Source organism: Diceros bicornis, chromosome 16, assembly GCF_020826845.1.
Source record: "Diceros bicornis minor isolate mBicDic1 chromosome 16, mDicBic1.mat.cur, whole genome shotgun sequence".
NCBI lineage: Eukaryota > Metazoa > Chordata > Mammalia > Perissodactyla > Rhinocerotidae > Diceros > Diceros bicornis.
This window is the reverse complement of record NC_080755.1, coordinates 20705203-20849381: the sequence shown is the minus strand read 5'-3', so window position 1 is coordinate 20849381 and position 144179 is coordinate 20705203. Positions and strand designations below refer to the sequence as shown.

Genomic DNA, 144179 nt, shown 5'->3' with positions numbered 1-144179 from the left:
CAAGTGCTCCTGGTCAGCAATAGCTGAAGCTCTTTAAGACCAGAGTTTTTGACATTGGCCTGGGGGAGATAAGTATATAGTAGATCTTCTCTGGTTCTCCTACAGGTAAAGAATGACTTTTCAGTGCACTGACTTGAAGAAAAACCCAGCCTTACGTATCCTCCAGTTGTTAGTTTGCTTAATTCTCTTTAGGTTCTACAACAGTCTTGTCCAATAGAAATATAATGCTAGCCACATCTGTAGCTTTAAATTTACTAGTAGTCACTATAACAAAAGTAGAAAGAAAGAGGTGAAATTTATTTCAATAACATATCCTATTTAACTAGGTATATCCAAAATGTTATCATTTCAATATGTAATCAATGTAAAAAATTAATGAGATATTTAAATTCATCTTTTCATACTTGGCATTCATTCTTTTCATTCATACTTCAAATTTGTATTTTATAATTCCAGCACATCTCAATTTAAATACTTTTCAAGTGCTCAATAGCCACATATGGATAGTACAGATCTAGAATGTGTAAACCCTCCATTTGAAATTAGCAGAAACTTTTTAAGAAGTTTTCTATGTAGTGATGTGAAGAATATTTCATCTCAAGCAGGTCATGAGAAAATTTCTTTGTAGGGAGACCATTATGGAAGAGAAAAAGCTTTCATAAGCCTAGGAAAGGGTAAATGCAACTTCCAGGATCTGAGGGTAGCTGGGTGGTGCTCTGTTTTCAGGAAGGAGAGAAATTAGGCAAATTGAAAGTGGGATGATAATTTGCATATTGGAGAGAGAAAGTGAAGAAGAATTCAGAAGTGGGAGCAAATGGTTTTGAGGGTTGAGTGCAGAAGATCAGGGGCATGGTGAGCCCTGCCCTCCATCCTTTACAAAATCTATATCACTCTAACATGACTTTGTATCAGTGGATTTCATTTTTGGTGCCAACAGTGGGGAGAAGCTTAGAAAGGAGAACAAAGGGATGGCTGATATTTGGGTTATGGCAGTACAGTTCATAACCAATACCCAGAGCAGAGATGTGACCTTATATATCAACGTGAGGTCTAAAACTTATGACACCTCAGAAAATTATGTACTTGCTTTAAGTTTTGTGCTTGTATTTTTTTTCTTACACCTTGTGTGGTTTAAAGTCCAAAACTTGTAAGTGTACACCGTTTTTTAGAGATCATTCATATCCCCACCACTAGACAGCATAACCCAGTCATTTAGAAAGAAGGACCTGAATTCAGGCGAACTCATGTTTGAATCCAGCACTGCTCCTTACTTGCTGAGTCATTTGAGTAATAGCTTATTATCTCTCATCTACAGCTTCACACTTGGTAAAAGAGAGAGAAAGGTGGTATCCACCTAATAGAGTACACATGGCCTGCACATACTCAGAGTTCAATAGATGGTGGTTATTAGACAGATCTATACCTAAACCAGCATGGTCCCTGGATCCACAACAAGAGCATCACTCAGAATTTTTTTACAAATGCAAACTCTCCAGCCTATCCCACTGCCCAGACCTACTGAATCAAAAACTCTAGGTGTGGACCTAGAAATCCATGTTTTAGCAAGTGGTTTTGGTGCAAGCTAAAACTTGAGAACCAATGGTCCATAACAATTTCAGATAAATAAGAAGCCGCTCCATTTTAAGGACCTCCAAAGCAGATGCTTCAAGATCCCTTGGCAACTTGTTCAGATGTTTAGCTGCTCCTGTGGTCAGGAACTTCTTATTTTCCAATATATATGTGAGGTGCTTTGAGACTCTTAGAGGAAAACTGCAATATGAAGACAAATGCTGTTACCATCTTACCCATTTATCCCCAAGTTGAAGCCTGTTAGTAATATCTAGCTCTTCCAGACTCTACTTCGGTGAACTCCCCTTAGAGCATACTTAAAGTGACTCTCGCCTCTTTTTAATGTTATTGTTTTCCCCTTCCTTCCATTTACTACCTGAGTTTCTTGTTTTGGTATGGAATCTTCCCTGAGATTGAACTTCCATTTTGCTTTCCCATATGTCCATTCCAGTAACTGCTCACTGTATTTTCTTTAGTAGCTTTGTCTCTGAGCCCTTGTAAGTAAATATTACAAATGGCTTGTGTCCCATATAAAAATGATAAGCAGCAAGTAATTGTTAATAGAGCCAAATACACTCTTTATATCTACAAGAGTAAAAGAAATGAAATCTCTCTCTCCATCTTTCCACCCAAAATACCATGCTCCTTTTGTTGCGTGCCATGAAAGGACAGCTACTTGTCCTTGAAATAATGTTTGGCAAGTACAAAAAAGCTACAGGAGGGAAGAGATCCTAAGGAATATTATTCTTAGTGTCTTTCCCTTTAACAAGTTTCTGTATTTTTTCTTCACAGCACAAAACCATTGCCCTCTTCCTGTTGCTTCTCTTTACAGAGAACGTTGACCTGCTGCAGAAAAAAAACGGTCCCTAAAGCACTTGCTCATCATAGGAAGTAATGGAGCAAGACAGCCACGGCATGAAGTGGAAAATCTGGAAATTTTTTCCCCTGCCATCTCTTCCCCACTCCCCCATTTTGCCCCTCCTTCTCCTACCACCCCCGCCTTGGTTTACAATTTTTTTTTTAAGTTTTCTCAAGGAGATTGACTTATATGTTTCAATTAGGATTTCATAGGTATATCTTTTCACCCCACACAGGCCGATGCCAGAATTCCTTCTGCAGAACTGTGCGTAACAGACTGGAGCCACTGGAATGGCAAGGTGCTACAGGTTCCCGTCTATACAGCCGGTTAGGGGAAGACTGTTTCTTAGCACATGCTCCCTCTTCTCCCACCGCCCGCTCCTACTCCAAATGCGGTGGGGATTTGAAGCAGTTCAGTTGCACTGTGGTTAACTGTTCTTCAAATCATAAGACTATTTCTAAGTTGATTTTTCTCAGCAACCACTATGCTTTGTTCTGAAGCCTACCGTTTTCATCAATGTTTACATATACAGAGGTTTCAGCTCTTACATCCAATTTGACACTGTTGTGATCTGTTTTGCACAGTGTGGCATATGTTATCTCGAGTTACTGTCCATGCCTCCATCATTAAAGGCATTTCAGTCTCTCTATCATAAGCCTTAGAATTCATGGATTTTTAACAGCTATAAAAGCACACGTATATTCCATAATGACAAAGTCGCACCCAGGAAGTGAATCTGTGGGAAGTGAGAGGGACCTTGCTTACTGTTTCAAAAGCCAAAAATACTATTGTTTTCAGGGCATTTTACTTTTTTTGCCCATCAAAATGAAAAATGTTTTAATTTAATTTCTTAAAAGAAATATAAGATATGATGTAGTCATTACTAGCTCCTTTGCTAGATTTTTAGTCATTCCATTTTAAAAAAGAATTGTTGCCTATCTGGAATAAAATTATACTTGCATAAAAATTTGTCACATTCTTAATGTGTGTTCATTTTGCCTGCATTTTAATCTACGCTGAATGCTACTTGTAAATCTGTAACAGCAGACATGCTTTTGTCTGCTAAGCTAATGCTTTTATGTAAGTTCTTTTTCTGAGCCCTGATAATTGTTTTGGTCATAGAAAGTTAATGTTTATTTTTTAATCTGTGTTAATTTTTGGATAATTAGTGTAAGGAGTTTATTAATATCTGTAAATGCAAATGTAGCCCCAAAGTCAATAATTAATAAGCCTTTGAGGCTGCAAATTTAACTCTATCAAATGACAAAATAATGGATGATTAAGGATCATGGGGATTCTGGGTTCTCTTGGTCATGTTGCCCATCCTCAATCTTATATGCGCCTCTGGATTCTCCCTTTCATTATTCTTTCATTTATCCACTCATCTCCCTTGTCCCTAACCACCAATCAATACTCATATCTACCTAATTACTTATTCTTTTGGGGATGTATAGCTATAGGTATTGTTTCTATGCATGTGTATTTCTATGTGGGTAAGAGGGCTATCTGTAGAAAATGAACACTGAGAAATAGAGAGGATCTTTGATGAGCAGTCCTGGCTATGTCTTTTTAAAAAGAGTTGGGTGGATCACAGGAGGTAAGTGAATAATGATTTGACTTTTTAATAGGTGGAACGCTGCAACCGTGCTACAATTCCAATGTATGTGTAGAATATACATACATATCCACATATCTTCATGGAATAGTGGGATCCTTGCCATCACTTTTTAAAATAGCTCTATAAGTGAGGACAAATCACATTTACACACGTCTTTCATCTGTTTTCATTTCTTTTAGATAAATAAATACTGAAGAGTAGAATTGCTGGGTCAAATGCTAGGTGTATGTTTAACTTTATAAGAAATTGTCCAACAGTTTTCCAAAGTAACTGTACCATTTTGCATTACTACAAGCATTGTAGGAGAGTTCCAGTTTCTCTAAACCCTAACCAACACTTGCTGTGTCAGTCTTTTCAATTTTCACTCTTCTGGTGGGAATGTGTGGTGACATCTCTTTGTGGTTTAAATTTGCATTGTCCTGACTATTGACTAGTTATGTTAAACATCTTTTCATGTGCTTGTTTACCAACATGTATCTTTTTTTGTCAAAGTGATATTCAAATACTTTGCCCATTTTTTCTATTAGGTTTTCCTCTTATTATTCAGTTGTAAGTGTACTTTATGTATTTCTGTATTTTTGTATATTGACCTTGTATTCTGAAACCATGGTAAACTCACTTACTGTTCTAGTAGCTTTATGGTAGTTTTCTAAGGATTTTCTATGTAGAAAATCATGTTTTCTATTAATAAAGAGTTTTACTTCTTTCTTTCCATTATGTATGCATTTTACTTCTTTTCTTCTTCTTTTTTTTTTTTTTTTTTGCCTGTAGTGATTAAGGCCAGTACAATGCTGAATAGAAATTTTATGAATGAACATCTTGCTTTGTTCCCAGCCTTAAGGAGAAAGACTTCAGTCTTTTACCCTCAAGTTTGATGTCAGCTGTAGGTTTTTTTTACAGAGGCTGTGAAGTTTGGGTGGTTCCTTTCTATTTTTAGTTTGCTTAAAGTTTTTATCATGAATGTTTCATTTTTTTAAGTGCTTTTTCAGCATCTATGGAGATGGTGACATTATGTCATTTTTAGTCTGCTAATATGTATGTATGTTAAGTAATATTGATTAATTTTGAAATCATAAGCCACCCTTGCATTCCTGCGTTAAAACCACTTGGTCATAATGCATTATCCTTCTTCTATATTGCTGGATTTGCATGCTAAAATTTTATGGGACGATTTCATAAAAATTTATGTTCATGGGAATATTAGTCTATAGTTTTCTTTTCTCATAAACTCTTTGCTTTTGATCTTAGGAAAATTTGGTATCAGTATTTCCTCCACTTCTATTTTCTGGAAGTTTGTGTACAGTTTGCTTTATTTCTTCTTTAAACATTTGGTAGAATTCACCAGTGAAACTATCTATACCTAGAATTTCTTCTCAGGAAGTAAATATAAATTAAATTTCTTCAATAAATATAGGGCTATTCATGCTATATATTGCTTCTTTTTTTTTTTTTATGAGGAGATCAGTCCTGTGCTAACATCTGCCAATCCTCCTCTTTTTTCTTTTGCTGAGGAAGACTGGCCCTGGGCTAACATCCGTGCCCGTCTTCCTCCACTTTACATGGGATGCCACCACAGCATGGCTTGCCAAGCAGCGTGTCGGTGCGCGCCCGGGATCCGAGCCGGTGAACCCCAGGCCACCGCAGCGGAGCGTGCGCACTTAACCACTTGCGCCACCAGGCCGGCCCCCTATCTATTGCTTCTTGAGTGGGTTTTGGTAGCTTGTGTTTTTCAAGGAATTTGAAAACCGGGAGAGTCCTGGAACATTCAACCAGTTTTCCATTTTGGACTAGCAGTAAAAACTGGACTTTCATTGGGATTACTCCAATGGGCCACTAACAAGTTCCTGTGGTCACTTCTTGTCCACTACCGTTTATTCTCCACACAGCAGTCAGAGCAAACTTGCAAAAACATGAATCAGATTATGTCATTCTTTTGTTTAAAATCCCCCAATGGCTACCCTTGTCATTCAGGATAAAGTCTAATTTCTTACCTTCACTCTGGCTCGCTCTCTCACTACTTTTCTAGTTGCTCTCCCTGTATGCTGCAGCCACACTGGCTTTCTTTCCCATTCTAGAACATTCAAAGCTCATTCTTCTGTTTGGGTTTTTACACCAGCTGACCACTTTGCCTAGAATACTCTGAGCCATGGCTGCTTCTTTTTCGTCATTTAGGGCCTAGTGCAATGGTCTGCTCCTCAGAGGGTCCTTTACTGACCACCCTATCTAAGTTATTCTTCCTCTCAGTTACAGTATACCCCATTTTATTTTCTTCATGAGATTGACCACTTCCTAAAACAGGAGTGTCAAACTATGAACCTGTGGCCTATCTGACTGGCTGCCTGTTTTTATAAATAAAGTTTTATTGGAACACAACCACACCTATTTGTACATCTGTGGCTGATTTGGCACTACAATGGCAGAGCTGAATAGTTGTAACAGAGTCCTACAATACCTAAAATATTTTCTATCTGGTCCTTTGCAGAAAATTTTTACCAACCCTGATCTACAATGTTATATGTAATTTTTTTTCTTGTTTGTTTGTCTAATATTTATTTTTCTCCATGAGAATATAGTTCCACAAAGGCACAGACTTTTTCTGTCTTATTCACCACAGTATCCCCAACACTGAGAACTATGCCCAGCACATAATAGTGGGATCAATAAACATTTATTAAAAGGGAGGAAGGGGGGCAGGGAGAAGGAAGGAAAGAAGCGGAAGAGATCAGTGTAGAGTATATAGATAGTTGAGCAGGGCCTCACCTCAGAGTAAAAGCAGATTGGAAGTGAAAGAGAATGCAGGATTTTTGAGAAGCCAGTCAAAGAAGCCTACTCTTGGAAGAAAATGGATTTCAGGTGAGTGTCTCCTGTGAGGTCTAAAATATGTGTCCATTACCCTGGACTACGTCTCTGTCTATACAATCACTGCCCTGTATGGAGTTTGTGCCCTCATAATGCCTCGCAGCTGATACTAAGGCAGTTATTGCTGTCCTTAGGAGGACTGGCCTGAGAGGTCCTGCGGTTGTGATGGCCGACAAGTAGAAGAATATAGGGTTCCCAGGCTGCAGTCACAGGAAGCACCCCAAGGTTTGGGATGGTGGCAAGCCTTCAGCAGAGATACTCAGAACTGAGCTGTCTCAGGATAGGCCTTCTCCTGCCTCTGAGAAGGGAATATTTCCAGATACTGTAACAGGGAATTGGGGCCACCATGGAAATGATCTCATCTTTCAGAATCAGAGCAGCTGCTGATTAGTAGAGTGACCGTGGATCTCTTTTAAGAGTGAAGTGGGGGGTGTGTTGGCAATTTTTGTTGTTGTTGGTGCTATAATTATGCCAAAACCACAGGTATAAACTGAGATAGTCCCAGGGAAACTGGTACATATGGTTTCTTATGGAATAAAAAGCCAAAAAAGCAAATATTTGCATACCACTTAGTATGAAGCAGGTATGGTGCCATCACATTACATATACTGACTTTCTGAATCCTCACAATAACCCTGTAAGGTAGGGACTATTATTGTTCCCATTTTCTAGATGGAGAAATTGAGGCACAGAGATGTAATTTGCCCTGGATCACACAGTAAGTGTTAGAGTCAGAATGTAAATGTAGGCCACCTGACTGCAGAGTCCACATTTCTGGGCACCAGCCTGCACTGTAGGTGGCTGCACTGGGGACACAAAGGAGCAGCTGCCTTTTGGAAGCTTCCAGCAGCAGAACCAGCTCTTATCTCCTCTCCCTTCCACAGCATATGCAGGCTGCAGAGGTTCAACAGACGATTTCAGGCCCACTTCAGCTCCTCTGGAGGTGTCCCTCCTGTCTGAACCCTGGACCCCCAGGATCCCTTTCCCCTGCCCCCCTACACTAACACATGCTCAAGGTGGAAAGTACGTGAGGGCAGGGTACGGCTGGGCCAGAGCAGCAGCCTGGCAGCCAGGCTGAGAGTGGTTTCCTGGGAGTCAGGATGAGAGCAAAGGGGTGGGAGGTTGGAAATCTGGAGAGACTGAGTACAAAGGACAAAGTCTGGCTCTGGGTCAGGAAGCACCACAGTATTAGTTTCCTGGGGCCGCCATGCTTAACAAAGCATAGTGAACTGAGTGACTTAAACGACAGAAATTTATTCTCTCACAGTTCTGCAGGCTGGATGTCTAAGATCAAGGTGTCGGCTGGGTTCGTTCCTTCTGAGGACTGTGAGGGAGAATCTGTCCCATGCCTCTCCTTGCCTCTGGTGGTTTGCTGGTAATCTTTGGCATTCCTTGGCTTATATATGCGTCAGACTGATCTCTACCTTCATGTTCACATGGCATTCTCCCTGTACGTGCGTCTGTGTCCATATTTTCCCTTTTTATAAAAACACAATCATATTGGATCAGGGCCCATCCTCATGACCTCATCTTAACTTGATCATCTGCAACTTATTTCCAAATAAGGTCATATTCACAGGTACTGGGGGTTAGGACTTCAACATCTTATAGGGGGACACAATTCAACCCAAAACAATTGCTAAGAGTTTGCAATCTATTGGAAATAGTGTTGGAAGAAGAATAGCTGGAAATAAAGAAGGAAAGTCTAGCCCCAAACAATCTGCAGGCATTTGTTGCTGACTGTTAAGCGGTTGTGTTGGGCTGGCTTAAAGGCCAGAGGCAGGGTGGAGAGCGGTGGGCCATGGCAGCCCAACTGGCCCTAAAGGCAGATGAGAATAACTGACCCCCAACGCCTCTTCTGGCCTTATATTTCTGTAACTCTTACCTCAGTCCCATGTAAAAAATAATTCACAACTCAACACAGTATTCTTTTTAAAGATTACAAATGACTAGTGTTTAATTTTGTATCAGTTTTTATTCATGAATCACATTTCTGCAAAGACATTAATCCTCACTCATTACCGAGTGCATTGTCAGCTTGATAATTCGCCAATGTGTTTTTGTGCATTATGTTAGAGCAAATAAGCTTCTTAATAGGCTTAAACAGCATTCATTCTTTAAAAATTTCTTACCTAAATAAAAGGAGAATATTGAGGGATTTGTAAAGCATATTTGATCACCTCTTTCTTCTCTTGCTTGTTCTCTTGAAGTCTAATTCTACATGTGGGTTGGAGTGAGCATGTTGGTTACATAAGGAGGAAGCCCAAACTCAAAGGAGACCTCTGAGGATAGGGCCACATGGATCTTCTGGTTTTAAATGGCCACATGTGGACATTTGGCCTCCATATTTGTTGGTAACTTTGGAATTTGTTGACTAAATAAGTCCCCCAACTCCCTCCTGCTGCACAACAAATATAGTAGCAGCCAACACTTCTGCCTACTTATTAGATTTGTAGCTGGACAGTGAGACATGTCCTTAGGCAAAAATGGAGACAGAAAGCCTAGCTTTCCATTTTCTTTTTCTTTTTTTGAGGAAGATGGGCCCTGAGCTAACATCTGTTGCCAATCTTCCTCTTTTTCTTTTTTCTCCCCAAAGCCCCGGTACATAGTTGTATGTCCTAGTTGTAGGTCCTTCTATTTCTTCTATGTAGGATGCCTGCCTCAGCACGGCTTGATGAGCAGCGAGTAGGTCCGCACCCAGGATCCAAACCAACGCATCCCGGGCCGCCTAAGCAGAACACACGAACTTAACAGCTACACCACTGGGCTGGCCCCTAGCTTTCCATTTTTATGAGGCCAAACCTATTGGTAATTTTTATTATGTTTTCCCCCTTTGCTTTTATATTTAGAAATGCTTTAAATCTTACCTTGGTTTGATACAAAAAGTATTTTTCTCTAGTAGATTATTCTATGGAGTAAATAATCATAGGTATACAAATATTTATATACTGTCACAAGGATGCGTATTTTGGGATATCTTCTATTTGGGAAATAGCCTAAGTGTCCAACAATAGGGGAATTAAGAAATATGATTAAATACTGCATAGTGATTTAATATTTGTTCAAGTTACATTAGGTGGGAAAAAAGGCTAAAATAGTATGCACATCACAATCCTGCTTTTATAAAAAGTGGTATATCTGACTATAAGTATTTATAGCAAAATATCAATGTTGCTTAGTGTTGGAATACATTATATTTTTATTTTCTTCTTTGTGCTTTTCTGGATTTACAATAAATCTATATTACCATTAGAATACAAAAATAGTGATAAAACTTAAAAAACAACATGATAGGAGTCTTCATATGGACACTGGCTTCCACCCCCCTGAAATGATGTCTGTGCTGATTCCGGCAGCACTCTGTGCTCCCTCCCATCTTAATTCCTTTAGCAGATGAGAGAGACTTGCGCATGCTCTGACTCAGAGAAGGTTTTGTTTCAAATCAGCTAGTTTAAGTAAAAGGATTTGTCATAAGGACAGATTAGAGGCAGGACATCTTCTAGGACCTCATCAGCAGGAGTCCTTGGACACTTATCTACTGCTCATTCATTTTCTTGACTCAGTATCCGACTTCTTTCAGTGTCTGTATTTATTAGTTTAAATCCTTGAAAAAGTCAATCTGATTGGTCCTTGGCCATGCAATGGATTAGTAATCAACCTGGCCCATCAGCTGTGGCTGGCTGGGTGGGATTAAAGAAATAGACGTTTTAGGGCCTGGCAAATTAGGAAGGTCTTCCATATCTGGGCTAGACTGTACTTTGATTCCTTTCATTTCAAACAAGATGGAAATTTCAGGAAAGCAAGAAACAAGCCAAAGCAATCATACCTGTCCTATGTTTCCGATCAACTGCAGCCTCCAAACAATATATAGGTATTATCCTAATGCTTCTAACCCTCTGCCTCATTGTGGAAATGTTTGCTGGTCCTTAGACTTGGGCCCATTGCTTGCTCAATGACTGAGAGCAGACCACTGAAAGGCTACCTTGGCATTAGAGCTGAGTTTCTGCATTTTTACTGGACTACTTCCATTCCAACAAAGAAGGGAGAGAGTGTTAATATTCTTTAGATGATCTTCTTAAGGGCAAGATTCTGAGATCGTATAAAATTTAATTACAATCTCCCCCATGGTGAAATCCCATTACAATATTCCTTTTTTTGGGGGGGGGGATGTAAAGGGACAAGTTTCTCTCTAAATACATTAGGGAACCATATAAAAAATGTATGCAGAAACAAAAAAGCAGGACTCAAGAAGAGATTTTCAGGTTTCAGTCTTTCTCCTTTAGTACGGAAACCTGGGGATGTTTCAGGAAGGCAGCCACCTTGAGCTCTTTTATTTAAAAACGATGATCATCGAGCTTTTCCCGTAAGAAGGAAGATTTGTTCCCTATCTGGTTTTCAGAGACCTTGAAGCCCCTTTGGGATTTTCTCGCGAGTCCCTCATAACAACAGGGAGCTCCCTTTCTGCACTAGGAGTGTGAGTGGGGAGGTTCAGCTAGGAGACGTTTCTTTCCCTCTTCCCTTGCTGCTGCAGCTGACTGTTACCTCCCCAACCCCTCTATTGTCTGACAGTTATAAAACATGACATAACATTGAATTATATTTTGTCTTGTGTTATGCTTGAAAGTATCTGCAAGACATTTAATATCTGCTAGATTTTTAGCATTGTGTGGTAGAAACCATGTTGTGTCGTTTAAGGAAGAAAATATTCCTCATGGTTTCTTGCAGAGTTCTGAACACATAGCTGGTCTTCAGCTAAAGAGGATATTAGTGAAATTCAGCTCGACATCAGCAGGTTAAAGCAGTGATTAAGCAGCATGAAATACACAAAATATGTATTTCACAAAATACATAAAAATGTATCTTTCAACCTTTGAAAACTCTTATTTCTATCACTTTACGCCAAAAAAACAAGTTTTTTCATAACTTGAACAACCCAAGATGACCTGCCCATTTGCTATGAAGTAATATATCGACTTGTGAAAAGTTGAGTCCACCAACAGTCCTTTATTTAGACAAAACAAACAAAGAAACAAATAAAAAATAACAACAACAACAAAAAGACCAGATTCTAGCAAACCATCTCTTAAATCACTGCAGCTTACAAGAACTGCAAGGAAACAAGAACATTGACACTAAACAATAATGCTTTCTTGGTTGACATGGAAATGCCTACGACCACTAACACTCCAGACCCTGCCTGACACAGGTCTTTGATTTCATCTTCAGTGATAGAGAACCAGTTCAGAATTCCCAGCACGGCCAGTCACTTCGTTCACCTGCTATACTGAAATGGCAAAGCACTTCCTAAGGCAAGACCTTCCTCAAATGGAGGGTCTAGTTGCATAGACAATATCTAATTTTGAAAAAGTTTCTTTCAGTATTGGAACCTTACCTTCCCAATATATAAATAGAGGTTGTAATAGGTCATCTGAACAATATGAGCAATAATAACCATTCCAAGATTAATTACAGGATTGTTGCAAGGATTAAATAATATATATATAATACATTTGTAAACTGTGAAATGTGATATATCAGTGACGATATTAGTAATATACGATTGTGTTAGTCATTTTCTCGTAGCACAGAAGTGGATACAGCCATCTCAAAGCTCTTTTGCTCATAAGAGATAATCATTCAGCTATTTCTGTTTTTTGTTTTAGGACGATTGGCCCTGCGCTAACATCTGTTGCCAATCTTCATCTTTTTTCTTTTTTCTTGTCAAAGCCCCGGTACATAGTTGTGTATCATAGCTGTAGAGTTGTAGCTCTTCTATGTGGGATGCCACCTCCGCATTGCTTGAGGAGCAGTGAATAGGTCCAAACCCAGGATCCAAACCACTGAACCCTGAACGCTGTAGCAGAATGCATGAACTTAACTGCTACGCCACTGGGCTTGCCCCTCAGCTAGTTCTAAGAGGAAAAATTCATGACATAAGATATTATTAGTGAAATGCAGCTACTGGTATATATCCTTTTATTCTCAAAACAACTGCCTCAGGTATGTACTATAATTTATCACCATTTTATAGACCAGGAAGCTGAGGTCACATCGCTGGTAAATGAGAGAGTTAAGATTTATGCCCTTCTCTAGAACCAAAGCCCTGTCTGAGCTCTTAGCACAAACAAGCTTGATGACAAATTCTCAGACTGTGACTGAATGAGTGAGAAATGCCAGTCCTAAAACAAATACTTGGGAAAAGTTACCAATGTAAACTGGGATTAGAAAGGAATAGCTCTTTTCCCTGCTGGATGTTTACATGAGTGGTGGGTCCATTCATGGGCAGCAAAACACAGGAAATCTGCACTGTGTGTTGTTGGGATCTGAGGGAGCCCATGATTGACTCATGTGTTGCTTCTATACTACTCTTGCCAATTATATTTTTAAACAGCAGCTACTGTTATATACTTTTTTCTCTCTCAGGAGTTCACAAACAAGTTTTTAATTTTAAGGTCAAATTGGAGGTCACTCTCAAGGTATGGGAAATTCCATTCCCATGGCTGTGTCTGGACACAATTTCTTTCTCCCGCAGGGCATTCTGGAATGTAGAATCACAGGCAAGACAGGCGAAGTGAGACACAGAACAAGGCTGCAGAAATGTGCTCAGTAGGGAACATTTTTCTTCTATTTCAATATGAAAATGGGAAAATAGAAAATCTGGAAAATAGAAAGCTCGGGAAAAGTGTTATCTCTACATATGTTTGCAAATAGAAAGGAGAATCTCACTTTCCCTTTCAAAATTAGCTCTTCACTTCCTCAGATCTTATTAAATATATTATAACCTTTCATCAGCAAATAGTCAGGGGAGAATCTGAATAACACTCGTCCCAGAAAAAGGCACTAAGACACCTGGCTTCTCTAGATTTACTATCTCAGCTAATATTGATGAAGATGAAATTAATCCAGATTATTGATATCTTGATAATAATGGGGGCAGCATGAAACCTGAGTCTCGTATGGAAAGATCTGGGGGTATCCTAAACCTTTCTAACTTCCTGGAAAACATAAGGACCAATCAATACCACCCAATGTGTGTTGTGACTCTTATAAAGTAACACACTTGACTTATGCCTCAAGGATTGCCCATTAGCTCAGCAGCAGGTACCTGGGCAGGGCAAATGCTCTAATCAGGGGTTTGGACTCTGAATGCAGCCTTCTTTTAATACCCATGATACCTCGTTTAGAGCACTCTTTCCTTCTTTGCTTCCTTTCTGAATGGAGGTTAACATTATAAACATGTTGGTTGTTTGTTGAGGCATTCAGCCCCAGTAAATCACTCTCTTGATTTTTGCTTTGGGTCCACAGACCTGTGGTGTGATGTCTCACACGGACGCGAATAAGGGATTTTAAAAACCAAGGTTACTGAAATCTGACCCAGGTAAAAAGAAGTTACCAAAAAAACAAAAAAAGTTCAATGTTCTCTTTGTGAAATACCAGCCAGCTCTGATCTGAATGAGCCCATGGTAAATTACCCACCTGTTTTCACTTACATGACATTAAAAAACACTTATACATCATTACATTTTTGTATCATATTAGGGAAAATGAATGCTAACACAATATGAGATAAACAGTACTAATGAGATGGAAGGTTGTGTCTGTGTTGCCCTGATAGGATTACTGTGGCCCTGATCAACTTTTGGTCATTTTACAGGACTCTTTGGAACTTGTCTGGACAAAGAGCAGAATGAGACCTTTGCTGCCAGCACCTGTTCTGTCTCCACACACTTGGACTACTTCTCAGGAAAGTTAGGCTGAATCACTGCAAGATGCTGGAACTTTATGAGCTCAATGGAGATCAGGTTGATATTTTTTTTGTGGTCAATGTGGAAATACAATTACTATAACGCACATATAGTTTTTGTTCCTTTTGGTTTTAAAAGTCTAATCAGAATGTGGCCAGAATATTTATTTCTAATGGCAGTTGTTTCCATTTAGGCTTACGAAATACCCCTCAAATCATTCTCAGGTTGAGACCATCTTCAGAAGACTCATGGCAGACCGCATTGTAACTTCAATAGTAATCATCAGCCACCCAAAAAAATCCATACTTTTCTAAGAGAAAATTGATACGATTACCAGGAAAAAAACCTCACTTTGTTTAATCCGCTTCATATTTACCAAAATGTATTGGGTATACCTCTAGCTCCACCATCCCCCTCACCAACCAAACTCCATGGAAAGATATAATAAGAGGACCAGGCGAGTTTAGTTTCAACGAGCTCTGTTTAAACAAGTGCTTTGGTGTGTTTATCCAATGTTTGAGAAGGGTGCAGGAAGCATGGGTGACTGGTCACGGAATATGGTGGCCTGTCTCATAACTTAGACTCCACCAGATGGCTGGGAAGGGGGTCCACAGGCAGTAGAGAGAGTGGGAGGGCTCTGGCAGACAGACGGAGTCTACTCCTTGCAAGATTTTTTCTTTTTAAAGGAAAGTCTATATCATATTTTCTTCATTAGCGGAGCCCCGCTATTCATCACATTTTCCAGGCGCAGAGTAACTGCTCAAGAAATTTTGGAATTGTTTCATGTTGTTTCTCACTAAAGTGACTACAGGCATCTCCAGGAGATGTCTCTCTGAGAGTGAAGGAAAGCAACTGTAAGATATAAACCTCAATATTGTCTCAGGCTCACTTTCATAACACCCTGAATTCCATCATCACCTCCTCTACAAAGCGTTAGCAGATCCTTTCCTGAGTCCCATAAGGATTGGTTGCCTATGCATTTGATATAGCATTTACTTTATTCTGCCTCATATTATAGATTTTATTTATCCTTCTCTCTGCTAAATTTGAAAACATCTTGGTGGTACTATTCATGGTACTCTCCACAAAAGGTAAGTCAGTGGGGGGTCCTACTAAATGCTGGTTGTTGTTGACTGCTGATTCCCTGAAAAAAACAGCAAAATGATCTGTGATAAAGCAAATCTGAGTCTTAGTAGCATGCTTCAGCATAAAGGACAAAAGTAAGATATTTATGAGGTTTTTGGGGTAAGGGGGAGGTGTGTGGAGAGGTGATGTTGGCTTGGGAGAGTGAACTGATTGGGGTTGGGCAGGCCTGGTGACATAATAATTTAGGACTGGTGGACACAGCAATGCAAGGGTCTTGAGTAAATATTTCTTTGATGAGCCCTGAGAATGGGATACTTACTCTGATAAGGGCTAGTTGAGTAGGCTATTAGTCTATTGTTTAGAAAAAAGTATCTGGGGACATTTCTGAAGCAAATAAAATTATATGCAACTTCATCTTCTTGGGCAAGGGTTTCTTGCAAGAATAACATCAGACAATGGAACAGTAAAGTCAGTTAATGTAGACGGTGAGCTGTATGGCTGCAGATAGTTTAAGCTCTCAATGTATATTTGGAAAGTTGCTCTCAAAATTAAATTTTTCTTTTTTTCCCTCTAATTTTAAAAATTCCAGTTTCACCCAGCTTCTTAAAAGAAAGAAAAACAAGCAAAGATCACAGTGGTAGTCAAAAGAAGACACTCCCTTTCTCTAAACTTAGGTTTACCAAAAAAAGAAGAAGAGAGAGAAAAGTATAAATACGAGAGCTGGAATAGAAATAATGAGGTAAGAGGAACAACAAAATGGGTCAGATTTTTGGTCACAGTCCTGCAAATGTCCTTTATTATGTCAATTTAAATAATATTATGAGACACTTTTTTTTTTTGGTAAAGCAATAGTACTAATTTGCCAACCTAAAATTTAATACCAGAAAATAGTAGAATACCTATACAAAATGTCAATGAATGAATTCAGAGTGTAGAAAAGGAAGTAAAAAGCAAATGCCCCAAACCCTACATATGTGCTACTTCTAAGGTCTACTTGTTTGGAAGTGACTAGGTGCTGGCTTATAGTAAGTACTCAGTTAATAATTAATAAATGATGGCATTTTGAAACAGGGATTTAAGTTAATATGAATCAATCTTGATGCTTAGAAATAATGCTTCTGAAATAATTTGTAGTTAAGTCTACAGGGAGTACATGCACTTATACAGGTAAGTGGGATAATGGAGTAGAAAAGAATGCCAAGAAATTGTTCCGTTCCTCCCCAGGTCTAACGAGTTAAAGTCAGAACCAGAATTTCCGGGAGTAGCCTGCCTAGGAATTTAGGTTAAAAGTAGAGTTTTAGATAAGTTCTAAGGGTCTGGATAACAAGAGGACATAGCTGCAAGGTCAAGCAGAATATGAGTGGACCATTCAGTAGTGTGACTGTAGATGTGGAAAGATAGACAAGATTGATACTTCTAGTGTGCAACGTAGGAGCCAGGCACTTCATTCTAAAGCAAAGAATTGAAAGGATCCAGGGATAATACAGGAAAGGGGGAACCAGCAAGTAGTGAGATTGTATGAAACATGCAGACCAGACCTGGGATATGAAGAAGAAGCAAAGGTCATCAGACAGTGGAGAACAAGATCCCAAAGCTGAGGGCCTTGGGAACCATGAAATTGGGAATAGAAGGGACAGGGAGAAATGAGTGCTTAGAAATGTAGGTAAGAAGAGACTAGGCCATGAGGCTCAGGTAGCATCTAGGCTGCAGGAGCCCCTCATCAGAGTTGTCTGCGAGGTCAGAGACGGAGACTCCTTATGTACTCCTCTCTGAGGGGCCAGGTCCTGGAAAGAAAGGTCCTCAGAAAAGTTCTTCTATATCAGACAGGGACTCCAGGAGGGCAACTCCTGGTGTCTGTTGGATTTGTTTGACCCTGCCCCTCCCTGTTACAGGTCGGGTTCCCCAAGAAGCAGATGCTGAGAGAGTTAGGAGTACAAATGGGTTTCGGGAAATAATGTTCACGAAAGGAAAAGTGGAGGAAGCAGGATTGGGCAGAGCGACCCATCGCCCCATGGACTAAGTCTGCCAGCCCAAAGGTGAGCTCCAGAGCAACATTGCCCATTAGGGGAGTGCTGCACTGGGCAGAAATGGCCAGGCCCTTGTACCAAGGCTTTGCTCAGTCATTGGCCTCTGTGAGAAGAACGTGATCCCTGCTTGAAAGCTGAGGCAGATCTTGAAGGTGCTAATATCTGGAAGCTGTCTGCTTACCACACTCCTTAAAGCTGGACAGCAAGTCTTTCTTGAAGGGACATGTGAGCAGCATGCCTCCGTATCTGCCACAGTCCATCACTTGTTCTGCATGGATTCACTTCTCCATGTGATTTCTGAGAACAGAAACTCCAGGGCTCTGGTGGGTCTCTACTCCTGATGGTATGTGAAAGGGATGCCCCATTGCTGCAGTCTGTCTCAGGGCCACAACTGTACTTATGTTATCCTCCCCACCCCCGGTTCAGTTCACTACTCTAAAATTCTCCTCACCCTCAGCTACTAACTGCTGACTTCATGTAGCTTACTTGGTGGTATGACCAAACCCTCATTCCTGAAGAGTCTGAGCCTCTGGTAACCATAATGTTTTCAGGCTGAAGTAGCTTCACTTGTCCATTTATATTTGCAATTGGACAAAGAAATACCAAGGGGAACCCAAGTGGGTCACATGTACACCTGTCTGTCTGCACTGTGTACCATTAGCCCTACCTCTTCTGCTGAGTAGTCAATTGTCCCAGAAGAATGGTGACTCTTCTTCTTGCCTGCTGGTCCTTGGACACAAGGAAGCCAAAATGCCCAGGCAGCAGTCATGGGACCTTTGTTGTGTCCCCTGGAAAGGTTAGACCCTCTTTGGGGATGAAGGCCTCCAACCTTACAGAGCTGCAGGGACACGAAGCACAAGTTCTCCCAGTGGGTCATTGGGCGTGATGGTAAATGGAACCACTTCTACTTCAACTCCTTGGTTCCCAGATCCATGTATTCTTCCTAGTGGGACACTGTGCCATATAAATTCTCTGACTCAGTGCATATACAGTACTCTGAAAGATGGCACCTTGTACTCACAGGTTACTACCTCCATGATGGTGTTTCACCTGCTCAGTGGACCATTCCAACACCCAGTCTGGCTAGCAGCTTCTGGGTAGTGCAGTATATGGTGCTGCCAGTGGCTCCCATGGTCATGGGCCCACTCCTGTACCTCTATTGCTGAAAAGTGTGTTCCCAGCTGCTATGTTATGTTGGATCTTATACCTGGGGATCAGCTATGCCATGAGCTCCTGGATAGTTGGTGCTGACTGAGGCCCCATGGACAGAAAAGGTAAATTTATACTTATAATAGACATCTGTTCCTTTGAAAATGAACTGCTGGCCCTTCCAGGGTGGAAGGGGACCAATGTATTCAACTTGTCACGAAGTGGCCAATTGGTCTCTTAGGGAATAGTGTCAGCGAGGAACTCAGCGTTTGTCACTAAAGCTGGCAGGTTAGACAGTCAGAGGCTGCGGTAGCTAGATTGGTCTTGGTAAGTGTGAGTACATGGTGTCGGGCCCATGCTTACCTTCTGTCTCTGTTGTCACGGCCACTTTGTGTGCTCATCCTGCCTGGACTAGGGAGGCCACTAACAAAAACGTGACACCATCATCTGTCCTAATCATTTTGTCTATGTGGTTGTTTAATGCCTCTTCCATAGCTGATGCTTTCTGCTGAGCATTAGCGTGTGGTATAAAGATCTTTGCATTTCATGTCCACTCCCGTAGGTCTGTATGTATGGCTGTGGGGCTCTTTGGAGGAGGACTGGGAAGATCATTACAGTATAACCTTGCTGTGGTGTTGCAGTATTCTTCCCCCTGGAGATCCAGCCACATCTCCAGTTGTGGGTTCCAGGACTGAATACTGGCTCTGGTCCCAAAACAACCGGGCATCATGACTTTTTATTGGGGCAAGTGCCCTTGGACTCCTGCTTATCCATTCTTGCTTCATTTGACGTGTGTGTACATGTGTGTGCACGTACATATATATCCCTTGTCAGCCACCCATCTATTTTGTGCCCAGGGAAGGTTTTTATATTAACCATCTCCATAACTCTCTCAGGATCAGCTTACTTGGCTACCACATTGACCTTGGTATCTATGCACCACCTCTCACCAAGGATAGGTTCTTATTACTAGTCAGCAGATGATTATCCAGTCTCAAAACCCCTGCTTAACTCCTCCTTTTTCAGACAAATTCTAGTGCCAACTGTCCCAGGTTGGGTTCTTCAGGAGGCAGATGCTGAGGCAGAGTGAGCAGTGTAGAAGTTTATTAGGGAGTAACACCTGTGAAAGGAAAATGGGAGGAAGCAGTACTGGATGGGGGGGGTGTATCTGTCCAAGATGCAGACTAAACAGTCTTTGAAAGCCCAAGAGGGAGCAGCAGAGCAAAGACCACTTGTTAGAGGGGCCCCAAGTTGGGCAGAAACAGCAAGGTCCTTGTACCACTGCTCAGTCATTGGCTAGTAGCCCGGAAAGTGTCGAACAATGGCTCTCCAGTGAGAGAAAGCCTGATTCATAGTGTTTGCCGATTTCTGTGGTGTAAATACTTGCACCACGGCTAATTTCAAGCTACCAACATGACATCACTGAACACAGAATTGGAAAGAAATGTGCACATAATTGTTTCTCTTGCCAGCACACCACTGAGAAGATTGTGACCCGTGCTTCAAACCTAAGGCTTGCTCTGATGGAGCCTACAGCTGGGGACCGTTAGCTAACCACACTCCTTGAAGCTGGGCAGAGTCCTGCCTTGAAGGGGTATCCGAGTAGCTCTCCTCTTTACCACGCCAGGGATGGCCTGGGCTGTAACATATATGCGCTGAACAACAGTGAAAAGACAATCACCTCTCAAAATGGAAGAAATGGGTTTTCTTTTTGTATAAGTATGATGAAGAAATGAAGGAGGAAAATTAAATATCGTTTGGAATGAATGAGCAAGAGTTTTGCTTTTCTCTTTCAGTGTTATGAATTAATTTTTCATAGTAAAGGAAAATGAAGAATTCTTATTTCAATTGATAATACTCTTTCCTTCCCATCCTTCTATGTGGGGTAGTGGCTTATGATTTTACACCCTCAGCGGAAGAATTTTTTCATTCATTCTTCTAGTTTGAGAGACAAGGGAAGGGAAGAGGGCCATCAGGGCAGAAACTAATATTTCTTACTAGAAACTTCACATCATGCTTTGCTTATTTCTCATACCAATACCATAGATATGCATATTATAAGCTCCATTTTATAGATAAGGAAAATGAGGCTCAAGAACGTTAAGTAAGTTCTTCAGCCTACAAAATTTAGTTCAGTTTCTTCTTCAGGGGTTAAATCTGAAATCTCCTGTCCTTCTATGATCACATAACACCCTACTTGTTTCTAGTTTAGCATTTGTCATTTTATACTAAAATTATTTGCGTGCTTTTCCATCCCAGATAGATAGGGAGCTCCCTGTGGCCGTGACTGTCTCCCAGTGCCTAACATGTCTGGCACATAGTAATTGTTCAAAAATTATTTTTTCTTAAACTATAGGTCACAAGCTAAAAAGTGACTAAGCTAAAATTGGAACCTAGAATTTTATGCTACAAAGCCACTGCTCCTCTCTCTACTACAGAGTTTTCTTTTGGGTGTATTATGCGTGAGCATGTGCATTTGAGTGTGTACACACACACATATGTAGACGTAGTTGTAGATATAGATGGAAAACAGAAATGACAGGTTCCAGATTTTGTGACAAAAGAGGGGGCGAGTGACTTCAGCATTTGTTGATTTGGGCTTGTTACTTTCCCCTTCCCAAACATAAGTTTTGCCAGTCAATGCCATGGACATTTAAGTCTGTATGTGGGGGACCAGCTGCCTTTCCTGGCTCAGCTCTTGGTAAAATGGGCTGAGGGCTGAGGAGGGATTAGCACATGGGTGGGCAAGCTGTCGACTCATTTCTGAAGTTTGCCTCCTGGTTGTCACTCTTGCACCTTTGAGCTGCCCATAAGCTCCCAGGCAGGCTAAGCTAAGGTAGCTTAATTACAGAGGCTGTTATTTACTGGAGGCCCAGCTGAATCCATCAAACTCACTTCACTTTAACCTGAGCCAGATTTGATTATGAAGCCTATTTTTTGAGCGTTTCCCCCTTTGGCTGTGTGCGTTTTGATTTAAGTATATATACTTACCTGTTTGAAAAGTAGCTATATTCTGACACATTTTATATTTTTTAAAGTAATATTGCATGTAACACAATTTTGGGAAAAAATACACACTCAACACAAACAAACAAACAACAAGAAAAAGGTCTTTGGATTTAGAATAATGGATACCTGCAAGGCAGCAACTTGTTTGAGAGATTTTGCTCAAGTAACTTATAACTATCAGTTGAAACCCCCAGGGATTCACGGCTGTTTTTGCAGAAGCTGTTTGCAGTGGAATAAACAGACAAGTGCTCTATATATCATTTTAAGTAAGACAAATAAAGCTCTGTTTCCACCTTACAACGATGTCATTGTCAGTTATATAAGAATAATTCTGCGTGACTTTTTATGAATTCTTCCCCTGTGCAGAAATACAATGGCCTAATTTTCCACTCCCTGTATTATAAATAAACAGCCTTCTTCAGCGATCTCAGGTCCCCTCGAACAATCTCATCCTAAGCAGAGAGCATCTTCCCTACTAGTAAGTGCTCACCTGTGGAAAGTAAAGCCACTGTCCACTGCTGGGCAGCTGGAGTTCTCCCATCATGTTACCTGCTCATCTCCTCTCACCCAACGGCAGCATCACAGCCCTCTGTCCCTGTCCCCAGGCAACTATTGATCTGCTTTTTGTCACTATCAATTGGTTTGCATTTTCTAGAATTTTACTTAAGCGGAATCATATAGTAGGTACACATTTGTGCTCTATCTTCTTTCGCTTATAGTTATTTTGAGATCCATCCATGTTGTAATGTATTCATCCCTTTTGATTGCTCAGTAGTACTCCACTTTAGAGATACATCACACTGTGTTTATCCATTCGTGTGTTGGTGGGTATTTGAATTGTTCCAGGTTTTAGCTTTTATGAACAGAACTGCTATGATCATTGGTGTACAAGTCTTCGTATGGACCTATGCTTTCATTTCTCATGGGTAAAAACCTAATAGAGGAATGGCGGGATCAGATGGTAGATGTACATTTAACTTTTTAAGAAACTGCCAAAATATTTCCTTAAATGGTTGTACCATTTTACACTCCCACCAGTAGCGCGTAAGAGTTCTAGTTCCTCTATATCCTCACCAGCAATTGGTATGGTCAGTCTTTTTAATTTTAGTCATTCTAATAGATGTATAATGATATTTCATTGTGGTTTTAAGCATTTTGCAAATTACTGATGATATTGAGCATCTTTTCATGTGCTTTTTTGACATCCACATGGTGAATCCTCTGTGGTGAATCCATGTGGTGAATCTTTTGGTGAATGTTCTAACCTTTTCTTCATATTTTATTGGATATTTTTCCTTATTATTGAAAAGTTCTTTATATGTTCTAGATACTAGTTCTTTATCAGATGTGTGATTTGCAAATATTTTCTTCCAGTCTGTGGTTTATCTTTTTATTCTCTTAACAATATCTTTCAAAGAGCAGCAATTTTTAATTTTGGTGAAGTACAATTTATTAATTTTTTTTTTATTGACCACACGGTAGGTGTCATATCTAAGAAATCTTTGCCTAACCCAAGGTCACAAAGGTTTTCTCTTATGTTTTCTTCTGGAAGTTTCATAGTTTTAGGTTTTACTGTTAGGTTCATGATCCATTGTGCATTAGTTTTTGCATCTGATGCAAGATGTGGATTTTTTTTTTTTGCATATTGATATCCAGTAGTTCCACACCAGTTGTTGAAAAGACTATCTTTTTTCCATTGAATTTATTTGCATTTTTGTTGGAAATCTGTTGTCCATATACACATGGGTCTATTTCTGAACGCTTTATTTCATTCCATTGATCTATCTATCTTTATGCCAATATCTAACTGTCTTGATCACTGACACTTTATAGTAAGTCTTGCAAGTAGGTACATAGTATTAGTCCTCCAACTTGATTCATCTACAAAATTATTACAGCTATTCTAGGACCTCTGTATTTCCGTATGAATTTAAGAGTCAGTGTTTAACTTCTACAGAAAATCCTGTTGGGATTTTGACTGGGATTGCATTGGACATATAGATCATTTGGGGTAAATTGACATCTTAAAAATATTCAGCCTTGTAATCCAGGCAAAGTATATCTCTCAAGTTATCTAGGCTTCCTTTAAATTTTCTCAGCACTCTCTCCTAGTTTTTAGTGTACAGGTCTTTACATCTTTTGTCAGATTAGTCCTTAAGTATTTTGTAATTTTTGATGCTAATATAAATTGTAAATATCAGTTTCCAATAGTTTGTTTCTAGTGTCTAGAAATACAATTAGTTTTTGTATATTCATATTTTATCCTTTAAGCTAAGCTCACTTGTTAGTTCTAGCAGTGTTTTTTGTAAATCCATTGGATTTTCTACGTAGCCAATCATGTCCTCTGAGAATAAAGACAATTTGATTCTTCCCTTCTAATATGGATTCCTTTTATTTCTTTTTATTTGTTGTTTGAATTAAAAGAACCTCTAGTAGACTGTTGAATAGAGGAAGTCAGAGCAGACATCATGATCATGTTCGTGATTTTAGGGAGAGAGCATTTAGTCTTCAACTATTAAGCACGATGTAGACATAGGTTGAGAAATTCACTTCTATTCCTGGTTTGCTAAGTGTTTTTTATCAGGAATAAATGAACTTTTTTTTTCTTTTTTAATAGAATAACTTACATTCATTGATTTTCAAATGTCAAACCAACACTGCATTCCTTGGGCAAACACATTTGGTAATGTGTACTATCATTTTTACATATTGTTAGGTTGAATTTGCTAAAATTTTGTTCAGAATTTTTTGCATATATATTCATGAGGGAAAGCCATGTGTAATTTCTTTTCTTATGATATCTTTGTCTGGTTTTGTTATCAGAATAAAGTTAGTTTGATCAAATGAATTGGGAAATTTTGTTTTCAATTTTCTGGAAGAAAATAAATTGGGATTATTTCTACCTTAAATGTTTGGTATAAATCACTAGTGAAACCACCTGAGTCTGGAGTTTTCTTTGTGGGAGATTTTAAAATACAAATACAATTTCTTTAATGAATATCGGGCTGTTCACTTTATTTATTTCTTCTCAAATGAAATTTAGTAGTTTGTGTCTTTCAAGAAATTGGCACATTTACTTTAAGTTGTCAAATTCATTGGCATAAAATTGTACTTAATATTTTCTTAATGTATGTAGACTCTCTAGAGGTGTCACCTCTCTCGATCTTCGTATCGGTAATTTGTGTCTTCTTTCTATTTTAATAATAAATCTGGCTGGAGGTTTATCAATTTTATTGATCTTTCTAAAAACAAGCTTTTGATTTCATTGGTTTTCTCTATTGTTTTTCTGTTTTCTAATTCATTGCTTTCCACTCTGATCTGTATTATTTTCTTTCTTCTACTTACTTTGGGTCTAACTTGGTCACCTGAAGGTAGAAACTACGGTCAAATATTTTTGTACCCCCTCCTCTTCTTCAAAAACTTTAATTACACATTTATTAGGTTGCCAGAAATTGTCCAACAAATCACCGATGCTTGGTTCACCTCCTAAAATCTCTTTTCTCTGTGTGTTTCATTTTTTAATGTTCCTCAAATTCACTAATCTTTTCTTCTTTATTGTCTAATCAAATGTTAATCCTATCCAATGTATTTTCTCCTCACACATTGTAGTTTTCATCTCCAGATATTTGATTTTGTTATTTTTTATATCTCCACAGTCTCTACATAACTTTTTAAATATATGAAACACAGTTATAAAAGCTGCTTTAGTTGTCCTTCTCTGCTAATTCTAACATCTCTGTCAGTTCTCTGTCAATCTGAATTGGTTGATTTATCCTCTCATTATGGTTTCTATTTTCCTGCTTCTTTGCATGCCTGGTCATTTTCTATTAGATGTCAGACATTGTGTATCTTACCTTTTTATTTTATTTTTTTTAATTTTTTTGTATGTGACAAAGATCAGCCCTGAGCTAACATCCATGCCAATCCTCTTCTTTTTGCTGAGGAAGACTGGCCCTGAGCTAACATCCATGCTGATCTTCCTCTACTTTACATGGGACACCGCCACAGCATGGCCTGACAAGGGGTGCATCAGTGCATGTCTGGCATCCAAACCCCGGCCGCCAGCAGTGGACCACATGCACTTAACTGCTATGCCACGGGGCCGGCCCCCTATCTTACCTTTTTAAATGAGATGTTTCTGAATTCTTATAAACATTCTTGATCTTTGTTCTGGGATGCAGTTTAATTACTTGGAAACATGTTAATCCTCTCGGGTCTTGATTTTAAGATTTGTTAGATGAGGCCAGAGCTGTTCTTATTAGTCTAGGGCTAACTATTTCTCACTACTGAGGCAAGATCTTTCTGAGTACTCACCCAATGCTTCTTGAATCTTGAGATTTTCCAGCCCGGCTGATAGGATCAGGCACTATTTCCAGCCCTCTTTGACCTCTGGATGCTGTTACCTCTAGTCCTTTTCAAGTTCTTTTTTCCCTTGCTAGTAGTAGTAGTTTCCTTATATGCGTGTTCTGATCAGTACTCAGCTTAAAACTCGAGGTAGACCCTCTGTAGATCTCCAGACCCCTCTCTGTTCATCTCTCTCCTCTTTGTTAATCTGTCCTGTGAACTCTAGATGCCTTGGTCTTCCTGGACTCTCAGCAGCATCTTCGCAATCCAGGGAATCTGCCAGGCTCCACAGTGGTTCTCCCTTCTGGCACCATGGCCTGGAATCTCTCTCAAGGCGAGAAGCTGGGAATATCTCAGGGCTCACTCTGTTGGCCATCTCTCAAGGATACTGTCCTTTGTTGTCTGATGTGCAGCATCTTGCAAACTAACATTTCATATATTTTGTCCCCGTTTTTGTTGTTTCAGGGTAGGGTAACTCTGGTCCCTGTTATTCATCTTGGTCAGAAATGTAAGTCCTGTTTCTTTTTCATTTTGCTATTTTTTTATTGATGTTTTAATAGTTTATAACATTGTGAAATTTTGGGTTGTACATTTTTGTTTGTCCATCACCATATATATGTCTCCCTTCACCCCTTGTGCCCACCCCCTACCCACATTGCCCCTGGTAACCACAATACAGTTTTCTCTGTCCATGTGTTGCTTTATATTCCACATATGAGTGAGATCATACAGTATTTGTCTTTCTCTTTCTGGCTTATTTCACTTACCATAATACCCTCCAGGCCCATCCATTTTGTTGCAAATGGGACGATTTTGTCTTTTTTTATGGCTGAGTAGTACTCCATTGTATATATATACACCACATCTTCTTGATGCAATCATCAGTCGAGGGACACTTAGGTTGCTTCCACTTCTTGGCTATAGTGAATAATGCTGCAATGAACATAGGGGTGCATAAGCCTCTTTGGATTGTTGATTTCAGGTTCATTGGATAGAGTCCCAGTAGTGGGATAGCTGGATCATAGGGTATTTCTATTTTTAATTCTTTGAGGAATCTCCATACTGTTTTGCATAGAGGCTGCACCAGTTTGCATTCCCACCAGCTGTGTATGAGGGTTCCTGTTTCTCCACATCCTCTCCAACATTTGTTGTTTTTTGTCTTGGTGATTACAGCCATTCTAACAGGTGTGAGGTGATATCTTAGTGTTGTTTTGAATTCCTTTTGCTATTTTTTTCCTTTCCAAATGGTCTGTGTGAATAAAAATCCTTAGCACTGTAGCAATCCCACAGTCCTGCCCAATATTCTGTCTATGGGTTCAGCAGCGTTATGTCATTTTATACATGATTTGCAATTTTGTTGCAGAGATTTCACAGAAGCAGTACACATCCTTAGCTCAGCGAGACAGTTTCATCCTAGACATGGCACGTGCATATATTGGCATTTACATATAGTAAATACATATTCTGTAAGTAGTAAATACAGTAGTATTTGTAGTAGGAAATCTGGGCTAGATTTAAAATCATCTTTCCTGATAATTTTTTGTGCTTTGGAAGTCTTTGTATTAAAACACAAGGAAGAAGTGAAACTGTCACTATTTAAAGATGACATCATTTTATATATAGAAAACCTCCTAAAGACTCCACCAAAAAACTTTTAGAAATTATAAATGAATATGATAAAGTTGCAGGATACAAAATCAACATACAAAAATCGGTTGTGTTTCTATACACTAACAACAATGCAGCAGAAAGAGAAATTAAGAATACAATCCCATTTACAATTGCAACAAAAAGAATAAAATACCTGGGAATAAACTTAACCAAAGAGGTGAAAGATCTGTACACTGAAAACTATAAAACATCGCTGAAAGAAATTGAAGAAGACACTAAGAAATGGAAAGATATTCTGTGCTCTTGGATTGAAAGAATTAACATAGTTAAGACGTCCATACATCCTAGAGCAATCTATAGATTCAATGCAATCCCTACCAAAGTTCCAACAACATTTTTCACAGAAATAGAACAAAGAATCCTAAAATTTGTATGGAACAACAAAAGACCCCGAATAGCCAAGAGAATCCTGAGATAAAGGAACAAAGCTGGAGGTATCACACTCCCTGATTTCAAAATATACTACAAAGCTATAGTAACCAAAACAGCATGGCACTGGCACAAAAACAGACACACAGATCAATGGAATAGAATCGAGAGCCCAGAAATAAACCCACACATCTATGGACAGCTAATTTTCAACAAAGGAGCCAAGAACATACAATGGAGAAAGGAAAGTCTCTTTAACAAATGGTATTGGGAAAACTGGACAGCCACATGCAAAAAAATGAAAGTAGACCATTATCTTACACCATACACAACAATTAACTCAAAATGGATTAAAGACTTGAATATAAGACCTGAAACCATGGAACGTCTAGAAGAAAACATAGGAAGTATGCTCTTCGACATCGGTCTTAGCAACATATTTTCAAGTACCGTGTCTGACCAGGCAAGAGAAACAACAGAAAAAATAAACAAATTGGACTACATCAAACTAAAAAGCTTCTGCACAGCAAAGGAAACAATCAACAAAATGAAAAGACAACCTAACAATTGGGAGAAGATATTTGCAAACCATACATCTGATAATGGGTTAATCTTCAAAATATATAAAGAACTCATACATCTCAACAACAAAAAAACTAACAACCTGATTAAAAAATGGGCAAAAGACCTCAACAGACATTTCTTCAAAGAAGATATACAGATGGCCAACAGGCATATGAAAAGATGTTCAACATCATTAACTATCAGGGAAATGCAAATCAAAACTACAATGAGATATCACCTCACACCCGTCAGAATGGCTATAATTAACAAGACAGGAAACAACATGTGTTGGAGAGGATGTGGAGAGAAGGGAACTCTCATACACTGCTGGTGGGAGTGCAAACTGGTGAAGCCACATGGCAAACACATGGAGATTCCTCAAAAAATTAAGGATAGAACTACCATATGATCCAGCTATTCCACTGCTGGGTATTTATCCAAAGAACATGAAAACACGAATGCATAAAGATACATGCACCCCTGTGTTCATTGCAGCATTATTCACAATAGCCAAGACTTGGAAACAACCTAAGTGCCCATGAAGGGATGAATGGATAATGAAGATATGGTATATATACACAATGGAATACTACTCAGCCATAAGAAACGATGAAATCCAGCCATTTGTGACAATATGGATGGACATTGAGGGTATTATGCTAAGTGAAATAAGTCAGAGGGAGAAAGTCAAATACCGTGTGATCTCACTCATAAGTAGAAGATAAAAACAACAACAAACAATCACATAGAGACAGAGATTGGATTGGTGGTTACCAGAGGAGAAGGGGGGACAGAGGAGAAGGAAAGAGATGATTAGGTACAAATGTGTGGTGATGGATTGTAATTAGTATTTGGGTGGTGAACAAGATGTAATTTATGCAGAAATAGAAGTATAATGATGTACACCTGAAATTTATACCATGTTATAAACCAATGTGACCACAATAAAATAAAATTTTTAAAAAACCCCACTGTTTCTAAAATAAAAATTGTCACATTTCTATCAAGCTCCTTCTGGAAGAAATTTACTTTACTCACCTCTTCTCATACCAGTGGGTCCAGATTTCTAATTGGGACAATTTTTTTTTTTTTGAGGAAGATTAGCCCTGAGCTAACATCTGTTGCCAATCCTCCTCTTCCCCCCGCCCCCCCCCCGGCCGGGGAAGACTGGCCCTGGGCCAATATCCGTGCCCATCTTCCTCTACTTTATATGGGACGTTGCCACAGCATGGCTCAATAAGTGGTGCGTAGGTCTGCACCCGCGATCCAAACCTGCAAACCCTGGGCCACCAAAGCAGAGCGAGCGAACCCAACTGCTACACCACCAGGGCCGGCCCCTAATTGGGACAATTTTTAACATGAAAAGTTAGAAATCTCTTCCATTAGAGTAACTTAGATGTCCCAAATCTTGAGATTTCAGGTTTCAACAGAGTAGTTGCTGAAAGAATCTACAGTTATACAGTAATACCCTCAATGTACTGAAAGCCTCCTGTGTATTTGAGTTTCAAGGTGTCTTTTCTTGAACGATTACATTTTAAGAAATTAGAATTTCTAATTTTTTACAGCGAACCATTAAGAAGGAGATTGGTCTACTAATGAATTCTACCTGTATCGAAAAGGCATGTGTCCGTGTCCTTTCAAATGAACAGTTTAAATATGGCATTCGGGAAATCTACCTCAAAATTGATTTGAAACCTACACATAATTTTATGCTTATGATTTCTATGTTATATTTTCTAATAGCTCTTTAGTTCTGAGGTCTAAATTTTTAAGTTTCTAGCAGCATGTGAAACTTTTTGCTGTATTTTTCGTTACCCATTATATAGACACAACAGGAGTGGCATTATAAGTGAATTATTGTATAAGATATAAAATTAATCTATCTTTTGTCCAAGAAAATATGGAAAGTACATAAAAAATATAGAAAAAAGGAGAAAAATACCCATAATTTTGCAGATCCAGATTCAACCACTACTAAGAACATATTTTTAAGTCGATTTTGAAAAAATATACAGCATATTCTTTAAACTGCCAATCTCTGACATTAGCGACTAGTTGGGGAAGAAAGTTGGCCTTTAGTGCTCATGATTGGCTAACATACTGAAATACAAGACGCAGGTACCTAACTGATATGATCTAGAATTTAAAATCCAAGCCACACCCTGGAGGAGAAGGGTAGGAAGCAGAGAAGTTAATGAGAAAAATGATTTGCTTCAAGCGGTGCCGTTGCAGCATCCTGGAAGACCATATAGGCTTGCTCCTCAGTTGTCACCCATCCTTCACCTGTTTAGTAGTCCTGCAGAGATGTGAAACATTCACTTGCCATCTAGGTGGCTCCTGCAAAACAGGTGACAATGGATGAAATGGTGATTGTGGAAACCAATTACATAGCAAATGGCCTATCCACACAGACCTGGGATCAGAGACATACAGAGCTCATGTGTGGACTGGAGCTGACATTTGGAATTGTTTCTAACCAACCATTCATAAATCTCATGAGTACAACTGACCCCTGCTATTTTTCTCATTGTCAACTTTGTCTTGAAGAAAGAAACAAAAACAAACAGGAGAAGGAAGGAAGGAAGGAAGGAAGGAAGAAGGGAGGGAGGGAGGGAGGAAGTGAGGGAGGAAAGAAGGAAGAGAGGAAGAAAGGACCATCCTTCTGTTATATCCAGAAAGGAAAAGAGATATGGGGGAGCATTAAGCAAATTCATGGAGAAACTTACCTAAAGCTGATGGCCACTCAGTGAATTAGGAACCATTCTTACCCATTTTTGTTTCTTTCTTCACAAAAAATAGCAAACAGTCTGTGACTATACCATACTATGTTAACAACTATTATTAAGATAAACTTGTTATGGTATCTAACATACTCTATGGATGTAAAGACTCTGAATTTTGAATCCATTGACTCAATATTGCTCACTCACCCTGTCCTAAAAATTCTAGAGTTTAAAATCAGGAAAAAAAACGTAAAAGTTGAAAAAATATTTTTAAATAATCATTTCTTGCTGCAAGTGAATTATTCATTTTGTGGCTGTCCCAGGGAGTGAGAAATGTAAAAACAAATCTTTCATCTAGGATGATTTGTTTCTATCACCCAACAAGCTTCTCTGTCACTTCCTGTCACCATTGGTTGTGATATTAAATTAGGATCAATAAATCCATATAGTAATTTTGTCTCAAGTAATCAGAAATGTAAGCCCAGCTCTCTATTCATGTTTGGTATGACGTTTTATTACATCATATCAATGTCCCAATCTGTAACATGGTATAATGCAGGGGTTCTCAAACTCAGCACAATTGACATTTTAGACAGAACAATCCTTTGGTGTTGGGGGAGGTTGAGTGGGACCGTCCTAAGCACTGTTGCAAGATTAGCCACATCCCTGGCCTCTATCCAATAGATGCCAGTTGCACTCTAGCAGTCATGACAATCAAAAATGTCTCCAGACATTGACAAATGTCCCCCGGGGGGGCAAAGTCATCTCCCGTTGAGAACCACTGGTGTAATGGAACAAGTAGACCTGTGACATGAGAGAGACTTGAGTGTGAACAACCCTCCCACCTACTAATTGTGAAAACTTGAGCACATTACTGACCCTAAAGAGGATCAGTTTCCGTGAGGATTAAATGAGAGTAGGTATAACAAGTGCATAGCAAGGTCAGTGTGTGGCTCACAATAGATGCTCAACAATTTTAACTCCCTTCCCCCCATTCTGGGAACATTCATCCAAGCCAATAATGTTGGATTTAGAGTTTAAACACCTGGAAGAGAGGAGGCATCTATTATAGCACCCAGGGGCTTCATAAATACTTTTCAGTGATGATGTGTATATATTCTACAGATAAGACTAATGTCTTCTTGATTCTCCATTTCCCATTGACGTGTGTCTATTTTCTTATCAATTTGAGAAAAGATTACACGCTGCTCTCTCATTTTTTCCTGCAAAGTTGAAAGAGTTGATATTAAGAGTTCGCAAAAATATAGTATAGCCATTTGATAACAGCGTTCTGTTAACATAGTGTATGAAACAGAAAGCCAAAAGAAAATTATATAACAAGAGAATGTACGTGGCACAGTTTTAAATATTAACTCCTTCTTTTGAAAGTAGAGTGAGAACGTGTAATTTATAATATAGTCAACCTGTTCAAAGAGATGCTTTCCAGAGAACTGTGATTTTCCTTTATAGTCTTTGCTGTCTGTTTTGACTTTATAACCATTAGGAAGAGCTATTAGTAAGAAAGACGATGTCTCTGGTATTAAAGTGATTGGTAGAAAGCACAATGATTCCTTCTTCCTGAGCATGTTTTTACTACAAGTTGATACCAGTGCAAATGTGATGCCAATTCTCCCAGCTTTAGTTATTGGGGAGGATTTTGCAGCCATCTCGAGATATGAGTAAAAAACATTTTTACTTAGAAATTTCACTCTTAACTGAAGAGCATAATGTGGCAATATTCACTTTGGGAATTTTAGTAGGTGGCAAAAAATGTAATCTATTTAGATATTAAGTTGAACATAGGCCTGAATAATGTGGTTAAGAATAATTGGGATCCAATTATTCAAAGCTTCAAAGAGGACTTTGACAAGTGGAATTCCCTAAATTTACATTTGTGGGGTAAAGCTCCAGTGCTGAAATGATTTCAGCACCATAGTTTAATTTCCTGCCTCCTTTGGTCCCTTTGGGAGATACTTTTCAGTAAATTGGAGAAATTTATTTCTACATTCATATGGAAAGAAATGAAAGGCAGAGGTGAGTACTTCTGAAGGAAGTGCTAAGTTAAAGCTAGACGGGGTGTGTGTGTGTGTGAGAGAGAGAGAGATTGAGAGCGAGAGAGAGAGAGAGAGAGAGAGAGAGAGAGAGGTTGTGAGAGAGTGTGAGAGAGAGAGAGAGATACCAGGTAAACCCTGGAGACAATTTTCTGTAGGTATTACTTTTAAAACTCTAACACTGTTTCTTCATTTAGCAGACACTCCAGACCATAACAAAAGCAGTTTGTACATTTCAGCCACTTTCACTATCTGTGCAGTTTACCATGGTTAAATCAGTTATCCCAGGTTGTTGGTTGTTGAACTGGTCAAAATAGTGTAATTGATTTAAATTATCCAACAAACATGGATAAGGGTAATTTAGCGTATATGAGAAGGAGGAAGAAGAGGGGAACTCTACTATCATTTATTGATACTAGTTATTTCTCAGGTACTTTTCTGAAGACTTGAGACATTCTCTGATTAAAGTTTCCATTTTATATACATAAAAAAATGAGAGTTGGAAAGATGAAACCTCTTTCTTAGGGTCACACAGCTGGTATATATATTTGGGTGAGGAATGTGAAAACAGTTCTGTCTGATCCCTAGGATTTTAACAAAGACTATAATAAATATTCATTGAATTGTGTTGATACAAAGAACATAGTTGGATGGACTCTGTTATAGCTGAATCTAAGCCAACTCAGAAAATACTGGGGAAATATGAGCATTAAAAATAGAGGGATTGGGGGGCCGGCCCGGTGGCGCAAGCGGTTAAGTGCGCGCGCTCCGCTGCGGCCGCCCGGGGTTCGCTGGTTCGGATCCCGGGCGCGCACCGACGCACTGCTTGGTAAGCCATGCTGTGGCGGCGTCCCATATAAAGTGGAGGAAGATAGGCACCGATGTTAGCCCAGGGCCGTCTTCCTCAGCAAAAAAAAAAAAAAAAGAGGAGGATTGGCAATAGATGTTAGCTCAGAGCCGGTCCTCTTCAGCAAAAGAGGAGGATTAGCATGGATGTTAGCTCAGGGCTGATCTTCCTCACACACACACACACAAAAAAATAGAGGGATTATGAGCACAGAGAATAGTATTTTTATCATTGTTGTTTAAAATAATATCTACCATTTAAAAGCATGTTATTTCCTTTAATTCTCACAACAACACTTTGAGGTAAGAGTTGAGCCCACTTTACAGATGAGGAAACTGAAGTTCACGGAGAGTAAATGTTTGCCCCAAATCACACAACCAGTAGATTACAGAGTCAAGACTCCAACCCTGGCAGCCTGGCTTCAAAGCCCAGCTCTTTATCGGCTTGTCCTGACCCTCCTCGGTTCACAAATCATCTCTTTCCAGGAGTTCTCACTCCCTAGTGCATTCCATGAGGAGTGGAGATTGTGGCAAACCCACCCGTGTATTTCCCCTCTGCTCTCCCCGTCCCTCTTTTCAGTTCAAGCAGCCATGAGAGGAAAAGCATAAAAGGGCCACAAGCTACCCTGCCCCCTGGGGCATATGGGAAGGCTATTGGCTGATTGTGTGAACATGTGTAGACTGCAAAAGCCTCAGGATTGTCTCAGCTTGGGAGCTCGTTTTTCTTTCTCCCCATATCCCCTTCATAGCCTTCCTGAAACACTGCATTATCATCAGCCCTGGCACCACCCAGGCCTGGGCCCTCGGGCACCAGGCACTGTGTGCTCAGAGCTGGGCTGGCAGCAGTTGTCCTGATTAATCTCACTCTGGAGATGGCCCTGCTCATTCATTCAGGACTGTTCCAATGCCTTTGAAGGAACAAGAAAAGATTGAGTTTCGTTAGGGAGGATTCAAATTATATCTAGTCTCAAATTACTATCCTGGGGTTTGTTGTTCTGTTTTTATTTGCTGGTTTTCTTAAAAGATGATGGTCTGCCAGCCTCATACTGTGAAAGTATCATTGCTCTGTCTAGACAGGCTTTCCTCAGTGTTCGGAGACTGAATGACAGAGCTGGAAGGGACCAGAGACAACTGTGCTAGACTAAATCTCTTCTACTGCTTAGGAAACTCAAAGATGGGTAAGTGAACAGACTGGCCATGCATCTACGGCAGGAACCGTACCAGCCCAGTCCTCTCTCTCCTGTGCTCTATCACCTGGCCCCGCAGGTTCCATGGACAAGGAGTGTGCCTGGGCCTGAGCCCTTCCTATGAAGATTTCCAGCCAAGGCCTACGTTCCTGATGCAGTTCTAAGAAAATAATTTGTAATGTTCATTTTTACTTCAAGATACTTTGCAGCATATAGTAAAAATCTATATATGTATATGTAGAAAATGTATCCTTTTCTTATCCTTAAATTTGAATAAAATGAAAATAGTCCATTCTCACCTTCCTAAAGAATGGGGTTTAGTAGAACTGATCAATTGCTGTACTGTCAGAGCTGATAATCCATGGTCTTTCTTAGGTGTTTATTTATAGATGTCTCTTTCTTTTTTCCCTTTTTAAATTGAGATATCACTCATATAACATAAAATTCACCCTTTTAAAGTGTACAGTTTAGTATTATGTAATATTCACAAATTTGTTCAATCATCATTACTGTCTAATTCCAGAACATTTTCATTATCCCAAAAAGAAATCCCATACTCATTAGCAGTCACTCCTATTCTGCTCTCCCCCCAGCCCCTGGCAACCAGTAATCTATTTTCTGTCTCCATGAATTTGCCTATTCTGGATATTTCATATAAATGGAATCATATAATATGTGGCCTTTTGTGATTGGTTTCTTTCACTCAGCATAATGTTGTCAAGATTCATCCATGTTGTAGTATGTATCAGTACTTCATTCCTTTTTATGACTGAATAATGTTCCTTTATGTGACTGTAATGCATTTTGTTTATCCAATTGGACAAAGTGAGGGATGTTTGAGTTGATTCTACTTTTTTGACTGTTATGAATAGGGCTGTGTGAGTATTCATGTGCAATTTTTTATATAGACATATGTTTTCATTTCTCTTGAATATATACTTAGGAGTAGAATTGTATATTTAACATTTTAAAGAACCGTCAAACTATTTTCCAAAGAGGCTGCACCACTTAACATTCCAACCAGCAATGTATGAGAGTTCTGATTTCTCCATCTCCTGGCCAACACTTGATATTGTCTGTCTTTTTTATTATAACCATCCTAGCGGGTGTGATATGATATCTCACTGTGGTTTTGCTTTGTATTTCCCTGGTGGCTAACAATGTTGAGCATCTTTTCATGTACTTAATTGGCCATTTGTATACATCTTTGGAGAAATATCTATTCAAATGTCATATTTTGATTGCATTATTTGTCTTTTTGTGGTTGAATTGTAAGAGTTCTTTATGTATTCTGGAAATTAGTCCCTTATCATTTATATGATTTGCAAGTATTTTCCCCCATCCTACGAGTTTCTTTTCACTGTCTTGATGGTATCCTTTGAAACACAAAAGTTGTAAATATTGATGAAATCTAATTTACCTATTCTTTTTATGGCTTGTGCTTTTGATGTCATATCTAAGAAACCATTGCCTAATCTGAGGTCACAAAGAAATATGCTTATGTTTCTTCTAAGAATTTTATAGTTTTAGATATTATATCTAGGTCTTCGATCCACTTTGAGTTAATTTTGTATGTGGTATGAGGTAGAGTTCCAACTCTAATCTTTTGTGTGAGGATATGTAGTTCCAGCACCATTTGTTGAAAAGACTGTTCTTTCTCCCATTTAATTGGCTTGGCATCCTTGTCAAAAATCTATTGACCATAAATGTAAGAGGTTATTTCTGGACTCCCAATTATATTCTATTGATATATATGTTTATTCTTCTAACATTCCCACACTGTCTTTATTGCTGTAGGTTTGTAGTAATTTTTTAAATAAAAAGTATAAGTCCCCCAACTTTGTTCTTTTTCAAGATTATTATGGCTATTTATAGCCCCTTACATCTCCATATGAATTTCAGAATCAGCTTGTCATTTTTTTTTTTTAAGGCAGCTGGGATCTCAAAATGGATTGCATTGAATCTGTAGGTCAATTTAGAGACTATTGCCGTCTTAACAATACTCACTTTTCCAATCTATGAACATGGGATGTCTTTCCATTTATTTAGGTCTTCTTTAATTTCTTCAAATGATGTTTTGCAGTTCTTGGTGTACAAATCTTGCCCTTTTTTTTTCTGAAATTTATTCCTAAGTATTTTATCTTTTTTGATGTATTGTAAATGGAATTGTTTTCTTAATTTCATTTTCAGATGGTTTGTTTAAGTGTCTCATTCTAATGAAACAGACATTCTGCTTCATCACACCCAATTGTTAGTTTTCCGTGGTATTATAGACAAGAATAATTTGGGAGTGGAAACCTTCCTTTATGCAATTGTTTATACTTTTCTCTTCAGTAGACTTTTTCCCTCAGTACTTAAACTATTAACGAAAGTGGCAAATTTAAATTTCGTAATCTTTTCCCTTCTCCTGCCCATCCTAAGATAGAGGTGCTAATAAACAACAAAGTCTCCTTTCAGCATCCCAAGTCATGTGGTAGGGAAAAAAGAATGACACTTGTTTTTCACAGTGTATTATGAAAATGCTCTCCCTGCAGCGCAAGGATTAGCAACCATTGAGACAAGCTGCTTCCTTCTTAGAATTTGCTTCAAAGATTCAGAATCCAAGGGAAGAAATCTAATGGTCAAAGTCAGCTATGTTATTGCCTGTTTATGTGTCTCCCTCCAAAAGAACTGCTCAATAACAGTTTATTTAGCTATTATGTTGCTCCCTGCTAGTTCTGCCCATTATTCTAAATCATTTAGGTAAGAATATCTGGTCTTCATGGTGTATTGCATATATTTACCATTTATTCATCGTAATGGGATAAATAATAACTGCTGAGCCTGGGTTTAGGCCAGTGGCTCACTTGGCCCTGGGAATGGCTTTACATAATTATTTTATAAGAATTTTATAGCACAGGCTCTGTAGTTGTGGCAAAATTAAAAGGTCTTGGAATAGAAATTAGAAGACTTGGTTTCAAAGTAGCCGTGTAGAGCAAAACTATGCACATATGCACAGAGAGGAAGACAGAAATACTATGCTTGCACATCTGTACACACATGAACATCCACATCCACACACAACTGCATTTTACAAAACCTTCCTTTGAAATTGCACCCTCCTCTAGTTACCATTCAGTCTTTTCCCCTCTAGACTTCTCAGTAGAGTGAGCTAGCTCTCTGGCTCCACTTCATCTTCCATTTATTCCTTAACCCACAACAATCTGGTTTCTACCATTCCTTCTGTGAAGGTGACCTAGATAAAGTCACCAGTAGTCTCCTATTTGCAAAAGCTAATGGTAATTTTCAGCCCTTATCTCACTGGACCACATACGACATTGCAAATTAGATCCTCCCTTTTAAATTCCTTTATTTCCTTCTGGTTTCCAAAATAACACATTCTTTGGGTTCTCCTTGTATCTTTCCAACCATTCCTTCTTGCTCTTCTTTATGGACTCTTCTCTCTCTGCTCATTGTTTTTCATCAACCTCCATTAACACCCATGTTCAATTGACTTTTAAACCCATGGATCTGGCCTTCAGGCTCGTATGTCCTACCAGCTACTGGACATCTCCAACTTGACGTCCACTGGTCCCTCAATTTAAACGTAGCTCTTGATCTTTGGCAGTCAGACCTCCCTTTCTCTCTCGTTTTAACTATCTCAGTGAATGGTATTGTCATTTACCGAGCCAAGTCATAGCTTTTCTCCCTCTCCCTTTGACCCATGAATAAATGTTTGTTTTGTTTTAATTCCTCCTCATAAACAACTCTCAAATCATTCTCATTACTACTGCTGCTACCTTAGTCAGGTTGTCATCATCTCTCCTACTTGGATTACTTAGTAGTCTCCTAAGTCTTCTCTGTATTAACTCTTTTAGGGCCCATAATACATTCCCCAACAGCAGTCAGAGTGCTCTTTCTAAATCACTAATCTGGCTATGTCTGTCCTTACTTAACATCCTTCAAAGGCTTTCCTTTGGATTTGATATTAACTCTAAATGTTTTAATTTGACTTATCAAACCTTAATATTTACTTCTTCGGCTTTACTTCTCACAGCTCTATAATTTTGCACTCCATGCACCCATCATTTCAAACACATTCAGATCTTCACACACACGGTCCTCTTCTTCATCTTCAGGCTCTAGATTTGCCCTACCCTCTGCCTAGAATACGTTAACCTTTCTTCCCTACATCTTCCTAGTCTTTATTGGGACAACTTTTCATTAGTTTAGTTATTTCTTCCTCTGTGAATCTTTCCCTGAACCCACCATCCGGAATCTGAGCTATATATTGCTCCTATGACATCACTTACTTTATGCCCGTTGCTGCATTTTTCACACTGCTTACTCGTCTAGCCTGCTTCCACACTGTTTAGTACACAAGACTGTAACCAGCTTGAACGTAGGGATTACGATTGGTTTAAAACTGTACCCTAAGAGCCTTGCTCAGGGCCTGGCACAGAGCAGGCACTCAAAAATTTCCTCAATGTATAGATGAAAAAACAGATGAGGATATGGGCTCATCACTAAACATCTCTGAGTCTCACTGTCTTTACCCATATAAGTGCGTCTAAGAATCCTTCTTTAGAGGATTCTTTTGAGAATTAAATGAGATGAAGAATGTGAAAGCGCAATGTACATGTTCCAAAAATATTTGATTTCTGGCACAATGTACGTGCTCCAAAAACATTTGTGCAATCCAAGTCTAAGTGTCTTCCATTTTAAGTATAGCTTAGTCACAAATGAACGCTTTATATTGAAGCTTAGTCACAAATGAATGCTTTATATTGAAACATTTTTAGAACACTTCCTTCTCAGGGAGGCATCCTCTAAATCCAAGGCAGACTTCTTTAAAGTCAGATCATGTTCTTCTGGTGGTGTTGGTCAGAATTCTGAGACTCAAAAGTAGAACCCTAGACATTTTACATGATCTGTATAGATGGTTTTTATATAAGACATGAATTTTAAACCTCTATATATATTCAGAGCAGGGCAGAAAGAAGCATCCCCTAGGACAATGCAATGGACATTCTCTTGAATAGACTTTTGGTACCACCAGACCAGAAATTGAAATGGATTAAGTGAACCATTTATTCATTTGTTTAGTCATTGAAATGTTCTGCTCTAAATTTCTCCCTTGGCTGTCATTCCAATTAAGTGGGTAAACCATTTCTCAGGGTGTTATTCTAATAGAATCTATTGTCCTTTTTAGCTATTTATTTATCAATAGATCTACTAAATCTGTGCTTAACATTTTGGTATGGTTGTAAGAATAGAGGAAAATATTATTTCTTAATTTTTATTTAATAGGTTTAATAGACCATTTGGTGTAGGAAATTGTTTTATGGGAATCTAAATTTAATAGGATGTTCTATTCACTCTCCACCCCTTCCTCCTCTCCACTCCCCTGAAGCCTAACTCCCAGCTTTCTGTATTATTTCCACCACAAAGGCCAACAAAGTGGGGAGACTAAAAATGTCAGAAGGATTCTATAGGGTGTTGTGCTTTTGTTTTGAGAATAGGCCCTACATAGGACCAAGTGTACTGAGTCATGTTAGGAGAACAGCTACAAAAACATGGTACACCGATGTAATGCGAGGTTATTCACCGTTAAAAGTCATGCTTTCAAAGTAGTCTTCAAGGCATTGGAAATTAGAAAATAATAAAAATTAAAAGCAGGATATTTTGCATAAAATTGTGTAACATATATAAAAATATATGTGCAGTAAAAAGAGCAGAAGGAAATACAACAACATTTAATGGCAATGGCATTACAGATATTTTAATTCTCTTCTTTAGATCATTTTCCGGGCTTTTCAAAACTTCAGTCGTGAACACATGGTACTTTTATAATCAGAAAACTTACTCAACAGAAACAAACAGTGAAACAGCTCAGAACGCAATTTCGCATGCATTTACTGAGTATCCACAGTATTCAGAACACTGTACCTGGATCTGCAGCAGGAGAATGGGAGAGCACATGGGCTCTGCCTCATAGTCTGGAAGGAAAACACACGTTGTTGAGAAACAACAATATAAAAGACAGAAGCTTATGTTTCAAGGGCTCACCTGCAGCAGCCCCACGAGTCCTGGGCATTGCTGGTGCAGGTAGAGGTTCTAGGTGGGGAGGGGAAGTCAGGTTGTAACCAAGAATCACTTTTATATAAAAGTAACTGGTAAAAAGCCTAAAGAGGTTCCAGGAGAAAGGAATCCGAATCTCCAAGGCTTTGAAGTTGCTGTAATTTCTTTTCTCATTCTAAATAAATAATCACTTTTGAATATCACTTTGTATTATTTTTTTTTAAAGTTCACCCAATTGTATTGGTTTGGGCCCCCGTAACACCTGGATCTTTCCTGAAAAATAGAGTATCACAGTTGACTTGCTTTCAGAACACAAGAAGAAGTGGTTAATTTTGAACTAGCGGAGTCTGAAGGTTTCAGAGGCAAAGCCAATCAATGTGTGAGACCATCCTGGCTGATGGAGCACTATCCCTTTTTAGAAATATATAAGAGATGTTACCAAATCCTAATGATGATTATTGCGTGACTCCTTTTCCTGTGTTGTAGCATTGATCTTGACAGAAGGACCTCTAAGTCAGGACTACCTTCCCGACCTGTTACACAGCCATGAAGCGCCAGGGCTGCCATGTGAACCAGAGCTGCCCCCAGTTCTCATTCCAGTACACTACAACGTCTCTGGGCATTTTAAGTCCTCTTAACTCTTCTCCTATTCTTTTATAAAATGAGGGAAAAGTACCTCTTTAAAAAATGTGCTCTGTTTTCCTGCCCTGCCCTGTAACCTTCCTAACGTTCTGAAGGCAAACACTTTCAAATATGAAGTGCCTCAGGTTAGCCATTTTGTCCCCGTACCAATAAACAAAATTACTCTGACTCCCGGGTCTAAGTCCACACGTATATGAAGCCACATTTGAAATAGAGCACAATGGTGCTCCTGCAGCTTGTCATTTTGTGTGTGTGTGTGTGTGTGTTGCACAGTGACAATCTTAAAACAGGATTTGGAAGAAACAAATCAGACCTCATGGACAGCTGACAGAGATCGGATTGGTGGGTACCAGAGGGGAAGGGGAGATGGAGGAGGGCAAAAGGGATAATTCGGCACATGTGTGTGGTGATGGGTTGTAATTAGTATTTGGGTGGTGAACATGATATAATCTATGCAGAAATAGAAGTATAATGATGTACACCTGAAATTTATACAATGTTATAAACCAATGTTACTGCAGTAAACAAAAAATTTAAATAAATAAATCAAAAATATGTTTAACTTATTAAAAAAAAAAAAGAATAGACCTCATGGATAGCTGATTCCTCCATCTTTCTTCTCTGAAACCCTTCCATGAGCATACTTGTAACAGTGCTTAACGACACGTATCTGGTTGGAAAACATCTAACAGAAGAGACAGAGGGAAAATACACGAGCCCACGACTGGCTGGATAGAAACTGTGATCAGGGACTAATATGTGTTACCTCACTAGGAGCCTGTGTGGGAATGATCTGCCAAGAGACAAATAAATAACTTTTTCTGTAAAAAGAGATTGGTAGGAAGGGAAGGAGGTAGGGAGAAAAAGAAACGGAGGAGTTCACTGCAAGGAGGTCAGAAATAAGTCAGAAACTGAAAGCCCAGAAGGAAGGAGAACAGGAATTCATTTATTTATTTGATTTTCCCCTCCTCCAAAATGGGAGTACTATTAGAATAAAAGAAAAAGAAAGCTGATGACCTATTAACATCTATAAAGTTTAGGAGCTCCCCCCTTAGGATGTGGTGTTGCTATGGTGGGTTTTTAGTCTCCGTGCTCTTTGTAGCTTGGGGGCATGTCACACACTTGTGAGAACTTTACCGGAGTGTTGATGCAATATTGTGTCAGTAACTGAGTGATTTGTTTTTCCTCTGGACATTGATTGAAGAAATTCTTATTACATTTTATAGCTTGCTTGGCCTTCGTATGAGAGTCAAGACATAAATTGGGCCATAAATTGGCCTCTGTCAGAATCCACATTGGAGTGACACCAAATACATGTCATCAGGCTTGTGTTTCAGCTAGCAGCAGGAATCCACTGGTGCCTGTCATCTTGATCAAATGTTCACCTCACTCTCTTTTCCAGCTCATACCTCTACTTTGAAGAAAATACGGTAAAGACACTGGCACATTTGCTGTTTTGATTCAGAGTGTTAGACAACAAAAGGAATAGGGTGGATTTAGTTGATTTGCTCCAAGTTAAGTCTCCACTGTGAGTATCAGAGGTAGGATGCATATAAATAAGAATAGATGCAAAGAAAGAAATATATGGTTATACAAAAAGGACAAGAAGGTATACATAACAGATATATTTATCCCACAAGTAAAGCCAAGACTTGATGATTCATGAGTGGCAGAGATATTGTTGAGTTATAGAGATTTGTTCTCTGGAGTAAGATAAATGTGTCATTTCAGTTCCTACCATTATGGACTCTGAGCAGAAAATCAAATATTTTTAAGAGTTGGCTTATGTTATCAATGAACACATGCAATCATGTGAGTTAATTGAAAAATTCAGATTGTTTTACTAAATATAAATATAAATTTCCATTTTGATAATAGCAAGATTTGGTGATTTATGAAAGAAATTTTATAATTTTTGTCAGAAAGTAAACTTTTGGTGTTAATAAATTTACTTAATAATTTTTATCATTTGTAACCACAGTGTGGTCTAGACTTGATCTAAAATTACTTGCAGACTGCACTTACAAAGTGTCTTTCAAGTCAATAATTCATAAGAAATATTAAGGCATATTTGCTTTGTTGAAAACCTTAATAGAATCATAGCAATAAAAAAATTTAAAGATTTTATCAAAAATTTCTTCCAAAAGAAGCTTTAGAACCAGGTGGTTTTATAGATGAGTTCTTTCAATTTTTCAAGTGCTGGAGAAATTCTATGCTAAATAAACTTTTGAGTACAGAAGACTATGGAGGACTTGTCAATTTGTTTTGCAATACTGACATCAAAACCTGACCAAAACACCACAACTCCCCCCACTGCAAAACAATCTCATTTATGACCATAGATACAAAGACGATAAATAAAATACTAGTTATACCTCATCAGAACAAAAAGACTAAAATACCACAACCAATGAAGATGGTTTAAAATTAGACACATTTTAGAGATACTATACCAAAGATCAAATAAAAAATCATATTATCAGGCCAATGAATATAGAAAAAAGCACATGTTCAATCCACCACCCATTGCTAATTGTTTTTTAAAAAGCCTTAGAAACTAGGACTAAATAAATACTTTCTTAATAAAATAATGAATGTTGCTTTGTTTTGTTAATTCTATTATTTCTATTTTGAATCGGTTATATATGTAAATGGTACAAAATTCAAAAGACACAAAATATATTCATTGAGTATATTTCTAACTGTCTGTCCCATCAATCAAACCCCTTCCCAGAAACAATACTGTTACTGGTTTCTGGTTGTCCTTCCAGAGACATTCTAGGTGAATACAAATAAATACATACGTATCAAATCTGTTTATTAAACAGACAATATCATGCCTAATAATGAAATCAGAAACTTTCAAATTAAATACAAGAAAAATCTTCATTTTTTAAAATATTTTTTCTGAAATTTCTTTACATTGCAGTCAGATATAAAACAAAATTAAAAATGTATACTTATTAGAAAGAGATGTTATCTTTTTTTGCAAATTATATACTAAAACACTTTTTAAAAAAACCCTACAGAATAGACTACAAAATTGGTAAAACTACTTGGGGGTTTTGTAAAGTATCTGGACTCAAGATAATCACACAAAGTCTCTATATAAAATATAATGGAAAATAAAATTCCCCTTCATAAGAGTAACCAAACCAAAAATATAAATTACCTAGGAGTGAAATTAACAAGAAATGTGAGACCTATAGATAGAATAGTTTGTTTAATCCTTTCCTGGGAATCAAAAAAAAAAAAAAAAAAAGGATGTAGCATCTGGAAGAAAAAGCTTAAAAGCATACACTTGTCCATATTTTCCAAAATTAATTTACAAATTTAACAAATTATGGGAGAAATATAAATAGTAAATTACTCCTTATAACTTGACAAAATGCTTCTGTAGTTCATCTGAATGAAAGTATAAGAACTGTCAATAGAAAAGTTTTAAAAGTCTATTTTCCCTTCAAGTTACTGAAATGCATTATAAATCTATATTATTAAAAGCATTAAGGAATAGTCCAGAAATAGGACAGATCAACAGAACAGAATAGAAAGTCTAGAAATAGACTTTCTCATAAATATCCAAATATTTATGAGAAATTGATAGGACAAAATATGTGGCATTTAAAATATCTTCAGAAGGATTATTCAGTAAGTTATTTTGGGGCAAGTGGCTTACTATTTGGAACAAATTAAAATTAGCTCTCTTCTCTACATTATAATAAACTTCCACCCAAATAAATTTTGGATAAATTAAAGATTTAAACCGCAAAATTTAAACTATACAACTATTAGAAGAAAAAGAGCACCACTACACACCTGTTAGAATGGCCAAAATCCAGAACACTGACAACAGCAAATGATGACAAGGATGTGGAGCAACAGGAACTCTCATTCATTCCTGGTGGGAATGCAAAGTGGTGCAGCCACTTTGAAGACAGTTTGGCAGTTTCTTACATTAAACATACTCTCACCATAAGATCCAGCAATTGAGCTCCTTGGTACTTACCCACAGAGTTGATAACTTATATCCACACACAAAAAAATAGCAGCTTTATTCATAACTGCCAAAATCTGGAAGCAACCAAAATGTCCTTCAGTAGATGAATGCATAAGTAAACTGTGGAACATCCAGACAATGGAATATTGTTCAGCGCTAAAAAGAAATGAACTATGCATCCCTGAAAAGACATGGAGGAAACTTACATGCACATTTCTAAGTAAAAGAAGCCAATCTGAAAAGGCTTTATACTGGATGATTCCAAGCATACAACATTCTGGGAAAGGCTAAACTATAGAGACAGTAAAAAATGTTAGTAATTGCCAGGAGTTGAGAAGGGGAGGAGGGATGAATAGGCAGAGCAAAGAAAATTTTTTAGGGCAGTGAAAATACTCTGTATGATACCATAATGATGGATACATGTCATTATACGTTTTTCCAAACCCATAGAATGTATAATAGCAAGAGTGAACCCTAATGTAAACTACGGACTTTGGGTGATAATGATGTATCAATGAAGGTTCATCAATTGAAACAAATGTACCACCCTGGTAGGGATGTTGATAAGCAGGGAAGTTATGCATGTGTGGGGGCAGGGGGTATATGGAAAATCTCTATACCTTCTGCTCAATTTTGCTGTGAACCTAAAATTGTCCTAAAAAATTTCTTACAAAAAAAGAGATTAATATTTAATATTAATATTACTGTAGACAAGGCCTTTCTTGGCATGATACCGAAAACAGAAACTATAAAGGAAAGGATCAACAGATTTTACTACATAAAATTAAAATTTTCTTAACATTTAAAAGGCAAATTAAAAATTGGGAATATTGTCAACACCTATGACAAAGCCCATGAAGTTATGATAACTTCAAAATTTAAAATAGCTCTCAAGGGGCCAGCCCAGTGGCATAGTGGTTAAGTTTGCACTCTCTGCGTCGGCAGCCAGGGGTTCACAAGTTCACATCCCAGGCACGGACCTACACGCTGCTTATCAAGCCATGCTGTGGCACCTGTCCCACATATAAAGTAGAGGAGGATAAGTATGGATGTTTGCCCAGGGCCGATCTTCCTCAGCAAAAAGAGGAGGATTGGCAACAGATGTTAGCTCAGGGCTAAACTTCCTCACCAAAAAAAAAAGAAAAAGAAAAACCTCTCAAAAATAATTTAGAAAAATACCAATAACACCAGAGGTCATGAATGACAGACAACACACAAATGCAAATATCTAACACCTTAAATTGAACAAAAAACTGACCCTTAAGGGATGGACAGTAGAAGAGGAACCTGGATAGGAGAGTGAGAAGAGCAGGGCTGGGACATTAGAAGCAAAGTATGAAGAATTTCATGACTTGGGGAGAGTGACTAGGTCAAGTCAGATAAGGATTGACAAATGGCCATTGGATTTAGTGACTAGGAAGGGACAGAAGCCACTTGGTGGACTGGTGGGAGGGGAAGGCAAGGAGGTAAAAACAGTAAATGCAAACTTCTTTTAAGATGCTTGGTTGGAAGGAGGGGGAGGGAAGGGCAGTTAAGGTTAAGATGAGAGAAATATTTGCTGAACAGAAAGAACCATGGGAGGGAAAAGTTGAAGAGATAGGGCAGAGCAAAGAAAACTTATAGAAGAGGCGATCCAGAATGCTCCCTTTCCAAGTGTGAGGAGGGGAGGGGTAAAGGACGGATAAAGTGTGGGTCAGTTTGTGGGGTTGAGAGCAGGAAGCAGGGGTGTTCCCATCCAACCGCGTCAGCGTCCATATTTCCAGTAAAATAGGTGATTCTTTGCCAAATGTGTAAAGGGAGGCTGAAGGGACATGGATTTAAAGATTTGGGAGGTGTGACAAAGCTGCCATGCAGAACAGGACAGAGCAGTGAACAGGAAAAATTATGACTGCCCAGGATCTTTCATTTCCATCACATGAATTTATAGTGATCCCAGACTGCCCAGTCGTGGTTCTCTCCAGCAGTGGTTAGCACCCTGGGCACATGCACAGGGAAGAACAAATAGAATTTTCCAGGATTTAGCCAGATGGATGGTTATAAAAGGACAACGAGATGAAGAGGTTGAGGATAACAGGAGTAGAGTGACTGAAGTGAAATATTATGCAATCTAAGGTGGACAGGGAAGGAAATGAAAATACGAGAAGACGCACCAGTAAAGAAAAAGCTGACAAGACGTTCTGGTGAAGCCTTCTCAGAAGATACATAATTCTTTGTCAATCTTCTGGCAGCTGTTCTCTTCTGTGTTCTCCTCCCCACACCGGGCATTGCTTCCTTCTCTCCAGACTCAGTCTCCCACTGCTCTCTATTGGTCTAGAGCGCCTTCTGTCTCATAGCTGACAAATGCCCCTGTCTCTTCAAACTCTCCCTGAATGTCCTATTTTCTCCCCTACTCCACCCCACCCCCATTATAGTAAAGCCTTTTATGTTCCTGCATATTAAGAACTAAAGGTGGAGATTATTGCAAAGAGGACAAATGCATGTTGGAAGTTGCATTTCACAGAGTCTCACTTGAAATGTTCCAAATACCAGACTTCTTTATGCTCTTCTGTTCAATCGCCTGAAAGTCATCAGGTAGATACAGCAACAGTTCAGGAGCTGATGGAATCCCTGCTGAAAACTTCAAACTAAAAAATGGAAACTCATGTTACAATTTCACTCGCACTTAGAGACTTCTAACGATGAAGAAATTCTAGATGACATCAGGGTGGCTGTGATCATGACACATTTTAGTTCAAGAGAAAGCTGTCTGACTGAAATCCAATCTATCCCACTTCACATTTTTTTCCTATAGAAAAGTCTTTGAAAATCTCCTTGAATCATTTTCTTTGCATTATTGAAAAGATCTTTCCAGAATCTCAGTTTGGTTGTAGTTGATAAAGAGGCTCCATCGACATGATTCACAGTTCATAAACTTGTCTAACGAATGAGAAACCTTATGAAGAATTCTTATTAAGCAAGGTTGTTCCTCCAAGTTTGCCAGCCTCCATAATCTTTTCTTCCTTCAAAGTGTTCCTCTTTGAAAATATTTTGTTAAGATTCCTCTGAGAATAGCAGAGCTATCAACCAAAACTGTAGCACTGATCAAACACGGTTTTCAAAATTAGTCTTCATAGCGATTCATCTGAGTACTTTAAAAATTTCCTGATAGAATGAAGCAATTTTCTAAGCACTGAATAAGATTTGATCTTCAACTACCTCCACTGCAGAGCTAAGGTTGATGGTCAAAATGCAAGACAGACAGACAGGAGCCAGATATCAGGACAAATTGAGTAGGTGAATAAAGAGAGGCAAATTATCTACTAATTAGAAATCTCTTATAAGAAACTATATATATATATGCACGTATGTATGTGTATGTATATATAAACATATATATTATAGTTATATTAATATAACATTATTAATTAATTAGATATTACTCCTTTTATATACACATTCTACATGCAAACATACATTTACTATGAGATATATATTTACATCTTGTTGGGAAAATGATAAATTTCAGAGTTGTTTATCATTACTGTTATTGCTAATATTGACCATTTATTGAGCACTTCATTTCAGTTGTGAACTATGCTAAATAAATAATTTATGTATATTATCTCATTAAGTTCTCATAACAATCCTATGAGGTAGGATATTGTTAGCCCACTTTACAGCTAAAGCAAATGAGGTTTAGAGAGTATAAGTAGCCTCACACAGCAAGTAAATGACAGAAGGGAGAATTAAGTCCAGGTTTATCTGGCTCCAACCTCCTCGTCTTAATCTTGTTCCTGCTTATGGAAATAAACAAACAAAAAAAGGTATTCACCAGTCATGGTGAACTTAAGGTATGGTCTTAACAAAGGGGACTCAAGAAGAGAAGGAAGAAACCCAGATCCAGCACACACGCAACAGAAAGAGAAGGGAGGGCCAGCCCCGTGGCTTAGTGGTTAAGTGCACACGCTCCGCTACTGGCCCCCCGGGGTTCGGATCTGGGCTCCAACAGAGGCACCTCTTCTCCGGCCATGCTGAGGCCGCGTCCCACATACAGCAACTAGAAGGATATGCAACTATGACATACAACTATCTACTGGGGCTTTGGGGAAAAAAAGTAGGAGAATTGGCAATAGATGTTAGCTCAGAGCCAGTCTACCTCGGCAAAAAGAGGAGGATTAGCATGGATGTTAGCTCAGGGCTGATCTTCCTCACAAAAAAAAAAAAAGAAAGAGAAGGGAAGTGAGTTCTAGGGCAACGGTTCCCAAATTTTGGTGTATAGAACATTCTCCTGGGAAAATTTTAAAACGCTGATTTCAGAATGTCTTCATCTCCCGAAAGTATTATTTAACAGGTTTGAGGTGGGGCCCAGAATCTGCACCTTGAAAAAGTACCCAAGGTGATCCTGATGCAGGTAGTTCATGGACCATTCTATGAAAAACGCTGCTCCAAGCCATGGACCAGAGAAAAGAGATTGTGCAAACTCAGAGTTAAAGGCCTGATGAACAGATGAATTGGTCACAGAGCTTGCTTTCCTGACAATATATGTGGACAAAGAGAGGGCAAAACTGGACAGAATTTATTTCTCCAGAGATCAAAAGAAGAAACAGAGTCAAAAACTCATCCCAGTCCTAGAAGTAAGAAATGGGAAGGGTCAACTGGAAGAATTATAACGCCAAAGCTCAGAAGTGAGGGAAAACTTACCTCGGTTACATATAATGACCATTACATCATAACTGGATGCACGGGAGCTGTCGCTTTCCTGGTTGATATTAGAAAGGATTGAAGAAGCCAGAATGGGTAAATTGTTAGCAGAGAAATCACCAACCTCCTTTTTTTCCCCAGCAGTTTTATTAAGAAATAGTTGAAATACATCACTGCATAAGTTTAAGGTGTACAGCATGATGGTTTGATTTATATATATTGTGAAATGATTTACCACAATAGGTTTAGTTAACACCCATCATCTCATATAGACACAATAAAAAGAAAAGAAAAAAATTTTTCCTTGTGATGAGAACTCTTAGAACCTACTCTCTTAACTTTCCTATATATCATACAGCAGTGTTAACTATAGTCATCATGTTGTACATTACATCTCTAGTAGTTATTTATCTTATAACTGGAAGTTTATATCTTTTGACCACCTTCCTCCAGTTCCCCTTTCTCCTACCCCCATCTCTGGTAACTACAAATCTGATCTCTTTATGAATTTCGTGTCTTTTTTGTTTTGTTTTGTTTTAGATTCCACACCTAAGTAAGATCATATAGTGCTTGTCTTTCTCTCTCTAACTTATCTCACTTAGCATAACGCCTTCAAGGTCCATTGTTCATGTTGTTGCAAACGGTAGAATTTCCTTGTTTTTTTATGGCTGAATAATATTTCATTGTATATGTATGCCACAACTTCTTTATCTATTCATCCATTGATGGATGCTTACGTTGTTTCTGTGTCTTGGCGATTGTAAAGAATGCTGTTCTGACCACGAGGGTGCAGATATCTTTTCAAGTTAGTGTTTTCATTTCCTTTGGATGTATTCCCAGAAGTGGAATAGCTGGATCATATGATAGTTCTATTTTTAATTTTTTGAGGAAACTCCTTACTGTTTTCCATAGTGGCTGTACCAACTTACAATCCCACCCACAGTGCACAAGGGTTCCTTTTTTTCCACATCCATGCCAGCATTTGTTATCTCTTGCATTTTTGATGTTGGCCACTCTAATAGGCATGAAGTGGTATCTGTTTGTGGTTTTGATTTGCATTTCTCTGATAACTAGTGATGTTGAGCAACTTTTCATGTACCTGTTGGCGTCCTCCTTGTTTTTTCCTTTTTTTTTTAATCTTTGATATAGTCACTCAGTAAATATTTACTGAATATCAACTAGGTCCTAGGGTCTATGGTAGGACTAGGACATAAACTGAAAATTAAATATTGTTCCTCTTCTGAAAGAATTGAGAAGTCTGGCAAGAGAAAACGTTTAAAAATACTGAAAGCCTAATGTGACAATTGCTACATATGCTTTGGAGGCAGAGAAGAAGAAAGATGAACTTCCTGAGGAGATTAGGAAATATCTCCCTTGAGCTAGGTCTGGAAGAGTAAAGGTAGACATGGGATATAAGGCTGCTGATGGTCATGGGCCAGAGACTGAAGAACTTTGGTGGACTTGCCTATGGCCCAAGTTTTGTTAATTAGAATCCTTTGGAGCTGAATATTTCCCTGGATAGTTTCACAACATCTGCGAGTCACCTGAAATTTAGTGTAAACTTTAGTATTTACTTGTACTTTTCTGGGAAGTGCAAACCTTCTCAGAAACCAATATAAGTTACCTGGCACTGTTATCATGATTTTGCTTTCCTCTGTTCCCTGGGATGGAGCCAGAGAACATCCATGCTTTGAGCCAGAGTCCCAGTGATACTCATGTGAAGCATCACAAATAACATGTGCACTTGAAGCCTGAAATTCAATCTGAGTCCTAGTGCACCTGACTGAGTTACTCTCCAGAACACTTTCTCTCTCTGTGGCTCACCTTTTTCTAACTCCCTGCTCCATTCTCCATCATGCTCCCACTCAGCTAGGGTATTCATCACATACCATCACACTTGATGCCAGGGGATTGGTTTGTGGTAGTTATGACCTTGAAGACAGTTTGTTGCTAAAATCTCACCTTCTAAATGCTTTGTGAGAGTATCCAGCTGCTCAGGATGGCAATTTTAAACACAAAGGCTCAAAATCAGAACAACTAGATTATCTGTGGCAATCACTGATTGAGATCCAACTTGCAGAGCCTACTAACATGGATCTAAGCTCTTCCTAACGGCCTCTTCTCCGCACAAATCTGGGCAGAGCAGAAGAACTGCAATTTCATCGTGAGACACAAGAGGCAAAGGCCCCATAAAAAGTTTGGTAACTATACATTGCATATAACATGCAGCCATTCTTGTGTTTCATCATAAAAATAATATATGCATGTAAATTAAAAATAAATGATGACAAGGAAAGAAATATGGGAAAAATATAATTAAAAATACTGTAACAGCTGACAGATTAGTGGGTTAGAAAAAAAATGCAGCTACAGAAGACAGTTCTAAAAATAATGAAGCAACCGAGAATGAAGTTAATGAGATTGAGAAAATGAAAAAAGAGAATTTACGGTACTATTACACACACAAAAAACAAAATATGGGCTCCAGTCTGATATGCCCTTATTAAACAGAAGTACACCTAGCCCTCTTATTTTCATCAAGGTACTGAATGATTTGATGTGCTCCACTCATCCAGAAAACAGGTTGAATTATAGAGCCTACCTTTAGAAACATTGGTAATCCTCGAAGATCAAGCTGTCTTTATGCCCACCTGTGGTTCAGAAGCAACTTCAAAGCTATAAATGAGACAAGCGAAACCAAAAAATAAGGAAAAAAGGAAAAAGAGGAGGTCCATTTGTTTGCCAAGTGTTTTTCTCCTAACCACAGCACTCTAAACTGAGAACGGGCATTCTATGAATCTTCTTGACAACATGCTAACTTTATTTTTGTGTGTTACTTTGAGGGCCTAATTCTACATACATTGTGAAATGTAGATAGGCTAGTGGTCTTTTAAATAAATTTCAGAAAAGAAATGGAACCAAGCTACAAGATGATCAAATAAAAAAAAAAAAAACCTTAATTTGTGAAAGGAAATGCAAACCAAATTTTCAAGTAATTTTTCATATAATCTATATTTCAAATAATCTATCACTAATTCACTTGTTTGACAATATTTACCGAGCATCTATGGTTTTTATTCACTGTTGTGGGCACAGGGATACAGAGAGAAACATAAGGTAGACTCTGCACTCAGTCATCTTGCACCTGCAGCTGGTAGAGGGTCATGCACATGATCACTATGCAATATGACAGAAGCATTAGAGATGTGTGCTCAAGGTACTACAGGGGCACGAATGTGGGAGCACCTAGGCTTCACAAGAGAGGGACCCTTGAACTGAGACTTGAAGCAAGGTGAAAAATACTGGAGGAAGCCACTGTGAAGAGTACAGGGTATTTCAGGCAGAGGATGTCACATAATGAAGGCAAGAGAGATTGCAGCTAGTTCCTGGGCCAGCACATCTTTGGTTTAGCTGGTGGAGGGTAAGTGTAAAGAAGGGAGTAGCAGCAGAAAAGGCTGGAGACCTGAGCATAGATCAGATCATGAAAGACTGTGTGCATCTGCTAAGGCACTTAGATTTTATCCAGAATGTGATGAGGCACCTTTGACCAATGTAGAAGAAGGACATGAACATATTGGAATTTTAGAAAGATTACTTGGGCTGAAGTGTGAAGAATGGTTTGGAGGTAGTCTTAATGGGATTAAGGAGATGATCTAGTTAAGATGAGGATGACAAGGCCTTATATTACACCAATGCCAGGGATGGCAGCAAAGGTAGAAATTGAGATGGTTGGTTCAAGGTGTGGACCCTAATTATAGTAAAAGAGGAGGAAAATAGGCTTGCAGGTTTGCAGTTCGAGGGAGTATGTGGTTCACAGAGTCTTTTATGAAGATAAGGTGTTCAGGGGAAGGAGAGATTTGGGTGGCAAAGAATGAGTTTGGTTTTTTAACTTATTTATTTCAAGGGGATTTGGTGATATACGAATAAAGAGGCAGAATACATATTTATGAAGTCCTTGAAAGAAATAGCGCCAGAGCTTTAGATTTGCAGAGATTTAACATATTGATATGTAGCTAAATCATAGGAGTGGATGAGCTTGTCTTCACAGTGTATGAAGAGAAAGAAGAATAAAGACTGAAGACACAAGTATGGGACCACCATTTAAGGGGCTAGTGAAAAAAGAGGACTCTTCAAAGAGGATTAAAAAAGAATAGAAAAGGGGTAAGAAGAATCCAGAAGAGAGCAGAGCCTTAGAAGCCAAGATTAGCTCTGGCCAATAGGCCCAGTAAAATCAGGGCTCATTGCATCCATTGAATTTGGCCACCAGGAAGGCAGCAGTGACTCATGCAGGGAAGTTTCTGTGATGGGTTAAGGAGGCGAAGACGGAGAACGTGATAACTTGAAGGCAAATCAGGGCATAGTTATTTTGGTTTTACATTTTTTAAAACAGTTTTTATTTTAAAATGGGAGTCATTTGCCTAGTTTTTAAAGTGAAGGAATGGAACCAGTAGAAATACAGCAGTTACAAATAATGAACAAAGAAGAGACAACCACTTGGTAATGTTCTAGAGAAAAGGAGGGGATGGGATTCATTGCATAAGTGAAGACATGAGTCTTCAGAAGAAGAGACATCTCTTCCTCTCAGTAAGAGAAGAAGATGGAAAGGAGCCCATCAATGAAATAGTACCAGATATTCAGAGCAAAGTTTTTTAAGCTTTAGTTTACTTTTTAAAGAAGTGTAAATAGTCATCATTACTATCTCATAGGGAGGGTTGAGATAGTTATGATTGTTATTTCCACAGAGATGGCTATGAGAATTAAATGAGATAATGCAAATAAAGTGCTCAGCACCAACAGTTATGTGTAGTAAGCTAGGACTATTGCTGTTATAATTAAGTACCCATTTTCCTCCTTTCTTTCCTTCCTGACCTGGCGTGTCTCATCACTGCTACCATTAACATCCCAATCAATGCCACAACCACTTCCCCAGGATTAATCATACATGTCCTACAAAAAGGAGCTCAAGTTAGACATCCTTCACGATGAAATCTTGAGCCATTCCAGCCCATGGTTATATTGGATGCTTAATATGTTCAAGTTTCATATCACGCAGGTCAACACTTAAATTTTCCCGTCTATAAAATGGAGGATTTAGTTAGGATAGGCTAGATTATACTGTGGTAACAAATAACCCTAAAATCTCAGTAGCCTACCACAACACAAATTGTTTTTCTAGCTCACACAAAGGCTCCTGGAGGGGGCCAGGGTAGCCTTCCTCCATGCTCCATACTCCATGATTTGGGCTTTGTGCGTTTTCACCACTGCTATGGTCTGAATGTTTGTGTGCCCCACCCCCCACAATCCATATGTTGAAAACCTAATGCATGAGGTGATGCTATTAGGAGATGGGGCCTTTGGGAGGTGATTCGGTCCTGAGAGCAGATCCCGTATGAATGGGATTAGTGCCCTGATAAAAGAGACTCCAGAGAGCTAGCTTGCCCTTTCCACCAAGTGAGGACCAATAAGAAGTCTGTGACCTGGAAGACAGCCCTCACCCAACCTGCTGGCACCCTGATCTTGGACTTCTGGCCTCCAGAACTGTGAAAAATAAATTTCTGTTGTTTATAAGCCTCCTGTCTGTGATATTTTGTTAGAGCAGCCCAAACTGACTAAGACAACCATGAAACCTCCTGCATAATTTCTACATTAGGAAAAGAAGGGGAACGGAGAATTGTGCTCCAGTTCTAAATGATTTCACCAAGATATGACACACATCCCTTCCATTCACATTTTATGGCTAAAGCAAGTCACAAAATCTACCTCAAGTTCAAGGGATTGAGAAATGCAATTTTCCCAGGTACTCAGAAAGAGAGCTGAACCAGAAATATTGGTGAACAGCAAGAATACCTACTGCAAGGAAACTAGACTAGGTAGACTTTAAGGTCCTTCTAGATCTATTATTCCAATTATTTCATTTGTGGTTTCCTTTTCAGTAAGGTTGTGAAATCCTTGAGTACAGGGACTATGTCAAATACATCTGATTTATTCCTCATAACACACAGCCCAGGGTTAGGCACACGATAGTCACTGAACAATTAATTGAAGGACAAAATAGATCATTAGTCAAATTGCATTTATTATGCATCCACTGTGTTCTGAAAGTATATATTCGTTTTTTCTGAGAGAAAATAAGAGATGTAGTGCCCTATTCTAAAAAACGTTTATCCTCTAATTGGGTGATAAATTAGATAAATTTTTGGAAGACACTAAGTAACATATACATATGGGCAAAATAATTTAGTACCCTTGAAGGTGGCAAGAAATGGTGCATTGTGAGCTTGCGTACTTGTTTTTCTGAGCTACTGACATGTTATTATAATACAAATGTGAGCTCTTTCAGGATGCTGCGACTCCTGTGGGATAAAGTTTTAGGTTTCATAGCTGTAAAAGGCAATTTGCTACCTCAGATTAGCCTTAGCTGAGGAGTTAAGCCAGAGGATGAGCTCATTAACAAAGTTAGCTAAGGGGAGTGGCTAGTCCAGAGAAGGCTGAGTATCAGGATGTCAGGAGTCAAAACTGCCCCTTTATTCTCTCTTGTAATTTAAGAAGGTTAGTTGGGGATGGGGTGGAATCCCCAGTGAAATTTTCAAACTTAACAACTGTAACTAAGATCTTTTTTTTTTGTAAAATGCCAACACAAGAGAAATAAACTCTACAACCACCCTGAGAGGCTGTGTGAAGGGACAGAGTATATGTGCTTTCATGCATGACAACGAATGGGGTCATCACTTGTTGAGTCTGTTGGGAGCTAGAAGAGGGTCTGAGAGTCATGGTTACAGAGTCGCTGCAGGTCCAAAGGCCATCATCTTAAGGGAAGTTGGAAAAAAAAGCTTGACTCTACCTGTACCAAATCACGGAGCATCCATCCCTGAAACACTTTGTCCAACTTGTTGCCTCCTCTCTAGAAACAAACAGTGGTAGAGAGCTCTTAATGAGAGTCTGACAAAAGAGATCCAGATTGATCACACAGTGAAACAAAAGGCCAGGGAGGATGTGACCTACATCTGAAAATCACGCCAGGAAACAAGGAAAGGATTTTCTTAACACTTACAAGAGCTGTATTAAGGAGAAAAATCAAAGAAAATTCGCTTTATGTAACCTATTTTCTGATCTCAATCTCCCCCAGATGAAAAGGTTTTAAGGACAGAAAGAGAATCTTACTCAGTTTTGTGTCCTCGGTGTATAGCCCAGCACCTGGCACGTGGTAGGCGCCTACTAGACATCTGTAGAATGAACGAATGGATGGATGGCTGGAAGAACTAATAGGCAACCTTACTCCAAGTGATATGCTAAAGTGAGGAAAGCAATGACTAGGAAGTCCTGGTTTTGGTGTGAGCTCTTCTATCAAGTAACCAGAGACCTTTCACAAGTCCCTCAGCCTCTGGGGGCTTCAGTTTCCTCATCCGTGGCATGGGGAGATAGGGCCAGGTGATCTCTGATGTGCTTTTGGGCCTTGTTATCAGTGGTACCTGCATGGACAACTGGCCCCTAAGCTGAGCTGGGAAACAGGATATTTACGGGAAGGGATAATCAGGGATAAACCACCACCTTCTATCTAAAGTTCTTTTTTTTACTTTTTGCGACAGAAAATTCAACTAACTGGATGATCCATTGTCCTAGTCAGGATGGCAATTCTTTTTGGTCCATATTTGCTATTTGAGCACAGAGACCCAAGTTTCATTAAATTTTTGAATCTCCAGAAACTAGCCCAGTGGTTTTGATGAAGAAATACGTTTGTTTGTTACACTGAAGTTAATTATATTATTATATTCTTATGTTTTCTTTCCCTAAATGTAAAAAAATAAGGGAGCTGTTTCTTCTAATTTCCCTCACCCATCTATTACCAAAAATCCCCCCCAAATCCTGGGTATAAAATAACCCAGCTAGTCTTCTTCCTCTTACCTCATAGGACTGTTTATCAACCACATGAACTAAGAATCACCTGGGATGGACTATATATTAAAATTCAGATCCCTGGGTATAGCTCCAGACTGACGGAATCAGAAATTTTAGGAGGAAACCCAGAATTGAGAATTTTAACAAGTTTCCCCAAGAGCATCTCCCAATGTTTGAGAACCTCTCTCTCTGCAGGCGGGGAGAAGAAAACAGCAACATTAGGCAATAAGATGAAGCTGAGTAAGGATCTAGGATGATCTCAAGTTAAGATGACATTTTATCACTGCAGAATTATGCAAGTTACAGCCAAGATGTCACAAGATAGCACCAAAAAAGTGCAACAACCGGGCCCTTTCTAGGCCTCTGTGCATCACAAGTCACTCCATCCTGGGACAGTTTCAGGAGCTCTGATCTGTATACAGAAACAGAGGAGTCACTGAGCTGCCAGGATTTTAGTGTCAGTGAACAAAGACCAGCAACAGAAACTGCTATAAGTGGGATGGAACATTATTTATGTGGCTTAGAGTTGTTCATGGAAAAGGAGGTCTCTTTTTCATCTCTCTCTCATGTGACAGAAGGAGTTGCACAGCCAGGGACACCTGGAGTCAACTGTAAATTGTTTCCCTTGTTGTCGTTTTGAAATATGCAGAATGGAGGAATGGAAATGAAGAGAACCTCTCTTTATCATACTGCAGTCGGCTGCAGCATCTCCTTTCTTCGCTTCTTATAGTGCTAACATTCTCTCCAGAGGCCACCTGGAGGGTGAGAACATTCACTTTACTCATTAAATTCTCTTGAATTTAATTTGGTTTTACATACACTCCCTATCAAGGGTCTGGGACCAGGTGTGTGTTGCTTTATCTCTGACATCATTAGAATATGTTTCTGTCCTCTGCTCATTCCTCTTTATACCATTCCCTGTGGGTGGATTTAATTCTCAATTTTTAGAAAAGCCAATTCAGTTCAAGGGACATTTACACAGGATATTTTATGTGAAAGGCACTGTTCTAGGCACTGAAGGGGACATAAAAAGTGACAAGAACCTAGTCTAGGGGCTCACAATTTGGCATGAAGTCACTTACAGAAATAACTTTAATCAAGGTAGAAGGAGGCTTGATGAGAGAAGGGATTAACTTCAACTAGCAGGATTCTCAGAAAGATTTTTTTAGAGTTGAATCTTAAAAGCAAAGCCTAAAGAATACAACCTGCTCCCGCCTATAGTAACGTCTAGGCACTGGAAACTATAGGTGCTGACTAGGTCAGACACCCAGAATTTGAGGACAAGTTCACAAAATAATACCCCCTTAAACTGAAGCAAATGGAATGAACAAAATAAAAAAAGATCCTCCATTTGCCGAAGTTACCCATGATCTGTGGTTGGGTTGCTGTAAATAGGGCATCTCTTAAATTCTATCTAGATTACAATGCTTCTCAAATCTCTTTAAAAAGCCATGGTATCTTCCTAATCTCATTAAGTTGGCTAGAGGATAATGGGGCTGAGTTATGGTCTATAAATGCTAACTCTGACATCATAACAGGAAAGTGGGGGTCCCATGAAATCCAGCAAAATTAGAGGAGGAGAATGAAAGTTTTTCAGGTTTCATTTTAGGCAGTTATCCACGAAAAGTTTCTAAAATAATTTACGTATCTCGTTTAGCTCAACAAAAATAATTCTTAAGAACTTCTAAGTCTCTTTGTTCTAATTGTAGGTTCAATTACATTTATGTTTTATGTTCTTATTTTCCTCAATTTCATAATTCTTTGTGACAAAATTATATGTGTGTGTGTGTGTGTGTTGTTGTTGTTCTCAGAGATCAAAGTGTGTGCTAGCCAATAAGTACAGGTATTATATCCAGATATTACATATAGATTTTCCAGATGTTTTTCATCTACAAATAAAGAAACCAAACCAAAATCACCTATGAAGCAATCCTGAGCTACCTCAGAGGGGAAACACTAATATAGTGTATTAAATTTTCAGCTAACTATAACATGGTTTTCCAGTGGAGTATAAATCTATACTTTCATGTATTTTTGTATCTGCCCAATGGATTGCTACAGCTCAATTTCTTGTATCACGTTAGTTCCATAACACAAGGGAGTTTCTATCTTTTTCTAATTCCTGGACAGGCGAAAAAAAAAAAAAATTGCCTAAAGAACATGAAATTGCCAACAGTTATACATATTGATGCACCAGGAAGGAGTTTGACTGAAACTCAGGAGAGCAAAGAAATTCAGAGTTAAGGTTAAAATTCATTACTTAACTCACCCAAGGTGCCCTGTGGGGATCTCAGAGCAGTGGGTGGTCCCTCATTCCATGTGTGCAGAAACTCTACTGTGAGAGCAGACATCCAGAAGGAGATTTAGGCTTCATTTTGACTGTTCATTTGAGCAAGTATCATGCTTCAGGTCAATGTTACCTGTTCAAAGAGTGTTGGTAGTGGATGTGCCTGCCCTCCTCCGTCCCTCCCTCCCTCCCTCCCTCCCTCCCTCCCTTCCTTCCTCCCTCCCTCCCTCCCTTCCTTCCTCCCTCCCTCCCTTCCTTCCTTCCTTCTTTTTCATAGCTTAACAAGCCGTTGATGCTGCTCCTGGGAAAACTAACGGAGTTGCCTTGGGGACTTGAACAACACCCTTGTGTATGCTGCATAAATTTCTTTTAGCCGCAGGTAAACCAAAAGTTATGTTAAGTGAGAAAGAAAAGGTAACAGCTGCTGAATTCTTTTTGCTAGCCCAAGGAGACTTTACACTGCGTGTTACAAGCTGACTGGCAAAATCTTAACCTTCTCTGACCTGTAAAGATAAGAAGGAAAAATCCTAAGCCTTTTTTCAGGGATACTATTTCTTTCATAGTTAAAAAAAAAAAATGGTGAGAGATGATTTCTTTTTTTTCTGTTATTTGTCAAGGAGAATGGTCTGGCAGTAAAAGAATAAATTGAAAGGAACTCAGGTAGAAAAGGCCTGAGTGCTGGGAATGTAATTTTACAAGACTCATTTTCTTTACTCTGTGTTTTTCTCCTTGAAGGAGATAACTCGATTTTATACTTTACTGTCTTATTAACAGAATGCATTTTGGAACCCTGCCACAGCTAACAGTATCAGAAGGATTTAAGGCTGCTGAAATACACTTGAAGATTTAATTCTGCTGACTTCAGCTTGGATCTGGAGTAAAATCTAACCATAGATTAAGTGTTTAGCACCGTACATTGTGATCAGTGCTCCTGGTCATAAATACTCGTGTCTATTTCTGTTTCAGACAGCTCTCCACAGGTTTCTTGCTCAGGACGGCACACAATGCTCACTTCTCAAATGAGGTTATTCTCTATAAGGCTACCCCTTATATAACTCTTTTATAGACTTGAGCCTCTGCTCTGTTGTGCAATTCATTAGAAACTCCCTCGTGCACTTTGCGATAACAAACACTGGGTTACTGAGAAGAGCCTTCTAGAGAGGGAAGACTGTATTTCCTCCCAGACAATATTTAATCTCATAGCAGCACTGACTAATAAAAGCAAGAGATCAATACAAAGCTGTATTGCTAGGATGAAAATTTACTAACATAGTCATTCATATCACAGGAACATCTGGTTAAAGCTTCAGGGCTCCCTTCCTTTCTTAGTTATGATTTTATGGGTCTCTCTAGACTCCTTTTTAGGATTTTAGCAGGCATTTATAGCAGGCTGGACATTTTAATCTTTTTAATGTGGTTATCTGATCTCCGCTTGGCTTTCTCTCACTGACTGGTCATCTTCTCCACTTCTCGCTTATTGCACTTGAATCAAGTTATGATAAGCTCACACTGTAACGGCCCCTAGTCCTAAATGGGTCTAACTTCATGTAAGTGGCCTCCTGAGCTGCTATTTATGGTCATTTCTGTGAGGCACTGTCTTTAAAATCATGGCATTTAGTGCCTTCTTCCTATCCCCATGACTTGGAATACATAAGGACTATTATAAATCATGGAACCAGGCCTGGGCTGTAGATACACTCTTTGCTATAAGAGATTTCTGAGGCCTGAGGGGGAAACCGAGGAGCTCTGGTTTATGGTCCTGAACCAGACGGACACGTCTGAGGTTGACTGGATGACTTGGTGCCTGTGAGAGCCCAGAACAATCTGCACACGTGGTCTTCAATATGGTGGCTTGGTGTGGAATTCATTTGTGGTTGAAGCTGCTTGTTTGCTGTGTGTGAATCAGAATTTTGTTCCTTCAGGAGAAACATTGATTTAAAAGTGGTAGGTAGACGGAATACTGAAATCCACAAGGTAATTCAACAAAATGACCTAAAATATAGAAAGTAAAGGTAAGCGCAGTCTTATATCTAATGTCTCAATAAACCTCACCACCATGATACCGGGGGAGAAGAGGAAGAACAATATTTATAGTACCTACTATGTGCAGGTCCCTTAACACACACTGGGATATTTAATTTTATAATTATCTGAGGCAGATATTGTCTGAACTAGGTCTCCTTTGTTGACACTGACCATAAAGCAACCACTGGGCTGAGCTTAATACATTTATTATTTCATTGGCTCCTCATAACAATCCAGTAAGGTAGGTATTATTATTATTATTATTATTCTCATTTGGCGAGTGAGGAAGTTGAGACTTAGATGAGTAACACACTTAAGTGACAGCGTGTGGCAGCACGAGGATTCGAACTGGTGCGTCTAACTGGGCGCCTTTCCACAGGATGAACAGCATTACCTCAGTGACTAAAAAAATACATAAATAGGCACAAATTATTCTCCCAAAATCTTATAAAGTTTTTTTGCTATTTTTCAATAACACCAGGTCATCTAACTCTGTTGAAATAAAGCACATCAGACTCATTTCAAGAGACATGAGTTACCACAGATCTCCAGATAAAAGAAACAACACATTAATTCACTTAGCAACACATTCTTCAGAGGAGGAAATTGAAATCCAGTTTTAACTTGATTACTTTGCTCTTTCTTACCTGGGCAAACCAAAGTAGGCACACACGTTCCCTCTCTCTCTCCTCCTTTGACGATGCCTTGGACAGACTGAGAACAAACCTCCTTCCCCCTCCATACCTCCCCCATCACCACAGGTCAAATAAAATGGAGAGAATATTCACTGCAGATGGGGTGGCTTTGTCATGCATCCGTTCTCAAAATTGGCTGCCTGGTACAGAAGATGATTTAAGTAAAACTGAAGTAATTATCAAAACTGAAACTTAAGCTGTTTAGGAATATGAGCCAACAGCCATTTGTCTTACACCCCCAGCACTTTCTTGGCGCCCATTAACAGCTCAACTGTTCTTCTGTCACATTAATTAGCTCAATTGTCCTAGACGGAAGGATGGATGGAGGGCAGGGGCTCTGGCAGCCCAGCCTGTAGCATACCTCGACTCTCCAAGACATTTCCCAGCTTCGTTCTGAGGAATACTATGGGTCAGAAACACTCAGGGGCTGATCACCTACACAGAGCAGTTTTGCCCAGCAGGATGACGGAGCACCCTGCTCTGACACAGTTTTGAGGACAAAGAAGGGACAGAATGCAGAGGAGAAGCCAAAGACAGGCAGAGCTCCTGGACAAAGAGGCAAGAGCATACAAGGAAAGGAGAGCATGTGAGAACGGGCTCCTCTGAGTTCTAAACCTCACCCACCCCCCGTCATCGCTGCCCAGGCAGTTGGGTGATGACACATTACCCTCGGAGCAGCGCCCAGTCTCCCCAACAGCTGTGCCCAGAAGGCCATTAAATCCAGGTCCTGGCAGCTGGTGAGCCTCCGTTCAGCCAGCTCCAGGCTTGAGGTACCTTCAGTACTAAAGAGAGGAACGCAAAGATAGAGTTTCTAAATGCTAGAACTTGACCACAGCTTCCAAAGACTGACTCACAAGCACACACATGTCACAGAGAAAGATTTTCTTTTTATCCAACAAACACACTGCCTCCATTCCTTTTGTATTTGAAGAAGGAAAGAAGAAAAACCAGCTGTGAGTTCCTCTCTGAGGCACTTTCTTTCAGGACTGGATACACTCCTATTGCCTTCCTTCCCTGAAGCCACACTAAGGAATTCCGTCAACAATATAAAGGAATCCAGATTGAAATGGTGACATGCTAAATTCTTCATAATTGTTGTTTTTCCTGGGGTGGGGTGGTCCTTGTGGTGGGTAGGAGGGGCAGGATAAATACCACCAGGGGCTAGACTGTCCTGTTACACCAGATTTTGCTTTTAACAATGGAGCCGTGTCTGATAGAAGCAGATCCTGGTAATAATGAGAGAGTCATCCTGGAGTTCCAAGTGACCTTCTTGTGATTTCTGTCATCACAAGGGCCTGGAGCCCGGGTCTGGAGTCACATAGGCCTAGGCTTCAATTTTAACTACAACCTTTCACAGCGAGAATGTCCTTGGACAAGTAAAGTAAGTTCTCAGCCTAAACTGACTCACCTTTAAAATGGGAATAATAAAGCCAACTTTGCAGGACGAGTCAATAAGATCATTTAGGTCAAGTTCCTACACGCTCCCTCAGTGGGGGTTTCATAATTAATAAGATTAACATGTTGCATTCACAACACTGATGCACATACAAATTTCTCGTCTTTCGCCTTTAGAGGGAAGCTCCCGCTTCTGGATCTCTCCAAGTGTTGGATACAAAAAGCCCCCTGTTCTGAGAGCTGTTGAAATGCTTCTTTCCCTTTCCCAGACTCTGTTGCTCCGCAGTGCCCTGTCAAAACATCTGGCCCCTTTGTCCCAAGGCTTTCCCTGTGCTATTAAAGCCAGTCCCCACCAGAGGCACTTCCTGTTGACCTAAACATTTTTTTTATTATTCACCTTAACACTTCAAGATGATTAGAGCTGAAAGGGTAAGAACAAAGACGAAGGTTGAGCTTTGCTTTTCCAGCAGCTAATTTGATTCCAACAGTACTTGAAAAAAAAATGTTTTTATCTAAGAATGAGGAAATCATTGATTATTTTTAAGGATTCCTTTCCCTGGCTCCAGATTAAGAGTTCAGTAAGAGAAGGTTGGTGCCTGGCAAAATATTCTCTGTGGACTAATGTACTCATTCCTTTCTCTGGAATATTCTCCCAACCAGGTGCACACAATATGGTTATACAAACTGATTTATCTTCTTGCTAGGAGAACAGAGAGTTTGTCAGGAATTCAGGGTCCTAGCGCAAAAGTGTACGGCTTCTTTCCCACAGCCAACTCCAGCGGTTCCTCCAAGATAAATGGCTTGAAGTAAAATTCTCAGTTAATAGTACGTCTGAATGGGGAACCTAAAAAACTTCACGAGCTTTTTTTTTTTTTGTCTACCCTGACTATCTTTTGCTGTGGATTAGGCCACTGCTTATTACAAATTCAAATCCTATCTATATATTGTTCATGGTTCCTTTGTGTCATCAGGAAATTAAAGTTTGCAGCTGGCCCCTTCATCTTGGCTAATCATGCGGACATAAAGTCCTTAAAGGCCCTCGGAGTGGCCCCTGCGGGGGCCCCACTCAACACTTCTCTTCGGCAGGACATTGTTCTTCAGCCGTGTTTTCATCCTCTGCCCCCTTGGTATTAAACTCCTGCTGCTTTGCGGCCCGGCATCACACTGTCATGTGTCATTTTATCACAGCCAGTCCCACACCCACGGGAAACCTCGTCCTCATGCTGAGCCCCGCGACCAGTTGGAACTGTTTTAAGGGTAGCCAGGGCCTTCTCCAGCTTCCTGGGATGGCAGTCGCATCCTGAAGATCCACACGGGTAGCCAGGGTGGAGCAGAGCAGGATCCCTCACTTCATTAGCCTGCTGAGGGGTTTCAAGTCACACTTGCTCAGAGCCAAAAGACGGTAATTATTTGGACCTGTTAGGGAAAGCCGGGCTACAGGAGGGCACCGGCTAATTTGCCAGCTCCTCACAAATTGATCTGACGCGCTACGAAACCCTAAGTCTCCTCTCAGGGATCTTTTAATATCCGGCAGAGTTTACACCTGGTTTCTGAGATTCCTTGAATTAATTGAATTCTCATTAGAATACTTCCTGCCTTCCCCTTCCGCCCTTAACTGTGTATGACCTAAGGTTCAGAGTGGAGTGACTGGGCTAACCAAATCAGTGTCCCCGGCGGCTTCGATTTCATTTCCCACACCACTGTGTGCTCTCCCTCCTCCCCGAGGGACCCGGCTCTGCCATTCTTAGAAGGGAATCAAGAAGCCTTCCACTCGCTTCCCTTCTGGAACTTACATTTATTATAGTTTTACAAGCATTTTATTATTTATGTTGTCTGATACATGGTGTTGAGTCTAATATTCTTTGTTTTGCATATTTAGTAATATGATTTTCCTTTTCCAATGACTGTATTTTCTTTTAACATCTCACTGGTTTTAGATACTCTGTTACCTTTAGTACATTGGGAATTGTGGGTATATTTGTATGGCACATTATCATAAACATTCATTGTCCAGGAGGCCAAAAGATGCTAGGCTCTTAAAAGTTTGTTCCATACATATGCACTAGCACGTACTGTACATTTGTAACCATATCCACCATACATCCATTTTAAGATACAGTCTTGCCTTATGTTTACCATCTGGGACAGTTCAGTGATGTAAACCATTTTACATATCTCCCACAAAGTTGTAACTCTTTTGTTATGTTGAGGCTAATTCCCTCTTCTTAAACAGATCTCATTTCATTTCTGATTTGCCTTCGGATTGTATCCCATTTATACCAGACATAGTCTTATAGTGACATCACCCTGACTAGAAAATGGAAGGAAGAATGTTTATGGCAGAGGAATACTATACCATATAATCCTCAGATTTCCAAGGCAGAAAGGTCCAGGAAAAGAAACACCAAAAATGGACATTAGGATTTCTTTTTGACTCGGTAAAAACACACTCATTTTCCAACATTGAACACTAGTGTCACTTTTTCTTTACTTCTTGTAACATCCCTCTCTCTACCACCATAAATCCTGTACCATTGTCTTCTAGCAGAGCACCTACACGGTTTTATGAACAAACTTATTTACATATCTGCATCCCCAGTTGGTGATAGCTGCCTGAGGTGAGGGACTGTGCCTAACTCAGAATTATATTCCCTTCACCTAGGAGAGTGGCTATAGGTTGAATGAATAAATAATGAATGATAAAGCACATAAATATCTCCTCTATTCCAAACCGAGACGTGACCCTTTCCACACCTGGTGAGAGGCCAGGAAGAAGACCGTAATTGCATGAGCCATTCTTTCTTGACCCCCACCCTTCACAAGTGTTCTCCAAGCTCAGGACTCTCTTCCCAACCACATAGTCTCCCATACAAACCCTCCCTCTTTACCTCATTCTCTCCTTTTTATTTTTTGGTATCAGCTTAAATGTTACCGCCTCAAGAAGGTTTTCTCTGATCCCCTAAAATAAGTTCGGTCTCTTGGGTTGCACACACTGTCATGGTGCCACCATGTCCTAGTAACACAGGATCACACTTAGAATGTGGGGTTAGAGGGGCAGGCTGCTTTCTGCAGGGCAGAGGACAGTGTGGGTCTGGATGAGGCAGGCCTAGAGAGGGGAGAGGCTGGGAGAGGGAGAGAGACCGAGGGCATGCTCAGTTCCTTCTTCCTCTCATCGGACAGGCAGCTCACGCCTCCACGCCTGGGAGAAGCATAAGCTGTGAGAGTGGGGCCAGAGATGGCCTTTGAATCCCTCCTGCAGAGTGGAAATTCCCTCCTCCTTGTGGAACTGCCTTCTCCCCTCCCCCACTCCAAGCAGTTGCTGATTTAAAACATAAACTCACTGTTAAAATATAAACTCCATTAAGGCAGAGAATATATCTTCCATGTTCCTGACTGTACCTCTGGACCTAGCAGAGTGCTTGTCACACAGTAGTTGCAACAATTTATCAGTGGAAGAAGGGATAGAAGGAAGGAAAGAAGGAAGGAAGGCAAGAAGGAAGGGAGGGAGGAAGGAAGGAAGGAAGGATAGTAGGCAATGTTTCTTCACTCCACACTCACTACCACCATCAAGGGTTCTACCAGTGTAGATTTGAGAAAAGAAGATAGCGAGCCAGCCCCAATCACCTAGTGGTTAAAGTAAAGGTGTGCTCCGCTTTGGTGGCCCAGGTTGGGTTCCCGGGCAGGGAACCACACCACTTGTCTGTCAGTAGCCATGCTGTGGCAGCAGCTCACATAGAAGAACTAGAAGGACCTACAGCTAGAATATGCAACTAGGTACTGGGGCTTTGGGGAGGAAAAACAAAAGAGGAAGATCCACAACAAATGTTAGTTCAGGGCGAATGTTTCCCAGGAAAAAAAAAAAAAAAAGAAAAGAAGTTAGAAAGGACTGTATTCAGTCTAGCTGACTTGAGAAAAACAAAGGCAACAGAGTCCTATCTACCACACAGACACATACACTGATACCCATAGTAGGCATCGTTCTTGTGCTGTAGATTCCAGGGTAGACACAAGGCTGCCATCTCAGGCAAATTTCCTGAGGGGAGAAGTGACGATCTTTAGAATTGAACTATTTCATGTTTTCCTTAATAAGTTCAATGATACTGGTGATTCCAAAGCCTTGACCACCAATTCTAATTTATTTTTATGTTGATTCCTATTGAGCATTTTTTCATTATTTTATCAAACATGGTTTAAGTCCACATTGAAGGCAAGATCTCTATGCTGTGAGCTTAGAATAGACATGTGCATGACATGGTCCTTGCTCTTAAGAACTATGCTACCTTAGGGGGAGCATAGTGGGTTGGCCTACTACGCCTACCAGAGGTAGGAGGAAAGGAGTTCCAAGAAGATGGAATGACATGTGCAAACGCCCAAAAGGGAAAAAAAGAACATGATACAGAGGGAAGAGGAAAATAACTCAGAGATGCTCAGGGGACTGGTCTGGTCTACCAAGGGGGTGTGGGACTGTCACTTCTGCCCTTGTATAGAAAAAAGCAGCACAGGGATCCCCGTGTGAATGTACTGAAATACTCAAGCGGGTCCCTCCTCACTCCTAACAAATTGGTATAACGCCTCTTCAACCTGCAACCAGATGAGGCCTGCTGCCCAGGTAGCTAAACATAGGGGCAGGTGGCACAGACCTAGGATTGCTTTAGATAAATATTTGTGACATGTGACAGTCCTGCCTTTCAAGGACTTCTCATGCGGGGGTTTGGCCTTTCTGTTGTCTCCTGCCCTTCTTTACTTCTATCAAACTTTGCTTATCATCTTTCTTATTGCCTTTGAATCACATGATATTTGTGGTATCGTGTGCCCTCCCAGCCAACAGCCACTTTCCACTTTCTTCCTTGCTACCAGACTGGCTTGTCATTCACCTCCTTGGAGCTGGCCTGCCCTTCATGAGCCTCTTCCCAGCCCAAGGGGTGAATCTTGAATAATCTAAGTTTTTGTGGATCTACACCAAGTAATTGTGATGCAATCTCTCCAATCAGACGTGAGGGAAGGTCTGTTGGGTTTTCTTGAGAAAGGAGACAAGACAGAGAAGTTCCTACTTTTTCTTCTGAATGTTGCCACCTGCATATGAAACCTGTGACAGTCATATTGGGCCCATGAGGGGAACCGGCCTAGGAGGAAAGCGTAATGTGTGGAAGATGGCAAAGAAGAAAGAGCCTTAGTCCTTGAAGTTATAGTTAACCAACCAGCCCTGGAGCCATCTTGCCTCTGGACTTCTTATTATTTATTGAAACCACTGTTACTTGATTTGCCTGTCACTTGTACCTTACAGATCTTAACTGATAGATTGTTAGAGGTCATCTGGTCCAAATCTTCCATTTTAAAGAAAAGGAAACAGATCCCGAGGAGTGAGAGATCTATCCTTGGCTCCATGGATAGGTAGCTGTGAACAGAATGCTGGAACTTCATGTCCAGACTATTTCTCACCACATTATGCCATGTCTATTCCTGTGGTGGATGGTTGCTGGTTTCCCAGGTCTCTAAGAAAAATTTCCACAAGTACTGATGGAGACTTGCAAACTTTACACCAAGAAAACAAGATAGGATCATGGGGAACTTATTTTTAGATAACTTAGCCATTCAGTATCTCTCTAATTGGGTGTATGGAAATGTTTATTACTCTACTCCTTAGACGATATTCTGTCTTCTGATTCCATTTGTTCATTGCACACTTACTTGCTAACTGGAGATAATATGATGGGTAAAACAGACTTCATCCTGGCCTCATGAACCTAAATTTAAAACATCACCATTCTCTTTCAGCTTCTGTAAAGTTGAACCTTCTTCCTAAAAAGGGAAAGGGATGTCAAGGTCAGCAAACAGAAATGAAAAAGGAAAGGCTCTACAGCTAAGGAAAGAGAGCAAAGTCTATTTGGTCTGAGCCAGACAGCAGAGCGGGGAGACAAGTAGGCTAAAGGGCTGATCCCCTCTGATGTGGCTTTGGCCCCGAGGGACCACAGGGAGAGGAGATTTGAAAGTTGCCTTTCCTTGCCAGGGTTTTGTTTGCTCCTCTGGGACAGGGACAATTTGGCTCAGTTTTGAAGCATTTGGGAAATAATGCAACTTAAGCATAGCTGGAAAGAGACATGCCCCAATCCTAGAAGATGAGGATAGATTGAGTGCCAATGGCAGAATCTCAAGGGATCTATTGTAATAGGCTCCAAGTTTAAGGTAAACAAGTTAAAAATTATATTTGGGAACTGGTTCCCTTGGGACTTCGGATTGCCGTGCAACTCCATTCATGGGTGGAATGTATCCTAAGGCCTCCGGGAAACTAACATTCCCCTCCACTACTAGGCTAGAAGGACTGGGTACTGCTAGAACATTGCTTGAGACCATCTCAGTCTCAAGATAAGTCTCAACAAAAAGACTATCTTTGAAAATTGACAAAGTTTTCCTTTTGGCTGAATCTAGTCTCTTGATAATTCAGAAAATTATTATAGCCTTCTTGGGTTTCTCTACTGCGAAATAAGAGGAGACATCTACCTAGACCAAAATCTAAACAAAGGTAAGATGTTATTCCAGCTCCAGGATACTGTGAAACAGTATGTAGCACCCTCTTCTCCCAAGCTAACATTTTAATAGAGATTAAATTGGATGAAAATAAACACTAAGAACATCCTTAAAAAGGAAGAGAAGTCATTGAATAGCAGCCTGAGTATAGAGGTGGAGAAGATGGGATACACCTGCCTTGCTGTGTAGATCAAGATGGAAGTAGGTGGGAGTGAATGAGTGCGATTGCATGTTGTGGAGGTCAAGAGGGAAGACTCCGGAACCAGACTACTAGGCCACTAACTAGCTTTGTGCCCTGGATAAGTTCCTTAACATCTGTATCTTTCAGTTTCATCATCTCTAAAGTAGAGTGATGATTATCTCTGTCTTCTAGACATATTATGAGAATTAAATGAGTTAGTACATGGAAAGCACTTAAAACAATGCCAGGCATATAATAAACACATCGTAACTGTTAGTGTTAAGGGATAAGATCTTTTTTTGAGCCAGCAAATGATCATCTTCTCTTCCTACTACTACCTCTGTAAGTCACCCTCCTTCTGTGGCACTGTGCAGGCCTCTTTCATGAGGGTGGGGCCAAGAGATTCATTTCAATTTGTTGCTCCCGAGACAGCTTTGGTCTTGGTATCTGCAGAAGATGAAGGCATCGGTCATACTGGAAGCAGGCATACTTCCTGACCCCAAGGAGGCACTCAGTAAATAGTTGTTGAATAAACCAGGGCACCATCCTGGTGAAACAAGAGGGGAAATTGCTGAAACCATAACCAGGAAAGAGAAATGACTTGATGCTCAAACCTTAAAAGGCAAGATAACCAGGGTTCCTCTTTAAACCTCTCATAGTTATGGTTATTTATCACTTACGGAGGGCCTAGGGAGCATGTGATAGGAACAGTAGGAGAGCAAGGCCATGAAAGTCTAGGAAGGGTAAAGGAAGTGGGAGCTGACATATGTTGAGTACCTATTATGTACCAGACAATGAGCTAGGCACATTATGTATTTTACTTTAATTCTGACACCAACCCTACCTGGTAAGTATTATCTTCCACACTGTACAGAGGTTAAGTATCTTGTCTAAGGTCATTCTGTGAAGAGCTGCAGAGCTAGGGCTTAGTTCCATATGTGTTTGACTTCGTAGCCCCTGAACTTTCTGCTGCACCTTGCTAACAGAGTTTTCTCTCAATTCCTCAGCATAAACTGGAATAGTGAGCTGGGGGTTCTGGATGTCCTACAACAAGACAGGATAACGAGGGCACTGAGTGTATTCTTCCCTTTTCCTTGGTGATTGAATCATGACTTCTCCAAACTTGGGCTCCTACCCTCCTCCCCTCCTACCACCACCCCATCTCCCAGCCTGCATATGTCCACATACCCCAATTCAACTCTTTGTGCTGGTAATTACTCACACTTCCTCAACCATAATTTTTCAAAGCTGTGAGAACAACACACACTGAACGTATTTCTAACCTGCAGTTTCCTTGGATTCCAAGGCATGCTCAGGGTTTACTCTGGATTCTGTTAACCCTGTCATAGCTATTGATAAAGACCACCAACCCCACCTCGTGCCTGACCTCCACACTCCTCAGTGCCACTGACTGGAGAACTGCGGGCAACTTCCAGGTCTAGTGCAGCTTTTTGTTTGCCAAGAATTGCCATGTTCAGTTAAGGCGGGCAAAGCTTCCTCAAAACAGAGTGAGGCCTTCTCCTAGGACCTTCCAGCCACCTCATCTCATGGCGGTACTGCTTGGCCTTGTCTCCTGCCTAAAACCTATAGGAGCCTGGTTTACATCCAGTTCTCTTATCCTCCTCCTGCCCCATCCTTTAAAAGGTCATTGGTGGGCCGGCCCAGTGGCTTAGCGGTTGAGTGCGCGTGCTCCGCTGCTGGCGGCCCGGGTTCAGATCCCTGGCGCGCACCGACGTCCGGCTTCTCCTGCCATGCTGAGGCCGCATTCCACATACAGCAACTAGAAGAATGTGCAGCTATGACATACAACTATCTACTGGGGCTTTGGGGGAAAAAATAAATAAATAAAATTATAAAAAAAAAAAAGTCATTGGTCATTTAGGATTCTTCTCTTTAGAATTCTCTAAATGCTGTAAAGACACAACACTGCTCACCCCAAGATGACAACAGCTGTCCTTGAGCATGCAAACCCCTTACCCAGCAGGGGCTGCCACCGCAAGCTGCTAGGAACTTGGCGAGGGGAGTATCACCCCTACTTTGAGCAGCAGTATTCCCTTGGAAAAACCCCCTCCACCACACAGTTGCCATTGGCTGTTTTAGCAGCATTCCTTCTCTTGCCTTGCAATTGTAATCCATTTATGTTACATATGTGGAGACAGGGTTAAGGGCATTATCCACTGAAATGCAATGCCTAACATCAGATGTTGAGTAAGGGATAATTTAGTAAATCCATCTTTTTTGGCTTTAATTGCTCTCCCTGTATGATTCCTACAGGAAAAAGAAATCATAAATAGTCACCCCTTGCCTGTATGGGCTTTTCTTATCTCATAACACAACATCGCACGTGGTGCCCTGTCTCCTGCAGAGGGTCACGGGGAACACCCAGCACTTGGCCTTGGCCCCTCACTCTGTACGTCATTATCAGAACTCTGGCTGCCAGATCCCATATGCTGCTTACACTTAAGTTTTCACATCCAGTTTCCTCACCTCTTTAAGTTTTGCCAAGCGTATGCTTGTCCTGCCTTTGGGAGAATATTTAAGAGTAATATGAAGAAAGCTACGACACCAAGAACTGTGTTGGCAGCTTTACGTAGTGTTGAGAAAATTTACCCTATCACATCAAAATTGTGGTGATTTTACACACTGTCAACACCAGTGCTTGTTTTCTAATGGATGGTTTTCTTCCTTCAAGCTGGGATAAACTCTCCCAAACTCTCATTGGGGCACAATTCCTTGCTTTTCTTCCTTTTTGCTGCTCTCCTGCTGTCACTATTGGGTTTATACCAGATATACAGACTTGTCTGCTCACTTTAGGCCACTTATTAATTCCCTGCACACTGTATTTTTTTTTCCACAACCTCCACCTATTATTTCCAAAAGGAGTCACCCCTCACCAGAGCCATGACAGACTTCTTTTCCATTGCATTCCAAGGTAAGACTATCGAACTTGGCCTCACGTGGTATCTCTTAACTTTGCGCTTGGCATCCAGTCAACTCTTGATTCTCAGGTTGCTTGCGGCTGAACTCCCTGTCTGCATAAATGCACTTGGGAAGTCTCTTGCTCTTCTAGCCTGCTTCTTCCTCCTCCCAGAGCTTCCCTTTCCCTTTCCATGCCGAGCAATTATTCTTATTAATTATTCCAGCCAACAGTAATTATCAGCAGTACATGCCCCAAGCCACATTAATAACAGAAATCTCTAGGACACTGAGGAATCAGCTGGGAGGCCCCTTCTCCTTTTGATTTGTCTGGCACTGCAAGTTATGCTCTCTGCTACTACCGTGCCCCTCCCACCAGGCCTCTGCATTGCTCTTACCCATCCCCAGTTGCTTCATTCTCCAGCCCTGTTGGATGGTGTGATAAAACAAGGGCAGCGTAATCTAGACCTGAGGGTTTATAAGTTCCACGTAACAATGGTGCCGTGTGAGGCATCTGAACCCTGGCACAATTGAAAGCTGTCCTTAAGCAGCCCTCAAACTTGGGTCCTGAACGTTCTAGTAATCCTTCCACCCTAATTTGCAACAGTTTTTAATTTGCATGCATTCTGACCCATCACTCATTTGTCTTGGCTGTCATTGTAAATAGTCTAAAATCTCAATAGCAGGTCATTTTGGTATTTAAAGTGATGCTCTTGTTTTATCGGAAAATTTAAAAAATCAATTAGGTTTACATAAAAATTCAAGAAAATTAAATGATTAAGGAAGTTCTTTCTATCTCTACGTGGAAACTGTGTTAATGATGGCTTTCTGAAAAGTAGTGAACTTGCCCTATCCACCAAAATACTTCAGAAGAAAAAGCAAATGACTTGGAACAGAGAAGAATAGATAGAATCAGTTTAGAACAGTGAATATTTCTTCCCAAAGTAACTGTGTACTAAAATGAATGTGTGCACTTGAGAAAAGAGATGCCGTTTCACTAACATAGCTCCTAACAGAGATTTGGAAACCATCTGCCCACTGGAACCTTCTTTTTTTAGTCCAAAACAACAAAGTTTGAAAAACTTGGGTATAGTGTCAACTCTAACTTACTACAATTGCAAACCATCAGCAAGTTTCCAGAGAGGTTGCAACGCAAGGTGCTAATTTGCAGATGTTATAGCAAAAATCTTATTACTAAACCACTACAGACCATATGTGGCAATGGTAAGAATCAGGTGGAAAAGAAAAAACTTTCAGCCTTGTCAAAACAGTGCTGCTCTCAGTTGTTGCCAAGTGAACACAGAAAGAGATAGGCTAGATTTTTTTGTTTTTGTTTTTGTTTTGCTTTTAAAGACGCATGGGACAAGGAGGCGTATGTACAGCAATCTGGAAAAGATAAAATTTTAAGAGTGACACTATTTCACTTAAAGACACTTTGAAGAGCAAAATAATAGGAAGCGTACCTCATTCCGACACCGTGCATACTGGCTTCTGGAATGAAATACCGATGCATAATTGTTGAGATCAGTGGTAAAAATTCAATCCTTTGCAAATTTATTTAATTTAAATAAGCTTCCCCAACATTGGGGGAATGTGTTCTCTCGGTGTGCTTCATTAGTGTAGCTTACACCACAAAACTGGCTGTATTGAGAAAGATTGCACCATTATCAAATAATTAGGAATGCCTTAGCAGGTGCATACACTTACCTTAGTAATTAAACCCTTGTTAAAACACCAAAATCCAGAGACTTTAAATGGTTACAGCCTCCCGAAGGAGGTAGCCCAGAAAGTGATTCTATAAGGTAGCATCATTTGGGAACAGGGATATTGAGCAGCATCTCTTTTCCTCTTGGGATGCTTACCAAGCACATCTGTGCACATCACGAGATGCAATAAAAATTGCAATGACAATGCTAGACAAACACCCACTGCACAAGATGCGGGGCAGACCCGGTGCCATCCTGCTTGGAAGCAGATATTGTGTAACTGGGCTTTGTGCTGCCGTTGTTTCAAGCATGGATCATGAGACAAAGAGGAAATAGAAACGAGAATCTCTGAAATAGCCTACTCTCTTCACTGTAGGGAGAAAAGGGCAGCTGATACAAATTTCTCATCAAATGTCTTCCTAAAACTTAACTCTGAAGTTTATCTTTGACAAAATGCAAGGGTTGGATAGCTTTGTCCTCCGCATTGGCTTTCGAGGTACAGGCCCGTGCAAACAGGACAAGCAGCCACCAATAAGCCAACATTCAAAATCTTGCTGCCAGCAGTGTTAGACTGATCCACATAACTGCAAATTAGATCCATTTTCTGGGGTCTGGTTGCCTATGCAAGAGCTTGCCTTCCATATACAAATATAATTGTGATAAATCTGGACTCAACAGCCATGGGGCATCCTGAAGATGATATCTAGGGGTTGCCATGACAACTCCCTAGAATTCCTGCTGTCTTTTCATGGTGGAGTTCCTAGGTAAAGCCTGGAAGGTATCTGAAATAAATCGTCAAAAGGTAGGACAGCTGGAATTGGTCCATGGAAGAAATCCAAGAATGAGAGTCCATAAGTCCTGTGATAAGGAGGTTGTCACTTGAGGACAAATTTCCATCACTTTGTGGAATTTAGGCTGAGTATCTGAAGCAATAGGATTTTTATGGAGCTCAATGTTCCTGAGGCTGAGAGACTACAGTATTGATACTAATGGCCTCAGTCAACCACTGACGTAATCACTTCCTGGGAGCAAAATATCCTACGTTCCTGGGACACACACACGTCTCAGGAGCTCTGTGGACCCAGCCATGTGGTAAAAGGTATTGTTAGCCCTGTAAATAGCAACTAACCGCCTTGTGTAACTGTCTTAATAGCAGAGACCACTTTTGGTCTGGGAGGCCTCCTGACACCAGCAGTGGGGTTGGGTTGATAACTATCTTACTGATTCTGGTTCTCATGCTCATCGAGCTGGGTCCTAGTTACACCATTCATCTGCTCTGAGACCTTAGAAAAAGGACTATGGTCCTTTTCCACATTTGTAAAAAGGGGACAATGCCCTGAACTAAATTGGTTATTGTGAGAATTAAATAGAATAACAAACGTAAAACATGTAACACAGTGTCTGGTATTTAATAAACACTCAACAAATTTCCTCTTTCTTCATTCTTCCCTATAAAAATATAAAGCATGATATAAATGCAGGACACATTGTACTGTTATTCAACTCTAGAATTTGCAGACCATCAGGCATTGTGTTGAGACTTGATTACTTGGACAAGTCAGTGCTGCCAGTTCATTTGGCACCACTGTTCATAATAATATCAGTTTTCAAAGGATGAGGGGAAGTGGTGGTTATTCTGTCAGCAATATCAGCAGACACATAGATGTCTTGTGAAATTTTAAATGATAAAAAGATGAGAATACCAGAGTATTTGAATCTTCCATATCTTCATGCCGTAAATTTAGGAAGGTAGTGGTTATGCCCCTTTGCTTATAGAGCTATAAACACTTGTATGCATGTTTCTGCATGAATGTAAATTTTCATTTCATTGGGGTAAATATGTCAGAGTGGGATTGCTGGCTCTAAACTATTTCTACTAAATCCACTTAGCACTACAGTCTATATTATCTTGATCAGTAAACTATTTCCTTCTTGGGAAAGGCAGAGCTTTAGGTTTTAAAGAGATAAAATTTGTTTCTTCCGGTCTTCAGATCAGAAAATGTCATTTTTGTAATTTAACGTTCCACTTTGTCCTTATCATTTAGGTAATTTCCTATTTTAGTTATTGTAAACATAATAGACATATTTTTAAAAATTCACTAATCGAAAACATTCCTCTATATATTTTAAAGTAAAGTTGCAGACATTATTCTACTGCATCTCTAACTCTTTCAGCATCTGTCTCCTAAGAACTGGACGTTCTCCTATTTAACTACAATGCTATTATCACATCAAAGAACTGTAAGATTGATTTTAGATGGGTGTTTTTTTTCTCTCAGCACTTTAAATGTTTTACTCCACTCTCTTCTAATTGCATGGTTTCTGAGAAGTAGGATGTAATTCTTGTCTCTCCTTCTCTACAGGTAAGGTATTTCTGCCCTCTGGCTTCTTCCAGGATTTTTTCTATATCTTTGATCTTCTATAGTTTGAAAATGATACGCCTAGGTGTAGTTTTTTTGGCGTTTATCCTGCTTGGTGTTCTCTGAGCTTCCTGGATCTGTGGTTTGGTGGTTGATATTAATTTGGGGGATTTCTCGGCCATTATTGCTTCAAATATCCCTCCTATTGCTTTCTCTCTTTCTTCTCCTTCTGATATTCCCATTATGCATATACGTTTTGTAGCTGTCCCACACAGCCTGGGTTTCTTGTCTTGTTTTTTCAGTCTTTGCTTTTCAGTCTTTGTTCTCTTTGCTTTTCAGTTTTGAGGATTCTATTGATATATCCTCTAACTCAGGGATTCTTGCCTCAACTATGTCCAGCCTATTAATAAGCCCATTAAAGCATTCTTTATTTCTATTACAGTGGTTTTGATCTCTACCATTTCTTTTCAGTTCTTTTTTAGGATTTCCATCTCTCTGCTTACATTGCCCATCTGCTCTTGTATGCTGTCTACTTTATCCATTAGCACCGTTAGTATATTAATCATAGTTGTTTTAAATTCCCGGTCTCATAATTCCAACATCCCTGCCATATCTGAGTCTGATTCTGATTCTTGCTCTGTCTCTTCAAGTTGTGTTTTGTGCCTTTTAGTACGTCTTGTAATTTTTTCTTGTTAGCTGACATGACGTACCAAGTAAAAGGAACTGCTGTAAATAGGCCTTTAGTAATGTGGTGGTGAGGTGTCGGGGGAGAGGAAGCATTCTACAGTCCTATGATTAGGTCTCAGTCTTTTAATGAGCCTGTGTCTCCAGACTGTGAACTTCACAGGTGCTTCTAAGTATTTCCCCTAATCCACCCCCCTTAGGTGTCTAGAGTGGGCTGGTGTTGGGTATTTTCCTAACAACAACAGGTTAGGCTCTGGTTAAAGAATTTCTCCTATGGGTAGATTTGTTAAGAAAAACAGAACTCTGATGTATTTCAAAATGGTTACTTTTCTTATTCCCTTGCTGGAAGCATGAGGGAATTTTTCTTTGATACTTACTCTGAAAACCTGGTCAAGCTCCTGGAGGTAAAACTCAAAAAAGTGTGGGGATCTCTTATGATGGGTCCTCTAGGAGTTTTTGACTCTCAGACTTGCCCACATTACGCATCCAGCAATTGGTCAATTACAGTTCAGGTTTTCCTACCCTGACATTGGTTCCTACCGAGGTTTCTGCTCATGGGTTTCCTGCTGCGATAAGTTGTAATTTTCTGTATCCACCTGTCTGCCTGTACAATTTTAGGGGCAGTAGTTTGCCTTGTGACCTCCCTTCATTTACAGATCGAAGAAAAGTTGTTCATTTTTTCAGTTTTTTCAGCTTTTCATTTGTTGTTAGGATGGAGTGGTGACTTCCAAGCTCCTTACATGCTGGACCAGAAACCAGCAGTCCCTAAGATTGATTTTTAAAAGTCATCTGTATATAAATTTCTCAAGTTGTTCCCAAATGACATTTTATAGTTTTCAAATATGTAGGACTCAATTAAGTTTCACTCCTTATATTTGGATGTCGTGTCTCTTTAGTTTCCTTTAAGACAGAATCCTCCTTTATTTTTTTGTCTTTAAGACATCGAAACTTTTAGCATCCTGGCCAATTGTGTTTAGAATATCCCATATCCTGCATTTATTTCCTCATGTTTAGACCCTGGTTATGCATGGGACAAGAATATTACATAAGTGATATTATATGCTTCCCATTGCATCACATAGGGAGGCATATACTGACCATTTTGTCTTTGCTAAATTTGAAACTCGGTGTCCACAAGATCTTGCCATTATAAAAATACATTTTCACTTTTGTAATTAATAGGTACTCTGGGATGATACTTTAAGTCTGTATGAATATTCTATTTCCCAACAACCGTTCACCCAATTAGTATACATTGACAATGCTTGCCTAAAATCCCTTATTGTATTAGGGATTGCAAAATGGTAATTTTCTAATTCTACCCTTCTTCTTCATTTATTGTAAAGAATAGCTGCCCCCTTCTTTTGCTTCCCCCTTCCCTCATATCATTATGGATTCATAGACTCTTTTTATTTACTCAATATTCTTTTTGTTGCTCAAATTGTCTCCAATTCGGCCAGTGAAGATCCCTTCAAGCCAATTCCTATGGCTTCCTGTATCCTTTTGACATGATCTAATTAATCTTTGAGCACTTCATTGCTTTCTGGCACAATAAGACATCTCAGGTTCACCTTGTACTTTCTCTGCCCCAGCTTTAGAATCAGCCAAAGCTGGAATGTTATTTAGAAACCAAGATCTGGGGCACAGATAATGCCATTTTTGGACACAGCCATCAGGCAGTTCGTGCTACAACTCTCCAAGATGAAGTCTTGTGAATTCTAACCTAAAGCATGCTTCCCAATACAGTTTCATCCTTGTCTCTCTATTCCCTGCCACCACCTGTTTATCCCCTTAGATCTGGTTTGTGCAAAAACCTCTTTACAGGCCTCCTTGCCTCCAGCCTCTTAGTCCTCAAATCCCCTGGAACATGATATCTACAGCATGGCAAAGGGAAGAATGGGCTTTGGAGTCCTACAGGCCAGATCTTTGATCCCAGCTCTACTACCCTACTGACTGCAAGACTTTGGGTAAATTAGTAAGCTGTTCTCAGCCTCAGTGTCATCTGAAAAGTAGAGATAAGAGTACTTACCTCACAGGAAGTGAGAATTAGAGATAAGATGTACATCTCAGCCACATCTGTGAAAACCAGCCCAGCACTCAGCCTCTTCTACAGACCCTGTCCCACCCACAGCCTTTGGAAGAAAAAAACACCATGTTTGAGGTGACCCCCGTGGATTACAGCTGACAGGGGTGGAAAGGCAGGGGTAGTTGCATAATGAGTTTGAGAGAGACAGTGAGAGAAAGAATGAGAGAGAGGAAAAGACTAAAGTCAGTCAGTATTAGCAAAAGAAGCTAAAATATCAAAATGGAGAATTGGTGCCAGCTGACCAAAGATTAGTGCATAGAAGAAGCTGCTCTGAGGAGAGGAAGATTGAGGCAGGCATCGTGCTCTGCCTCTCTGCCTGTGGCTGGATACCCATTCTCTCCTCCCTCTATAAGTCTTGCAGAATATTCTCCAGTATATTCAGCCCCTTCCTCTATGTTAGTTCCAATCTATAAGCAGAAAATCACACATCATTTCTGCTTTCTTGAAAAATCTCTCCTGGATTCTGCATTGCTTCTAGCCTCCATTCCATATTTTCACTTCCCTTCCCATTGAAACATTTAGAAAGTGCAGGTCTACAGTACCTGTCTGCTCTTTCTACAACCCAATGAAACTTCTGCTAAGATTACCACTTACTTCTAAATTGCTCCAGCTAATTCATATTTTGTTTTATTTTACTTGACCATTCTCCTCTTATTTTCCTCCTACCTCTCTACCTCCTACCTTCTCAATCTACTTCACAGTTTATTCTTCCTCTGTTCAGCCCCAAAATGTCAGTACATCCCCAAGGATGTGCCCTTTAGTAACCCTGGGTCTACTCTTCTCACATTGCCCCTGGGTGACCTTCTCCACACCCATGGCTTCAGGTTACCACCTTTAGATTAATAACTCCCACATCTTCATCTCTGATCCACAGCTCTGCTGAACTCCTGACCCTTATCTCCACCCTATTTCCAGAACATCTCTATGTGGATGACCCCTAAATAAATCAGCCACTGTGTGCCAACTGGACTCACCATCTTTTGTTGAAAATCTACTTCCTATATTCTCAATCACCTATCATCTGCTGTCAGTCAGTTATGCCAGAAAACCAGGAATCGTCCTGAATTCCTCCTTTTATATACTGCTGACATCTTGAAGATTCACCCATCTTAATCTCTTTCAAATACTTTCTCTCTGGACCTCTTTGTTGCCCCTGCCTTCTCAGGCTCCCATCCCTTCCTGTCTGGTTTACTGGTCTCCCAGCCCCCATTTGGCCCCTCTGTCTTCTACACAGCACTGAAGAGAGGTCTCTAGAATGCAAATCTGTTTATATCATTGCCCTGCTAAGAATTTTTCAGTTCCCTCTATTGAATAAAGTTCTAAATTCTTAGTCAAGATCTTGCAAGACCCTCATCACTCAATGACATCTTCTTCTACGTGAAACTTTTATTCTATCTGTACAGAATTCTTTTCAACCTCGTGCCTTCCCATTTGCTATTCCTTTTCATAGAATTCCCTCCTTGCACCCCACCTCCATTTGTCTAGTGAATTCCTAATAGTAATCTTTTAAAATTGGGACTCAGACCATATCACACAGACATGTCACCTGTCCAAGACCTGCTAGTGGATTCCTGTTGCTCTTTGAGTAAAACCCAAACCCATTATCCAGCTCTAAGTCCTGCAAGATCCAGCCCTGTCTTCCTCTGTGACCTCATTTCACACCCACTCCCTCCTTGCCCTCTCTGCTCCCACTGCACTGGTCTTCTTTCCAGTCCTCTATAACAAGCAGCTTTATCCAACTGATACGTGGACTAGCTGTTCCCAGTGCCTGGATTCTTCTTACTGATCTTTACATGGCCGGCTTCTTATTGTCATTCAGGTCTCAGATCCAATTTGAAGTCTCAAAGAAGCCTTCAGATCTCCTAGTTGCTACCAGTCACTTTTGTGAGCTTTGGAACCTAACTGACCTGAGTTTGAAACCAGCTGCTGCCGCTTGCTAGCTGTGTGATTCCGGGCAAATTTATTAACCTCTCTGTGCTTAAGTTTCCTCATCCATAACATTAGAGTGATAATGCCTTCCTCAGAGAATTATTATTAATTGTAAATGAGACTAAATGCTTGATTTGCAGTAAGTGTTTAACGTGTTAAAACAGTCAGTGTTTTTAAAATGGTGGCTATAAATATGTTTATTTTGTTGAACACCATTGCCAGTGTAGTTAGCACTACTTCTATTGTGTAACTTCCGTGGTCCAAAAAGCCTCAAAAGATCTTTATTTCCCGCAGCATTAAAACTCACCCCCCCCCCCGCCAACATACCTACATTAAAAAACCCTAAAAGCCCCACATTAAAAGCTCTTTTTAGTCTGGCTGTAAATTTTCCAGATTTATCTTCAACTACTCTTCCTCACAAGCTGTATCAGCCAATCTGGACTCTTTTCGAGATCTCCTCCCTCTGCCTTGGTTTGCGTGTAACATCTAGACCTGTAGCAACTCTACTCATCCTGTATTTCCTTTCTTATCTCCCTTTCTTCATCTCCCAGATAAAACCTTCCTTGGTCGCCTGTGTTAGATGTATCTCTTCCTAGTCTGAACTGTTCAATTCATCATCTTGAGTGTCACAGGAACTTCAAGTTCAGTGTATCTAGAGCGGAACACACCATCTTTCCCAAGCAATCCTATTCCTCCTTCTGTGCTATCAGTCTCAGTGAAGATACCGCTATCCACTTGTAACCCGTGTCAGAATCTAAGCATTAATTCAGGCTTCTCTTCTGTCACTCCCTAATCATTCACCAAGTCTTGATGACTCCACCTCCTAAACTACCTAAATTACCTCCTAAACATTTTGCTTCTCCAGATGCGTTGCTTCCGCCTCATTATTAACGTTGATCCAGGTCAGACCTTCACCATCTCTTCCTTCACCGAGGCAAAGGCTTACCCCTGGGCTTGCTACCATGCTTTCCCTCACCACTCTGCCTGCAGAGCTCTTGTTCTGGAATGGAGCTCTGGCCCTCTCTCTCTGCTTTCCTTCTCAACACCTGCCAGTGGCTCTCATTATCCTCAAAACGGAGCCATGTTCCTTAGCCTGGCACATAGGGCCACCGCAATCTCTCTCACTGTTTCTCAAAAAATGCATTTATTCCCTCCACACCCCAAGTCATACTATTTCCTGTGCCTAGATGTCTTCCCTACTCTTGTCACATAAATAACTTGCCTCAAAAAAAGAGTTGTTTCCTCATTTCCCCCTTATTATTAAGGCAATATATTTTAATTAGGAAATTCAGATAAGCAAAATGAAAAACATAAAAAACTCCCATTATATCACTACCCAGAGATGGGCAATACTAACATTTTTCTACACTTATAGTTTTTATAAAAGTAAGAATATGCTCTACCTATTATTTTATAACTTGATTGTTTTTACTTAATCATAAATCATGAATAACTTCCTATGTCATTTAATGTTATGCTTCAATGTTACATTATGATGGCTACATAGAAGTCTATTGTGTGGCAGTACTATGACTTATTTAATCAATCCCCTATTGTTGGATATTTACATTACTTCCAATTTTACATAGTTATAAACAATACTGTGATGAATATCCTTATTGATGAAATTTTTTGAACATGAATTTTAATTTCCTTTACATTAGTTCCTGAAAGTATATTTTCTGAATCAAAAGATATGCAACAATTCAAGCTTTTGATGCAAATCACCAAATTTTTCTTAAGAAAGTTGTAGCAATAATTAAAGGAAGCTTTCCAATTTAGTGGGTAAAATAGGGATCTTGTTTTATTTTGTGTCTCTTTTTAGTGAGGTTAAACATTTCCATATATTTGGTAATTATTTATATCTCTTCTTTTGTGAATTTCCTTTTAGTGTTCCTTTCCCATTTTTCTTTTGGAGTGTTTAACTTTTTTAAAGTAATTTGAAAAAATTTTTATAGCATTTACACCAACATGTGTTGAAAATATTTTGCCAGATTATTGTTTGCCTTCCAATTTTGTTTGTGGTGTTTTTGAAAGCTGGAAGCTGTGTAGAATAGTCACTACACTCAAGAACCAAACTGCCTGGGCTTGAATCTGAGCTCTAATGCTTAAAAGCTGTGTAACCTTGGACAAGTAACTTAACCTCTCAGTGCCTCAGTTTTTTTATAGATAAAATGGAAGTAATAATAGTCCACACCTTATAGGATTGTTCTGAGGATTAAATCAGCTAATATATGAACAGTGTCTAGAACAACGCTTGGTACATATTGAGTGCTACATAGTGGCTAAGTTATATCAACAATGGTTCCATTCAGGAGTCATCCCTTCATGAAGGAAGCCATCTCTGAATTCCCAATTGACTAAAATACTACTCATCTATCCTTCTACAGCATTTTTCTTAATGCTGCTCATTTTATAATGATGTATTTATATGTCAGTATTCCTTAATAGGCTGGAAACTAACATAGTGGTCAGGGATTGTGTCTTATTTATCATTATATTCCCAATGCCCATCGTATGCCTTCGTTAGGTGAGTGCTCACAGAATATCTGTGAACTGACCTCTAGCTCTTCAGAATCACTCTTATGGCACATAGCTCACGTTCCTTTTAATTATTACTGTGCGTGTACTTAATTAGTTCTCCAACTAGATCACATTTCTTGGAAGCAAATACTCATACTGTTTTCTCTACAAGACCAAGCTCTGAGTCTGAAATATATTAGGTGCTCGACAAATGGAGGATCACAAGAAAGAGCAGTTGGGAGGGAGGAAGGGGAAGATTTAAGAAAGAAAGGAAGGAAGGAAGAGCAGCTTTCACGTAAGCACTAGTCACATGCAGGTTCTTGAGATCCAGTCTTGGAAGATCATGGCTGTGGTTACTGAGTCTGGTTTAGCCAAATCAATGGTCAATCCCACGAGCCAAGTAGAAAGAGATAAAATCCAGAAAGCCCAATCCAGTAAACTATGGACATCCACTCAAGTCTGCGTTATTTTAGTCAACTACACTGTTCTCAGGGCACCATGCCTGCTCCCGACAACTCCCCCCTTACTTCCTTGTGCAGCTGCTTTCCCACTGAATCCCAAGGGCACTTTTGAGCCTGAGGGTCTATGAATGGCTCATACACAACCCTGGTATACAGTATACAGTGAGCCAGAGCATTTGTTACACTCGGGGTCTCAAGTCTTTCCTGGCCTGAGTCAAAACAGGTGTCAGTCCAGACATCTGTATTTCTTCTGTTGAAAATATTAAGTCTGTATTCAAAGCAGTTTCATAGTTGTAACAGCCAAATTGATTAAAAACTCATTTGTCTTAAGTGATGACATTTTTTTTCCTTTGACTATCTTAGTCACCGAAGTTTGTACATATGATTGTAGCTCATGGTTATTTCTATAACTTTTTTATTTACTCACTTACTTAACAAGACTTTCAACAAACATATGCTTCAGTCCAAGAGGCACTAGGGATGGCGATACAAAGTCAAATGAGAGAGGACATCCCTGCCCTCAGTTTCTTAAAACAAGTGTGGCAGATTCACAAGTAAATCATGAATAGAATGTGCTTTTGTAAGCATTTTGATAGAGTTATGTGCTAGGTGTTATTGGAACACAGAGGAAATGCGCATAAATCATTCAGAGCTGGGAAGGGGAGGTCATGGAAAGTTTCATGGAGGAGATGAGGCTGGGCTGAATTTTGAGGAAACATTCATTCATTCAATAAATATTGACTGGTACAAATAAAAAGAATATAATCCATCTAGGCGTGGAGCTCCCTTGTCAGCAGTGGACAAGATAAGATTCTTAAACACATGGAACTAATTATTAAACCGTCAAAGGGGGATGTGTAGAAAAATGAAGTTGGGTGATGTGATAAAGAGTGATAGGAAGCAGGGAGACCAGATCACTAATGCTCAATGTGTGAGCTAATTCAATTCCAAACCCTGAGCACACATATGCACAAGGCACTCTGCTCATTACCTAAGAGCCTGGACTGGAGCGTTACCTATGGGAACGGCAAGGAAGAAATGGACGTAACAAGGACTGCAAAGGAAGACTCAGCATGTGGAGGTGGTGGAGATGAAGGTGTGAATGGAAGGATACTGATACTTCAAACAGGAATAGGAAAGCTAGGAGAAGAAATGCTGGTTTGAAGGAGAAGGTGTTGAGTGTTGGAATAAAACAGGGCCCAACACATAAGAGACCTTCAGTAAATGTCAAATGAAGGAATGGATAGATGGTGGGTGGGTAGAGGGATGGGTGGGTGCACGGATGGATGGACAGATGGATGATATGGTGGTAAGTGGTATAGTGAAATCAAGGTAATCTGCACTCCCATCCTATCTTGGCCCAGTGGGGAGCAAAACAAAAAATTTTGTATTCATTTCTTGACATTTTTATCTCTCACTAAACTATCAGTTCCTTAAGAGAAATAATTATGTTGTCCCCTAGGGCCTGGCACCATGCCTGACCCCTGCTTTATAAATGTATAGTTGTTGACTGCATACCCTGCCATTCTTCTCTATCAGCCACAACATGACTGCCTTTTTATGCCTGTTGACTATGGCTCTCCATCAGCAAGGCCAGCGAAGCATTCACTTATCACCCATGATCCACCACTGATTCTTTCCTCCCTCACTGATAAGTCTTCCTGTGTACTCACTGGTTTAATCTCCCAGGCATAGGGACCTGGCTGTTAAAACCAGGAACCTGGATTCATCACACAGCCTACATTCAGGGTAGAAGGAATCCATTTAGAAACTGCCAATACATACAATATGGAGTGTACAAATTATTAGGTCAGGATGAACTTCAGGCTTAGCAGAGATTGTAGCAGCCCCACATAATTGGGCCAAATTGTGGTTTATTAAGCTAGCTTTTATCATAGTGACTCCCATTAGTGCAGCTATTGTTAAGGGTCTATGAGTTTTTCCATTATGAGACCCTGTTTCAGAGGCTTATAACTGCCATGGAAATTCACTGCTGCCTGAAGCTTGACACATTAGAGTGTTTGCAGCCTTTGGGTATATTTTGAAAATAAGAATAAAATAAAAATTACGGGGTTATTTCATTGAGATATGTGGCCTCAGCTTGCGAGCCTGTGAGGATTCTGTAACAAGCCAACCTTAGCCAGGCAGTGGACAGTGAGCTGACAGGATAGATAGTAACACTTTTAACATTTTCCTCATTGTCATTACGCTCCATCTTGTCAGTAATCTCCTTGTTAAAGAGCAGTCAGTGACATGACGGACAATAATGGCCCCATTGCAGTTATCATTGCCCATCACATAGAAACCCAAGTTTCAGAAGTTCTTATACATCGTACATAAATTGACTATATAAAAGGCTGTGAAAATGTTTTTGATAGAGCAAAAATCCAATCAGACACCCTCTTAATCAATTCCATGGATGGCTATATGATTTGTAGGTGTCATATTGCTGTCATTTTGGGGGGCTTGAGTTTATATGGACAGCAATGAAGTGACTATTTTCTCTTAAGTTCTTTGCTTGCAATTACAACATGCTGCCAGCAGCTGATCTGTGGTACTCTGGTTAGTGCCTTGTGTTCCAGACTATAGGTTTCCCCATAGGAGAGGGTAACAGAAGAAATAATTAGCACATCTTTCAAACCTTAACTCTAACCTGAAATAAATATTGATTCACAGTTAGAGTAAGACGTAAAGAAATGGGCACCTGAGTAAAATTTGTCACCTAATCAAGGTAACTATTATTAACTGCTATTTGACTTAACCTTGAGCCTTTCTTGGATCTCAAACACGTCATCTACTAAGACGTTGCTCTAGTAGAGTGGTTAGAATGTGGGCTCTGACGTCAGATGCTAGGGCTTACAAATTTTCAATCAACCATTCCCTAACTCTCTGACTATGGGCAAGCTGCTCACCTTCTGAAGGTCTCTGGTCCTCTTTACTAATCTGTAAAATTGGAATAATAATAATACCTACCTCAATGGAGCAGAATAGAGAGCCCAGAGATAAATCCACACCTATATGGTCAATTAATCTACAACAAAGGAGGCAAGAACATACAATGGGTAAAAGATGGTCTCTTCAATAAATGGTGTTGGGAAAACTGGAAAGGTATGTGCAAAAGAATGAAACTGGACCACTTTCTTACACCATATACAAAAATAAACTCAAAATGAATTAAAGACTTAAATGTAAGACCTGAAACCATAAAACTCCTAGAAGAAAACATCAGTAGTAAACTCTGACATTGGTCTTAACAATATTTTTTTGGCTACATCTCCTCAGGCAAGGTCAACAAAAGCAAAATAAACAAATGGGACTACATCAAACTAAAAAGCTTTTGCACAGCAAAGGAAACCATCAACAAAATGAAAAGGCAACCTACTGAATGGGAGAAGATATTCACAAATGATATACCTAATAAGGAGTTAATATCCAAAATATATAAAGAGCTCGTACAACTCAATATCAAAAAAAGTAAGAATCTGATTAAAAAATGGGCAGAGGACTTGAATAGACATATTTCCAAAGAAGATATACAGATGGCCAAGAGCTACATGAAAAGGTGCTCCACACTATTAATCATGGAAATGCAAATCAAAACCACAACAAGATATCACCTCACACCTGTCAGAATGGCTAGCATCAAAAAGACAACAAATAACAAGTGTTGGCAAGGATGTGGAGAAAAGGAAACCCTCATACACCGTTGTGGGAATATAAATTGGTGCAACCGCTATGGGAAACAGTATGAAAGTTCCTCAAAAAATTAAAAATAAAACTACCATATGATCCAGCAATACCACTTCTGGATATTTATCTGAAAAAAACAAAAACACTAATTCAAAAAGATGTATGCACCCTTATTTACACTAATCAAGATTTGAAAGCAACATTATTTCCAATAGCCAATATATAGAAGCAACCGAAGTGTCCATTGGTAGATGAATGGATATAGAAGATGTGGTATATACATACAATGGAATATTACTCAGCCATAAAAAAGAATGAAATCCTGTCACTTACAACAATGTGGATGAATCTAGAGGGTATTATTCTAAGTGAAATAAGCCAGACAGAGAAAGAAGAATACTGTATGATTTGACTTATATGTGGAATCTAAAAAAACAAAACAAGTGAACAAACAAAACAAAACAGAAACAGACTCATAGATACAGAGAACAAATTGGTGGTTGCCAGAGGGGAGGAGAGTGGGAGGGCAGGTGAAATAGGTGAAGGGGATAAGGGGTACAAACTTCCAGCCATAAAATAAATAAGTCATGGGGATGTAATGTACAGCACAGGGAATATAGTCAACAATGTTGTAATAACTTTGTATGGTGACAAATGGTCACTAGTCTTATCAGGGTGATCATTTGTAATGTAAATAAATGCTGAATAACTATGTTGTACACTTGAAACTAGTACAATATTGTATGTCAATATACTTCAATTAAAAAATTAAAAATAAATACCTACCTCACAGAGCTGTTATGAGGTAGAGTTGTTTGACAATATATCTCAAGGACTTATAGCCTCAGTCCCAACCTCTTTGATATTGTTCCTTATCAGTAAAAAAATTTGAGCATGTATATCTTAATATACATATAAAATATTTCTACACTGATAAATTAAATTGTGTACCACTAAACTAACATATTACACATATTATAAACATACACAAAAAACAGAAATTTTATTTTATTTTATTTATTTATTTTTTTGTGAGGAAGATCGGCCCTGAGCTACACTTGCCAATCCTCCTCTTTTTTGCTGAGGAAGACTGGCCTTGGGCTAACAACATCCATGCCCGTCTTCCTAACTTTATATGGGACGCCACCACAGCATGGCTTGACAAGCGGTGCGTCAGTGCACGCCCGGGATCCAAACCGGCAAACCCCGGTCCGCCGCAGCGGAGCGCGAGCACTTAACCGCTGGCGCCACCAGGCTGGCCTCAAAAAAATAGAAATTTTAAATGATTGAAATAAAAAACATTTTTAAAAATGTTTTTATTCTGTTTCATTAATAATACAGAACACAATTTTGCACTCAGGAAAAATTATTATTATACTTAAATAACATTTTATATTATTATATTGAACTACTATTTTTATGAAAGCAATGTGATTAAAATGATTCATTATTTTTTTGTAAATCTTGCTTTAACATAGTGATATAGTTAATATGGAGGTCTGTTTCTACTTTGTTTTAGTGACCATCACAGCTTAAAAGATATTTCACTAAGATATGAATATCCAAATGAAAGGCATAAATTTCTGACTACACTTATTAATACTGCAAACTACAGTATTGGGGCTGTATGCCACAGGGGCTGGCCTGGTGGCATAGCGGTTAAGTGCGAGCGCTCCACTTTGGCGGCCTGGGGTTTGCAGGTTCGGATCCCGGGCACGGACTGATGCACTGCTTGTCAAGCCACGCTGTGGCAGCATCCCATATAAAGTAGAGGAAGACGGGCACGGATGTTAGCGCAGGGCTAATCTTCCCCCCCCCCCCCCAAAAAAAAACTGCAAACTACACCAATTATGGAAAGACTTTTGTTGAAATTTAGTTAGTAAATGCCCATCTTCTCTGGTTTCAGTGAGTTATTTTTGAAAATAATCAGAAATCATTATGTTTTACTGAACAGTTTCAAAACAATGAAACTCTTCATTTGAAAGATTTATGAATGGGTAAGAATATTTTGTTTCTGGATTTGTTTCAAGATTTTAAAATTTTGGTAGGTAACAGATAACATATTCAGCAAAAAAACACATTTAAAAAAACATCCTTTTTTTAAATGCTCTTTCCATACCAGAGATCTCTTTCGCAAAACATCTATTTTGTCTCTCCTCATTTAGTCACATTTATCTGCAAGGTAGACGAAGTGTGTTGATATAAAAACAAAACAAAATTAAAAAATTCTAGACAGCACATTATTGACAGACAACCCCTTTTTATCATAGAAAAACACCTAGCCAATTTGAGACATATTTTTGATTAAAAATGTATAATTCATTATTAAACTCAATAACTCTTATGATACATTTCCAGGTGGTAATCTGAGAACCTCTGTGTGGTACCAAACATTTTTACAGTCACACTCATGTTGTGACAAAACATTGTAAAAATTCTACTCTTTAAAGAATGCAGCCTGTAAATCCACTTATCTTGGTTCGCGTGAACTACACATGTGATAAACTAGAAAATGAATGAACAAATGGTGGGGCCACTGCCCCAAACCCCCACACATTGTGGGATTCCAACTCTTCTTCAGAACCCCCTAATCTAACACATGGATTGAGAGAGGATGCTGGTGTAAATCCATATATTAAGTACCAGTCATGCTCATTTATCTTTTTGTCACGATAAGAATAAATACAAATAGAAATCTAATGTTTTCTTCCCATATCTCAGTTGATCTCTGTTGGGCACAGCCCACTTTGGGGGCTGCTGGCTCTGCAGGGCAGGGCGCTCAGACACAGTGAGTAGTCAACAATTGCCAGCAACCTCTATTACCTTTCTAATCTACCTCAATCTTTATCCTAAAGAAGTGTTCTTAATCTTTCAGAGGTGGTTTCACACTCCTTCAAGGATCTGATGAAAGATATGCACTCTGCCTCCAAGCAAATTGCATGTCCATGGACACCTGCGACTTTGCACACATCTTTCAGGAGGTCTGCACCTGAGCCTGAGAGGGCTTTACTTAGGACCTAGTAAACTGGCGAAAACATGTGGAGGATTCAACCACTTGGAGGTTTTAGTTGGTGGGTATTAAGCGCCTTGCAGGTGATTTAGTCCGCTAAAGTCCCCCTCCCCCATTATATGTTTATCTAGATAGACCCAGGAGTCTAAATAAAGGGATTCCCACCATCCCTTCCAGTTCCTCTCCATGCATGCACAGAAACAGATTGACAGACACATACTGTCACTTAGTATTCTCTGGAAAGCAGCATTAACTAGGTGAAATTTTACCTTGAATCTGTCGATGGTTTCTCAGCTGTTCGAGGAAGTGTCTCCAAGTTTTCCAAGTTCAACAGAGATTGAGTGACCAGGTTTTGTTTAATTAACTTGAATGCGAAGTTTAAGTTTACTCTTTAACCAAAGGAACACAATTCTTGTTCAGAAGCGGCTTTCTGAAAGCCTGCCTCCTGGGAGACTAAAGTCCTGTCCAGTAAGAAATTTCATCCAGAGATTTATATATATATATATTTTTTAATTTTTGGATGATAACTTTTCAAATACTATTTAAATAAAAATGTCGTAAGAATTTTAAATAGAAAGTTAAAACTCCAGAGGCTATCAGAAAAAATGACATCTGAAAAATCTTCCTACATCTTGAAGCTCTTTTCTTTCTTCTTTGTCTTATCTTCTCCTTATAATAATTTTCTGCTCAACCAGCACTTAGAGTAAAATTAGGGATGAGTATAATAATTAGGCTTATGTGGCATATGTGTGTTTGTGCATACATGAGTACTCACTGGTCCCTGAAAAAATAACGTTAATGTTTATATCTCTGTGAAACTGTAATGCCTCTTGTAGTCCTGTTTTGCTTCTCTACAATGTCCCCTGACCTTTGTACTTCTTATACAGAATGTCAGATATAGGCCATCAGAAGTCCCTCTAAAAAAGAGGAGAAATTAATGATCATTTTCCAGCACATCTCTGCACCAAATTCCAATGCTACATTGTGCATTTTTTAATGGAGGGGCATGTGAGCTGTCACATATCAATACAGGTGTAAGAGAGTTCATTGTTTTTTAAATATTCTTGCTTTCCTCTTTACTTTTCTAAATACAGGATTTTTCTCAATCAATCAGACAAGCATCTTCCTGGGGGTAGATTATAACATTTACTGAAGGAATGTAAAGGTAAAGATCTAGGTAATATTCAGCTTTTGAAATTCAAAGTCAGTCAGACTAAAGCCTCATAAGTCAGGCTATTGTCTTGAGAGCAGATATTCTAAATTCCCTTATCTCCCCATGTCAGGTGAGCCTAGCCCATGGCAGTAAGAAAATATAACATAAGAAAAGTCAAAGTGAAAGTCCATCTTTTTTCTAGCTCTAGGCATTGCAGGAAGGGAGAGGGGGAGAGGGGAGGGGAGAGAGAGAGGGCCCATCATCAGCATGGATATATTTCCTACGCACATTTGAGTTGCAGGGGAGCTAAGCTTTGCAACCCTGCTATCTGTGGAATGAGACGTCACTCCCACCAACTGTGGAGTTGTAGAAGCTGAAGTACGTGCGCCAAGGCCTCTCCGAGTTACAAGCAATCAGAAACACGCTCCAGCAGCCATAATAATTACTGACTTTGGAGATATATTATGGATTTGGAGATAAAAAACTAAGACTCCCATTAATGTAATTGACAGACTCAGAATGTATTTCCATTTTGATTCTATTTATTACTGACTCACTGAGCTATCTCTTGGTTGATACCAAAAGGCTTGAGTTTAAGTTCTACTTAGGTTCTTGAGGCACTTTCAAAACTAGAGAATCTTATTTGTAAAATGAGTCTATATTACTGGACTCCTTCCTTCTCACGTAGAATTTTAGAAATGCCGGAAATCACACTTGAGAGAGTACCAGGAGCTACCACATGACAGAGTGAGATTAAACTCCATTGTTGAGGGCAAGAAGCTAAAGAGAGCCAAGCACAGGAGTGAATGGACAGCCATACAGTCTGGTCCCCACGCCTCCTGTCACCGTCACTATTAAGATTCTCAAGCCCTTAACGTTTTAGCATTAATTATTCATTAGAATTAGACGTAGCCATGGAGTGTCTTAATGAGCTTTAATGGCAAATAGCCAAAACATCAGGCCTCTCCCCTTGCGTGTTACCTGAGGGGATTCTCTTCAGATCCTTCCTTTCCTCATCTGTAATAAAAATACTGTTAACCCTTAATGCCCCTAGCAGGGCTGGTCAATGGCCTGTGGATACCATAAATGCTTCCCAAAGGGGTAAAGTGGGGAAGAGTAGAGATGCATAAGAAACTGGAGAGACATAACAGAGAAATAATTAAGCTTTCAAAGAGTGACGACTCTCTAGTCATAGGAGGAACTGCTTCAATGTGTTCTTTTCGTGAAAGAACATCAGAAAACGAAAGATTGTGTATGAAACCCTAAAAACACAGCAAAGGTGAACTCCAATTAGCGATTTTTTCTAAACTTTCAAAACTCAGAATTCCCCTTGTAAAATATATCTATTGTTTAATAGTCACATGTACAACAAATTTTCAGAAACACACGTACAAATGTGGGACACAGCCCAGAAATGCTTGTTAAATGAATGAATTTAAGGAATAAAAAGTAGAAGTATCTTTTGTGGCAAGCTATAGAATTCCATCAGTAATTAACGTGTTCCACTTTTTATGGCCCCACCATCACTCCACCGTATTCCGGACTATCAATTATCATTGAAAATACATATACAGTGTGTGCCTACTCTATCTTTTCTTTGTCTCAATCCTTTCCTAGTAAAAATGTAGAAGGTGGCAAAGTACATCAACTCCTGCAGGCCTGTCAGGACTCTTTAGAGTACATTTCCTATAAAGCACTATTTGGTCCCCCAAAGTTTAAATGAATTTGAATGCTTCTCCAAATACTCAGATTACTTTCTGAAAATGACTTGGGCACTGGGGAGAACTTGAGTGCCTGTTTGATTGTATTTGGCCAGAATGAGTAACAGGGAGAGCTTAGCAGAAACAGATATGGGAAGCCGAAAGTTTGGAAGCTCTCTTTTTCTATCGTGGTTTGACTGTAGTATTGGCAGAGAGAAAGTAACCAGAAGTTGCTGTACAACGCTGTGGACAGAAACGAGGGAGATAATTTTAAAATATCTCTTGCTTTCCCGGGATCAGCCTAGCATGCACAAATAGAACTTTGAGGGCTAGGCGGAGTGCTAAAGAGATAGACACTCTTCCAGTTGCCAGATGTCTGGCTATATAACTTTTTGGCACTTTCTGCAACATAGAGGCAGATCTATGGATTGGATCTATAAACATTACAGTTACCATCTGACAACTGTTCAGTGGCCTCCGTCCAGTTTCTGGTGGACAGGTGTTTGAATTACAAAAAAAACCTCCCTCACAATTGGAGCTGTTAATTGATATGCTTGTTGGAAGGCCCAGAAACAAGGCCAAAAATTGAACGGGCGTGAAGGCAGAAATATTCCCCCTTCCTGGTGGTCCCTCCCGTCTAAATTGGAGGCATTTGGGGAGAGTTTTGCCTGGCTGCTGTGTCGGTCTGTGATTAGATGGCATCAGTTCCCACTGCTTTGAATTTGAGGCATTTCCCAAGCCCTTAATTAACTTTTAAAAATATTAAAGATTACGGAGCTCCTTTTTTCCACCCAGTTCAGCTCTCACAGTTTCTATGGTGGCTTGACTTATTTGCAAACTTGACAATGATACACAGTTTAGGTTTTGTTTGCAACTCAGAATAGAGACTTAATGAATCATTGTCGATGTTTCTCTAAGAGCGCTGGCATAGAGGTCAGCCCCAGATAGGAAGACCCACCAGATTCTGGGCCTTTATGCCAGGATGCCTCTGATCCCTGAGGGCATTTATGCTCCCTCACACCACCAGAGACAGACGCTGGGCCTAATGGGCCATAGGTAGGATGGGAGGGAATGCATGAATGTGCCATACATTTAAGGGTATAAGAGCACATTTGAATTTCTAACACTGTGTTTGCCCTTACAAGAGCTTCTGAGTAAAATGGAGGATTATTTATTTCATCCCATAATCTGTGCTGCATTTACCAATAGAGTTTTGAAGAACAAAGGGACCTCATCATTCTTTGATATATAGGTCCTACAAGAGCAAGTCTTACTTTTAGTTATTTAATAAATTTCTTCCTTCACAAGTTTCTAATTTAGAGCGCCTCTGAATCACAGTCAATAATGTATCTAACGCTGATAATAGCTTTAGCATAAGAACACTTTTCACTTTGGTGGGGTTCCTATTCGGTCCAACAAGTTTGAAGGTGATATTAACAGCAGCAAGGGAGAAAGCGTCCCTGTTAACTCTTTTCTTCGATAAGAGATAAGCTGTTTTTGTAGAGAAGTTTTCATGAAGAAGAGCTGTGATGAATGAGAGACCTTGGATATGGGAGTAGATGCAATATTAAATGTAAAAGTCTACTAAAATTGAGTAATTTGTCATTAGCTTTCTATTAAAGCAACAGCTTGGGGTGTAGTGCTTTTTTAAAAAAAAAAAACTAGTAATTTAAATTATTGACCATAACAATGTTTGCTTTAAAAAGAAACTGCATCCAAGAACTGTCTCAGTAATCTGGAAACATTTCTAAGTGTCTGAGTGACTACGGATATACCTTTTTGTAGAGTAGTTAACAAACTGACCAGTCAATTCTGCCAAACTACCAATCCGAATGAATTTTATACTTTATTGAATTCATGGATAGTACAGTTGACTTCCACCAGTCATCCCACTGGAAGCTATTGAACTAATCATGAGTGGAGGCTGAGCCGGAGGGGCAGGCCACGTGCTGAAACCATCCCTGTGTATTTCATTGTTTCTTTCCATGCAGACAGCAGACTTTGAGGGCTGGAGAAAACACTGGTGTGAGGTCCTGAGTCCTCTGCATTAATGGCACCGAGGCAGCATGCCCTAAGGCAAATGTTTAGCAGAAAGTGCTACTGTATATGTATATGTACACGTATATATATATATGTACATGTATGTATATGTGCATATATGTATAAAAGCAAATAGTATACACATAAATATATTGTAATATACATTTATATATACTAATATACATATTAGAATGATAATCTTAGGAAAAATAAAAATATTTATAGGCCACACTTTTAAAAATCCAACATGAAATGCAGTAGCTTCCCCTTATCCAGGGGGATAAGTTCCAAGACCCCCAGTGGATGCCTGAACTTGCGGATGTACCAAGCCCTATGCATACTACATGTTTTTCTATACACATACCTACGATAAAGTTTAATTTATAAGTTAAGCACAGTAAGAGATTAACAACAGTAACTAATAATAACACAGAACAATTATAACAATATACTGTAATAAAAGATCTTAGCAACCATGACATATGATTCTTTTTCTTTCCTTATTAAGTCAAGGATGTTCACCTTTTCATTTAAAGGAAGCACTTTACGGCTTCTCTCTGGCATATCTGAATTGCCAGCATCACCACTCTTGTGCCTTGGGGCCATTGTTAAATAAAATAAGGGTGACTTGAACACAAGCACTGCGATGCCTCAACAGTTGGTCTGATAACCAAGACAGCTACTAAGTGACCATCGCCGGGGCGGGTAGTGTATAGTATGGATCCGCTGGCCAAGGGATGATTCACGTCCCAGTTAGGATGGAGCAGGACAGTGCAAGATTTCATCACGCTACTCAGAACCGTGCACAATTTAAAACTTAGGAATTGTTTATTTCTGGAATTTTCCATTTAATATTTTCAGACTGCGGTTGACCACCAGTAACTGAAACTGTGGAAAGTGAAACTGCAGTTAAGGGGGGACTACTGTAGCTTTATTGAGCCTCAGGGGAAGTGTCTCTTTTTAATTCTTTTTTATTATAAAAGATATTAAAACATACAAGTGGAGAGAATACTAATATAATGATCCTCCCCTATACCTACTCCTCCCCCAACTTCCACATATATCAACGCACGCCTGAGCCTCTTTTGTCTATATCCCGTCACCGCTCTTGCCCTCCCAGATTATTTTGAAGCAAGTCTCAGACATCATATTATTTCATCTGAAAATATTTCAGTATGTATCTCTGAAAAAGGTACATTTCACTCGTTTAAAAAATATCCACGAACTCATTTTAAAAAACACCCACAGAACCATGATCACACTTGTAAAAATTAACAATGATCCTTTATTATTAGCTAATCTTCAGTCAGTGGTCACATTTCCCCAACTAGGTTGTAAAATTTTTTTTTTTTTTTTTTTGCTGAGGAAGATTGGCCCTGAGCTAACATCTGTGCCAATCTTCCTCTATTTTGTATGTGGGACACTGCCACAGCATGGCTGGTGAGTGGAGTAGGTCTGCACTCAGGATCCAAACCCTTGAACCTGGGCCGCTGAAGCAGAGTGTGTGGAACTTTAACCACTTGGCCACAGGGCCAGGCCCAATAAATTTTTTTTAAAATTTTGTGTTTGGGATCCAATTTGGGGTTCAAATAAGGCCCACACATTGCAATTGTTTTGTCTTTTTTAGTCTATAGGTTCTTGTTCCTTCTTTCCCTTTTTCTTCTTAACAGTTGTTGTTGTTGAAAAAGAAGAAATTGGGTTTTGCCGAAAGAGTTTCCCACAGTCTGGATTTTGCGACTGTCATTTAACATGTACTTCCTCCAAACCGAGAGTTAGATCTGAGGCTTGATCAGATCCAAGTTTGACTTTTGTGTCAATGCTACTCTCTGGGTGGTGTTGCGTACCTCCATTAAGAGGGTAAAACATCTGGTTGTCTCTCTTTGTGATGTTAGCAGCCACCAATGGCACATGCCTAGGTCTCTTAGGATCTAATTCATCTAATTCATTAGGGGTTGCCAAATGCCGCTGTTCTGCTGTACCATTCCTTCTTCACTGAGTTGATAGAAGATTCTGTAAAGAGGAACTTCCCTTCATCAGCTGCTGGGTTACACTGAGGTACAGCTCATACACGAGAGGCAAGATTCATGCTCAATTCTTTGCCTTTGTTTCCCAATTTTCAAAATAAGGAGCCGGTTTCCTAGCATCCTCCAAAAGCAACCAAAGAGGTTTTTCTCTAATTTATCATTATGGAATCATGGATTTAAACACATCCGTTATGTTTCTATCTATTTTCTCGTTATTCTTACTGCTGATCAAATTGTCCCATCTTTGGCCAGTGGTCACCTCTTCAAATTGACTTCTGAGTGCTGTCAATATATCCCCTGTCGTCTTTGATAGTTGCCTTTGATAGTTCCAGCATCATCTCCTACCCAGATTTGGAATCAGCTATTTCTCCCAAAAGTTCTGGTTTCTTTTGTGGTTAAAAAGTTTTTAGAGATTGCAATTTTAGGCGGCAGGGATGCTCTTTGCTCCTGGGCTCATCAGTTTTACTTTCTGTTTTTTCAGTGGACAGAGCTAGAATATATTTTTTTCTGTTATATTTTTTATTGTGAAATATATATAGTTCTATAATAGGAAATATAATAGAACAGTCAAATATACAAGCAGAAAGAATATTATAATAAATATCTCATGTACTACTCCCCCAGTTATCAACTCACACACACACACACAAAATACATACACATATATGTACACAAACAAATACATATAGATACAGAAATTTTTATATAAAATACCTCAATTCAAATTAATACTACAATTCAACTTTGGGGCCATACGATTTTTACTTCCCCTGAAAATCACAGCTGTCAGTGATATCAACATAGTCAGTTACTTGCTTCATCCCAACAGTCTCAGATTAACAAAACCAGCGTTACCACCAATACTGGGTTTCTTTTGTGGTTTTTTGGCAGTTCTTTTGTCTTTAGGGTATATCCCAATAAAGATGAACGATCAAATATGTTTTAACATCACCTGAATACTTCTCTATATGTTTGTGCCACCAACTGAATACACATTTAGGTTCATTTGTTTCATTTTTTTGCACTTTTTAGGATTGATTTTTTTCAAATTTAACTTTGTTATATAAAATATTTACATGATTCCAAAGTCAAGTCTGTAAGATATATTCAAAGAAATCTAGCTACTATCTCTAGCCTTCCCATGCCATTCACTCCCTCTCCATAGATTACTAGTTTATTTTATGATTTGGTTATATTGTTTTAAAGAGGAAATACATAGATATATACATACAAAAAGACAGACATGCATTAATATCTCCCTTTCTTAGGGATAAGATGGTAAAACTATACTGACTTATTTTTATCTTGTGTTTTTCACTTAACATTATATCATGGAGGTAGCTCCATGGTTGGATGTGGTTATATTTCCATTCCTTTCTACAGCTGCATAACACTTCATTGTGTAGGTGTTCCATAGTTCATGCAACTAGTCCCCTATTAATCACCTTTGACTTGTGTCCAGTTTTTGCTTTTAGTAATGACATTACAATTACTAGCTTTGTGGCCATATTTTAATGTTTTTGCCAATCTATCTTTAAGATAGATTCCTGGAAGTTGGATTGCTGAGTCAAAGGGCAAATGCACATGTAATTTTGCTAGATATTTCCAAATTCCTCTTCACAGAGGTTGCCCTAGTTTTCATTCCTTCCAGCAATCTATGAGCATGCTTGTTTTCCCACAGCCTTGCCAACAGCGTTGATTGTCTAAGTGTTGGATTTTTGCCAGTCTGATAGCGGAGAAGCCGCATCTCAGTGTGGTTTTACTTTGCATTTATTTTATCGTTTGTAAAATTGAATATATTTTCCCCTGTTTAAGAGCCACTTGCATTTCTTTTTCTGTGTAGTTTGTTCATATCTCTAGTCCACTTTACAGTTGCTACCTTTTTGTGCTCTACTTTTAGAAGCTCTTTGTATATTAGAGATATTGACAAAAATAGTATTTTATCTGTAAATAAGTGCAAAATATTTTTCCCAATGTCATTTGCCTTTCCTCTCAATATGTTGTGTGTGTATGTATCTGTATGCAAATATTTTCTTTTATTTTATATAACCAAATATATCATTTTTTGCCTTATTGATTCTAGATTATGAGTCTTAGGAAGGTTTTCTTCACTCCCAGGTTATAGAGGAGTTCTCTTGTGTTTTCTTTTTGTGCTCTGTGATTTGATTACTTGGCATTTAAATCTCTATTCATTTGGAATGTATTCTGGCATATATTGTGAGAAATGGATCTAATTTCATCTTTTTCCATATGGCTGTCCAGTTATCCCGTTATTGTTTCTTAAATAGACCATCTTTCCCCCTATGATCTGAAATGCTACCTTTATTGTACTATATTGTATCTACTTACCACATTTATTTGCTATAAATTTCACATGTGAGTGGATTTGTTTCCAGATTTTTCCATCCATTGCCAATATCAAAATGTTTTAATTATGGAGGCCTTATTGTGCATTTTAATACCTGATATGCCTAGTCCACTCCTTGTTACTCTTCTTTTTCATGGTATTCCTGGTTATTCCTGTTTGTTCTTCCAAATGGACTTTATAAGTAGCTTATCTATACTTAGGTGGAAAATAAAACCTCATGGTGTTTTTGTTGTTAATTATTTAAATTTATATATTAGAGAGAACTGATAACTTTATGATGTTGAGTCTTCTTATTCAAGTACATGGTCTGTCTTTTCACTTGTTCAAGTTTGTCGCTTTTAGAAGTGTCATATCATTTTTATGATATAGGCTTTGGACATTATTTGCTAATTTTACACCCAGGTATTTTATTTTCATTTTTGCCATTATAAGTGGGAATGGCAAAATTTTCGTTACGTGTTTTTTTTGTATATATAAAGGCTATTGGTTTTTTATGTTAATTTTATAGCCTGCTAAGGTTATAATTTTATAACCTAAGTCCTCTTATTGTTTGTAGTAAAAGTTTTATTAATTCTTTTCAATTTTTATAATGATATAAATCTTATTATTTGTAACTAAAGATAACTTTAGCTCTTTCTTTTCAATTCTTATGCTTCTTATTGCTTTCTCTTGCTTAATTGCATTGGCTAGTACTTCCAACACAATGGTAAATAGCGAAGTGCATTCTCATCTCTCTCTCTTCCCATCTATGTCCATGTCTATAACTATCTACATATCTTCTAGTGTTTTGTAATTTGGTTACTTACATTTAAATCTCTGATCCATTTGGAATTTATCCTGGTGTATGCTGTGAGGAATTCTAAGTTTATCTTTTTCCATATGGCTAACCAGTTTTCCCAGTATGGCAGATTTTAAATCATTTTGCCATGTTAATGTGAAGTGAGAAAGGCATATTCTTACTTTTAGATCAGAGTGTTGTGTTTTTGTATGGCCCTGTTACCACAGTGAGCCTGGGAGATGGAGTCAGAACTCTACCCCTGTTCCCATTTGCTCCCAGCGCTCCTACTTAGGGTGTCCTGCTTGCCACCTACACACTGGGGACTCTGCTGTTGTCGGCTGCCAGGCCCTAAGTCTTGGATTCCCAGTTCTGGAGTCAACAACTTGGTGAGCTGCTTTGCCTCAGGCTAGCTGCCCAAATTGAGATGGCTAAGCTCCTAGGGAGAAGAGAATTGCAGACAGAGACCACTGCTCTTCATCCTTAGAATATTTCCAGGTGATGAAAACTGAGTTGCAGAGTGCCTGCCTTGGGGTACGATGTGGCAAGAGTTTTCTTTCTTGATATATAAGTACCTACCCAACATCTTCCATTTTGACTCTTGGTCCTCAAAACCTAAAACACTTACTATCTGGCCCTGAACAGAAAAATTTTGCCCACATCTGCTGTAGATTATATAATTTATTGAATAAAAAAAATCAATGAACTTATTCACAAGTGCATTTTATTCTTCAATAGTCCTTGCATCATTTGTTCCATGAATTTAAAGGTCTGTCTTATTTGCCTTCTTCCTCTTATGTCCATAACTGGTGTGTAAACTCATTGAGGATTGAAATCTTTTCTTTGTAAATTTTTTATCCTCTCATAGGCGTGTCCCTATTAAGAGCTCAAATACATTTGTTGGATTAAGTTGACTAGAATTTTCATAAAACTATCCAGTTGAATACATTGTAGAGTATTTATTTTTTTCTATGCCCACAGTAAATTCTCATTCTTCCTTTTTATCACTCACTATTTGTTGTTGCTTTCGCTAGAGCAGAAAAACTCTCTCCTGTTGACCTCAAATGAGACTCATCCCTGGTGCTGCCACTGTCACCTTTTATTGATTAAGTGCTTATGTCTCCAATGCCTTGCTCAGTCCCCTGCTCCCACATTTCTCCTCTCCTCACACTTATAATTATTTTACTCCCACCTGCAGACTCAGTAGCTTTATAACCTGCCTTAGTCCTTGTTTAGAAAGATGTGGATTATAAATTATAAACATAGAAAAATGTAAACATAAAATAAATATCATTAACTTTTAATTATGGAGAGATATAGTTTTATAATAAATGAATTTCTAGGTCAAAGTATTTTTTTTTTGTACTTGAACACTAAAACAACTTTCTAATAATACTTCAAGCATATTAATATTTACAAATTAGTCAAAGCTTCTTGTTAGAGTACAGAACACAGTTGTTGCGAGTGTCATTCATGGTTTTGTAATTTGTTGAAATCTGTAATAGGGGGGGTCTGTGAGCTATAGCAGAATTTGAGTTCTAGGTTGAGGCAGAGAAATGTTTTCCAGGTTAATATAATGACCCAGTTCCTTCAGATACTGGATGTGAGCCCAATGAAGGCACTCCCTGTGGCAGGCAGGGTACCCATATTACCCTGTTCATCTTCTTTGCAAAAGATATTTGCACTCACTGCCTCTCCTTTGCCTAAAGGGAGCACCTGACTTCTTAGGGTTCCTCTCAGGAGCTCTGTGGGGCTAAGCTGTGATGCTGACAGCTGTGGTCAGGGCAAAGGCCTTGGAGTCCAGGGACTCCAGGTTAGAATCCTGGCTTGATTTTGGGTATGGTAAAAACCATACTCATCTCCTGCAGCTGTGAGAGGTTTACACGGTTTCTTGCTAAAAAGCACTGAATGTCGTGACTGGCTCACAGAGGGCATTTAGTAAATGCCAGCTCCCACCGCCCGACTTCCCAACCTCTCAATCCGCCTTTGTGGTGGTAGATTTCCCTAGCTCTTCTGTAAATTCAACAAGATATATTGCAACCCCCTTCGCCCCTCCGAAAAAAAGCAGAGAACCCAACTCCTTGAGAGGCCTTTGACGCTTGGTCAAGTGCTGCTCCCCTTACATTGCTCATGTGGATCTGTGAACCATTTGCTGGAGTGATTTGGTGCTTCTATCACCTGAGAGGCCGAGCGACTGAGAGCTGGGAAGACCTTGGAGATCATCTAGTGTAACCCTCTCATTTTTCACACGAGGCCCACAGAGTCCACACGGATTGTCCAAGGTCACAGAGTTAAGGATGGCAGAGCCATCCTGCTCTCCAGGATGCTTTCCAGGATTCTGCCTTCCCTGTGCAGTGCGATTCCGCAGGACACCGTCGTTTCTCCCGATTTAGCACTCCTCCCTCTGGGTAATAGAAGCCTGAAGCAAATGTCTAAATGTGGTACATTATCTAAAATTAAATTTGCACAATCACAGCCCATTCAGTTCAAGAAGCTCTGAACTTTAATTCATTCGAGTCATACTTTCGCTGACAGAATTTTGGCCAAAATGAATTCTCACTTCTGAAGGCAAACTAGACATGGCCGTGGCTTAGGATCTCCTTTCCTAAAAAGAAACTAGTGAGACAGACACCACTCTGATCACTGGCCAGTCAGATCTGGCTGGATGTATCTGTTCCTTCAGTGGAAAGTCTCCTGTTTTTAGTACTATCATTAGCCTGAGAAACCTAGGTCCAGATACTCATCAATGGTGGGGCAACGTGTATTATACTTTGTGGCTTTGTCATTCTTTGATGATAGAGTTTAGAATCTATATTAGCTATTTACAAAATTTTTGAATTAGATATTGTGCCCTCCAAACCTCATACTGGCCTTTTCAGGAGTGAAGACTGTTAGGTTCCAGTATTTAAAAGTACTTTGATGCTTTTCTATGGCATTTACAAAGACATCAGTAGATAATGTTTATTTTTTAATCCTTATATATTTTTCTTGTGTACTTTAACTGATTTTAGTTTTGAAATATTTCTTTTCATAATTTCATATCAGAATCTTTTGGGGGTTCTCCAAAGCACTATAATATTATACCTAGTGTTTTAATTTGGGGATGAATAATTTAAGTTATTTTAATAAACCAAGTCCCTTGTGATGTCTTTAATGGAGATGAAATAAGCAAAAGTATATATTTCCAACAATTACCTTAAAAAGTAAGTTGCATCTGACAAACTCAATTCTCGAGGAATTATTATTAAAATTTGTGGGCTAGTATTTCCAAAATATGTGGATTATACTTTGAAAAAGAAAATTAAAATCAATATTTTTTATTACATTTTTAAGCTTAAAAGAAAGGTAGGGGGAAAAAGAAAACTCAGTAAACAAAAGTAGATTTTTTTTACTGAAGATTAGCTTCAATATTGGGTCCAGAGAACTGTGTCTGTATACTTAGACTTACAGGAACTCTCCATGGAGAATACACGTTTTTGCACACTTCTGTATGTATTTTGCATTGCACATAGCAAGCACTAAGAAGGTACCCCAGTCCCTGACTGAATTTCAATTTTGTTTCATTAGGAAAGGAGGAATATTAACCAATTGTAGTAAAATGAACCCCTATGCAGATTAAAGTAAATCTCTATAACTGGTATCTTCATGTTGGTACAACTGAAGTGTAATTCACTTTAGAGAATATGGTCCCAGCCACCAGCAACCACATAGAACAATGCTTAGAGCAGGGATTGCAAGTGTTTAAAAATATGGTGAGACAAGCTGCCCTTCCCTGCTCTTCTGACATCCTGGGTGTATTCTTGTGCCTGAGCTATGACTCTTCTCAAGGGAGTAAAACCAGGGTCACAAAGAAGGCAGGAATCATAGTTGACATAATATGCAGACATTTATTTTGTAGAGTTCCCAATTATCTCCTGCATATAGTTCAAACATCTCATTTATCTCTTTGACACTGTTTGCACTATCTGGAATTGATAACTCATTTGACCTAATCGGCATCCTTTCAATGGCATCTCAACCTATTCGCATGAAAATGTGGAAGAGTGAAGAAAGCTAAGAAATTTAAGAGAGTAAAAAACCACGTGTGAAGACAGATTTTCAGTGAGGTGCTTACCTAGAGAGATATAAGGAATTAGAATTTGTGCTCTTGGCACAAAGAAAAGGCACCCTAGAGAGTGGGAACAAATCACAGAGAGAAAGATAACAGATCCCTAAAGCCAGTATAGAGGTGGCAGAGTCACGAAGTCCATTCTCTGAAGAGTTAATTGGGACAAGTTGTGGATTACAGCTCTAATGTTTATGAGAATGAGAGACAAGTAGGTTCCATATAGTTTTTAGAAATTGCTCCCCTCCTATTTTTGTCATCCTTGCCAGAATATGTCAATGGGTGGCTCACAGCAGTCTTTCTGAAAGGGTGGTCCACGGATCACCTACATCAGAAACACCTGGGGCAGTTGTTGAAAATAAAGATGCCTGGGTCCCACTCCAGGCTTCCTGAATCAGAATCTCTGGGGATGGGCCATAGAATCTGCATTTTAATCAAATTTCCCAAATACACATTTAGAGTCTGAGAACCATTGGAGCTGTTCATTTGATGTGCCACAAGATTTTTCCTCTTTCCAATATCTGCTAAGATTTATATAGCAATTCTATTTTATAAAGTACATTTACCTATATCATCTCATTTTATCTTTACAATAATCCTGTGGGATATTATTATCCCAATCTTACAAAAAAGTAAATTAAGGCTCAAAACTTTTAAGGGACTTTGCCAACAGCTCACATACAAGTAGTGACCCTGGAACTTGAATCTGGGTCTGTGAATTTCAAATTCAATGCTATTTCCATCAGAGTGTGTTCACTCCCTCTATCTGTTTATTTCAAAATTAGGTAAAATGTTACCAGGTGAAGTCTTCCAGGCTTTGGGGTTGGAGTTTACCGTAACTGTTGGCCAAGGATACAGGAGAAAATAAACAGCCTCGGGAGCACAGGTCTTGAAAGTTCAAACCTAAAAACCTTAAAGTGATGGGAAATATTACCCCTATGAGGTTTATGGTGGCTCTTTGTTCCATCAAAGCAAATTACACAGTGGTACACAAATTGATGCAAATTCAGTCCAATCACCTGTCAATCTTTCAGGGGCCACTACTCAGTAATATGAACTACCCTTTACTTTTTTTATCCTTTTTCTGCTTTGCTTCTGTTGTCCTCCTTTGGGCCATTTTGTGGCTTATTTATACTTCCATCCTTCTTGGTATTGAAAGAGGGGTGAGAAAGGAAATAAAACTGGATAAATATTGGTGCCTGTGAGCAGCTTGGTGACAAAGCAGTTGCAACTATCAGTTTATATCAGGTTTTAGAATTATTTGTGTGTTTCAGTTATCCATGTTGCCTACATCCTCTATTATCCCAGATAAGTATTACATTACGGTATTGACGTAGCCCCTTAGCAAGTGTATTGCTACTTGTTCAGTGCAATCGGCTGTGGCAATTCATGACTTTTTTAGACAAACACAGCATAAATTATCTCAAACCAACTCCCAGTTATTCAAGGGTTAATGATCCAATATGTGAGTTTTACAAGCACTTTGCTTCTCTGTCTCCCTCCTATTCTCTAGCTTTAGGTCATTTGGTTGCTTATTACCATCTCCACTAGAGAATATTTAAATTAAACTCAAACTCATCTTTTTTCACTATGGTAGTGGTTTTTGATGTAAGCTGTAATGAGAGGAGGTCAAAACATATAATATTTTTTTCTGTTTTTTTTAATTTAAATTTCCAAACTTACCCCTTTCCTCCATTAACACAGGAAAATTAGAGTTAGCTTTAGCTCTCTTATAGAAATATGTTATTCAAGTCTTGTCATTTCCAAAATCTTTCATTGAGCTGCTAGGTAAATTGGACAAAAATGCCCCAGTTATTTTAAAAAGTTACAAATTTCACTGATAGACCAAAGGGTTTAGAAAAACAACTCTAAATTGCCCAATAACGAGTCCAAACAATTTAGCATGGTGTGAAAGTCAGGAATTAGCACCTCAAATGGATGAATTCGAGTTTCATCTTTTCTCCCTTGCTCTGCCTACCCTCTGTCAGAGGTGCTAATGAACAGTGAAATGGTCAAAAAGTGGGCAATAGCAGGGCAGTAGAAAGGGCTGGTGATTACTCTCCAAAGAAATGAGAGGTAGCCAAATGGAATTTTCCTTTCTCTTCCTCCAGACTTCCAAGAAACTTCTCTTTCTCTCCATGTAGACAGGGTTGAGAAGTTTACTGATCACGGCCTGACTCATTCTATTGCCAGTAGGCTGGGGTCACCTCAGAGCAAGGACAACAACCTGCTGCTGTCTAGTCTAAAGGCTTTATAGTCAGTCTAAAGGCAAATGCCCAACCCCTTCTGAGGGAGACCTCTGGACCCGAACATTCGCAAGTATGGAGAACTAGGTGTAGCGTCTTATTCAGCCAGGACCCTTTATCATGGTGAATGAACATATAAATTAGCATGGATTTAGCTATCAGACAGAAGGAATTCATTTTCTAGCAGGGGTTCTTGGATGGAAATCTCTCCATCTCTTATCGAATATATTCTCCTCTTTCTATGAATTATCCTAGAGGGAGACATAGGAATTGTGCTGGCTCTGAAGAATCCAGAATAAGGCAGATGTCCACAAGCTGAAAAAGTATTTACAACTTCTACCAAAGAAGTGTTGAGATAAATGGCAGAAACCAGCCCTGGCTAATTTCCAGAGGCGCATATTGTGTAAGAAAAAGGGCCAAGTGGAATGGAACACTTGCTATGTGGGAGAGTATTTTACTTAGGTCTGGAGAGACCAGAAAAACTTTGTCAAATTAGTGATATTTAGACTTGTTCCCAGTCTATATCCCAACCAAATGGCATTGTAGGCCACTTTGAAATTTTGCACATTTAAAATTTCTTGATTGTGTCATATTCTATATCTATTCAAGATTTTCTTCCTTATTTTAAACAAGAAACTCTATCACTACTTTCCAACAGATAAAATTAGAAATATATTAGAAAAATAAAACTCTATCACAGCATGATCTCTAATTAATTTCAGATTAGCTTTGGTTCACCCTTGTCTGGGAGAAAAATACATTTCTGTAAGAAGATCAACTTTATTTTTTTAATACAATAAGGATGAAGCCTTAGGGGGGGTGTGCGTGTGTGTAAAATTCTTCCTCCTTCCATCAATAATGTACCTGTTTTGCCTCATTTTATTAATCTATAAAATGGGGTAATAATTGCAGACATTTGAGAAGTCCTTGGACAGTAGCATAAAGATGATAATACTGAAGGTTTCTTGTCTCAGGGGTAACGAGAATGAATAATAATCAAAGCGTTCAGCCCAGTATAAGGAAAATAATATTGTGTGGACTTCACACTGCATGATTTTATTAAATCTAGACTACATGTCTCCATGGCAAATGGATCCCCAAAGCCCAAGCAGCAAAAATGTTAGTGCTTCCTCTGAAAACAAAGTCAACAATTTCTAAAAAACATACGATTTAATCCATTGTCAATGTTGTGCAGAAGAATTTAGTTATGGTGTGTGAGGGGAGAAAAGTCTGTGTTCTTGAAGACGTGCTATTCGTCTTCCTCAGGCCCAGAAATTACATCCTAAATAATTAAAATAACAATGCACCTGCACTGAGACTCCAGCTAAACAGTCTTAGTGGGAACATGGACAGTCCGTGCAAGGGACGGATGGCAGCCAAGGATGGAATTAACCTTCCTTTCACATCGAAGACTGCCAAGTTTAGAATCATTTTCTTTATGGCTTTTCCTAATGATCCTGGAGGAAAAAAGTCCAGAACACCCCTGTCCCAAAATGTTCGTCCGGACACCATGTGAGATAAGATAAGGTGGTGACGAGGCTGCCTGACCTCGGTGTTAACTTTCAGCAGTTAAAATTCTGTTGTTGTAACAGGAATTCTAATTTACTCTTCACATCACAGATGCAAACGCGTCAGATATGAAGCGAGTGAGGATTACCCCGATGCCCTGCTTTGCAGGCTTCCTTTGAAGACTCCAGGGGATATAAAGGCATTTAGCTGTTTCCCTTTCTTTCCCTGCAGAGGCATCTGGCTGAGTCAGGTGGAGCACATTCCACGCTCCTCTTTATTACATGCTCTCTTCCTGCACTGTCTTTTCCCCCTTCCCACTGCTCTAGCTTTCTTGGCCTTCCCCAAACATTTTTATCCAGAACCAAACATTATGTTCGTTTCTGGAATTTCCATCAGGATAAAGAAGAGAAGGAACAGACTCACGTCAGGGATACTCCCTGAAAACCAGCAACTCTATGATTGCACAAACACACACGTGTGTAGCTGGCCATGGCCACCTCTCCCGCACACTCCTGCTTTACACATCCAATGCCGATAAAGGCCTTCTTTTGCTCGAGGAGTGTAGTTTATTTAGCCATGCCCTAGATATAAATTGCATTTACCTCTTTCCGGAAGACAGGCAAGTTGCTTTTCAAGGATGTCATAAAGAGGAAAATAGAGCTTGGTTAAAAAGTGGCAAAACACTTACTGTTCTTATAAGTTCAGATTGTCAACATAACTCGCAAGCGGACACACAAAGCAGAACGCCAGGTGAGTCGGGGAAAGTTCTCTTCAGAATGTTGTTTTCTTTCTGCTAGTCACCTGTGTGGATCCTCAGCCGACCTGTGGGAACGGTCTAAGGAGCATACCTTCTCTGCGGGTTGTAGGGGACAATTAGAGCCAGTGAGATGAGATCAGATGGCTGAGGGTCAAGGGCTTCCAGGATAGACCTGTGCTGGTACACATCTGTAGGTCTCTATTCACTTCTGTATTTGCATGCTAATTAGCATCCTAGCCCCATTGCCCCCACCTGTAGACTCTCGGCCTGTGTCTGCACGGTAACCCTGGTGACCAGGAGCAGTGAGGCAAGAGACTGCTCTCTGAAGAGCCCGCAGCAGGCCCCCTTCCTACAGACAGAAGCAGCAGGAGCACGACAGGAGCCTAGGTGCCTATTGGGAAATAGGATTTTTTCTCTTCTTTCTACAGTTTTTTCTTCCTATTAATATTCTTCTAGAGGGCAAGAAGTTCTAGGTACCAGTATCCAGCCCTCGCCATGGGGGTGAAAATTACATACATTTTTCTCTACTGGAAATACAATTTATTTGGATTATTTTCCCTTTTGTAACGATTTTTTCAGGAAAAAAATACATGCCTAAGGTTAAAAAAGATCAAAAAGGACAAAAGGCTATACAGGATACATATATATAGTATATACAGTATATATATATAATATATTTGGTTTTGTTAGTAACGAAAATGAAAGCCTGCATATACACTTTTCAACTTGCTTTTTTTCACATAAAGTAACTTCAAGTTCATTTGATATCAGTATATACAGAAATACCTCATTTTTATTTATTTTATTTCTGTGGACATATTGTCATGACGGTTTTTTCAAATGACAAGGAAGGAAGGGAGGGAGGGAGGAAAGAAACAGAAACTAAGTACCCAGCTATTTGCGGTTGCTATTTGTCAAAGCATCTTTCTTTATGAAGCTGCACCTATCATTTCTCTCTTACCGACAACGAGGGCAGTGACAGTGGGTCTGTCTTTGGTGGTGGTTGTAAAATCTAAATTTATGGTTTCCAAACCCAGCTTCGTCTGTCGCTTTCTGTATTAAGGACACGTGAGACCCAGGGGGTCCTCTAGCACCCTTTACATGGGGAGATGAAACCTCTTCTCCCGGCTTGACTAAGCAAGAAGGCCACACGCCAGGGGTGACTCGCCGCCGTGGCTGCTTCTGCGACCCCACGCCCCAGCCTTTCTCCGGGCGGCGGGCAGTACCCGGCTAAGCGTGGAGCGGGAGCGCGTTGTTTCCCTCCCACCCTCCGTCACCTAAGTAGGCTTTCTGTCCCTCTTTCCCTCCATTCGAGCCAAGTCCAGTGAGATACAAGAGCCCACCGTGGAAAGCCCACCGTAGCTTGTTCTGATTTCCCCGCCCGCGAGCATCATCGCAAGGGGAAGAGAGGGCAACACGCTGTGGTCCTGAAGATGCACGAGAAGCAGGGAAACCCTGAAACCCAGGCGACGGGGGCAGCTCTCTGCTGGGCTCCCAACCGTAGGATGCGGCTTTTCACACAGATGTGTGCAGACGTCTAGCGCCAGAACTGAGTTTCAGGGTCCCAGACATTTCACCAAGGATCTTTATCTTATCTGACACGCAGCCTAGTTGGTTCTCTGTCCTGGGGTCATGACCACAGCAGCTCCATTGCTCTGCTTTGAGCATTCTCTCCAGTGCCTTGAGCCTTTTCCCACTGAACAGTGTGAAGTCAACCATTAGCCGTCAAGAGCTGATGGGCAGGGAGTCGGAGCAGAGGCTCAGTACATGCCTGGGGGCAGAGAGGGGACTGGAACCCCACCTGCACCATCGCTAGTCTGGACACGGTTGACCTCAGCGCCTCAATATACTCATCTATAAAATGCGGGATAGTCTTACAGGGTTGCTCTGAGGATTAAATGAGGCGATATGTAGAGCTGTCTAGTGCTTAATAAGTATATTAAGTAATCTCAGTCCCTCTGAGGGAGGCAACTTTAAATTATTACGGTTCGATTGACGTAAATATTCTAAACATAGTTCCAAGTCTCAATTATTTCTGAGAGTCTTCCAGTGCAAGTCACTGTTCTTTCTCTGCCTCTGTATCCTCATATGGAAACTAGGATAGTAACCATTTCTGCTTTAGAGTTGTGTGTGTTGAATGAGGTAATGTGTGTGAAATCCATATGTAGACATTAGCATATAATAAGTGTTCAATAAAACGAAAGCTATTATGCAGCTATTAGCCATTGACTGACAGAATTTCAGAACTTGAAGGATTCACAGAGATTATTTAGTAAACTGCCCTCCCCTTATGTTGGACATACCCTTCATTTTGTAGATGAGAAACCAGCTCATAGAAAAGTTAAACAGATATGACAGATGTTATCTAGCCAGTTAGCTACAGAATCAGAACTGGAATCTAGGGGTTGTGAGGCCCAGTTCTGGGCTCTTTTACTCCCTGCAGTTTTCTTGCAGTATGGCTGAAAGTGGATGTTTCATCCTGTTTAGGAAATCAGTATTTCAGATCTGTTCAAAACCTTGGGCAACCAATAGATTGCTTGAAAAGTTATAAGACTGAAGGCCAAGCATTGAATTCTGGTTTCCATCCCAAGATTTTAGCTGATCTTTTTTTTTTTAAATCCATTTTCTTTTATATCGCAAATTCCTATCAGCTTCTCTCTATCCTCTTCCTTGCCTCAGAAAACTAATATGCCCTCCCTCCCCACTGCCCTTATTTTTTTTAACTACAGTCTGTAGTGAAAACCCTCTTCTCTCAAGTGAAATGAAGCAGCTGGCACCTTTAGGGCTCTCATATTATCATTATTATCATTTAACATTTATAAGTGCTCACAGTATGCTAGACACTATAACATACAGTAGTAAGGAATTTGCCATCTAAATTAGACACAGATAGATCCACATAAAAGAGAAAAATAGAGGCAGGGGGTGAGTGGGAAGTGGATGAGGCAAGGGAAAAAGTCAGGGTCGCTGCCACAACACTTCAAACTCTTGCTGAGCCAATGGCTGTGGAAGACTTAGGAAGACATATCCAATTTTTCGCAAATCGATATAAAATTGCCCCTAAAGGGATTGTGTGAAATACCAGGGTTTTTTTCATTTCTCCCAGAGAATTTCTGGAAAGCACCTTCTTGTGAACAGAATTGTTCTAAATCTGCTCTCTGCTGCCTCTTTCCATCAGCCTTCGCCAATCCCCCCATGGCCCCCTCCCATGCACTTTTGGTTTGAACTCAGAGAGCAGCAGGGAGGCAAGGGAACAAAGTGTGGGCCAGCCGGCATGTCTAATTCTGTGACAGACATGTGGTGAATCTAAAGGCCACCCCTGGAAGCATCTTTGATCTCTGGAGCCCTCTGTGCATTCTATTTCCCCTCCATGGGGTCAGTGCCCGTGGTCCACCCCAGCCACCCCAGAGTCCTCCTCCGCCAGAGGTAAGCTTCCCTTTTTGTAAGTCCAGTTTTGCCAAATAGAATTTGTTCTTGCAACTCATCCTTGTTCTCAAAAATTGTGACTCTTCCTCCTGTTAATTATTTTTACTGTACATATTTACCCCTTAGAACTTGAAAATGGAAAGTGACACTATGCATAGCTGCAGGGGAATATTTAAGCATTAAGTCAAATAGATCCACCATAATTGGAGCAGAATCAATAATTGAACAGGTTAATGCACTAAGGCAAAAAATAAATATTTTAAATGGCAACACTTCTAATAACCTCTTGTTCATGAAGGTTGTCCATAGGCTGCCCAGAAGGACCCTCCCAATAGAAGGGAGGAGCTCAGCGAGTTTTCAGAGTTCTTATAGTTTCAGCTGTAGTGGGCCACTTGGTTTTTTCTCTTTAGCAAACAGGAAATAAAAACCAGAGTCCACTCTGATGGGAGATAAGACACGAAAACAGCAAAAATGCGTTCCCATCCTTCAAGGAACTCAAATCAAACTTAGGACCCTTTTCACTTGAAAAAATAAGTAGTAGTCTTTTGCCAGGGCTAACTGAGTGGCAAAAATGACAAATGGTGCAGGAGGGCAGAGGGAAGGGCATCCTGCTGGGGCATCTGCACCTGGCATTCACCCAGCACCAGAGAAGTAGGAAAGGCACTACCATTTAGGCAAGGGGAAATGCTCTTCTCACTTGATTTTTTCCTCTCTTTCTTTTGCTAGGTACATTGTCCTCTCAATTCTCTCCTCTTGTTTATTCTAGAACCTAAAATGGTTTACTACTGGAACATCCCTTGGACATTATTTATTTCTTTATTAAATTGAACTCTAAATTACAAGTCCCTGAATACCAGGTATGGACTGCTGCATTAGTTCAGGTCCACCAAGAAAGAGTCACCAAGATGGGATTAGATGTGCAAATGTACTGGGGAAAAGAGCAGGAGGTGGTGGGGGAGATGGCAGACAAACTTGCAGATCTGACACCTGTGGAAGGAGAGGGGGAAGGAAGGAGGAAGACTGGGTAGGAGGAGGTTCCAATTGAGCAGAGTTTTAAGAAAGGTTCAGCCAGGCGACTGTGGAGTCCTCGAGCCAACGTCGCCCATGGGAGGAGATGTATGTTTTGCCGGAATGGGCCTGCCTTAGGATCCCTGCCAGCTCAGTCATTGACTGGGAGCAGCCAGCAAAGGTGTGCAGACGTGGTGTTGGATCCAGAAGGGGAACATCTCGGGCCATGAGTCAATTACACTCCCCGTGGCAGGAGCTCTGAGCTGCACACTTTGGTCACCACAACTGCCTTACTCTACTTCATTCCAGAAAGACAATCCAAACAGAGTAGAGCAAACGAGTCTTGGTCTGCAAACCATGCACAGAATTTAGCACTGTTTCATACTAATAGCTTCCATTTATGCATGTGCTAGGAACTGAATCTAATTACCACGTTAAACATCACACAAATTCTATGAGGTCACTCTCTTACTAACCTATTTTACAGACAGGAAATTGAGTCTTAGAAAGATTATGGTTGGAGCTGCTCCCGTGGCTTAGTGGTTAAGTGCATGCGCTCCGCTACTGGCGGCCCGGGTTCGGATCCCGGGCGCGCACTGACGTACCGCTTCTCCGGCCATGCTGAGGCCGCGTCCCACATACAGCAACTAGAAGGATGTGCAACTATGACATGCAACTATCTACTGGGGCTTTGGGGAGAAAAAGCGGGAAAAAGGAGGAGGATTGGCAATAGATGTTAGATCAGGGCCAGTCTTCCTCAGCAAAAAGAGGAGGATTGGCATGGATGTTAGCTCAGGGCTGATCTTCCTCACAAAAAAAAAAACAACGAAAGATTATGGTCACACAGCAATTGTTGGTGGAGCCAGAATTCAAATCTAGCTTCTGGTTCAAAAGCTACTGCATACCTTATTTCCGAAATCACTTCTTTTTTTCTTTTTTTTAAACATTTTTTTTTTTTTTGAGAAAGATTGGCCCTCAGCTAACATCTATTGCCAACCTTAGTCTTTTTATTTTTTTCTCCCTAAAGCCCCCAATACATAGTTGTATATCCTAGTTGTAGGTCCTTCTAGTTCTATGTGGGATGCCACCTCAGCATGGCTTGATGAGTGGCGAGTAGGTTTGTGCCCAGGGTCTAAACAGGTGAACCCTGGGCCACCAAAGCAGAACGTGTGAACTTAACCACTCCGTCACGAGGCTGGCTGCCTGAAATCACTTCTTGGCTGGAGCAATTTATAATATATTTAATAACTACTAAGTACTAAAGCAGTGTTGTTATTTTCTCATAACACATGACTAGAGAGGAAACCTCTCGTAAAGTCATGTAAGACTTGGCACTCACCCAAGAAATTTACTTGGGTGCGGTCATCACCCACCCACACCATGTCCCTCCATTTTCTAAAGAACAGAGGTAAACCTTCGCCTATTTGTTGAAGCTCTGTCTTAATAGTGCAGCGACTCCAGTGGAATGTCCTTCTTGGTTATATGGAGACGATTCCTCAAAAGCTCATGTTCTCTATAACAATTGATATTTTCCAACCATCACCTGGCAGCAAAGACCCAGCTCACAGGCATTTATTGTGCTAAGAAACAAAAGCAGAAGAAAAAAATCCCACAAAGCTTCCAGGCTTATATTAATAAATGACATCAAGTATGCCTATACATCTATAAGATATATTAAAAACTAATTTTTACAGGCGAGTTAAAAGTCCAAATTGATACTGTTCAACTTTCCCTAAAAAGATATTAAAACAAGTGTTTAAAAACCAAGTTAGCTTAATTACAAAGGAGAAAGTACAACCTAATTTGAATATTGACATGTAGAAATCTGTCATAGCTGATGGAAAATGTGGCTCTGATACTCTGAGGTTTTCCCTTGAAAAGCCTAAGAGGACGCTGTCAAGTTTGACAGGCCTAAAAAGCAACGCCCACACACACCCCTGCACACAAATATATTTCCTATTTTAAAATGGCCTCTTGATAGATTTTTCACTCTTCGTCTTCGGAAATTATCTCAAGTGAAAAATAAATAAATAAATAACAGAAAGCTTTTCAGCTTTGATCCCCTGCTAGCTTGTGAGAATGGATTTGGCAAGAAGAGTGGCGCCCCTAATCACAGCAAACCCAAGTAACCTGGTTGATTTTTCCCATAGACAGCTAAGGACAGGGATTTTAATACCATTTCCACCCTCATTTTAGAGGGCTCCTAGCTTTTCACTGTTAGGGGAACATTCTCAAAAGAAAAAGAATTAATGTATACAACAGGCATACCTTCAACTTGTCACACTCTAGCCATATCCTTCCAGAAAAGCATTTCGTTTCTTTACATAGCAATTGTAATGTGTAAAAGCAGACCCATATCCAACAACTACCCAAAAATGTCCTACCATAAGCCTGTCCCATTCACGCTCCAACATAACAAAGGACAAAACACTAGAAATGGCTGCCCTACACTAAATAGCTAATATTTTAGGCAATAATTTCCCTCATGTAGAGAGCAAAAGAAAAAGCATCCATCTCATATTAAAAAGCTTCCATATCATGTGGTTTAAATAAAAAGAACCGAGGCATTAGTCCCCTCATTTTTCCATTCCATCTCCCTGTATGTATGACCAATTATTCTCCACAAAGCTTTGCTCTGATAGTTCAACATTCAGCACCCATGTATTGACTGCCTTCCTGGGACGTGCCAGCCAAGGGAAGGAGCACTACATTAGTGGGAATCACTAACTTGCTCAAAAGTATCAGTGTTTAGCTAATGGTTACAGAATAAATTTCAAACTCTAGCTCAATACTCAAGTTGCTCTATAATCTGGCTCCAGTCTGCCTTCGCAGCCTTTTCTCTCACTACTGGCCTCCTAGACCTGTGCTGTCCAATATGGTAGCCACAATTTGTATGCGGCTATTAAGCAATTGAAATGTGGCTGCTCCAAGTTGACATTTGCTGTAAGTGCAATCTGTATACCGATTTTGAAGACTTAGGACCAAAAAAAATGGATATAAAATATCTCAATATTTTTTAATTGATTACACATTGAAATGATGGTATTTTGGATATATTGGGTTACATAAAATAAATTATAAAATTAATTTAAAGTGTTTTTTTTAATATATCTACCAGAACATTTTGAATTACACACATGGCTTTGATTGTATTTCTATCAGACAGTGCTGTTAGACTTTGCACTTTCCCCCTATGCTTTGCTCATTCCGTTCTTTTCACCTAATACAGTCACCTTTGCAATCTTTCCGTATTTAAATTCTGTCCATCCTTCAAATCTCTGCTCAAATATGAAGTCCTCTCAGTCAGTAGTGATGACATTCTCCTTGGAAAACCTCTTTAACTCCATACATCTCCTACAGTGCTCATCATCTTGTGATTTGTTTTATACTATTTATGTGTACATTGTAACACACTTCGACCCACCTCTCCAACTATATTGCAGCTCCTAGAGTGCAGCTACCACGTCTGAATCATCTTTGTTTTCCATGGTATCTAGCATAATATTTTGCACAAGGAAGAGAGTCAATAAATATTCATTAAGGAAATGACAAATGGATGGATGGATAAATGCATGAATGAAAAAATGGATGTATGAATCAAGACAGTGTACTATTGGCAAAAGAACAGACACATAAATCAATGGAACAGAATAGGGAGCCCATAAATACACCACACAAATATAGTCAACTGATTTTTGACAAAGGTGCAAAGGGAATTCAGTGGAGAAAGGATCTTTCAACATATGGTGCTAGAACAATTGGATGTGCATATGTGAAAACAAAAAATTTAACCTAGACACTGATCTTATGTCTTTCACAAAAATTAACTCAAAATAACATTCATATCATAGATATGAATGTTAAAGGAAAAACTATAACACTTCTAGAAGAAAACAGGAGAAAAATCTACATGATCTTGGGTTTGGTGATGATTTTTCAGATACAACACGACAAGCATAACCCATGAAAGGAAGAACTGATAAGTTGGATTTTACTAAAATGAAAATTTCTGCTCTGTGAAAGACACTGTTAAGAGAATGAAAAGACAAGCCATGGACAGGAAGAAAATATTTGCAAACCACATATCTGATAAGGGATTTGTATCTAAAATATACAAAGAACCCTTAAGGCTAAACAATAATAAAATTAGAAATCCAATTAAAAAATGGGAAAAACTTCTGAATAGACATCATATCAAAAAAGATATACAGATGGAAAATAAGCATGTGAAAAGATGCTCAGCATCATTTGTCAGTAGGTGAACGCAAAAAATGCAACAATGGTACCTCACTCCTGTAGCAATGCAAGATCTAAAAATACAAAACACTTAGAAGAAAACAAGAGTAAATCTTAATGACCATGGATTAGGCAATAATTTCTTAGATATGGCACCAAAAGTACAAGCCATGAAAATAGAAAAACATAAATTTGACTTCATCAAAATCAAAAACTTTTGTGCCTCAAAGAACACCATCAAGTAAGTGAAAAGACAATCCAGTATGGGATAAAATATTTGCAAATCATGTATCTAATAAGAGGCTCATACCTAGAACGTTTAAAGAATTCTCAAAACTCAACAATACAAAGACGAATAATCTAGTTTAAAAATGGGCAAAAGATTTGAAAAAACATTCCTCCAAAAAAGATATACAACTGACCAAGCACATGAAAGATCATTAAAATCACTGGGGAAATGCAAATCAAACCACAATGAGATACCACTTCACACACACTAGGATGGCTGTATTCAAAAGGATGAACAATAACAAGCGTTGGTGAAGATATAGAGAATTTGGAACACTCATACATTGCTGGAGGAATGTAAAATGGTGCAATCACCTTGGAAAACGGTTTGGAAGTTCCTCAGAAAGGTAAACATAGACTTGCCAGATGACCCAGCAATTCCACTCCTAGGTATATACCCAAGAGAATTGAAAACATATATCCAAACAAATACTTATACACAAATGTTCATAGCAGCATTATGTAAAATAGCCGAAAAGTAGAAAGGATCCAAATTCCCATCACTTAATTAATGGATAAACAAAATGTGGTGTGTCCATACAATGGAATATTATTCAGCTATAAAAATCCATAAAGTACTGATATACACTACAGTATGGAAGAAGCTATAAAATGTTATGTTAAATGAAAGAAGCCAGACATAAAAGGCTGCATTTTATGGGATTCCATTTATATGAAATGTCCAGTACAGGCAAATCAATAGAGGCAAAAAGTAGATTAGTGATTGCCAGGACCTGAGAAGAGGGAAGTGGGGAGTAAGTGCTAATGGGAATGGGATTTCTTTTTGAAGTGATGAAAATGTTCTAAAAGTATATAGTCATGATGGTTGCACCAATCTGTGAATATCTAAAAACAACTGAAATGTGTACATGAGGAAAATAAATTTTCTGGTATGTGAATTATATCTAAATAAAGCTGTTATTTTAAAAAATGAGATGCCACTACACACCTGTTAAAATGGCTAAAATAAAAGAAAAACTGGCAATACAATTACTGGTAAGGATGTGGAGCAATAGGAACTCTCATTGGTTGCTGGTGGGAATGCAAAATCGTGCAGCCACTTTGAAAGAATTCGGCACTTTCTTACAAAGCTAAACATAATTATAATCCACTTGACTCAACAATCATATTTCTAGGTATTTACCTAACTGATTTGAAAATTTATGTTTACACAAAAATCTGAAGACAAATGTTCATAGCTGCTTTATTAATAATCTCTAAAAACTGGAAACAATCAAGATGTCCTTCAAAAGTTGAATGGATAAGGGCCAGCCTGGTGGCATAGTGGTTAAGTTCATGCACTCTGCTTCGGCAGCCCGGAATTTGCAGGTTCGGATCCTAGGCACGGGCATACACACTGCTCATCAAGCCATGCTGAGGCGGCATCCCACATACAAAATAGAGGAAGATTGGCACAGATGTTAGCTCAGGGACAATCTTCCTTGAGCACAAAAAGGAAGATTGGCAACAGATGTTAGCTCGGGACCAATCTTCCTCATCAAAAAAAAAAAAAAAAAGTGAATGGATAAGCCAACTGTGGTACATCCATACAATTGAATACTATTTATTGATAAAAAGGAATGATCAAGCCATGCAAAGAAATGGATAAGTCTTCAATACATATTGGTAAGTGAAAGAAACCAGTCTAAAGGTTACATACTAATACAAAAATTAATTCAAAATGGATCAAACACCTAAACTTAAGAGCTAAAACTGTAAAACTCATAAAAGAAAACATAAAAGAAAACTTTATGACATTGAATTTGGTAATGATTTTTTGGATATGACACCAAAAGCATAGACAACAAAAGAAAAAATAAATAAATGGGACTACTGCAAAATTAAAAACTCCTGTGCATCAAAGGACACTGATGCAACTCACAGAATGGAGAAAATATTTGCATATAGTATATCCGATAAGTGGTTAATATCCAGAATATAAAAAGTCCATAGCTCAACAACAACAACAAAAAACAACTTAAAAATGGGCAAAGAACTGACATAGACATTTCTCCAAAGAAGATATGTAAATGGCCAATAAGAACATGAAAAGATGCTCAACATCACTAACCATTAAGGAAATGCAAATCAAAACAACGAGATACCATTTCATACTCATTAAGATGGCTATTATTTTAAAAAAGCAGAAAATATCAAGAGTTGAGAGGTGTGTGGAGAAATTAGAACCCTTGTGCACTGGTGTCAGAATGTAAAATGATGCAGACACTATGGAATGCATTACGGCAGTTCCTCAAAAAGTTAAATGTAGAATAACCATATGACACAGCAATTCCACTTCTGGGTATATACCCAAAAAATTAAAGCAAGAACTCAAACAGATATTCATATACCCATGTTTATAGCAGCATTATTCACAATAGCCCAAAGATGGAAGCAAACCAGGTGTCCATTGACAGAGGAATGGATAAAGAAAATGTGATGTATACATACAATGAAATATTATTCAGCCTTAAAAAGGAAGGAAATTCTGACACATACTATAATATGGCAGAAACTTGAAGACATTTTGCTAAGTGGAATAAGCCATTCAGAAAAGGATAAATACTGTATTATCTCACTTATATGACTTCATAGAGACAGACATAGAGACAGACAACGGTAGTTGCCAGGGGTTAGGGGCAGGTAGAATAAGGAGTTATTGTTTAATGGGTACAGAGTTTCAGTTTTGAAGATGAAAGTTCTAGAAATGGATGGTGGCAATGGTTGCAAAACAATGTGAATGTACTTAATGCCACTGAATTGTAAACTTAAAAATGGTTAAGATAGTAAATTTTTATGTTACGTATACTTTACCACAATAAAAATTTTTTTAAAAGCTACATATTGTATAATTCCATTTATGTGACATTCTGGAAAAGGCAAGACTATAGAGATGGTAAACAGATCAGTGGTTTCCAGGGGTCCCAGAGAGGTGACGTTGAATGAAATAGTTGTGTAGGTGAAGTGTAGTGGACTTTTTGCGCTAAAACGCTTGTGTATGGTACTGTGACAGTGGATACATAACACTATGCATTTGTTAAAACAAATAGAACTTTACAGTATACTGAACCTTAATGTATGCAAATTTTAAAAAATTATTTAAGAGGCCAGGGAATCCCAGGAAAGCAAGCTGTGACATGAGAATCTAACTGTACTACAAATGTATGGAACAACCTCGCTGAAGAAGGTCGGGGAAAAGGTGCTGACCTAAGTAGCTTTGGAAATGAGTGGCATTTGTAAGACTACAGGGAAAAGGAGCTGCACACAGGCACGGTACGTACTCTAGTTGTCCCATTTAGCGTGGGATATGGATTAATAGTTCTGGTGCCACTATACACGTATGCCAGAATTGAACAACTAAATGAATGGACAGTGAGTGGTGGGAGTCAGGGTTTTCACTGTTGGAGTGGGAATTTACAGATAAGCAAGGGAGGAAAATAGAATGATCCATGTCATGTGGTGGTGGATTCGTGTTGGAGACATCAGTATGAACTTATGTTTATCTTAATATAATTACAGGTGGGTAGATAGAGGAATATTCGGAGATATGTGTATGCATGTGGGTTGGTGTGGACACATTTATTTCTTTGCTCTGTCAGCTGAGAGGGCCTGGAAGCAATGACACTCCAGTTGTAACAAGCACACTTTGTGCAGATCTTGGTTTCTAATTACTTTTTCCAACAAGAGGAACCAGAGCTCCTTGAGGAGATGGCTGATTCTAGAACGGAGAACAGGAAGTATACAAGATGAGACTGGAGGATATTGTAGCATCAGAAAGCAAACGCACAAGGAAAAAAACCCTACAATGATGGGAGTATGTCGAAGGGACACAGGAGACAACTGAAGCAGCTGGAACAGCTCCAAAGCTGGAACAATTTGAGCAACAAAATAAAGTCATATTGGATTATAACCCCAAATATAAAATAAATATCCTTGAATCCGTAGTGATATAAATAAATGGGTAAATATAGACAAAGTTCCTGTGCAACAGAGTTCCAAATAATTTTTGTAGATACTCAGCCTTCAAGGAGGTGGAACATAAGTCCCTGTTCCTTAAGTATGGGCTGCATATGGTGACTTCTTTCAAGAGTACAGTATAGAAAAGGAGAAAAAAGAGTAACTCTACACTGAAGAAACCTGACAAGTACTACCTTGTCACAACCACGTGATCAAGGCTAATGACAACATGTTAACAAGGTTGACATCACGTTAATTGTATGTACCTGTGATTTGATGTGATAGGAATGACATTCACCTTTATGATCTTCCTCCCCAAACCCATAACCCCAATATAATCATGAGAAAAACATCAGATAAATTCAAATTGAGGGACATTCTACAAAACAGCTGACCAGTGCTCCTCAAAACTATCAAGGTCATCAAAAACAAGGAAAGTCTGAGAAACTGTCACAGCCAAGAGGAGCCGAAGGAGACATGACAACTAAATGTTATATGGTGTCCTGGATGAGATTCTGGAGTAGAAAAGGAATGTTAGGTAAAAATAAGGAAATCTGAATAAAATATGCACTTTAGTTAATAGTAATGTATCATTATTGGTTCATCAGTTGTAACAAAAACAGCAGTCAAACGTTAGCTGTTAATTGCAGGGGGAATGATGTGGGATATATGGGAATTCTCTGTAATATTTTTGCAGCTTTTTAAAAATATATAGAACAATTCTAAAATAAAAAATTTATCAAAAGTAAGAAAAATGGATTACGGATGCCTCCTAAACCTTCTAAGAGGCTAGCAAAGGTTGAATTTTCAGTGGCACATGGAACAATCACATCTTTCAGAACCTCCCCTGCCTGTCACTGCTCTTTGTCTTGGAAAAGATGGTTCACTGACAATCACATTTCTTTTCCCAATTACGAGTTGATCTAACCCTACTCCTTTCCCTACCGTCAGGGAGAATTAAGACTCAGTCAGCATCATTTTCTGTTTTCCTTAGTGATATTTTTCCTTCTACTCTCTCCCATACCCTGCAAACTTTTCCTGTTTTCCTTAACACCCTAATCCTTAGAATTGCCAGAACAATACTCATAGTTCCCCCATTTTGGTAAACAAATATGAACAATACCTAAAATACCTGAGGAAAATATTTAACCCCATCTACACACAGTGCAATTCTATTGGCTTCCAGAATAAAAGGCTTCCCAACATAATGCCCGAAAAACATCAGTAAGATTTTCTTTCACAGTATGTCTGTTTACCACATTCTTAAGGAAAGATTTAGTTGAGTTGAATTTTACTAATTAAAACTAAAACAGAAGCAAACAAAACCATTTAATAATTGAGAAAACCAGTTGGAAATGTACATTATGGAATATAAAAAATACTACATAAAGAAAGATGTAATTGGTTGAGTACACGGGAATAAGTAGACCCAGAGACCATTATTAAAACCAGTTACGCCTCTAATTTTTACCTGCAGCCAGTTAAGTCGGGGGTTACCTCTGAAATGTCAAACGGCCAATGTGAGGGAATTTATTGCAAGAGATGTAATTCCCAATTCTGGCTGGTAAAACAAACTTTACGGAGAACTCCTGGACTTTTATAATGATGGAATACAACCCGAGGCAGTATAAATTCATAATCTCCTAGGACAAATAGCCTTTAAAAATTCAGCCTAGGATCCAATTCACCATTGATATGAGTGGAATTTTCTGTAGAAGTCACATGACATATTCATTGTATGGCATAAAACCTCCCATTAGCATGATCTCAGGCCTACCTACCCACTTGATCTACTTTTGCAGAGTCAGTAATGACATCATTGAACACATAAATGCTTGTATGATTTGTTTAAACGAAGGTAGGTTTTAGAGAATAACCACCTATTAGAAATCTGTTATCATGGTGTAGCAGTGTGTACACTATGTCGCTTTGATGTTATACAAAAGGGACCAATCTATAATAGTCAAATTGTCATTGTCACTAAACAAATTTCTTTAAATAAAGGCCTATAAAAATCCAATTAGATTGTGCATGGAGCACCATTAGGTTGAAATGCTGCAATAGTAAAAGTCAAGATTAACTTAACCTTTTAAAAAGATTATATTACAGGCAAGGCCACACTGGCATGTGGAGGACTTTGAGTTAATTCTGTGCCCTGAAAAGATTGGAAAATGGCAAATGTAAGTGTATCTTGAAAGCCCCTGGGATGTCCTGGAGTCTGGTTACCATTTCCCCCACCTTGGGATTGATTACTCCTGCCACGAAGGCCCCAGGACACAGCACAGCTCTGCGTCCTACAATTTTGGTGGCCTGGGCAGCTGTATTAACCCCCTCTTCCCCCAGTGCTTTTGAAGTGGTGACAGGAAACTAGCGCTATGTTGGCTCCACCCCTTCCAAGGGAGTTTTCTGTCTCAGAGTGTTTTAAACACTACCAGATCCAAAAGGGATCAGGTTTATGGTGGTATAACATCACATTCGATTTTGGTGACATTGGGAAGAAAGAGAAAAGACAGAAAAAATGTTCAGGTACTTTTCATAGTATCACAAGATTATTCAAGATGAGAGAGAGTTTTGGTCAACTAATTCAAATTCCCATCTACTGCCTCCTGTTCTCCTCTGTCTCAGATCAGACAATTCAAGCAGTAGAAGACACACCATCTCAAGAAGCATCTGTCCTGTTATGGGATAGTTATAATTGTTGGAAATATCTGCCTTATATTGAGCCAAATTCTGCCTCTCAATGACTTATACCTATCGGTCCTATTGGGTCCTTGGGAACCACAGAAAATATGTCTCCAAGTTCAGCTGCCACACAGCTTTTTAAATATTTAAAGACAGTCATGATAATAAGAACAAAAACCATTATCATCTCCTGAGCATCTACTAGATGACAGTACTGTACTAGATATTTTACATACGTAAGTGCATGAAGAGAATGCACTTCACCCAAACCCCTCACAGAAACAGCACTGAATACGTTTACAAGTAAAACTTGATATTTGCAGTGGGGAGGTAGGGATGGGATTCAGAGATCCCAAAGGCCACACTCAGGACAGAAATATGTTTGCTATGGAGGATAAATTCTGCTGCATGAGTGGATCTTTGTTTTGCTGAGTATCCTGATAAGTTTGGTTGTTCGAATTAAGGATAGGAACTGGGAATGAATGACTTGTTCCCATAGAAGAAAGGAAAGGGATTTGAAGACCCCAGTATCCTGGAAGGATAGAGAGAAGCCAATGAGTCTGGATGGGGGAAGGATCCCCCAACACACATTCCCACCCACTCCCCTATTTCCACAGAGATAAAGACTTAGCAGAGAATAACAGTGTAGAGGGGAGGTTTTAAGCTTTTTCCTCTGGGAGTTGTGCAGTATGGAGCTCCTCATTCATCTACTGGATAAAATCTTCAACGAAATCTACATAGCTCACCAAGTCTTCTGAGTAGATATTTTAGGGAAACTCAAAGAGGGGCTCATGAAATCGGCATTCAAGTGGTTCTGGACCAGATCCCAGGGAAACCGATACAGGAGCCAGAAGAGAGGGTAACCCGAAACACAATGTTATGTGGAAGATGTTATTGCTGCTTTATCAATGAGGATCCTGGGAGTCAGAGAAATTAAGCGGCTTGCCCAAGTCATCAACCTTGCCCAAGTTTATGAGAGGAGCTGAGTCTATCTGATTCTTTTCACTACACGGCAACTCATCACATGTCTCCTCTGACTAACATTTTCCCTCTAGGATTCACATTTCTACTTCCCTCAACTTTTCCCCATGACATATTTTCCAGATCTCTCCCTATCCTAACCTTCTCTGAGTAGTTTCTAGTAGTGAAACTGTCTAGTTTGCCCACTTTCGGTTGAATTAATACAGCAATGCATATTATACATTTATTAATGCAACCCAAGATAATTTTCAACATGTTTTGGGATTTTTTTTGCATAAATTAAAACAAGTTCTTCCCATCCCTATTTATACACAACTGATATTTTATAACACTTACTATATTTTTATGACTGCTAAAGTAATGCACATTTATTATGGACAGAATTTTGAAATTATGGAAAATATAAAGAAAAATAAATATCATCTCTAGCTCCAACAATTATGGATAATAATTGCTAATGCTTGAGGACAAATTCTTGCAGTCTTTTGTACGCATGAATACACAGATATTAGTTTCCAGTCTGAATCTAAATGGCAGACCTAGCATTTATCATGTTTGTTTTATTTGATGATTTAGGCTTCTCACTATAATTTATCAAAATAAGGTTGAAATCTCATGCTTTCATTTATTTTATTAGCCACATTGTAGCAGAAAACTATAGCACTGTCCATTCAGCATCCCCTTAATAGGAGTTGCTTCTCCATTTCCCACGTCAGGATGTGATCACATCACTTCTCAGTTCTCCTCTGACTCAGCTTATGCATTTGACATAATTGAGCACTGTTGCTTGGAACATTTCCATTTGGTCTCTTGATCATTCCCTCATGGTCCTTATTTTACTTGACTGATCGCACCTTCTTGGTCTCCTTTGCTCTCTTTTGCATCTTGGCAAATGCCTCTGGGTTGAGTTCTGATCTCCTCTGTTTTCTCTCAGTTTCCCCTCCCTAGGCGAGCTCATCAAGTTCCATGGCTTGAAATACTATCTATGCACACATGAATCCCACATTTATATATGTAGGTCCATTCCATCCTGAACCCTCCCCTAATCCCATACCTTATGGCCTGCTTGGCATCTCTTGGATATCTAAGGACATCTCAAACTAACATGTCCAAAAGCAAATGCTTGATATTTCCCCCAAATCTGCTCCTTCCAGATTCTTCCCCATTTCAGTAAATGGTAACTTCATTTTACCATTCACTCTGGAGACAAACATTGGAGTCACCTTTCTTCTCTTTCTCTCACACCCTACAGTTAATGGTAGATACTTGAAGGCACATTAAGACTCTGACCACTTCGAACTCTCTTTACCATCAGAGTCCAAAACACCATTATATTTCATGTGGCTTATTATAATAACCTTCTAACTACTGTCCTGCTTTCACGCTGCCACCATATAGTCATTTTCCACACAGCAGCCCTAGTGAGCCTTCTAAAATTTAGTCCATGTCACTCCTCTGCTCCAAACCTTGCAGTGGCTCCCACTTCACTCAGAGCAATAATCCACGTTTGTTACCAAGGCCTGCCAGGCTCCCCAAGAGCCCATCACCTGGCTCCAGGGACCTGTAACCTCTCTTACACCATTCCATCCTCACTCCTCCCATTCCAATGACCTTGGCCTTGCTGCTTCTTGAGTCCAAGCATGCTCCTGCCATAGGGCTTTTGCACTTCCTGTTCCCTGTGCCTATAACATCCTTCCAGGTATCTTCACTTCCTCAGGTCTCTGCTCAAATCTCACCTTACCAGAGAGGGACTTTCCTTAACCACCCTCTACAAAGTATTGTCTCCCGCCCTTTTCAAGTCACTCTATTCACTTATAGTACTTTTTTCATCTATATTACACTTTGTCACGATTTTACTATAATATTTTAAATTATTTCCTTATTGACCTTTTCCTCCTCCCTCTCCGAGATATATGCTCTATGAGATCAAGGATTTGGTCTTTTTTTTTCACTCCTGTACTTTCAGGGTTTAGAACAGTGCTTGGCACATGCTAAGAACTCAACTCATATTTGTTGAATTAATTAATTAATTAATCAGTGAATTTATCTCTTGACCACAGTGGACTGGTCTTGAAAAGGCACCAGGTACCAATAAAATCAAATCTCCTTCCCAGGGATTAAAAGAGTTGAGCCTGGCCTGCAAGGTAATGGACAGAGGAACTGTCAAGAGCCATTTTTGTCTCCATCACGTGGATTCTAGAAACAGGAAGCCGCTCTGCAAGGAGAAGGAAGAAACAAGTACATAATATAAAATTGAATATATAGTGCTTACTCTATACCAGATACCAAATGCATTTTATATACGTGTGTATATACACATATATTTACTCATTTGATTCTAATAACAACCCTTTGAGGTAGGTATTATCTCCATTTTATGGATGAGGAAACTGAGGCACAAAGGGATGACTTGCCCAGTGTTGCATAGAGCTGGGATTCAAACCAGAGTCTGCACTGATAACCACTGTGCTTTATTGCCTTTCCAGAAGTCTGAGTTCTTAGTTGTCTCTGAGCCTCCAAATATGCCTAGTACCTAGTACCTGCTACTACTAATTTCTGTTTCAGTTATTAAGTTTCTTTACTTGCCACCAAAAGAATCCAATTGATACACTATTCCTTTTAGCTTTGTGCTGATAGCAAATCTGATAAGCATAACTTTGAGACATTATTAACAATTTAAGTGGGATTCAAGTTCAGTTACACAAACCTGATTCCCATGTTTCTCTGTTGTCCACTAGGGTCTCATGGAAAATATTCATCAAATGCCTGTTGAAACCTAGGTTGACTGTCATTATAGTATTCTCCTGATGCCTAAGTCTAATAATCCTAACGAGAAAGAAAATAAAGTTCATTTGACCTGACTTGTTCCTTAGGAACCTACCTTAGAAATTTTTCTAGACATCAGACTTCCTACTGAGAGGGAAGTACCTATCTTCAGTTTTCTGGCACCTCTCCCATCGTCTATGATTTCTCACGGCAATCTGTAAGATCCCGTCTTCATTTTATCTTAGCAATTTGGGATATAAGTCTTCGGAGCTCCTTGAAAGTGATGAGCTAGATGGCCTTTAACTCCTGGCCTGCTTAAGCATCAGCTGGCTGGGTTTTTGTGGGGGTGTGGGGGTGTTATTTCCCTTGGTGAATAATAGAAGGCAGAAAGAAAGTTCGGTGGCCGTCCTCTGTCGTCTGTCAACTTTATACCACTTTCTCTGTGTAGTGGGCCAATACCTGCCCTGTTTTTTTTTTTGAGCTTTAAAGTATTTGTTCTTGTCTTTAGTTTGTTTCGTGAGCCTCAGCCCAGCCTGGGTTTTAGCCTTCCTCATAAAATTCCTGCAAGGTGAGCCACTTTGCTTGAAAAATCAATCTGTCATTTTTTTCATCTTTTGTACATAACTGTTTGTAAAAACTTAAACTCCTCAGAGAACTTACCACATAATCACATTGATAAGTTTGCTAGAGAAAATACAGGATGTCCAGTTAAATTTGAGTTTCAGATAAATGGCAAATAATTTTTAGTATAAATGTGTCCTAGGCAATATTTAGAACAGGCTTAAACTAAAAAAAATTTGTTTACCTGACATTCAAATTTTACTGAACATTCTATAATTTATCTGCTAAATCTGGTAATTCTGCATGTTGATTCTGTTTTGTTTGGTTTTAAATAGTTTCAACTTTTCTTATTCACTTGGATTGCAACAATATAATCAAAATTTTAGCTTTGGAAAATTCCCATTCCTCTTGAGTTAGGTTCATATTTTGCTTTATAGTGTTGAAGGTACTTTATTGTATTAGTCTGCTCAGGCTGCCATAACAAAACACCACAGACTCAGTGGCTTACTAACATTTATTTTCTCACAGTTCTGAAGGCTGGAAGTCCGTGATCAAGGTGCCAGCATATTCAGTTTCTGGTGAGAGCTCTCTTCTTGGCTTATAGATGGCCATCTTCTCCCTGTGTCCTCACATGGCCTTTCTTCTGTGCTCTGGAAGGGAGAGAGCTCTCCTCCTCTTCTTATAAGGCCACCAGTCCTATTGGATTAGGGCCCCACCCTTATGACCTCATTTAACCTTAATTACTTCCTAAAGACTATCTCCAAATACAAGGGTTAGGGCTTCAAAATAAGCATTTGACTGTGGGAGGCTAGGGGGTACACAATTCAGTCCATAGCAATTATCTACTTTTTCTCTAGATGGTTTCCATTTTACTTTTATAAATTCTCAGGTACATGTCTTTCCTCACACAGATTTCCCTTCCTCTTTTACTAATAAACTCAAAGTTAGCATAGTCACTTTCTCCCAGGTCTCTGAAAGAAATAGTATTAAAATAACAACAGCAGATCACCAGGCAGAAGGCAAAGCACTTTCGATGTCCTATTTAATCCCTACCAGATGCACAAGAGATAGTGTATTAGTCAGGGTCCTCCAGAGAAACAGAATCAATAAGAGATATATAGAAAGAGATTTATTATGAAGGATTGGCTCACGTGATTGTGGAGACATCCCACGGTCTGCCATCTGTAAGCTGGAAGCCCAGGAAAGCCAGTGGTGAAGTTCCAGTCCAAACCTGAAGGCCTGAGAACCAGGGGAGCCAATGGCTTAAGTCCCAGTCTGAGTCTGAAGGCCTGAGAACCAGAAGCCCCAGTGTCCAAGCGCAGGAGAAGATGGACGTTCCGGCTCAAGCGGAGAGCAAAGTCACCTTTCCTCTGCCTTTGTGGTCTATGTGGGGCCTCAGGGATGCCGGCCCACATTGTTGAGAGCAGATCTTCTTTACTCAGTTTACTGATTCAAATGCAAATCTCTTCTGGAAACACCTCACAGACACACCCAGAAATAATGTTTTACCAGCCATCTGGGCGTCCCTTAGCCTAGTCAAATTGACACATAAAATTAGCCATCACAGATAGCGTCTTAGATTGGGTTACCCCTAAGTCAGACCCAGATTCTACCTTAGACGTAGATCTAGGAAGTTGACTTAAGAAGTAAACACAGGATGCACAAGTGAAGTACAGGAAAAGTAATGCAAGGAAAGGATAAAATCCAGTAAAGGATATGGAGGGAGTGGGGTCCCACTGTAGGCAACTGGGGCTCAGTCCCACTGGGGACCCTCTGAGGAACTGCATGGAATAGGCCTCAGAATTGTCTCACTGGAAAGGCGGGAGGCTGGGACATTTATCCACTGCCTCCCATCCTCACTGCTGAAGGGTGGCTCCCAGGGCATTAACTTCCCCCGAGGCCAAGGAGCTCCACTGGTGCCTGAGAAAGCCCTCAGGCACAGCCGGCCCCTGCCCCTGCTGCCAGAGCCCTTCTTGACAACAGTTTCCCTGCCCAGGGTGCCTTTCCTGTGCTTGAGGTAGGAAGCATGCCAGAAGCTGTCTCCCTGGGCTACAGTGAAAACAGAGTTAGGACAACAGGATACAGGGTTTGTGGGCATCCACAGCCTCTGCTACAAGTAGGGTTATTATTATTTTCATTTTGCAAAAAAGGAAGGCATTTATTTATACGCTAGTGTCTATACCAGGCTCTGGGTTATAGGAGTGAACAACCAGCCCAGTGTTTTCCTCATGGAACTTACTTTCTAACAGTTTAGGGGGGTCGAATAATTTATCTCAGGTCACAGAGTAATAAGTGATACAGCTGAAGTTCAAACCTAAGTTGGTCTAATTACATTTGATCATTCAACCTCCCTTCTATTAGCTTTTATCTATGATTAGATTTTGGAGATACAAGGACTCTAGAATCACCAAATCAGCTATCTGACTTTATAAGTTAGGAATTGAGACCAAGAGAATTTACATGCCTGTAACAAGATCACGCAACACATCTGATGCAGAACTGGGACTAGAACTCAGAACTCTCAACCTCCATTCTAGTATCAAGATGGACTGTAGTCCCCTAGAAATTCTTCTTATAATTTCCATTTTCAACAGCTTTATTGAGGTTAAACTGATATACAATATACTACACATATTGAAAGTGTATGATTTGATACATATTTTTTTAATTTACTCAAAACTTTTTCTTTTTTGCTGGGGAAAGATTCACCCTGAGCTGACATCTGTTGCCAATCTTCCTCTCTCTTTTATTTTTTCCCTCCCCAAAGCCCTAGTACACAGCTGTATATTCTAGTTGTAAGTCCTTCTAGTTCTTCTATGTGAGCCACCACCACAGCATGGCTACGGCAGACAGGTGTTCTGGTTCCACACCTGGGAACTGAACCTGGGCCGCCGAAGCAGAGCGCAACTGAACTTTAACCACTAGGCCATCAGGTCTGCCCCATTGATATGTTTTAACATATTCATACACCTGTGATCAAGATAACGAAGAACAATCGAGATAATGAACATATTCACACCCCCAAAATCTTCCTCCTATAAACCCTTCCCTCCCACACTTCCCTACCCACCTTCAGTCCCCAGCAACCAGTGATCTGCTTCCTGTCACTAGAGATTAGTTTTTATTTTCTAGAATTTTAAGTAAATGGAATCATACAGTATACTCTAATGTTGTCTGACTTCTTTCAGTTGGCATAATTATTTTGAGATTCATTCATGTTTTGTGTATCAATAGGTCATTCCTTTTTATTGCTGGGTAGTGGAATATACTCATATTTATATGTGGATAAACCACAGTTTTGTGTTTTTTTAACCAATTCACTAGTTGATGGGCAATAGGATTATTTCCAGTTGTTTGCTATTACAAAAGCTGCTGTGAACATGTACATACATATGAACATAACACCGAAGAGTGGAACAGCTGGGTCATATGTTAGATGTATGTTTAACTTCTTGAGACATTGCCAAACTGTTTTCCAAAGTGGTTGTGCAGTTGTACATTCCCAACAGCGGGGTATGAGAGTTCTAGTTTTTTACACATCCTCGTCAATACTTGGTATGGTCAGTCTTTTTAATTTTAGCTATTTTAGCATGTATAGAGTGATCTCATTTTGATTTTAATATCCAGTTCCCTAATGACTAACAATGTTGAGTATCTTTTCATTTTTTTATTGCCATTTTATATCTTCTTTGCGGAAGAATCTGTACAAATTTTTGCCCATTTTTAAAATTGAGAGCTAATAAACCCATAACTGGCACAATCATCTTACTATTCGTTTTGTATTCATCCTATCTCATCTTTATTCATCATTTTCTCCTTTTCTGAGTTCATTTGTAATAACTGATTTTTTTTATGATTCCATTTTATCTCCTCTGTTGGTTTATTCAACTCTTGTTTCATTATTTTAGTTATTGCTTTAGAGTTTGTCATACATATCATCTTCCTTTAAGTAATACTCTACCACTTAATGTATATTATAAAACGCTTAAAATAGCATATTTCTATTTCTCCCCTCCTGACATTTATGCTATTGATGTTATGCATTTCACTTTTATACGTATTTTAAACATAACATTCAGTTATCTTTTAAAGAGATTTAAATAAGAAAATTTCTTTTATATTTATGTAGTTATTATTTCCAGTATTCTTCATTCCATTGTATTGATTCATATTTCTATACAGCAATATTTTCGTTCTGCCTACTAGACTTCTTTTAATATTTCTTTTAATGTGGGTGTGCTGGTGATAAATTCTTACAGTTTTTGTATTTCTGAAAATGTCATTATTTCACCTTTGCTTTTGGAAGATATTTTTGCTGGGTATAGAATTCTAGGTTGAGTTTTTTTCTTTCAGTATGTGAAAGATCTTGCTCCAATGTGAGGTACATATTATCTTCTCACTTGTATTATTTATAATGAGAAATCTGCTTTCATCCGTATTTGTTTCTCTGTATGATTTTCTCTTTATTACCAGTTTTGAACAATTTGATTACAATATACTTTGGTGTATTTTACTTTGTGTTTCTTGTGTTTAGGGTTCATTGAGCTTCTTAGATCTGTGGGTTTATGGATTCCATGAAATTTTGGAAAATGTTCTGCAATTATATCTTCAAATATTTTTCTGTAGTTCCCACTCTCTCCTCTCTTCTGGAGACTCCAGTGGCAGGCAGATTAGGTCATTTGAAGTTTTATCACAACTCCCTGATGTTCATTTCTTTAAAATGTTGTCTGTCTCTGTTTTTATTACTGTGTCTTCAAGTTCGCTAATCTTTTCTTCTCTGATGTCTGCCAAAAATCCCATCCACTGTAGTGTTTAATATTTTTATAATATTCATCTTCTGAAGTTTTATTTGGGTCTTTTTTTATATCTTCTATGTCTCTACTTAACTTTTTGACCATATAGAATACAAATTTAATAGCTATTTTAATATTCTTAGCCATTAATTTTAATATCTGTGTCAGTCCTGAGTTAGTTTTGACTGACTGATTAATTTCCTTATTATAGATTGTATTTTTTTGATTCTTTGCGTGCCTGGTAATTGTTTACTTGATTCCAGACATTGTAAATTTTGCCTTGTTGTGTGCTAGATATTTTCAGATTCCTAAAATATTCTCCAGCTTTGCTCTGGAATGTGATCCTGTCAATTCTTGCTTTTAAGATTTTGTTAGGTGGGACTGGAGCAGTGCTCAGTCTAGGGCTAATTATTCCTCACTACTGAGGCAAGACCTTTATGTGTACTCAGCCCAATATCCTGTGGATCTAAGGTTTTCCAGTCTGGCTGGTGGGAACAAGCTCTATTCCCAGCCCTATGTGAGCACTGGGCACTGTTTCCTTTAGTTTCATAGTTCTCAATTGGGACAATTTTGCATCACAAGGGATGTTTGGCAATGGGTAGAGACATTTTTGGTTGTCACAACTGGAGGGTGGAGGGGAAAGGAGTGCTACTGATACCTAGTGAGTAGAGGCCAGGGATAAACATCCTACAATACGCAGGACAGCCCCCACAACAAAGAATTATGCCACCAACAATGTAAATAGTGCAGGGATTGAGAAACCATGCTCTAATCCTTTCAGGTGATTCTTTTCCCAGTCTCCTAGAGTTCCTTCACAAGTATTCAGTGGGACCCCCTGTAGATCTCTGGAGTCTTCTCTATGCAGCTCTCTCCTCTCTGCTCTCTACTCTGTCTCGTAAGCTACAGCTACCTTGTTCTCCCTGGACTCTCAGGTCTGTCCCCTCAGTGCAGGAAGTGTTCTGGATCTGCCTGGGTTCCCTCTCTCTGAGTCATGGCTTGGAAACTTGCTCAGGGCAATAAGTTGGGGAGACCTTAGGCTCACCTCATTTGTTTCTCATCTGTCAGAATCACTGTTTTTTGTTGCTTGATGTCCAGTGTCTCACAAATTGCTGTTTCATATATTTTGTTCATTTTTTGGTTGTTTCTGGTGGGAAAGTAAATCCAGTCCAGTTACTCCATCTTGGCCATAAGCTTAAGTCTCATAATTTCTTTTTAGATGTATTTCATCTTGCCTTCCCTTACCTGTTGGCTTGCCAGTGTGCTACAGAGGATTGGTAACTATGGTATTATATAGTAATTTGTAAGCATGTGTGCCCAAGAGCACCTGTGCATGCACAATATACAGACACACAGCACCTGCTATAATAAGCTACTCCTGGCTCACCTTTCTTTGCACTGTTCTTTCTGCTTCTGGGATTCTTTTATGGGTCTTGAATTTTTTAAGTAGTTTACCCAACGCATACTTTAAAATTTCAAAAAATAAAATGCCCTTGGCCTGAGAATTCATATGCCAGTTGTAAGTTTTATTTAATGGTAAATGTCTGAAATAGACGCCCTGGAGAGAACTGGCCCTTTTGGCAGCACTGGCCTTAGGCAAAATTGTTAAGTAGGTGAAGTATGTCTTCAGGGAGCTCCTTGATTCTGCTGCCTACCCTTCCCCTATTCCAGAGCCCTTGAGTTCTCTCCCCTAATGCCTAAGCAAGTGCTGCTTTCAATTTTTTTTTTTAACATTTAGTTGTCAGTGATTGATAACTTAAATTTTTACTCTTCTTCAAATATTTGCATTTTCATGGAGAGCAAAGCAGTAAGGCAGATAGATAAAATTGGTTTTAACTCCTTTAATTGGAAGTGGCTGCTTGTTGTACTGTGTTGGAAGGTGACTCAGCAGAAAACAACAGTGATTGATTAGTGATGTCTGCACATACAAACACAGGAGGTGACAAATTTGCCATCCCTGCCCTAAGCTAGAAGTGTTTATTCCATTGGAAAATTTCCAAGCACTAGAAATCAAGTGTAAAAAAGACTTTTGGGGACAATTGAAACTCATTAATGACCTTTAAATCAGCCCAAATATGGCTGTTGTATAGCATCATGGAAGAAGTTGAGATTGCTTTTTCTAAGTGTAACAAGAATCTGGTGAAATACCATAAATAGAACATAAGGCCATAGAAGTCTTTTCTACCAATCCTTTAGTGTGTATGCGACCTTAGAGAGTATTCCTTTTTGTTCCCACTTTACTTGCTAACCATCTTCTTTAGGGCTCATATAGTAAGCCATGCAAAGTAAGCATTTCCAGAACCATTAAAGTATTTCTTTAATACATTACTGTCTTAATGAACTGAAAGATCCTCTAAAGCCCCAAATGTTTCACTTATTTATTTCCAAGCTATTTGATGCCTAAATAAAATAACAAGCATGTTCTAAATTAGAAAGTCATTCACATATTTCTGTTTATCTTTCCAAAATATGAAAAAATGAGGTAGATATTATCTTCTATGGTATAGAATCATAGAAAGGATGAATATTCTAGACTGACTTTTGGAAAAGTCTCTTATAAAGGTCACGCTTGGAAAGGAAATTAGCAGAGCGCTTACTACCTGCCAGGCACTATGCTAGCATTTTCCCACGCACTGTCTCATTAATCCTTGCTAAGACTGCTGGAGGGAATAGCAGCATTATTGCCATCACGACATGTCATCAGAATGTCTCAGAATCCCACTAGCCTGTAGGTGTGTGAATGAGATCATGGTGATATTAACAACTATAGGTTGTTGCTTCAGAGGCCCCACCTGCATTATGGAGGTCCTCAGTGCTTTCCTTATACTGACCCCTGGGGATATCTGTAGGCATCTCCCCATGGTCATAATTATTCCACTCACATTCTTCTGCTTCAGCCTCCCAAAAGGTGCCCTCTGCCAGCCAGCCACCCAGGGAAGTCCCCTTGCTACTGCCTTGCTGCCAAGCCCATTCTTGGGAACATGGCTTCTCCGCCCAAAGTGCCGTTACTACGTTCTAACATTACATACCCCACGTCTCTAAATGACACCAGGTTTCCTTCAGTCTTCTACTCTGTTGAAGACCTATTACGCCTTTGCAGAAATGGAAAGGGTATTTTTCTCCTCAGCTTTCAATTGGCATTGGGTGCTCAGGCTCTGTACTGTTCTTAGGCATAAAACTTCTTTCCAGGTCTCCTTTCCCTCATGCAAATTAACTCATGCAAGCAAAGGTTTGGGGGAGGGGTCCAGTCCCCCAACTCAGTGTCACATGCTGAATCCCAGTTTAGGTTTGGCTACAATGCCCAGAAACTGACCATCAGGAGTTAGATTGCTGGCCTGAAATCGCAACATTAGTAAGTGATGTCCTGCAAGTTCAGCCTCAAGACATCTCCCCACAACAAGCCCCTGCTGAATCACTGCAGGATGCTGCCTTTCATCTCAGGGCATAGAATGGCTGTTGAGATTCCGTCCTCACCTTTCCCAAGTGTATTCACACAACCCCAAATTCTAAGAGGCAGAGTGTGAGGTTGTGGGCCCTGTAGCTCTCTCCTTACCTCCTGTCACTGCGTGTAATTCAAAGTGCCCAATTTTAGACTTCACGGCATTTTATGCAGTTTGTACCACAATAAGGTCTGATCTGCTGTGACTTCAGGATGAAAAGTAGCCTCCATCAGGATTGCAGCTGCTGCTCTCTCAGAGGTTACAACCTTTCCATGATTTAACTATGTCGCCTCATTGAATATGGCAACTGGGTAGTGCCATTGTTTCTCAATGAGGTACGGCATGATTCTCAGGTTTCTAGAAGCTCTATAAACTGCAAACAAATGCCCATGCAGTGATGACTCTCCACATCCATGGGGCCCCTATCTTCCCGTGACACGGATTTCTTCTCACACAGAACTATAGGGAGTCTGCGTGCACTGGCATATGCATGTTGGATAACAGCAGCCCATGAGCTTGAGCTTGCATTTAACAAAGAGAGAGAGAGAGAAGAAAAAAAGACATGGAGAATGTCTTATATCTCCAAATAAAAATTTTCTGATTCAATAGAGTTGGAAAAAATCCATACATACATTATATGACTTTTAAAAGATGCATAGTGTGTCTGTCAGGAGTTTGATAATTTTTAAGATATCTTGGTGGAACTATATGAATATACTCTTCAAGGTAATAATTAATTCCCTAGGGAGAGGACTCGTTAAAAAAAAAAAATCATGTTACCAAAGAGGAAAGAAATACTAAAAGCTAGGAAATCACCACATAAGCTAGCTGACAGTTAAGTCTTTTGGAAGCTTATAGAGGAAAATGAGGGCTTCAAGTGTAGGTCACTGATTAAGAATTTGATCTTCTAGATAAGAGTTGAATAGCAATAAATTTCTCACATGAAGTCCCACTGAAATATGTTCCAGGGGTTTATCTTATGGTGCCTAGGGTGCAAAGACGTCTGTTCATCTCACCTGTAAAGAAACAGCCTAGCACAAACAGGAGCACAAAGTGGCTGTCAAGGTTGTAGAATGGAACATGAATGAGGCAGTACAAGTAAATCTCTGGGACCATCAATCAATTTTCTTTTCCTTCCTCCTCCCCACCTCCTCACACTCTTCTTACATGTGTCTCGATAAAATATGAAACTCTGAGGCTCCTGCTGATGTGCTTACAAAGACGCACCACAAGTGTGGTTCTCAGTGGGCAGTTTGTAGGAGACTTAGAGCCATCCTTCCTCTTCTTTGCCCAGATGATAGTCTTGTGTTTGGCAATTCAGAGTCTTGTGTTTGGCAATTCAAAGGCTATTTCCTTTGTAGTTTTACTTTACACAGAGAAAAGAAAAGCAAATCCAATCTTGGTTCTTAAAAAGTGAATGGCTCTGTGGTTTTGAAGTTGGTGACTCCTTTCTTTGGCTCTACCAACCATTGTTGGAACAGGGTCAGTCCCTTTTCAATTCTCATTCTTCCTACTTTAGAAATTAAGACCTTTCCCCTTCTCACTAAAAAATGACTGGCTCTGTCTTCTCTAGTCCTTTTAGTTGAAGTCATAGCTCTGGCAAAACTTCAGGATTTATAACAAAAGCACAGATAGAGATGCTGGTTGTGTGAAGGACTGAAGATTTGCCTTCTTCCTTAGAAGGATAGAAGGAAGGTGAATATATGGATAAATTTGAATCCCAGAGCTAGGATAGGTTCTCAATTGCTGTAGTTTATCCCTATGAGGATTTTTTTTTAATATAATTTTTGTCTTCCCTCTCATGTCTGGTTTCTGCTTTTGTCTTGTAGTGATTAGTCGGGTTTATTGCCCCTTTGTTCTTCATAAGTCATTTCAAATCCATGAATAAGGTGGGGGGTTCAAATACTTGAAAGTATAAACTAATTTAGAAAAGTGGAAACTGGAAAGGAGGGAAGTAGATAGAACTTAGATTTCAACCCCATGCTCTTCATCTTCTGGTCATCTCCATGGTTGTAGTTATTACTATCACCAGTCTGGGCCGCTGAATGGGTTCCCCCTACTTGGCCTGCCCAGGCCTCCACCTGCCCCTTCCAAGTCTTACTTCCTGGGCTATATCCTTTGTATATCAATTCACTGAAAATGCAATATCAAATAAGATTACTTTGATTCCAAATAGTGATGACTAATTCAATGGTTTAAACAATAATAAAATTTATTATCTCTCATAACAAGAGGTCCAGAAAAGGGCTCAATGGGTGGCCTAATCAGAAGCTCAAAAAATTCACCAGTGATACAAGTTCTTCTCTCTGATAAAGCTCTTCCCTCTGATATCCTCAACATTGGTGTCACCCTAAGACTGATTTCCCTCATTGTCACAAAATGGCTGCAGCATTTTGGAGGCAAGAGAAGGACCAAAGTCCTCTGGTATCTTCTTAAGAGTGAGGCAAGCTCTCCAGGAGGCCCTAGCAGATCTTTCCTCCCATATCCTAGGTGAGACTTGGATCACAGCCCACCTTCAAACTGGCAATGCAAATGAGATGACCTTGAGACCCTTGGACCATGCACAATTTATCCCTGAGTTGGGTATTGGGTCACCAGCCCTGAGAAATGGTAGCTGAACAGTGTCTGGCTTCTGTTAACAAGGATGATGCGGGAAATAGATGAAGGAAAGGCAACAAACTATATCTGCTAGACAGGTACATTGTAAAAGACATCAAATCAAACAAAATCAAAAATAAAATTCTTCCTTCTATCACCTGTGGTTCTTGTCCCCAAAGGGAGCTAAGTTAGTAGTTTCTTGTGTATCCATCCTTTCATTAAAAATCTTTATTTATAATCCCCATACATGTAGCTGCCATTAAGTAATTATATAAATGAAACCATGCTACACAGACTTAAATATCTCTAAGATCTTCCATATCAGTCCAAACAGATCTGCAACATATTGTTAATGTGTCATAATATTCCATCATATGATTGAATCATTATTTATTTGGCCAGTCCTCTCTTAATGGACATTTAGATTGTTTACAGTTTCTGCTGTTGAAATTTTTAGTATTAAAGACAATGCTTTGTTGAAACTTGTTGTACAATTAACCAGTTGTATTTTAAGAATATAATCATAGTGTAAATTTCTTATGACCAAGGTGGAACTGCTTGATTATTTACATTTTTGAGATATATTTCTAAATTGCTCTTCAAAAAGGAGGCGTCAATTTACATTTGCTCCAACGGTATAGGAAGGTGTTTATTTGCCATATGCTCATCAACCCTGGAAATTATCATATTGCTTTATGTTTCTCAATATTTTAGATGAAAGTGGTATCTCAATACAGTTGTACTCATTTCAAATAATTTTAGATCTGCTCATGTCCCTCCTCTGTGTGGAGTTCTCTAGTATCTAGGTTTGCTGTTTTAATATGACCTGTGTGTAGCTGCATGATTTGGTCCCTGCTTGTCACTCCAGTATCATTCCTACTGCTTTTCACCAGTTCTGTACATTCTGGACACACTTGCCTCCTCTATGTAAGTTGGATGCCATGATTCTTTTACCGGTAGGGACTTTGCTCATAGTATTCTCTATGCCCTCCACCCCCACACAGCTATTCTGCCTTAGGCTGCTTAACTTCGACTCATTCTTCATATTTCACCTTAAATGCCATCTCTTCAGGGAGGACTTCTCTGGACACCTAGTTTAGTTAGGTTCTCCTTGTTATATGCTCTCACTGTACCTAATAATGCATATTCATTAAGTGTAATGAATATGCAGTGTCATGTTTGGCAATTATCTTCTTAAATATCCATCTCCCTCATTAGACCATAATCGCCATGAGGCCACATCTGTCCTGCGGCTTGCTGTGTCCTGTGTGCTCAGCACAATACCGGGTGTACACACATTCCTGAAATGCAGACCATCACCATCGAGTGAGAGCAGTGGGTGGAA

General features: G+C 39.4%; 1 long non-coding RNA gene across 1 annotated transcript; it reads right to left on the bottom strand.

Moving 5' to 3' along the window:
• Window positions 1-51055: 51055 nt before the first annotated feature.
• Window positions 51056-133181, bottom strand: LOC131415337 (uncharacterized). The gene is made up of 3 exons (XR_009222430.1): window positions 133158-133181; window positions 53658-53731; window positions 51056-51113 (listed from the first exon to the last, which is right to left on the bottom strand). It is a non-coding gene; the product is annotated as an uncharacterized LOC131415337 (long non-coding RNA).
• Window positions 133182-144179: the final 10998 nt, after the last annotated feature.